General features: G+C 40.9%; 3 protein-coding genes, 1 long non-coding RNA gene and 1 other non-coding gene across 9 annotated transcripts in view; 2 read left to right on the top strand and 3 right to left on the bottom strand.

Annotated features, from left to right (window-relative positions):
* Positions 1-19,259, top strand: part of AGGF1 (angiogenic factor with G-patch and FHA domains 1) — a 28,110-nt gene extending 8,851 nt beyond the window's left edge. The window contains exons 5-14 of one of the 3 annotated variants that reach the window (XM_048502888.1): positions 1-90; positions 7,972-8,317; positions 10,391-10,502; positions 11,575-11,626; positions 11,758-11,859; positions 12,071-12,236; positions 14,452-14,534; positions 15,295-15,422; positions 16,740-16,839; positions 17,779-19,259. The exon at positions 1-90 is cut by the window's left edge and continues 87 nt beyond it. In XM_048502888.1, coding sequence (XP_048358845.1) covers positions 1-90; positions 7,972-8,317; positions 10,391-10,502; positions 11,575-11,626; positions 11,758-11,859; positions 12,071-12,236; positions 14,452-14,534; positions 15,295-15,422; positions 16,740-16,839; positions 17,779-17,979 — 1,380 coding nt within the window. In that variant the 3' untranslated portion in view covers positions 17,980-19,259. Of the gene's footprint in view, positions 106-3,329; positions 3,400-7,971; positions 8,318-10,390; positions 10,503-11,574; positions 11,627-11,757; positions 11,860-12,070; positions 12,237-14,451; positions 14,535-15,294; positions 15,423-16,739; positions 16,840-17,778 lie in introns of all 3 variants that reach the window. The other 2 variants (XM_048502886.1, XM_048502889.1) reach the window with 2 other exon arrangements.
* Positions 19,260-20,013: 754 nt separating this feature from the next.
* LOC125436167 lies at positions 20,014-22,475 on the bottom strand. The gene is made up of 2 exons (XR_007245010.1): positions 22,171-22,475; positions 20,014-20,816 (listed from the first exon to the last, which is right to left on the bottom strand). It is a non-coding gene; the product is annotated as an uncharacterized LOC125436167 (long non-coding RNA).
* On the bottom strand, positions 21,167-21,301 carry LOC125437359. Its single transcript, XR_007245198.1, has one exon. It is a non-coding gene; the product is annotated as a small nucleolar RNA SNORA47 (small nucleolar RNA).
* A 16,551-nt stretch (positions 22,476-39,026) lies between the features above and the next one.
* Positions 39,027-92,281, top strand: PDE8B (phosphodiesterase 8B). Of its 2 annotated transcripts, none has more exons than XM_048504040.1 (22): positions 39,027-39,794; positions 53,079-53,135; positions 57,983-58,173; positions 58,488-58,547; positions 60,638-60,695; positions 68,059-68,147; positions 68,841-68,919; positions 69,148-69,288; positions 71,137-71,225; positions 73,402-73,462; positions 74,796-74,847; positions 76,617-76,694; positions 77,275-77,351; positions 78,909-79,073; positions 80,841-80,886; positions 81,355-81,490; positions 82,907-83,105; positions 84,090-84,307; positions 85,291-85,420; positions 87,299-87,466; positions 88,582-88,711; positions 90,898-92,281. In XM_048504040.1, exons 1-22 carry the CDS (start codon positions 39,474-39,476, stop codon positions 91,017-91,019), a joined length of 2,667 nt encoding a protein of 888 aa, XP_048359997.1. In that variant the 5' UTR covers positions 39,027-39,473; the 3' UTR covers positions 91,020-92,281. The 2 variants fall into 2 exon arrangements, with proteins under 2 accessions (XP_048359997.1, XP_048359996.1); XM_048504039.1 differs by having other exon boundaries at positions 53,076-53,135.
* A 2,896-nt stretch (positions 92,282-95,177) lies between these two features.
* Positions 95,178-118,018, bottom strand: WDR41 (WD repeat domain 41). 2 transcript variants are annotated; one of them, XM_048503655.1, is made up of 13 exons: positions 117,734-118,004; positions 115,416-115,528; positions 111,326-111,374; positions 109,191-109,322; positions 107,659-107,721; positions 106,425-106,536; positions 105,538-105,600; positions 103,960-104,067; positions 102,299-102,480; positions 101,230-101,351; positions 98,893-98,981; positions 97,060-97,193; positions 95,178-95,512 (listed from the first exon to the last, which is right to left on the bottom strand). In XM_048503655.1, the coding sequence occupies exons 1-13, from the start codon at positions 117,782-117,784 to the stop codon at positions 95,360-95,362; spliced, it is 1,371 nt and encodes a 456-aa protein (XP_048359612.1). In that variant the 5' UTR covers positions 117,785-118,004; the 3' UTR covers positions 95,178-95,359. The 2 variants fall into 2 exon arrangements, with proteins under 2 accessions (XP_048359612.1, XP_048359613.1); XM_048503656.1 differs by lacking the exon at positions 95,178-95,512 and having other exon boundaries at positions 97,060-97,192; positions 98,891-98,981; positions 117,734-118,018.
* Positions 118,019-144,179: the final 26,161 nt, after the last annotated feature.

The raw sequence follows: 144,179 nt of genomic DNA, 5'->3' as shown, positions 1-144,179 counted from the left end.
GATCTACAGTCTTATGGAACTTCAGCTGCACAGCAGCAGACCAAAGACAAGAAAAGTAAGAAGAAGAGGAGAGATGCTGAGCGGCCAAAGGCAAGTGAACACAAGGTACTTTCTAAACAAATGACTATTTAGTAAATTATAATGTTGTCTGTAGCAAATTATATAAAAATTAGTATCTGAATTTTTGAAAACTTCGGTTAGCTTAGGGCACACAAGTTTACATATGGTAAACTAAATTGTTTTTAAACATTAATAGTGAAAATGCTGGTGTTTACTCAATTGCACTGTTTTAACACAACAACCTGTTTAAGGCAGTAGCTTTATGAGATAGGTATGGCAGTAGGGGGAAAAAGAGACTGGTAGATAGGCAAATACTGTGAATGCAAGAACAAATAGTTACAAATCAACCCTTAATGAATGCCAGGCTGGAAATTAAGGAAACCTTTTTAACTGCTAGAGAGAGAGAGTTCTAAAATAATTCCTCAAGAGCAATTGTTAGCACAGCTGATTTCAAAAAAGTCTGGATAAAACTATGAAGGATACTTTGCGACTTATCTTCTGGTGTCTCAAGGCAGATTGGGGTCAGCAAACAGTTTTCTTTCCCTTTTTCTTGTAGGCGTTAAGGTCCACTGCATCTTAGAACTAGTTGACTTGGCAATGTATGTGAGCTGCATAATAATTATATTTGTGGGGTTTGCTTAATGCCAGACCAGAAGGGGAGCGGAGAAACTCTTTTTCCAGTCTGAATTTTACTTTGAGATTTTCGTTCTACTTTGTTTGTAGACTATATCCCACTTAATTTTGTTCGAATTCACAATTGTCTTCTTCTGTGGGCACTTTGCTGTTATTCCTGCTCTGCGTTTTTCTCACTTAAATAATATAGATTGTTAAGAGTTATCTGCCCTGTATTAGTAAATGGTTTGAATTTAAGTATCAATGAGCTTAATGGGAGCTAAGAAAAAGTTGGAACTGGCCTGCGTTGCATGAGGTACTTGGTAGATTGTAGGACAGATATTGATTTAAAATGTGTAGAAAAGCAGTCCAAGTTTGATCATTATGGATAATGTGAATTAGCAAAACTGATTTGTTGTATGCTTGTTAGTACTTCTTCCTTGCTGGTTTTGCATGTATACTAAAAAGTCTTATTTTCTTCCTTTTGTCTTTCATGTTTTAACAAGAGTGCACTTTTGCATTTGAGCAGTATTCCCACTGCAATAGCAAAAGCTGTATGGCTTCAATTCAAGCAAAAATCAGTGGAATGGTGGTAGAAAAGACAAGTCTGTGTGCACATATAGATACATAATGGTGCTTAACCACCTTATCCTCCACATTTACTCTCATGTATCTTGGAGTGTAGTCAGGTATTTGTTTATTTTATAGGGAATGTTTGAAACCACATTTCAGCTCTGGGCTTCACTTTCCAGGATGTAGATCCATCATGACTCCCACTGCAGTTCCTTCAGACCAGAAGGGGAGCGGATTTGAACATGTTGCCATGCTCTTCCTTCTACCAGTACCTGTCCTGTGTTGTTTGGAGTGGGTGGCCAGTCACATTCTCCTCTAACACCTCCAGTTTGATTTCAAGAAGGCTCAGCAATCTGCACATGTGCCCTGTACTCTCACAGCCATATGTGAGACATCAGAAGCCTTCCCAGTCCTTGCACACTCCTCCCAGCTGCCACTGGTTAGTTGATGTGGGTAGCTCTTCAGAAATGGGTACTTGCCTGATGACCTCTTCCTTATCCTTCAGGAGCTGCCAGTTTTGTGTTGTGGGCAGGGGCAGGAGACACTTCAATTCTAGCACATGGAGTAACAGCTTTTTATGCCCAAAAGTTGTTAGGCTGATCTTAGCATGATTTGAACATTCTTTAGTTATAGATAAAGCGGCTGTGTAGATGGTTTTGTTCGTACTCAGCAGAATTATCGGAAAGAACGGAATTGAATCAACACAGCTTGTGTGTCTCACATTTTAAAAAAGCAAGATTTTGATTGATAGTGGATGTTGATTGATAGTGGATACTTAGACTTTTCCATGATGATTTCAAGCACACTTTTATTGATTTATTGACTAGCTTTTAGGTTGGATCTTCTCTCACTCACAGGATTTCACCCATACCAGCCTGCCCTTTCTCCAAAGTCGGACTAAACTGTACAAGGTCTGCTCATCATCAGAGACAGGTCTAACAATCAAGCACTCTCAAACACTCTTTCTCACTACCAGACAGAGCTTCCTTCCCTCTGCTTTTTTTCCTGAGCCAGACCTGAGCTGTCACTGTTTTCTCTCTCAACTCAGCGAGAGTTGAGAACTCTGTTTTCTCTCTCAACTCAGAGAGAGTTCAGGCAGAACTCAACCTCCTCTCTTCCTGTGTTCCCTCCAACATTTCATTCCTCTTCTCAAAGGTGATTGGATGCTGGAGCAGCACTTCCTATGGGCTCATCTGAGTGGCTGATTTTCCCTTCAGGGGCAGGGCCACCCCGTCTGTCACTGTGTCCCACAGAATACTACTACTACTAATACATTGGAGTGAAATGGAAGCTTTCTTCATTGCAGTAGCAAAGACCTTCAGTCTATGTTCTAGTTATCTTCCTAGTGATCTTCAGGCTTCTCAGCTCTTCAGTAAATGAAGGAGAGGTGCTGGGCCAGGATGTGGGGAAGCCTTTTTGTGTATGGCCAAGGTAAGCCTTTCATGTTGTGAGCTGATTAGGTCATTCACATGATAGCCATTGAAACAATATGTCCTATGGCTGTTGTAACATTGAAGGCATCCTGCGATTCCCCATATAAGACTGTTATAAAAGTAATTTCTTTATGCAAAGTTTCTAAACCCAGACATGTATTGTTTGCTACAGTCTTTTAATACTGCATAATACTGATGCAGTTTCTAGAAAATGAAAAGACCAAACCCCCTCTACCCCACCTTCTAAGCCAAAGTGTCCTTTAGGTTGTCACAAAAGTAGTTCAGCCCGCTGCCTCCTCCGTGGTGTTGCCAACATGATCCAAAAGTAGGGAACAATGATTGTCTGTTACTGCTTCTTTGCTGTGATAGGAGGATGCCTTTGTGGTTCTTTGTTGGAACTGGGACTCTTAACCTTAGAAACTACTGCACAGCATTCATAACATGGTGAAAAGAAAATCACTGACTCTGGCAGTGTACTTTTATATTCAAGAAATATACAAGAAAATTTTGATTGCTTTTACAGTTATTAGAAAATATAGTCTTAGTATTTGGAAGCAATCTGATTTGAAGCAGAATGTTTCCATAGCACTCTTGATACAAATCTTCATTTTGACACTGTATAGTTTACTGTTTGCTGCTGTTCATCTTTAGGTACATCAATTGACAGAAACCATGGCTAATCTGAAGATTTCATCTTCTGGATTGGCAGCTGCTGGTAAAGGTAGAGTTATGACACAAAAATCATTAGGGGATATTTAAATCTGGTCCAGAGAGCAACTTGAAATTAAGTGACATAGCAAGAACCAATTTGAGGTTGTGACATAATGTTTCTAATTTAGATGTTTGTTGTGACTTAAGAACAGTTTAGCCCAGCCTTGAAAATATATGGGCTAGGTCTCCTATTCTTTGAATTGTTTTGCTCATTTTTCTTTGGCTGTACACATTTTGTATTGTTGCTTTTTTCCAAATGGAGTTCAGCACACTTTTTTGTGAAACTTTCTTTCTGATCCCACCTAAGCATTCCATTAGAAACAGTAGTAGTGGAAGAAAGGAAGCTGTGTTAAGACAATCTGGCAGCAAAGCGGCAGCACACACCAAGCTTGCCACTTTCCTTCCTACTGAGGGGAATGGGCAAATGGCAGCATGCCTGGGCAAATAGTTGTACAGGTCCGTCTCTCAGAACTTCTTTGATAGTTCCCCCCCCCCCCCCCCCCCCCGTACAGCATCAAAACAAAAAATCTGAAGTTGAGATCAGATCTCAAATTGTCAAAAAGTCATTTAATTCAGAATGCTCCATTTATCATGCCGTATTTTTTGGGTTCCAGCTTCAGGACAAAGTTATGTGTTTTATATCCTACTGCAAGGGATGCACTGTTTTCCTATTCGTTTTGTCATATAGAAAATTCAGGTCCTCATGCAGGATGGATGGATACATAGCTAACGAAATTGTGATATCAAATATTTGAAGCTTAATTGTAAGGAAGGTGTAATGATTATAATTAAAATTCCTGTCTCCTAAATAAAAGTTGTCTAAAAACGCTGCATGGAACTAGGCCACTCAGAAGAGCTGGGCAACCCTGCTGGGCAACCCCTTACCTGCACAGCACCAATATAGTGGTTGCATGGCCAGGCATGCATGCAGCTTACAGGCAACATTGGTTGTAATTAATTTAGTAATTCTTGCACTTCCCAACAACTTCCAGAAAAGGAGCTGTGGAGACACTAGGCTTAATATTTCTTAACAGTTTAGCACTGGTAATTGAATGTATCCATAAGGGCTACTTTCACACAGGGATGCAAATTCATGCCTTCCACAGCAGAGAGCAGTGTGGGAATGGCCTTCCTATCCTCCCCCCTTGCTTCTCTTTCTTTCCCCCTGTTGCACCTGTGCAAAAGCAATGGGGGAGCATCTAGATGGATGCTCTGTCTGCATCTGTCCAGCACTTCTCCTTTGGGACAGAATTAGACATATATTTTCTCAGGAATAAATTGAAAAAACAAACAAACCAACCCCAGGAACTACACAAACTGTGCACTCATGTTATCATCTGTATTCTCTCCTTTTCCATGGGGGGCTTCTTGCTATTCACATAGGGGGAAATCAAAAGTTATAGACTTTTTGTTTTGTGCATTTAAAAATATGAAGAAATCTCAAGCTTAGAAGGAACCATTGTTTATAGATGAGTTTTCTGAACTGAGAATAAGGAGCACTTCTTTCTCCTTTTTGGTGTTAGAAAAATATTTGCTGGAAAAAATGGACTGTATTTAACATGGATGATATCGATAGGTGGCAGAATATGAATCCAACAAACATGTTTTCAATGAGTTTTGAAAAAGCAAACAAGAGTAGATGTCTGTTGTCTAATGAGGGCTTGTTACGCTTAGGGAGCAGAAATGCAGAACTCCATTTCTTAGATGCTGGGAATGGGTAATAGGAACACTTTACTAGTTGAGGTTATTTTGACCAGTACTTCAGAGAATTATCAGCCAGTTGCTGTGCTGAGGGAGAATATCTGGCTGTATTAGATCCGTGGTTCCCAAACTTTATCAGGCTGCTATGCCCTTGGCTCCCAGACTGCATCCCTAGTTCCCCTGCCCCACATACATGAACACATTCCTCTTTCTTGAAATCCCATCTATTGCAAATTCAGAAAACTTCTAACACTATAAACACCTGTATGTACTTTGGAAATAAAACATGACCTAGTAAAAGTAACCAATTTATTGAGATGCTTTAGCTATGTGTAAGGGTATGTTGGCATCCGACCCCTTATATCTCCATCTGTAATGGGATGGATGTGCTTGGTTGCAAGGCTGTCAGCTTCTCAGCATTGGCTATAAGGCACTAAGAAATCTTAGATCCCCTTATTCAGTAATTTTCAGTCTATTTCTGTGCTTGGAAAGAAGCGGGGTGACTGCACTGAACAGAGGCGTAGCGCCAACGGGGCAAGGTGGGGCGCCCTAAACTCCCCACCATGAACTCTTCACACCCAGCTTGATGTTTCCACTGCCCCACTTTGGGAATCCCTATATCTGATAAATTGCTTAGTGTTAAACATGGCACTCTTTTTAACCTAGAGGCCTAAAAAATAACTGTAGAACAAAGGGTGTTTCTAAATTTAATGAAAATACAAAAGATTATAAGTACAAGGTTGTACCGTAACATGTACAAAAATAAAAAATGACATCAGATAAGAACAGTTATCAACAATTATTTCAATAACAATTTAAACAGCAAATAACAATTTCAATGCAGATATCATATATAACTTCAATATAGCAATTCTATTAAAGTGTACAAGCACACAACAAAAGATAGGATGCTGGCTGAGTTGCTGTTTTGATGTATGAATGACCTTGCACTGATTAATTTGGAAGCATCTTATAAAACAGCTGTAGGTAAATATTAAATTCTAACCCAAGTGAGCAGAGCAAAGCCATTCAATTTAAACATATTATGCAAGATAAGAGATATACATATGGGACAATAAAAAGCAAATTTATAGTATGTGGTAATGTATAACTTCAGAAGACACTGTAATGATTATAAACATAGCATCAGCCTAATTAAATGGGACCGTTACATAACAAAGCAACATTGTTAGAAAAAAAACTGATAACAAACTTACATTATGGTTCTTACCCAAAGGTCAGTTTGTGCATCTGCATGAACAAGAATGTTGGTTAGGAAAGAATAAGAAGGGATGGGCATACCTACCCTGAATTTGCCAGGTTTAATGATTGAATCATTAAGACACTAAGTGATTGTGGAAAAGACCGAAAACATTAAAGGGAAGCTTACTCTATTGTCAAAAATTACCTGTTGAAAACCAGCTAATGAGTCACATTATAAGGTATGTCCACTACAAGAAAAAACATGCCTATTAAATACAGGCTGCTAGGTCTGTCATTGAGACCATTAGGATGTATTGATCTTTATGTAAAGATCCCAAAGGCCTCTCTCTGTTGCAAGCGTTTTTCCACGTCATAATTAGAAAAAGGTTTGAAGTCCAGTTTTCAGTAGCAAAGAATCTGAAATCAGTAGGCTTGTGCATCAAAGAAGCAACTGACCAAAGGAGCATACATGGTTTGGTTTCTGATCTTACTACAATTCTGTGATAATCAGTGTTTCAAAGGATGAGTAACCATATCTACATAGAGTAAATTGTAAGGACATCACAGCGCATAAATAAAATAAGCTAAGTTGCAATTAGTAAAATTATTAAGTGTAAAGTATGTTGTATTTTCCATTAAATTTTGCACAAAGTGGATGGAGGCAATGACAGTTATATTCATGCAGTTTAGTGCTGACGATACTAGGCCTGTTGAACCTGAGCTTGGCTGACCTTTGAAGAAGGTAGAAGGGGCATATACCACAAAAGAAGTGAAGCCTGTCAGATTTGTATTTTCTCTAGCCCAGGATTCTTGAAGCAAAATTATTTGGAAATCCATTTGGTGTAATCTAACCCCCAGATATTTCAATCTGTTGTACCAGCCCGTTACGTTCCAGGATAGTATTTTTATTCTGAAATATTAAACAGTCGTTTAGATGGGACTGAGTGTTCAGTAGATTCCATTTGCTTGGGCAACCCAGTTGGAGCTCTAAGATTGGAATTTTCTATAGAATCAAGATTTGTTATCTTGTCAAGATCACCTCTTGTGATCCAAAAAGATGCACCTATTTCTAAGAGCCTTGCCGTGGATGGAAAAGTCTGTTTTTTGCAGGGAAGTGTGACACATTGGCAATTTAGAAGCTCTTTTACCTAATTTAGACAGGTCTTCATTACTGCAAATGGCTTCAGCTTCAAAGATCGTTCTAAGCTAGTATGTGATATCTCCAGCCTGAGGGTGGCCGATATGTCCTGGCAGTTTTCCATATTTTTCTTGATACAACTTTGAAATTGTGGACGACTGAAGCAATTGATGCTATGAACAGAAGAATTCCTGGTAGTATAGAAAACAAATAGTAGCAGCAACCCAGAAGTCTGCAAATGCATGTAGAATCAATGACATCCTTTGCTTTTTGAAATATTTTAAGGGAAAATAATCCCTGAAAAACCAGTGGAGGGATTTGGAGATCTGCGGTGAACTGATTGAAATCTGTGAGCACTGAAAAAGATTTTAACTATAATGTCTTAAGTTAGAATGGTTTCACTTGAATGGATATCAACATTTCACTGTTCCACATAATATAACCTTTAAATAAACTAGCTTGTTTGCAGGTTAATTAAAAGGAACCAGCCAATTTAAAATGTTGAAATTCCTCAAGTTTGATTTTTCTGTACATCCCCAGGATACAGATGATCAAAAATCATGCAGCACTCTGCATTGCCTTTTCATCTCCAATGAGCTAAGCTCTTCGGAAGAGGAAGAATTTCCAAATGTGAAAAAGGCTAAAGTGGACAATAGTGTAAGAAATAGTCTAGCATCCAAAGAACGAAGTACCACAAATGGCACCAGTTTAAATCTTACCAAGAAGGTCAAACATTGCACTGGTCTTTTTATGGACGATAGCAAGACGGAGTCGGAGAGTGAGCCAGAAGAAGGGGAAATCACAGATTCTGAGCAGGAGGACTATATTAGTGAAGATGAAGTAACAAGCGAAGAAACGGCGAATTCAGAAGAAACTGACAGTGAAGGTGAATTTTGGCTTTTTATGAAATATTCTTAAGTGTTTGTGAAACAAACCAAAAGGGATAATGGCAAGGAGAAAAGCTGAAATCTATGTTGTCTGGATGCTTCGTTAAGGCTTCAAATTCAGTGTCTTCTGGGAAATAGTAACAGTTTTCCAATATGCTGTTTCCATGTCTAGTCTCCCAATATTATTACTAGTAAATATGGATTATATTTTTGCCGAAGTAGTTGGATGAAAATATTTTATAGAGTTTGCTACTGCTTACAGAGACTGATGTGTTAGAAAATATGTATGCATGTAATAGAGATAAGTGTATATATTAGAGATAAGTGTATATAAGTGTTTGTTTATTCTTATGTATAGGTACTTACTGGGTAGTGCTACTGTTCCTTCTGTGGGTCTCATAAAATGTACTCTGATGCGACCAGCCAGTTAAGCTCATATTTTTAGCTAGTACAAAGTTTATTGTATCATATAGAAAACTTGAAGCTTCAGTTACTGCATGAGAGCGCATACTATGATTCGCAGAAAACACGTTCAAATGAAACCTACAGAATATGAGACAGGTCTTTTGGAGCAGCAATATTTTCTTCTCAGTGTGAAATGTGGCTGCATTTCTAATAAAGCACCCTGGACAGTTGCAATATTCCCAAGATCAGTCCAATCTGTGTAAAACTTAATTAACTGTTCCCTATAACAACTGTACAGATCCCAACCTTTTCGGTATTGTGACTCACAAATCCAAATTTACCTGGCATAATAATCCATCCAAGGCTCACCCAAGGTGTTTCGGGGTCCTAGTCAAACTATGACCTTGGCATCCATCTAGTTCAGCATTCTGTCTTCTCCAATGGCTGACCATGTCCTTTTGAGAAACTAATGTCACACCAAAAATGCCTTTCCCACCATGAATCCTAAGTGGCATTCTGTCACTTTATAGCTTTTGCATATAAAGTTATATTACAGCCTTGGACCACCCTCTTCTGCTCCACTGCTCCCTCTAATGCCCCCTAAGATTCTAAGAAACTCATTCAAGTGATGATCAGGATATTTCATTTGATCATCAGCTAATGTAGTACATGGAAAGTGCTGTTTACAGGGACAGCTTTTGGTTTCCAAAGTGCAAAAGAAAGGGAAAGGGACTGGCCTGTGACCCACTTTCAGCAGCTTTGCAACCCATTTTTTGGATCCTGACCCACAGGTTGGGAAACTGCTCTTACAGGTAAATAAGCCCTTTGGGGGTAGGGCGGTTTATCAAATCGAATAAATAATAAATAATAATAATAAATCAAGACTTGGAGAGAGCAATGTGTTCTATCTTTAGAAGGCATTCCTTCTGAATAGAACAAGAAATCTGATGTTCAGAGTTTGTTGTGGGGATTTTGGTAGCTATGGGAGTGCAGGGGAGGGAACCAAGGCAAAAAGCCATCAAAGACATCTTTACTACTCAATTCTGTGCCCCGTTTACAAGGTTCTCTCAAAAAGACCTTCCCGACCACTACCCTGTCCTGTGGGACAAAGTCAAGATGTGCTCTATTGCCTTCCCACCATCACATTTAGTGGGGCTTCAGTGCAGTCATCCAGCTTCTTTCCAAGAACATAAACTGATTGAAAATTGCTGAATGTGGGGATCTAAGACTTCTTCTTAGTGCCTTGCAATCAATGTTGAGAAGCTGATATCCCTGCACCAAGCACACTCATCCCATTAAAACCATGAAGGCATAGCAGGTGAGATGCAAACATACCCTTTCATATTGCTAAAACAGCTCAATAAATTGGTTTACTTTTACTAGGTCATGTTTTATTTGTGAAGTACCTACAAGTGTTTGAAGTGTTAGAAGTTGTTTTGAATTTGCAGGAGATGGGCTATCAAGAAAGAGGTGTGTGTTCATATGTGTGGGGCAGGAACATTAGGGATGTGGCCTGGGAGCCAGGGGTCAGCAGCCTGAAAAAGTTTGGGAACCACTGATTTAGTTGAACCGATGTAGTAGTTACATAGTACCTGATAAGTTTGAAAATTGAAAGTGTTAAAAGAGGCTGATATTCTTTTTTCTAATGCTTATTTTTATGAGTTTAGATGGAGACAAGATCTGGCCGCCTTGTATTAGAGTGATTGTAATTAGATCACCAGTTCTGCAGATGGGATCTCTGTATATCATCACAGCTGTCAAACCTGCCACCATTGGAAGGTAACAGAAATCTGTGCTCTCATTTGCAACTATGGTTGTTGTCTGCCCTTGTGTACCTAGTGTGCTCATTTTACTTCAGTGTCTTCTAACAACTTTAGCTCAAGAGGTCCATAACTTTAGTGGGCCTGATACACATTTTGATTGGAAAAAATTAGCTGGTGAGACCTGTTTGTCTTAAAGGGGTTTGAAAAATTTAACAATCTTTACCTAACAAATCCAGGAAGAATTCAAAAATACAGCAGAATATATGTACAAGATATATTAGACTCTCCAATAGAAAGTAGTTTATCCAGAACAGACCACTGAACTATTTGTTCCAAAGGATTACAGTGGCTTGAAGTAAAGGTGGTGTTGAGGAACAGATTCTGAATAAAGGCAACATACTTTATGGCTCCTAATGTTTAGAAATTGATTCTGTACTGTAAAAGTATGAGACCTATCTTGAAAATTCCTCAGGACAAATTTTTTATCCCCCATGCTTTTCTGTTTCTATTTTAAGCCTGTAGGACACATCATTTTTATCGTTGGAGTTGATTGCTATCAATATGTGATGATACTCGGGTCTATATATCTTTATCCCAATCTCCTGTTGATGTAGTAAAGCTGCTGAAATAACTGCCTGGCTGCTGTGGTTAATTGACTAAGAGGGAACAAATTGAAACTAAACCCTAAATTGATAGATGTAGTGCTGGTTGAGCAGGCGGTGATAATGGACAGGTTATATTGGACTGAACAGTATTGCTGGAGACACATATTTGATCTAGATCAGTCCATTTTAAATGATCACATGATACAGCTATATTTACAATTCAGGTTTGAATATTGTTTTTATAAAAATCCCTGAAAATTTTATTTTTCAAAGTACTGAGAGTGCTTCATCAGAAATTCCTGTTCCATCTATAGAAGATTAATTCTCTTGACTGAGAACTCTGTAGCTATTGGTTTGAACTGATAGTATATGTATGCCTAAACTTTACTCTGCACATCCAGATAGCCTTCATTCTCCCAATTATGTCTTAAGTCTCTCATAGTATTTCTTCCTATGCCCATTAATTCTTGCGTGCCTTTACAGAGAAAAGGATATGGAACACACACTACAAATTCCAGAAGCTGGAGTTAGTAAGGTAATTATTTGACATTTGTACTGTGATCTGAGGAATTATTGAGTTGCTGTGTTTAAAAATTATCAGAATTCTTTTTTTTGGCAGTGTTAATAAGAGGAACATATTTTATATTAACTTTATTTTCTGATTAGTTTCATGCAGAAGTGTACTTCGATCACGAATTGCAGAATTATGTTCTTGTGGATCAAGGCAGTCAGAATGGAACTGTGCTTAATGGAAATCAAATACTGGAGGTGAGCACTGCAATCAAAATTACTATTGCCTAGCCTTCCCATTGTTGACCACCAGAAATCCACGTTCCCCTGTCCGAACATCTTTCTCTTTATTCCCTGTGTAGCCTCTTTTGCTGGATATTTATTGATCTTTCCCCAAAGATGATGTTCAGGCATATCTTATCAGTATTTACCTTTAGTTTAACTTTTAAAATGTCTTTGTTTGCTGTAGCCAAAAGCAAAAAGTGATCCTTATGTTCTGGAACATGGTGATGAAGTCAAGATTGGAGAAACTGTACTATCCTTTCATATACACCCTGGTAGTGAAACCTGTGATGGATGTGAACCAGGGCAAGTCAGAGCCCACCTTCGCCTTGATCAAAAAAGTGAATCTTCCAGTGAGTAAAAATTGTTGGTTATGAAAACAACATTGGCACTTTGCAAGAAAAATAGATTGATGTTAGGGAATACTGCAGTAAACCTACATTTAAGGAACCTTAAAGCAAATATGCAAGATTTAGTAATGAAAGTTTCTGAAGAATGTTTAGTTTTTGAATGTTAATTCTGCAGTATTGAAGTTTGGGGCAGCTTTTAACAAGACAAAAATGAAGAACCTTTTGTTCAAAGTCGTGTGCTTCTGTGTTAGCTATCTAAATCTAAGGCATTAGAGCTTTCAGACTTCATGATGTTATTTCTGTAGAATTAAATTACAATTTTTATTGCTCCATTTGCAATTAAATATCTGTTGTGAACACATATGTAATTAGAGGTTGCTAATTAGTAATCACAGAGCGTAGAGTGAGACCTGTCCTAGTTTTCGGTTGCCCCAGCCAAGAGAGTACAAGCAAAGAAAGGAGGGATTTGTTTATTTACTTTATAGTCCAAAAAACAGTGCAGAAAAAAATAATCTGGCATACCATAAATAATGTAAAAAACTGTATTACAACATTTAGAAAACAATACAATAAACTCTATTCCGTTAATTTAAAAAATTAATAACTTTTACACATTCTGCAGAATGGCCTTCCTAACACATAGGCATGCCATTTCACAAAAAGAAACACTTGAGAGTGGTCGAGGCTTTGGTCTAAGAATGTTGCTTCTCCCAGTACTCCCCTTCCCTCCTCCCTATGACAATGAGAGCAGACCCCAAGCCCTTGTGATATTACATTTTTGCATGAAAAGTAATAGCTGGTGTCCTACACACTGTTTCACACCATGTTTGCTCTAGTGATTTGGTGCACACTGTATGTGCACCAAATCACTTTCAGAGGACATTTGACACATGAGAAGTGGCACCTTGCTGAACCTCCCCATCTTTGCATTATGGGGAGGAATCTGGTGGAAAACTGCATGAAGAATGATGAAAGGGCAAATGGGGAGGGAATGCCAAGAGCCCTACTCTTAAGCGCCCCCCCCCCCCAGTTTGTTTCACTCTCAGTTTTAAATGAGAAGCCTCAGAGCAGGTGCTCTGTGGTCTGGCCTGGTTGTTTGGGGTGGGGTGAGGAGGCGGGAGAGGTTTGCTGGGCCATAGAGCTGCTGTTTCATGGCTTGGGCTGGCTGTTGGGGGTGGGGGGAATGCAGGAGGGCTTTTGAGGGCCCGCAGAGCAGTGGTGCCAAGGCCCTGCTGTTCTGCGAGCAAGGGGGAATCAAATGTTGGCCATGTTGGGGGAGGGTTCATTGTCACAACATTCAATTACTTAATGCTTTATTGTTTAGGATTATTTTTGAAACTTATACCCCATTCTATACAGTGGTCTCAGGGCAGCTTACAAAATTAAAACAACAATAAAAGCACATCAAATAGCCTCATATAAAATAATAACAAAAACACCATAAAACCAACTTACAGACTATTACCCACCCACCTATCCTCCCCCACCTCAGATCGGTAGCTTCTAGAGGAGGTATCGAGGGGGTTGGAGACCCAAGGCCTAATATAGGTCCTAATATATGGCTATTAGGACTTAAAATGAAAATAGCTGTCTGAAATTGGGCTGCAGTTACATTAAGACAATTAATTTGAAGTAGCAAACAGCTTGTCACTAGGATAGGCTTGTATAGGGATGCCAGCTGTTGTTAATTCGTGTCAACAAATTTCACCATATCACTTAGTTACATTCCTTTTTCCCCCTTGCTTGAATAATAATCTTTCTATTCCACTGGGATCTCTAACAGGATTGTTGTAGAGAAGACTTTTGAGCTGTCAAGTAAAATACTACATTATGAAGTATAATACCCCCAGCTGATTATTTTACCAGTATAATTATGAGCAATCTGCAGCTCAGCTCACGCCCTTCTTCCAGAATCTCCAAGTGGTACTTCAATCTTTCAACAATTCTGTTAATGTCAGTTAATCTACAAGTTAGTGATGTGCGTATCTGGGTATCACAGTTGATGGAGACTTTAAGCTTCTCATATCCAAACACAACAGCAGTCTAGTCATTATAGCATATTGGCTTCCTGCTCTATTTTTGATTTTGATTACACACAGATATTTAATGCTCAAGTGTATAAATAAATTAAAGTATTACCTTTGCTATAATGTGAACTGAGTATTTTTCTAAAATAATTCCCATCTATGTTGTTGTTGTTCTAACCATTTCTTGGCAGTTGGCCCTGCACTGACAAAAGAAGAGAAGGAGTTAAATAGAAGAAAAGTATTAAAACAAATACGTGTCAAATATGGTTTGCAGGTCAGTGTGTTGTATTTCGTCTGGTCTGATAAAAGATTAAATCTTGGGATCTGTGGCTTCTGAATATTTATAAGCTGCATTTTGCAACATAGTTGTGGAATCTGGGTGAATAAAGTGCAAATAAAGTATTTAATAGAACATGCTGGATTTCATTGAACTCTTGTAGTCAGTGCTTCCTGACATCTATAGCGAATGACAATTCGCTTGCATAGAAATGTCAGCCCAGTGTTTTAAGCTGCAGTGTCTCATGCTGTTTCTCCCTGGCACCTCCACATATATGCTGCTTTTCAAAATCAGCTTGGCAAGCCAGTATCCTGTGAATTGTTATACAGTGTTTTCCTGAAAATAAGAGAGGGTCTTATATTAATTTTTGCAACAAAAGATGCATTAGGGCTTATTTTCGGGATAGGGCTTATTTTCGGGGAAATATGGTACCAGGACTTATATTCAGGGAAATACGGTACATAAGTCATTAAGGCAGGCTCTTGGCAGCCTGCTGCTTCCTCCTTCACCACAAGCTGCATTCTGATCGACAGGGAGCACAGGGCATTGTCTGCGATTGTGATCTGCAACTGCCTTTAGGGCTTATTTTTGAAGGAGGGCTTATATTTTAAGCATCCTCCAGAAATCCTGAAAAATCAGAATAGGGCTTATTTTCGGGGAAACACAGTATCTATTTTTGAAAACTTTGTGTAATGAAAATGTCTTGTTCAGAAAGTGAAAGCTTACACAAATATTTTCCTGATTTGTGTTTGAAAAGAATGCAGAATATGAAAATGATAATGTGGTGAAAAATCGAAAGTACAAAGACAGAGCAGGAAAGCGCCGTGAGATGGTTGGGAGCGAAGGAACCTTTCATAGGGATGACGCTCCAGCTTCTGTACACGTGTAAGTAGGTTGTTCTGTGCTTCTCTGTTATTCCAAATCAGGTACTCTAGTTATGTCTTACCATAGCACAAAATACAAGGTACAACTATTCACCATGGAGATGCCCGTTTCTTCAGGCCACAAATGCTATTACTTCATTTGTCAAATACCCCAGAACACAGTATGTTTTTAGGCACTGATCTAAATAACTTCTTCAAAATGAATAGCCAGTGTAATTTGAATAGGACTGATGTGAAGCTGCCTTATACTGAGTCAGATCATTGGTCTATCAGAGTCAGTATTGTCTACGCCAGGGGCCAATTGGCCATGGTGGCAGGGACTGATGGGAATTGTAGTCCATGAACATCTGGAGAGCCACAGGTTGCAGACCCCTGGTCTACGCTGACTGGCAGCAGCTCTCCGGGATCTCAGGTAGAAGTGTTTCACGTTGCTGGCTGTTGTCATTAAGGTATCACCAGTTGCCAGATTGTCGTAATTTATGACCCCAGCAAGCCTCAGCTTGCCATGGTGCTGTAGTAATGCAACAGTTTTTTAAAATTCATTTGTCCTAACACTTTGTGGATGGGGCACCTTAAAAAATCAGAACTATGAGATTGCATTAATATTAGTTCAGTTTAATTACTGTGCAGCTATCTGGAAATATCCAGTTCTCTAAAGTATCTTGCTTGAGGTAAAAATATTTTAATACATAACATCTCCAGCAGTTTTGTACTTGGAGAATAATAGTAAAGCAGCCGTCATTTTTGTTTGAAGATCTCGCTACAGCTGTGTGATAAAGCAAGACTTGAATATAGACAAGGGGTTGGAGCCTGTCGAGCATAAACAAATGATTACACTTGCACAAGTTAACTCCTGCATGCACTCTCCTGCTGCTGCCCATTGCACTGCACCCAGGGGAAGCAGTAGACCCCCCCCCCCCCCCCCATACATGGAAGCAAAGTTGAGGGTTGAAAAAACCCTGCTTCCCTTTTCCACTGCTGAAGTGTCTTTGGCCCTTGAATCACAGGGTCACTACCCAAATGCAGTTTAACATAACATTTTTACAGTCACTATTAAAATACTGGAAACATTATTTCCCAACATAAATCTCTGTAGTTTAGCACCGTATGACAATAGCAACCAGTTCCCAGCAAGAGAAATCTGCACCGTGTAACCCTCTGTCATGCTTTTGCACCAAGTAAAATCTTTTTTTAATTGTTTAGGCTGTAGGAGAAGTAATTGTTTGTGCACTTGACAGTTTCTCAGAGATATTACAAATGAAAAAGCAAAATGGTGTTTTTTCCTGTAGTAATGGTGTGTTTACTTTTGTTTTTAAAGTGAAATTAGTGATAGCAACAGAGGTCATAAAATGTTGGAGAAAATGGGATGGAAGAAAGGTGAAGGACTTGGAAAGAGTGGTAGTGGAATGAAAGATCCGGTAGGTCTAATTCACTGTACACATAGCACAGAAAGTACACTAAAGTTAGTGCAATTGCACTAGGGGGTTGCTTTCTACTATTAATGCAGTCTTCATGGATTTGTAGGCGGAGGATTATGCTAATGAACTTGTTTTGCTCATGCATATTTGAACAACAGTCAATCATAGAAAGACGACAGTAGTCAGGGTAAACATAAACAGTGGCTGGAGGAGGAAACACTATACAATTAGCTGTAATGGATACTGACCATGATGACAATTTAAGTATGATGACAATTTAAATATGTCAAGAATGAGATAATGATCAAGAATTAAAAAGTGATATTTTGTTGTGTTTCCACAGGAATGTGGCAATGATCTGAAAAGTCATTGGTACTAGATACCCAATGCCCTAAGAACTCAAAATATGTTCACTATGCGTAGCTTTTCTATAGTAATGAATTTGGTAAAACCAAGACAGCTAACTTTTCATAGCTTAGACAAATTCTGCATCATGCTGTTATGACTAAGAGTGTTCGTAGTGAAGAAAATAGATTTGAGAGACATGAATAGATTTGTTGCAGTTGAGCTCTCAGAAAATAGAGCTATTGGTTAAATACCTGGGGAGAATTTTCAAACCAGAAGTGCAGTTCAGCAATTAACAAAACTGCTTAGGAACCCATGGTGCTTTCCCAGAAGTTGTTAAGACAGGGTTTTTTTCATAATTTAGATGCACACCTTATCTTTGATGCAGTATTTGAACTGGATGATAATCTGTTAGGTCTGTTGCACTAATGGCTTGCCTCAGTGAGACATGCTTTTAATTCCATGTTATGAAAGCATAGTTTTCCGATTTTATCATGATGCAATTATCATCAGGCTTGCAAGGTGTTAAAAAAGCGGAAATTCTTTAAAGTTATAAAATTGCATTATTATTTTTAAAAATCCACTGTCTGACAGATCACACTACAGCTTCACAGAAAACAAGCAGGCCTGGGTGCAAGTATTCCCATCTCAGCGGAAAACGTTCAAATGGTCAACACAAAGAACAAGAGGAACTGGGAAAAAGCAAGAGAGAGATTTGCTGAAAATTTCCAGGATCCAAAACCAGAGAAAAACGTATCAAAAAATCTGTCTTGGGTTAGAGAAACTGCAGAATGAGATTGTTCAGTTGAAATTACTAACCTGTTTAAATAGCTGGAGTTTATTTTATGGTAAAATGGGAGTTCAGTTATACGTAGTATAACAGTATATTCTACAGTTGGCTGGGCTGGCTGACTGGTTGAAATTCATTGTTTGGTTTATATGCTTTTTTTAAAGTAGCGTTAAACAGGAGGCATGCATGAATTAACAATACCCCAGCTCTTGACTAAGGGGATTTTGAGATGGAATTTTGAAATGTGGATAATTTAACAGTCATTTTACTTGCTTTGTGACTTTTCTTTATCCAGCTGGTCAATGAGTTGACATATTGATGTTTTGTTCTCAAGACTCATGAACTTTATATGAAATGATGCAAAAAAAAATTGCTGTGTATGTGTGTAAACACTTTTAGCAAAGCGAGCATCACTGGATGTAATATTGATATGCCTCATCTAGTTCTTATTGATAATTGTGAATATTTTCTAAGTGTTAGACAACATCCTATTTTAAATGGAGTACCAATTTATTTTTGGTGAAGATCAGTTGGCAGTGAGGGATTACTTTCTTCCATGAAGAACTTTAGTGTTGTATAGGTAGCTTGTATCACATATTGAACTAGCATGTTCAGAAACTGCTGTGATATTCAAAGCTGTTGCGCATGCTAAGAATGAGGTGATACTGCCCTCCCCCTTCAGAATCCTATGACTGAATGGTCCGTAATCTCAAATTTTCTATCTGTGGTTGGCTAATATGCAAGAACTCTAGCCAAATCTTTGCCATAAGTGCTAATATTCTGTATCAGGGGTCTGCAACCTGTGGCTCTCCAGATGTTCATGGACTACAATTCCCATCAGCCCCTGCCAGCATGGCCAATTGGCTGACTGGCCATGCTGGCAACGGCTGATGGGAATTGTAGTCCATGAACATCTGGAGAGCCACAGGTTGCAGACCTCTGTTCTGTATGCTTGGGGATTCTTGTATTCTGAAGCGATATACTCCAGAAGATCTGTACCACGTGCTGATTCTTAAGGTGTAGAAACCCTACGATGTAAACTGCCATTTACGATTTCCATCTTTAAGGCACTTCGCAGGCACTTGCAAAGCCACCTTGAAATTTACAGTACTATTCAGTGGATTAAATGTTATTAAATTAGAATTATTTATCAGCCTCTTGGGACCGTTCTGTATCCATTGCTGGCAATGGAATGTAAAGAATCTTGATGGTTCTTTTTCTTCTTTAGGGCAGAGGTCAAACACATGGTATTTATTGAAATGTTAATAAACACAATGCTTTGAAATGATGTGGAATGAGTCTTTATGCTGGACACTTGGAAGAATACATTACGTGACATTTTGTCCTGTTTTGCTATCTACACATTTTATGAGCCAGTCACTGAACACATATATACGGTACCTGGCTAACATCTCATTTAAAAATAAGGCCATTGTTTTAAAATATACTTTTGATTGAAGTTGCTCCTCCAGTTTTTCTACAGTTCCATATCTTCAGGGTCTAAGGCTTATTCTGGACAGGACAAATGTAACTTGGGGGTGGGGGGTTCACACAGGTTCTGTCCCCAAAACAAGTGTGCCTCATTTTATTTCCCTCAACCTGGAATTTTCAAAAATCGCTAAACCAGCGATCCTTTTGCAAAATCTTGGGTTGGAGCAGCTCCAGCATGAACAGCCAGGCAGGAGGCGTTTTATTTCCCTCCTTTCCACCATGCTTGCCACAGCAATACATTCATTATTGCCCTGCCATTGCAGGAAGGTCATTTTTATTTTGCATGTTGTACATGTACAGCAGAGCAGGTGCAGTCAATCATTGTGGGACAATTGGCCTGTTTCCCCACTCTTCCACATGAAGCCTGCTGGGTGACTTTGGGCTAGTCACAGTTCTTTGGAACTCTCTCGGCACCACTTACCTCACAAGGTGTCTGTTGAAGAGAGAGAAAGGGAAAGGAGTTTGAAAGGAATTTGTGAGTCTCCTTTGAGAAAAGCAGGGTATGAATTCAAACCAAACTCTTCCTCCTCTTCTGCTTATAAGTTTTCGGCTGATACTTTAAATTCACAATATGTCACCAGTTACTTAAACTCTATCTCATCTTATGCTTCAAAAAATTGAGCCAGTACAACCTATTAAAAGGGCTGAATTCACAAGTGTTAGTCAGGCCCTGCATACTGTAAAATACCAAATAGAACCCCTCCCATTTCATTAAAACTAATTAAATACTGGGAGGTACTGAGTCCAATAAAGCTTGCCAGATGGAGAAGTATGCAGGATCATGTAGAATACTTGCTAGCAAACATTCCTTAATTCCATGGTATTGTAATGTTGTAATTATTATTAGCAATGGATTTCAAGCCTCTTGACAGCTGCAATTTTGCAGATACAAACTCCTCATAGACAACTTTGAAGATAAGCAATTTAATACATTGCATTTTAGGAGAACTTTAACTTGCAGTTCGTGAAATTTGGCAAGAATTTTAAAAACCATAATGCAGACCTTTCTAAACTGCTTTACAGGTACTGATTAAAATAGAATGAAATCACAGAAAATGGCAGGGATTGAGAATTGAAGGAATTTCCTGTATTCCAGTTGATGGCACTAAAACTGGTATAGGTCTCATTAAGCCCCACTTAATAGTTATAAAAGTTAGGCCCAGATTTATTTAACATGGTTATTGTGGTTCGGAAAACGAAAGACTCTTCAAGTTCCATTTTAAACCTGGGTGATGACAAAGATCCCTACATGATCTCGGATTGCCTTGGATTCTCTATTCAAGTAATGTTGATATTGAAGACTTCTCTTGTGCTGTGGCTATCTTGATTGCCTTCAAGCCTTCACAGATTCCTATTTAAAAAACAAAAATAAGTGTGAACCTTTGCTAGTTTATTTCTGGTCTATAGCTTTGCTTGGTGAGTAGAGTTGGGTTTTGCTGTCATAGTCTTCTGTTGCCTTCATGAGTCAGTGAACCATCAGGAACATTATAAAGATAGGACTGGGGGACTGCACCAATAGGGGTAAATCAGTTTTTTTAAAGTGCCCTCTTCCATTAGCAGAAGTGCCCACAGAAAGCAGAAATCCACGCTTATAGATGCAAAAACCAGTGATTGCTCTTTATTCATAGTTTACTGAACCAAGCAGAAGTCTTAAATAAAGCTACAGGACCAGCTCCTTTAAACAAGCACTTTATATAATATAGAATGTGTGCAAACAGCAATATTATTCCCTCACTAGGTAGAGGAACACATTTTGCTTCTGCAACATTTTGATTTTGGAGGCTGTAACCAATAAAAAGCAATACTTTTTAACTGCCTTACTTTCTCAATCCTCCGGAAATAGTTGTAATTTGCAATTGTACACAAGATTAAAATACCTCTGTATAAGACTTTTCCACAAATATTAAGAATTTGTTCAAAAGCATATTACTTCACATTGGGTTATAACAAGAAAACATGATGCAACCAAAAATGTGTCGGTTCAATTTTTGGCCCCTAATGAAATGGCATCTTGACCATCTTGCTACTTCAATGTTGCCAAGGTACAACAAAAGTTGTGTGCCCCTTTAGAGAAAAGCATGTTTACTGTGGCCCAATGTTTCGTAAGTCAGAATCTGTTTTAGTATACAATAAACATTCATACAGCACTTCACAGATATTATTTTGTCATCACTAAAAACAACTTTTTTAGGAGTTCAGTACCACCCCCCCTACAATAGAAGTAAGGCAACCAGTACAGCTGTCTAAAGGTACCTAATACATTCATGGAAGACATGAGATTGGAACCACGGGTTTTTAAGTAGAAAAGCTTCCCCACCACCACCACCACCACCACCAAAAAAAAAATATCCAAATTCGAGGTGGGTACAGTCCGTTGAGTGCTGGAAGTCTCCACTAGACTTGAGATTCTGTATTGCTCAGTAAAACCACGTCAGAAAGCAGCTGCATCAATCGCCGAGAGACTGAGATAACAGGATGAAGCCACAAGGCGGAAAGCCTCCCGTTTACAACGTAAGGCTACATATTTATTTAAGAATAGACCGCCGTGAAGTATTTTCTTATGCATAAGCCTTTACACGGATTTTTATACTGCATTCCTTGGAAACCGCCTTTATATTTTGTTTTGTTTTTTAAAATCGGAGTGTGTGATGGCTAAAAATGGCAAAGAAATGATACAGCCGAAGACGAGACGGCCAACAACTTACCAGGCGGTCACTTCTCCTTTCTCTCGGCCTGAGCTCCCAGCTTGATCAGACGTCATAGTTGTAGTCTTATTATCTTCCCTAACCCTTCTCGGGGCAAGTTTTACAATGCTGAGCAGGCGAGTCTTGGGCGTCGCGTCCACATAGCTCAGTTTTCTTCTAATAACTCTGGACGTTTGGACTATCTTCCAAATTGCCGTTTTATGAACGGACTATAAAGCAGCAGTTTTTACAAGCACGTGGGAAAAAGCAGTGTGAAAGTTCAGCATACCCTCCACACTACAAAGCAGCCATCTTTCTCTGCAGGAAAGGGGATGGAAAACTCTGCCACGTGGTTTTTCCTTAAAGGAGCAGGGCAGTTTTCTCTGAATTTTTTTTGTTTTGTTTAAATTCCCGAGCCAAAACACAGACGTCGCGCATGCTTGAATACCACATAGCCGAACTTGTTAAATCTCCTTTTCATTTCTTTAAGTCAGCAGTATGCAGCCTTTTAAAAATGGCATTAAAATTTGCAGAGAATTGGTTGTGGTGGGTTTTCCGGGCTGTGCGGCCGTGGTCTGGTGGATCTTGTTCCCAACGTTTCGCCTGCATATGTGGCTGGCATCTTCAGAGGTGTATCACCTGAGCTCTGATATCAGATACACAGTGGTGGAATCCAAAAAATTTAATAACAGGTTCCGATGGTGGTGGGATTCAAACAGTGGCGCCACCACATACACGCACCTCCAGTCCCTATTGGGCAGGGAGGTTGCTTTAGTATCCCCTTCTTGGTGCTCAATAAAAATTAGTAACCACTTCTAGAGAAGTGGTGAGAACTGGTTGGATCCCACCTCTGCAGATACACCCCTGAAGTCGCCAGCCACAGATGCAGGCGAAACGTTAGGAACAAGATTCACCAGACCACAGCAACACAGCCCAGAAAGCCCACCAGAACCAGTTGAATCCGGCCGTGAAAGCCTTCGACAATACTTTGCAGAGAATGTTCCTTATATGATTTAACTAATGTCTCCAAGGGCTTAGTCCCAATTATGCTGAAGCACAAAGAATGTGCTCCTTCAGTTGAAAGAAAAATGACAACTACAAATGCACTGTTTTATTTGGGTGCTGTGTGGTTTCCGGGCTGTATGGCCATGTTCTAGCAGCATTCTCTCCTGACGTTTCGCCTGCATCTGTGGCTGGCATCTTCAGAGGATCCTCTGAAGATGCCAGCCACAGATGCAGGCTAACCAAGCCAGGAGAGAACTACTAAATACTCCTTAACCTGGAAACCCTACAACACTAATATTCCGCCGTGAAAGCCTTCGACAATACACTGTTTTATTCTTTCCAGAATATGGATTTCAGTTTTTCTCAGAATAAACAATAGCCCCCTCTCCTGTAAACATCCTTTGTATTCTGCTGTGCATGTAAAATGTAAAATGTTTTATTGGCTGAAATGCTTATGGGTGAAAGTATTAGCCTTAAACAATAATGTCCAAATTTTAAAGTTATCCCTGTGTCAGATAGTTTTCACCAGAGCTAATGGCTCATTGGGCACTGCTGTAAAGATATTTTCAAAGATAACATCTCGCAAACATAACAAAACTGTTATATTAGAGATGTCAGGAAAGACAGGTGTTAGAATACACACTCAAGCCACCCTGAGTAACTTTCAAAAACATCTTGTCGATTGTGCTTTTCCTAGAACTATAATAATGCCAATGTTGCTTTGATTGGCACTTGAAGGATGAGAACCATTTATCCTGTAGTCAAAACATCTCCTGGATTCCAGAATGTACAAGGTATCACATAGGATCAAGCTGGCATCTGAATGACTCTGTTGCCTCATTTTAATGTAAAATCTGCACCCAGGGGAGGTACCAAGGTGCAGATCCTGAATTGTTTGAGTAAGGTATTCATATGTTCTGGCATGTGCAGGAAGGGTCTATCTGACCTCACCAGGAGCCTGTGATGACTTTATGATTCTGCAAACTGCACAAATCCTGGAAATCAATTATATTCGGGGCTTCTGCCTTTATTGGAAATTGGTGCTGCAGCAACAATAAACCATTCCTTTTATTTTACCCTCCCCTTTGCCTCTTGAATGTTGATTGGGCCAGGGCTCAGGAGACCTCAATTGATGTTAATCCCTAGACACATCAAAGATAGCCTCTGGAAAAGTAATCCTAAATTCTGGAATAATAAAGATAAAGACAGTCCCTATCAGTTGGCTTTGTCTGTTGCCGGCTGCATGCATCCCTATCAGTAACACCCAAGGTCAGGAGAGGAGGGAGCCAAGGCTAAGAGTCACCCGAGAGTCAGCAAAGTCATCTTTATTACTCAATTTCTGGGCCCATTTACATGGTTCTCTTGAAAAGATCCTGTATCAAGATGTACTTTATTACGCCCCCAACATCATATTTAGTAGAGTGGGGCTTCAGTTCAGGCACCCAACTTCTTTCCAAGCACAGAAACAAGCTAAAAATTACTGAATGTGGTGAAATAAGAATTCTTCTTAGAGCCTGATGTTGAGAAGCAGATATCCCTGCACCAAGCACATCCATCCCAATAAAACTGTGAAGACATGACAGGTGAGATGCAAACATACCCTTTCATATTGCTAAAACATCTCAATAAATTGATTTACTTTTATTAGGTCATGTTTTATTTGTGAAGCACATGCATGCGTTTACAGTGTTAGAAGTTGTTTTGAATTTGCAGTTGACCTAATACCAAGAAAGAGGTGTGTGCTTATGTGTGTGTGTCGGGGGCACTAGGGATGTACCCTGGGAACCAAGGGGTTTGGGATCCACTGACCTAGTTCATGTTCCCATTTGCACATGCTCAGAAAACTATATAACCAGTAAGGCAAAAAGATGAGAGATGCAACATATTCAACGCTCTAAGAGCCCCATCCAGAGGTGGGGACCGAATCTGTTGGTGGAAACGGCATGCAGCTGTATTGACAGATTCACCCTGCCCAGGGCAGTTACCCTGGTAGAGGAGTGATTCCACTGGCATGCAACCACCAACAACCCCGCCCGACGCTGTGACGCAGCATTAGAACGCAGCACTGGACATGATGCCAGCATCCCAGTGCCGCTACTGGCATAGCAGGGGCAGGAGTGTGGCCAGGGAAGAATTACATAGTGTTATGCCGGCGACCAGAAATCCAGACGTATATTGCCCTTCAGGACGGCATAAGTCTATTGAACCCCATAGAGGCTTCCCGATGGTGCGGAGGCTTTCTCACTTTTCGAGCCTTCCCATGCCACTGGAAAACCTGTTTGGAAGTGGCAGCCGGCCGCAGCCAGGCACCAATCTCTTCAATGGGGCTGCCCTGCAACAGACCTTGGCTATCATTTTTGAATTTGCATCATGAAGTTCAAATAATAGATATTCCACAGTAACTCTTTTAATGAAGAAATTAAAAAATTGGATAATGTATAAAATTAAATAAGAGTAGCTGCTGACATCAGACTGGCAGTTCTTGCCGACTTCTGTACACTGCTGGACTAATATCCTCATAACACTGGTATAATATCATAATTGTGGTGGTGTGGTGTTGTTGGCATGATGTTGTGTATGTCCCATAAGCTTTTATTTGCTGGCTCAAAAATGATTAGCATCTGGGTGAAAAATAATCACATGTTGACCACAGGTTTTTGTCTTCTTCATACACTGAATAAAGCAGTTTTCAATCATTACAGACATTGGACACATTTTATATAGAGGGTTAGTATTTCATCTCTGTACTAAAAAAAGAGCAAAAGTTTCTATTTTCTGAAGCTAATTCATAACATTTTGCACACTATCATTCCCTGCTTGGTGTATATGGCAGGGTTGCACAAAGTAGGATGCATAAATGAATTCTATTTTCCTATTGCTGCTATTGTTCTGGAATGTAACTTCTGCTCTTTTGGAAACTCATGCAGTTCCACAATGTTTCGTAATTAAATACATTAGTCCAACTTCAGTGACTTCCATACTGTGTACTACTTGCGTCTAGATTGATTCAGGCTCCCTATTTTCTACTATACTCTGATGTGTTCTGCAAAATGAAAGACAACTTGCTATGAAATTGAATTTTTTTAAAGTGATTTTTTTCTAATTTAGCTTCTCTGATCATGTTTTCCAATTCCTTTCCAATTTCACATCTCTCTGTGCTCTTGATTTTTCCCCTTCTCCCTCCACTGCCTTATTGCTGCATGTTAGTATCTTTCTCCTGGAAAAACAGCGAAAGCAGTAAATGTTTTTGTTGTTGCCTGGATCTGCATTATTAAACAAGCTTTGTGCAGACTAAGCAGGAAATGAAATGTGCCTGGCAATTCCTTTCACAGAGGGCAGCCTGACTCACATCTTGACTATAATAGTATTACCACATGAGAGCCAGTGCACCTAAGCACATTGGACTTAGAGACATTTCACACTTCACGGGGCAATTGTATATGCCAATGTCATGGTAATACAAGTGTCATACTTATATTTCCAGCATTAAACATGTTAGGTGTGAAGGGCAACTGCATGTCCTTATATAGGTAGAAGATACATATGGGAGACCCTGTACTCTTTCCCCCTAATGTTAACTCTCAGTAACCTCCTGTTCAACTATTAAGGCTTGTCAAAACACCACTTTGTTTTAATTTCATCACAACAATACAAGTACATGAAGACTTGAAATGTCCTTGTTTTAATTTCATCAGCATTGCCCAAAATTCATCAAGTCTTGGGCTCTCCCAGGTTTTAATCCCATCAAATCATTTCCAACAGCATTGTCCAGAGGGTCCATTTTTCCTGTAACTAGACCCCCTCCCAAAACCCATGGCAAATTGCACTTGACCCCAATGTCATTTTTCCTGCCAGAAGCACTGGCTGTTTCCTCCACTGTCCTTAGACCGTTCCATTTCGGGAACGGTAAATATTGCCCTCCCAACACCCCAACTCTCTTCCTGTTATCACTCTTCTCCATATATTTTCAAGGCTTCTTAAATTCTGTGTGCTTGTGAGTGTATTTTATTTTTTTAATCCCTTAATAAAGTTGTACCCCTTTCGGTTTCAGACCTGGTTTCGAATGGATTTCTTAGGGGAGTGATTCTGTATAAACTGGTGGAGATCCGCTACTCACTTCTTACATTACCAATATTTTTCCAGCTAATTCCCCCAACTAATTAACCGATCAGATCAGACAAATTCCGGTAGACTGATTTGACAGCACATACATACACATGCACCTCTTCCTGAGCTGAGGCCTGACGGTTGGGACTGCTGAAGAAAGGACTCTAAACGGTGTGCCCACCCTGGACTCCAGCCTATAGGAATAATAAAAGCCTGACATTGCAATAGTATTTTTGCCATCTCAACATAGAACAAGTATGAGATTCTTATGCTTGTATATATGTCAGCATCATACTCATACAACCCTCCACTGCTGCTAGACTGGGGAGGGTGGGAGTGGGGACTGGGGTTATTTTAGTGTGATTTTGATTGCTGTTTTGTTATGTTTTATTTATATTTGATTGTGGTTTTTATTTTTTTTCTAACCTTTGTGTAGGCCACCTAGAAATGCTAGTATGAAACAGGGTATAAATGTCATGAATAAATAAATTGGCCCTGTTGATTTGATGTGAAATGTAGTTGTTTGGATAATAATTTTGCGGGTGGCATGTAGAAGTGAAATGCACAACAAAAGTATTGCAGGAAGTTAAAGGGTTATGTGGAGAAATTAATTCCCTTTTGGGGCTACAAAATGCCTGTATTCATTTTACAAAGTTTCTCTGCCAGCACAAGAATAGGAAACAGGACAGGATTGTCCTAGCACCGACAATCTGTTGATGGCTCTTCCAAGGACCCAGTACTTATGGCTTGGTTATGCAAATACTTATAGCTGTGTGCATTTAAAATACCATTAAGTTGCAATGGATTTATGGCAAGATATATTTAGAGGTGGTTTCCCATTGTCGCGTCAGCACAGCAATCTTGGACTTCCCTGGTAATCTTCCATCCAAAAAATAACCAGGGCTAAACCTGCTTAGCTTTCAAGATCTGATAAGATTGGGCTAGCCTGGACTTTCTACGTCAAGGCTTCTAGCTAGCAAAGAACTTGAAGATACCAAATTCTTGGCCAAGGTGGCACATATGGGCCACTCTGTGGACTTTTGCTAGCATAGCTTTATGTTTTAATCTGGTACTTGGAGGAGGGAGGGGAGTCCCAGGCAGAGGCATCTTAGGGAGCTGACTAATTCCTGCTTTCCCCATTAGCACAGATGGTTGCTACTGATGGGGTCCATGGCATTGCCGAACTGGTGCCTGGTTTTAGCCCAGCGACAGCAGGGGGCTATGCCAGCATATCTCCAAAATAAACCAACCTAGCAGCTGGTCAGCTCCCCCCGCTCAGGACTGTGGTGTTAGTACTTTACAGTTCTTTTTCAATCTATCTGATTGATTGATTGATTGATTGATTGATTGATTGATTGATTGATTGATTGATTGATTGATTGATTGATTGATTGATTGATTGATTGATTGATTGATTGATTGATTTATATGCCACCCTTCCCCTTAAGGGTCAAGGTGGCTTCCATCAGATAAAACCCAATAATTTACAAATGCAATCAAATACAATACATTACAAAAATTTAAAACTGTTAAAATCCTAAATCTAACGGATGGCAATTAAAAATATCAATTTACTATGCCTGTTCTCATATATAACAAACAATATAACAGTAGTGGGAAAGGGAGTGGAAAGGAGGGAGGCCAAATGGATGGAAATCACTGATTAAACCATAGCTGCCTCAACCATAAGCCTGGCAGAACAGCTCTGTCTTATAGGCCCTGCAGAATTGCATGAAGTCCTGCAGAGCCCAGGAATTATTAATGTATTCCACCAGACTGGGACCAGGGCTGAGAACACCCTGAGCCTGGTTGAGGCCAGCCAGACCTCTTTCAGGCCAGGGATCACCGATAGATTATTGTTGTTTGGCTGTTGTGGGTTTTCTGCAGAGGCGTTCCTCCCATTGGGCAAAGTGGGCAGTTGCCCTGGGCGCAGCCCTGTGGGGGGCGCAAAAACTGCAGGTTCGTTTGTGGGATTTTTTGTATTTTCAGTGTTTTTCCATTTTTGGCCTGCAGAGGGCGCAGTTTTTAGGCTAGCAGCACCAAAATTTCAGGGATGTTTCGGGAGACTCTCCTGATGCTATTACCCAGGTTTGGTGAGGTTTGGTTGTGGGAGTCCAAAGTTATGGACTCCCAAAGGTGGTGCCCCATCCCCCATTGTTTCCAATGGGAGCTAATAGGAGATAAGGCTACACCTTTGAGGGTCGATAATTTGGGACCCCCTGAACCAAACTTCACCAAACCTGGGAGGCATCATCAGGAGAATCTTTTACTGATACCACCCAGGTTTTGTGAAGTTTGGTCTAGGGGGTCCAAAGCTATGGACTCCCAAAGGGGGTGCCCCGTCATCCATTGTTTCCAATGGGAGCTAACAGAAGATGGGGGCTACACCTTTGAGGGTCCATAACTTTGGACCCCCTGAACCAAACTTCACCAAACATGGTTGGTATCGTTAGGAGAGTCTCCTAAAGTTACCCTGAAAGTTTGGTGCTGCTAGATTAACAATTGTACCCCTGACAGCAGGCACCTCCCAAATTTCCCCAGATTTTCTTTTTAAATCCCCCGGCCTTTGACATGGATTTAAAGGGAGAATCTGAGGTCCCCAGTTTAAACATTGAAAGTGATGCTGTTTCAGGGTGGGGGAGAATCAACCCCAAAATAGCATCACTTTCAATGTTGTTTAAACTGGGAATCCCAGATTCTCCCTTTAAGGTGGATTTAAAAGGAGAATCTGAGCTCCCTAGTTTAAACACCATTGAAAATGATGCTGTTTGTGGGTGGATTCCAGCATCACTTGTTTAAACTAAGGAGCTCAGATTCTCCTTTGAAACAATGAAAGTGATGCTGTTTCCCCCAATCGCGGGGACTGGATACAACACCATAAATTGTTTTCATAGCAGTAATAAAACATTTTGAAAGCATTTTGAAAATGTTTTCAAAAAATTATTTCTGCTGTGTGGCATGGCTTATTGCTGTGTTCAGATTTGTGAGTTGGGGCATGTTCTATAATGTGATGGTGACTTTGAAACAACCTGGTGTAACAAATCATTGCTTGGTCACAGTAGGGGGAGGGTGGCTGCCCATGGGGGGCGCCAAACTCCAGTTTGCCTAGATAAGCCACTGGGCGTAGCTACGAGGGTGGGGTGCGCGTTGCATTGGGCATGCGCCTGGGGGGCATCAAACTCAGGTTTTGCCCAGGGCTCCAGTTTGCCTAGTTACGCCACTGGTTTTCTGGGCTGTGTGGCCATGGTCTGGTAGTTTTTGCTCTAAACATTTTGCCCGCATGTCTGACCGGCATCTTCAGAGTTATGCAACAGTGAGATGTATCTTTTGCCATGGCAGATTATTATTTGCTCTTCAAGGGACATTTTGGAAGAGGCAGTCCTGCTGTTATTTTTAATGTTCAATGAAGATTAAAATTCAACTGCTGTCTCCTTCACTGGCTGCTATTCCAAACACTTGCCTGAAGTATTACCCACATTTGTGCCCCTTCCAGCAAAGACCAAAGATCCTTTAATTCAGGAGTCTGAAAATACCTGTGAAAGTTCCCGTGTACCCCAGGCACTCCAGGTAACAGCTGCATGAGTATGGCTGGTGCTAGGTGAGCAAGCAGTCAGGCAATGGCTCTTGTCCAAAATGGGATGTATTGTCTTCATGAGCGAGATGTCCATGCCCAATATATCACTGATTTGCAAAATACTTGGGTGGGAAATAGATATAGCTGCACATTCATCATTTCCCCTCTGTTCCCATGGTTTTTCATTTAGTGTTCTCATTCTAATTAGAGACCAGCTGTTAACAGCTGTAAGGGATTGGGGTTTTCTTTGGGGTTTTCCTCCATTCCTACACCCAGACCAAGAAAAGAAAAATGTATAGCAAGTAACAAATATCATGTGGGGCTTAAAAAAATAAACAGTTGATCAAGTTCCAATTTTATTAATTTCTTTCCATTTCAATCCTCATAATCTCTATGCATCACTCTGGTGTGCTTTTCGGTATTGACACTATACATATAAGCTTTCCCAAGTGACTGAAGCTTAAGATATATTGCTTGCAAAATGCCTCAAAGTTATGCAATCAGATCATCAAAAGAAAGTCACCCAGAAATTGGTGGCCAGGAAAATTAGGAATACAGGAGCCACTGGAGAATAAATAAGATTAGATGAGTGAAGGGTACACAGTTCCAGGAAAAACAATAAAACAGATAACCAACTGTGTATATAAATTATAACACAAAATCATTCCCAAAACACGTACTCTCTACTAGGCAGTCACAGTAGAAATGATCACAATTCCATTGAATATACTCAAGCAACTGTATCTATAACGTCCAACTTGTAAATTTAGTGACAAATTGCAACATATATGCAGCCAATCATAAACATATGATAAAAGACGTAAGCTCCTATTTTCTATGTGGAAGAATTCCCATTTTGCTCGCTTTTTAAATCTCTTCCACGGATATTGAGTGTCTCTTACCATTCTTAATATTAAATTATTAAATCAATTCTTCATATTAAATTATTTTTATTTTGTTAAAATTTAGATATCATTTATCCACCCTGTTTCTGTCCTTGCATGCTTTTGTGAAAGAACTAAGCACAGGAAAAATGCCACATTCTAATTATGTTAACAAGAACCGCCTGCATTAAGATTGAAGCAGTAACGGCATTGAAGGAGCTCCCAAAATAAATGCTTTAAATTATTCCAAGTCTAATTCAAGATGGTAGTGTGGTGTTTACCATTAAAACCTTTCATGGTCTTAAGGCCCACATACTTGAAAGATCCTTTTTCCTGTGAGTCCATGGCAAGAGACAGTTTTGCTCAATTCAGCTTTTCATTCTTCTGAGTCCTGGAGGAGTACATTGTGCTGCTACCCACTCATAGGTTTTTCTTTGGTCAATCCAATATTGTAGATTAATCCAGTTTTGCAGAATAGCACCCTGTAAGAAATGAAGAGGAAGAAGAAGAGTTTGGATGTATACCTTGCTTTTCTCAACTGTAAGGAAGCATTCTTTGTAACCTGAAAACTTGCTTACTACACTGGCAGGTCTTCATAAAGGTATTGCTTTAGTGATTTTGTGATTTTGTAGAGAACCTGAGTTCATTGACACATCTTTACCACTAGAGGGGACCCATGTGCCACAATGTTTGCAGAATTCCATTGAGCATCCTTTCTTCCTCCTTCCTGGTATAACAAATGGAACTGCACCAGGTTACTCATTCCTTTCTCATCCTTTGAATCTCTTTGTTTTGTGTACTTTGCATCCTATTACTTGAATCATATGATGGCTATTTCTGTGCAAAAGTAAATTTTGTTTTGTGATATGAACAAATTGCCACTCATTTACTTACTTCGCTTCTGTCCATATTATGCCCCATTTTCACTCACTTAAGCTGGGTGTGAGCTAAAGAAATGAAAAAAGAGTAATGGCCAAATTTCATTCAACTACATAGAATATTTAATTCCAGAGAATTAAAGGATCTGATAAAATATCCTGATGATGCCCAGTTCTACATATTCTACAATTTCCTGGTAATTCAGTTGAGGTCCTGAATCATTGCTTGTCTCATGTAGCTAAATGACTAAGAGAAAAATGAGGCAAGTAATTCTAGTTGGGAAGACTGAGATCTCAAAGGAAATTGTGCTTCCCACCTTCAGAGGGGTTTAGCTGACCCTTGTTGATTTGGTTAAGAGTCTAGAGGTTATAATGGATCCAGTGTTACTGCTGGCAAAGCAAGTTATTGCAGCTGCAAAAAACTAAAACAAAAAGCACCTTTTCCCAGCTTTTCCCAGTCTAGAAGATGGCCCTGTCCCATGGATTGTATTGTTTTACTCTGTGTAATCCACCTTGAGTCTTTGGGCATTTTCACAGTGTTATTGTTGGCTCTGGCCCCAAACTGCTTTGGGTTATCCTCTTCAGTTCATTTTTGCCTCACATTTTTTTCAGGGGGAGTCATTCTTTTGGCATCACTTTTATTCCAGTCTTTTTCTAAAACCAGTGTTGGATTGTGTTGGATCTCATGTGTAATGTTGCCTGCACTTTTGTTTGTTTCCTCTTCTACCCACTTCCACCCTACTTTTGCTGACTGAACTCTCGAACAACCTCTCCCTGCCCTCCCCCCCTCCACTGGAAATCTCCCTTTCAAAATGTTGGTTTTAATTTTTTTACAAGTTTCTGATTTTTTTTAAAAAAAACTTACCCTATATGCATTCACTGCTATATTGGTATATTGTTATAAGATCATTGCTCTTCCATGGCTATCTTCATATGCCACAATCTCATCCCCCTGTCATGGAAAGAAGTATTTTTTCATTTTTTTGCGTAGGCATCAGAATTGTTCTTTATAAATGCATGTCAATATGTGTTATGACTCTGTGCCTCTTCATAAGACTCTTCCCACACACAAAAACATCATCATCATCATCATCATCATCATCATCATCATCATCATCATCATCATCATCATCATCATCATCATTATTATTATTATTATTGGTAGATTTCACAGCTGCCAGATCTTTAGCTGGTTGTTGGCCTTCCATTGCAATTCGAGCCTCATGCAGAGGCCTAGGAAGTTGTAATGTATCGGCGTAGTATTTGTGCGGATCCCAGCAGGGCTGCCGTCTGAATTTGACAGATGTTAATTTTGTCAATTCAAAGATGTTTCAAGTGCTGCCTTAGTGTTTTCGGAATGGCGCCCAGCGTGCCGATTACCACTAGGACGACCTCAGCTGGTTTGTGTCATAGACGCTGAAGCTTTTGAAACTCCTCTCATTTTCAAAAGCAGTTTCCCATTTGGCAAAGAGAGATTGATAAATACAAAGGCCCACTTGACTATGTGTAACTAGTTGTATAGAGCTTTAGATTTTGGCTTCTATTTATACTAGTTGCTTGTTGCTTGTGTTGCTTGTTGATATTTTCATCCACAACAAGACTGTTCTGTCACAAGCTGGCACTTCTCAAATGACCTCATGTTAGTTTTTGCGCGTTACTTCAATGTCCAAGTATTGTTTGTTGGCCTGGGCATGGTTTTCAGATCTCTGAAGCTTGTTTACTTTCTTTCATTGAAGGGGCATAGTTCAGTAGTAGAGCACATGACTTGCCTGCCAAAGGGCCCAGTTTTACCCCTCCAGCATCTGCAGTTACAATGGATCTTGGATAGCATTTACAGGAAAATACCTCTGCTGCTTGTGTTATGTGAAGTGGTGGGAAGTCTCTTCCTTTTAGAGTGAGGCAATGGGGAGACTTTGATTGCCTATGCATACGGAAGTCAGCCTTTGCAAGAAATTCGCAGGAAAGCAAATAAAGTTTAACAATTTCCATTAAGAGATAATAGGGGAACACAAGCACACAATAAAATCAATGAAACAGAACATACACACAGTCCTAGCAGTTGTGAGGACCTAGGTCTGGAACAGATAAGGAAATTGGAAAAGTAAATGTTACAGTCATCTGACCTTGGAGTGGAATGGTCCAATGAACAGAACTGAGCAACCCATCCTTAGCTCTGGGAAAGAGAAGAAGGTGACTATGTTTGGAAGTATTGGTACCAGACTGAACCCTCTATAAACTGGGTCTGCAATTCTGGGTTAATGGGCTTAATGTTTCCAAACTGGTGATTAATTTGGAACCTTATTTCTGGGAGAGATGGGAGATTCAGCAACGAAGCCCTTGTAGGAACATCCTGACTGTGGGGAATGAGAAGGGCTCAGTGCAGCAGTTGGACCCCCACTGCCCAGTGAGGGCAGCTGGCCATGGAGGCTAGTGGATGTTTCAGAGCCAGCGATGCTCTCCTGAGAGTATGGCGAGTTAGCCCTGCATTAGGGTAAAAGGGCCAAAGGTCAGAGTAGAGGCAGGGATCCAGCTCATGGGGATGACTGCAAGATGGGGGACTCACGACTCAAAACCTTGACACTATGACAAGCCATAACAGTGGCTAAGATTATGGCTTGTATGACAGAGTCAGGTCTGGAGAATCCATTCTGGAGGGCCTCCTCTTATGAGGCCCCTCAGCCATCAGGGTCCCACTCTCTTCCTGGCCAAGCAGAAGGAATTGTTCCAGTGCTTCAAGCAGGATAAACCTGCCTGTTGAGCTGTCCGAGTGCAAAGACATGCTCAGTGGCCACCCCCAGAAGTTTTGGCAATAAGCTATGGCACTTAGCTGTGTATCCAAGGCCAGGGCAATACCTGCATTGTCCGCAGCCAGCTGAACAGGAACACCATCTTGGTATTCATTCAGTTAGGTTAGTGTTGATGCCACCATGTCACCAGCAGCGACAGAATGAGGGGGCTGGATTGCAATGTTAATGGCTTATGCATACAGCTTTTATTGATTGCTCTTGCCTTTCTTCAAGCAAGGTCTTTTTCATGCAGAAGGATGTAACTGCCATGATTTAACAAAAGTAAATTAGCAGCTTAATATGAATCATTTAATATGAATCACTCTAGACATTTTTCACATGTTGGTGAAAGCATTTCTTGGGCATGATACAAGGAATGGGTGGGACAGATTCGATCGGGTGGAATGGAACGTTGGGATCCTAAAAGTTCTTTCAGGACAAGGTGGACTTTCGATTGTGGAAATATGATCGGGATTCTCGATGGATTCCAGTGGATGGATACGGATTGGATGCAAGAACTTTTGTTCCTTCCTTCCTTCCTTCCTTCCTTCCTTCCTTCCTTCCTTCCTTCCAATCATTAATAAAAAAACTTGCACAATAATGCCAATACATTCAGAACCACACCACAAAAAATATTTTGCAATGGCCAAACTTGAAATAAAAAACTTTGGTGGATTTACTAAGGGAAGGAATTGCCTGTTAGTTTATCCCTTTATCACAAGAGCTTGGGGGAATGAAACTGATTTCAGGACATATGAAAGCTGGAGCTCTTGTTGAAAGAATGTAATGAACTTAGATACACACACACACACACACACACACACACACACACACTCACACACATGAAAGTAAATAATGTCAACAGCTAATAAGGATTTGTTGCAACAAGAACTGAAGTGGTAGGCAATGAGGTTTTCCTTCTTTTTGTTGTTATTGGCCTACCATATTAGTATTATGTCTGTGAGAAAATGGGCTTACAAGCCCCATTCCTTTGGGCTCTCGGAATTACTAGAGGTCCCTTGCTATTCCCGTTCTCTACCTGCAACGCCATTACCTTGGCTTCTCCCCATACTCCCAGTTTTCTACTTATCTCTCTGGGTCATAACTGCTATTACCAACAAATCTACAAGAGTATCTTCTGTGGAAGGATCTGTACAGTGTTGATGTTCAAAGGATACATCTAGCTGTCTTATCTCCCACTTTGCTCATTCTAGCACAGGAACAATCTATCACACTTCTGCAATTTTGCCCTTTCAGAATGCCATGCTCACTTATGGCTCCTCACCTTTGAGAACCCTGACTGAATCAGGCAAGGTATAGGCACAGAGATCAGGCTTTTAAAGTATAAGAAAGTTTAATAAACAAAAAGTGCAAACACAATCAGTACAAGCATCAGGCTGAACAACCTTACAAACTAAAGGTAAAAATATGCAGTTTTCTAAACCCTAGCTCTAAACGTACCTCAGGAACAAGATCCACCAGACCACGGCTACACAACCAGGAAAACCCACCACAACCAGTACCTCCGTGATGTTGTTGCTAGGACAGGTTATTCTCTTCAAGTTACAACAGTTTGAAAGTCCTCTATTACCTCTGTTCTGTGGGCTTAAGTGTTTCTCTTCTTTGTCCCTTGACACATGGTCAAGATGGAGTTAGCCCTTCATGGCTTGAAGAGTCCAACAACATAGAGCCAGATGCTGTGGTTTCTGGGGTGGAGGCCGGGTCTGTCCCCTCTTGAGATTATTCCTTTCTTCCTAAGACAATATAGCCTTTTGGCTTTCCCAGTCTCTGTCCTTTGATGTGACATAAATTATTAGATGGCAAACTTTTTGTTCCACTCCAGTCATGTCTATCTGCATAGCTGTAGTGTTCTGTGCTTGGGAGAACAATGACTCATCTTCTGGGAGTTTTCTCTTGCAACACAGTTATCAGCATTGCAGCCCCTGGAACATGCATGCAGTCCTACTTATGGAAATATTTAGGTGAATTTGAAGGTGGAAGGCATTATGTATGATCTTGAATACTCACTCTCCCTCCATGTGTCCACCTAGCATATTTTAATTATTTTAGACAACAGGAAAAAATGTTTTATTTTCTCATGTTTTTACGGAACTTTCAAAGGTTATCTGCTTTTTATGCAGAGACTGTTCTGCTGCTGAGTTTAGTTTAACTGCTTCAATTTTTACTTTACTGTTTTAATCAGGAGAAACTGGTTTTGGAAATGTTTGCTTGAAAGGAAGGACGAACAAGTCTGTATTTCTCTGAAACCACTGTTTGAAGAAAGGCCGTCCCAGATTTTTCTTTTGCATGCCTGAAGCCGGGCCAGTGAACAATGTAAAATTTTCTTTGTAATTCATTAATAACTTTATCCAGTAAATAACTGAATTTTATCCAGTAAATAGCTCAATTGAGTCTGTTCCTTACCATCAAATTTGAAGAGGCATTTGCGAGATCAAAAATCTAGAACAGATAACTTAAATGCATATTCAGATGTATAGCCTCGTTTTTTCAGCAATGATTACAGAAAACCTGAGGGCATTATCTGACAATATCATCAAGTATCTTCTATCATTGTTCCTTTTGCTTAATTTTGTACAACAGAGACATTCTCTTTACTATTTTACACACATTGCAAAAGCACTTTTATCTAAGTGCTAAATAAGTACTATGTGTTCCTAATAAATGCATTAATAAAGAAGGTTCAGACACACAAACATAATAGGCATGTTTGCAGGCTTTCTGGGGAAAAAATTAGGCGATGTAAAAATTGAACACGATACAGTAAAATAGCTCATAAGACCAAGGCCATTTTAGTTTGTATTAACAGTGTAAATACAATTATTGCTCAGTACTTGAAAATCATAACCCAGTCCTGGAAAGATCACATTTAGAGTACAACAATCAGTTTAAATTCTTTGTTGACAAGTCTGTGGGAATACAGGCGAGGTATCAGAATGATTTGCCATCTCCAGAAGATTTAGAAGTAGAGAAGGAACACATAAATAATTTAATTTAAAGACAATAATACATTTAGAAACCAAATCTCACAAGCATTGAAAGAATGAACAAGATTTAGAACAGAGAAAATAGAAGGGGCAGTATGTTGACCCTGTATACATTTAGAAGATAGGTAGCAATTGCTCATGCTAGCCAGTAAACACTAACAGCAACAAATGTAAACAGGAAAGTAAATTTAGGCTGAAAAATGGGAATGCAGCCATTATGGAGCATCTCCGGCATCACCCTTGCCTATGGTGGACCACAGTCACAATCCTACTACAGGCACAGGTGGCTCCCTGCTGGGTCAAGTAGGCAGGAGGTTCCCTGGTGCAATTCTCTGTATGTATAGGTATTAGGACCAGTTCCAATGGGGTGGGGGTGGGGACAGCCCCTGGGAAACTCAATGGGTTTCTACAGTCATTCAGAACCAACTGACGAATCCTGAAGACATTCTGTGCCATTCGTTTTTGCATGTCGTGGGTGGTACAAAGATGGTGTAATGTTGTCCCGGGGGTGGGGATTTCCCTCACATAACATGAGTCACAGTTTTTCAAAGTTGCCCCAGAGGAAACTGCCCCCACGCAGTCTAAAACGGCGGCTGAAGTCAGTATGTTGGGGGACTGACTGGGGAGAGGAGGAGGCCCAAAATAAAACAATTCGGAGATTGATGGGAAAGTCAGCCATTGCTTTAAGGATCTCAGCGAGGCTGGGTTGAGGAGAGGATGGGGGGAGATCATCTCTGAAGCGCGAGGCGGCTGCACAAGCAGGGGGCAAGGAGCCAAGGTCCCCCGAGGAACCTTCCGGGTTCCTCCTCCCGCCGCCGTGCCCAAAATGCCCTGATGGAGCTCGAGCTCCCCGCCCGGGGATCCCGCCGCAGCAGCAGGAGGCCGGCGTCCCGGCGCGCGCGTGGAGGAGCTCCTGCTGACTGACAGCCAGGCGATGCTCGGCGGCGGCGGCGGCGCAGGGCGCGGGGCGGCCCCTTAGGCTGGCACGGGCGCCCGTCTGTCCTCAAGGGCAGCGCTGGTGGCCCCGCTGCCCGGCGGCCGCGCTCGGCTCCAGGGGAGGCGCGGGCGGGCGGCGCGGCGGAGGGATGGGCTGCGCTCCCAGCATCCACGTCTCGCAGAGCGGCGTGATTTACTGCCGGGACTCGGACGAGTCCAACTCGCCCCACCAGACCGCCACCACCGTCTCGCAGGGCACCGCCGCCACCTTGCACGGCCTCTTCGTCAAGACCGACGCGGCCGACGCCATCCCTTCGGTGCTCGCCTACCAGAGCCGCCAGCCGCAGCAGCAGCCCACCTGCCCGGGGCATCAGCGTAGGCAGCCCGCCGGCCGAGGGGGCAGCAGGAGCGTGGGGCGCCACTGCTGCGGCGTCGAGGCGGAGACCCAGACCAGCCAGACCAGCATCAAGGTAAAGCCGGGACGGCGCGCAGTTTCCCCTGGCAAAGGCGGGGTGGCCTCTGAAGAGGGGTGGGGGGGTCTTCCTTCTCCTCGTCTCAAGAGGATCCCTTCATTGGGATCCTCACCTGTGGTCCTCAAGGGGCGTACCTTAGGTCAGGTCTTAACCAAGGGTAGTCCTTTGAAGAAGACCCTCCAGTTGAACCCATTCACTGGACCCTCAAGGCGACCCTTAGGAAATACCTCCCAGCCATTTGGGTCAATCTACCCCACCTCCTCACTATTTTTCCTGAAGAGGTCCAAGTGTGACAGCTCCTTCAAAGGTCCTCCCCCCCCCCAAGGTAGCCTTGGAGGCTTATTAAGGTGGAGAGGGCAATGAAGGAGAATGTGGGAAAGGCGGGGGGGGGGGGGCTGCTGCCTCTTCGTCTGGCTCCCAGGAGATGAGCAGCAAGGGGTGAGAGAGGAGGGGAAAGGCAACACCAATACCCCTCTGAATGTTTTGTCTCCCATATGGTGCTGTTGTGCTTGGCAAAGCTTGCTATGCTCCACAGAAGTGAATGGGGGATGGAGTGTGCAGCTGAAAAAAAGCTTTGACCAGTTTTGAACAGAGATGCTGCTGCAGATGCACATGGGATGCAGCTGAAAGGAACTGTTGCCATGGCACCCTGTGACTCACTCCTGCTTCGGGTCCCGCCTACTCTGGCCAGGCTCTGGTACATGCACATCGGTCACCACACTCACGTACGTTTGCAAACAGCAACAGCTCAGTTTGCTGCCAACCCTGTATATAGGAGGCAGCTCAGGGTCCTCGAGGTATCACTATACTGTATATAATCTCTCCAGTCAGTTCAGTCTTGAGAATGTGCCTTAGATAGGCCTATTGTCCTTGAATATAGATTTCCAAGTTGTGGTGAGAAAAATACTGTTATTGTAAAGTTGCATTCCAAAAGAACAAAAGCATGAACTAATTGAAGCATTTTCATGAATGAATGTTGATGGCATAGTGTCTATTATGGAAGCCACTATGCCATAGTGATTAGAGCGTAGATATGATCTTTTGCCAAAATGGTCTTTTGCCATATGGCGTGAGTGAGCAGAAAGGACAAACTGGTGGTGCCACCAATAGTTCAGGAGACAATTGTGCTTATTTGCTTAACTTACAGTGCTATCTATCAGTATGAAACCATTAATTAGACAGATGTTTAGAGCCATATGCCTGATAAAGTAAGGCTATCATGGAACAACTTATTATTTTTCCAATGCAGGTTGGACCATATGATACAGTTGTTTCTTTTTCAATCAGCCCTGTGGCGCAAATTAAGGGAAGGCAGTAATTAGTTGTTTGAAAAGAAATTATAAGATGCAGGAATGCCTTATGAAAATGCCACCCTCCACTCACACGTTCTATGCAGAGGCTAAAGGTAATTGCATCAGACTGATGGTCCTTCTCAGGCTGACAACAGGGATGTTTATTATTATTATTTATTATTTGGATTTGTAGACTGCCCAATCCCCGAAGGGCTCTGGGCGGTGTATTTATTTATGTTCTTTGGCTCCTTTAAGAATGCTACAATGTTCTTTGGCTCCTTTAAGAATGCTACAAGTAAATTCACAGCTGGGATACTGTGTGGTTTCCGGGCTGTATGGCTGTGTTCTAGCAGCATTCTCTTCTGACGTTTCGCCTGCATCTGTGGCTGGCATCTTCAGAGAGATGCCAGCCACAGATCTAGCTATCAGAAAAAAATACTACTAGAATTCTAACCATACAACCAGAAATCTACAGTACTAATCGATTCGACCATGAAAGCCTTCGACAATACATTAAATTCACAGCTGTTCATTACCTATTCATTTCTATCCTGACTTTCCTTCTGAGGGTGGCATGCATTGCTTCTGTTCCTTTCTTTTATCCTCACATCTGTTCTGTGTACTTGGTTAGGCTGAGAGATGGTGACTTGCCGAGGGGCTTCCAATGAGCTTCATGTCAGAGCTTATGAGGCCTTCCTTGTGTCCCAATGGCACAGAAAAACCATTGTCTCCCCCCCCCCCCCAAATAGACTACCTGGATTCAACCCTAGATATCACAGAGTAGTGAAAACAAAAATAAACACCAAAGCACAACCTATAAATTATAAATCTTGAAGATATTCAGTAAACAGCAATTAAACAGATTTAAAACAAAATAAACCAAACGAACTTCAAAAACATTATAAGAATGCAACATGTTTCATATGTATACATTTCTTGACTGGGGGGAAATATTCTAATAAATAGTGACATTATAAATAGGACACAAAGCACCTGATCTGATGTAAATATGGAAATATGTTTATAGTAACATTGTCCTCTGTTCAATTAGTGCTTTATGAAACTATACTATCATATTGAATCCAGAGAAATCCTAAACTGGTTTGTCATTGATATCAGAGCAATGCTGGTATAGCAAGTCGTTATGCTGTGCTTTCCCTGAAGAGAAAAGGAATTCCAGAGACCCAACCCAGGGAGCTGTAAGCATAACAGCTGTTCTGGAATCCATAGCAACACTGCTGACACCTACCAATTGTGGAGTAGCATGTTGATGACACTTCCACCTCAACCATATATGGAAACATGCAGCCCAAAAATGCTGATGCTGGCACACCTACCTGACTGTGCCCTCTCCACACCTACACAAACAGCTCAACAAGGAAGAGAACAAAGGAAACAGAAAGGACTATGGTCCTCCCTGCAGGAATCCTGTAACTACCACATTCCTGGCAGCACTGCAGATAGAAATTTGAACCCCCTACTGCAATCACATAACCTTGTGATAGATAGACACAGAGGAAAAACCTATGGCCACTTTAAACATATAACCCAGACACTTCAAAGTCTATTTGGGGGAGGAAACTGCTGCACCAGGATTCAAGTCCTAGGGGATGGGGTGTGTGTGTTGGGAATAATGCCTTAAGGAGCGACTCTTCCAAAGAAGAAGAAGAGTTGGTTTTTATACCTCATGTTTCTCTCCTGTAAGGAGTCTCAAAGTGGCTTACAAACTCCTTTCCTTCCTCTTTCACAACAGATACTTATTGAGGTCTGAGAGAGTTCTGAGAAAACTGTGACTAGCTCAAGGTCATCCAGAAGACTTCATGTGTAGGAGTGGGGAAATAAATCCAGTTCACCAAATTAGAATCTTCGCTCATGTGGAAGAGTGGGGAATCAGCTGTGGTCCTCCAGAGTCCATCACTCTTAACCGCTACACCCAGGGGTGGGATTCAAATAGTTTAACAACTGGTTGTTTACAAGCACCATTTTAACAATTGGTTCTGCCAAAGTAGTGTGAACCTGCTGAATCCCACCACTGACTACACCATGCTGGGGTTATAAGTAATTGGAGAACATATAACACATTCACAGAAGGAATTCCTGTCACCTCCCCAATAGCTCATTGGAGAAAAGCAGAGGTGTATGGGGGGAAAAATGGCATCTGGGGACAATTCTGGAGATGGCAGTTGTAGAGTTGTAGATCACTCCAGTCTTTACTGAACTGCAAATCATGAAGAGGTCCATTGAACTGGTTTCAAAATCCTTCAGCCTGGGCTGCTGCAAACTGCTCCCGGGGCTCATAGAGAGATAACCTGAGCTGTTTCTAGCACTGCATTCATGCGAGTCAGGTGGTCTTGATGGGCGGAAGGGTATTCAGGGGCGAGGCTGGAACAAGTGAGCAAACTAGCAGAAACGGCACCAGTCATGTTCTCAAAACTCTCTGTTGAGTCACCACCTGCACAGATGCTAAATACAAACATGTGCAGCTATGGCAGACAGCACAGATGACATCATGCTGGCCACAACAATGCACATGGGGCCCCTGCAGCATCTATACTCCATTTGCCAGGGAACTCCCCTGAGGTGCATTCTGTCGCCATCCAAATGACACTTCCTGATCCCATGACAAAGTGCTCTGCGACTGCCATCTGCTGTTGCTGCTTCATAGGGCCCCAAACCTACAAGGCCTTTGCAGCTGATCCACAGAGCACAGCAGGGGACCTTCCAGGCACCCCAAACCACAATTGTGCCCTATCCCACATCTGGGGGTTGCTCTGGCAAAAGAGTGTGCTAACAGCCCAGTGTGGGGCTGCCACCACCCCTGGCATAGGGCATAGTGCTGGATGGATCTGGCTTGGTTGTCCCAATACCTTGGAGTGTGGGAGCCAGCATTGTTGAGGTGGCACCCAGGCTTATGCAAAGAAGACAAGGGAGATAGGTACAGATTTTTAGGATGGAGCAGCTGGATTACTGCTGCCCCTGCTCACCTGTCAATCATGTTGAGCAGGGGCATGGTGAGCATGGTTACCCTTACCATGGTTACCCAATCATGGTTGATCCTTCAGGGGTGGAGTACATGTGAGGGTTCTAAAATGAGGCACATTAGCTGCATGGCATGGACTTGGTTCTCTCCCCAGGGCCAGGTATTATAGCTAAGCGTTACCTCAGTGGTGCTAAGTGTCATTTCTGGCTGCTCCTGCTACCAGAGTATAGTGCTGTCCACTCTAAATGTACATGGAAGAGGCCTCTGAGACAAAGTACCATACCATGCCCCCTGCCTACCAAACTGTGGGCTGTCCTGGCTGGGATTGGTGTAGTGCTAGGGGGCTGTGATGAGAGATGGGGTTGGCTGCCACTGTAATTGTCATCCTGTTCTCCGCCTGGGCTTTTGGGTGGACTGCACCGGGTTGGGGGGCTTAGCCTGTCATGTTGTATGAGCACCTGTGGCCTATGCTATGATTTTTGATGGCATAACTTTTTGCCAGTTTTTGTGGGGGGTGGGGAGGTATTTCTGGGCTGGGGTAGGTTCAGAAGTTCTGGGTTCATCCCTTTCCCCACCAGATTGCCATGCTGGCACCTAAGAACATAAGAACATAAGAACATAAGAACTAGTCTGCTGGATCAGACCAGAGTCCATCTAGTCCAGCATTCTGCTTCTCGCAATGGTCCACCAGGTGCCTTTGGGAGCTCACATGCAGGATGTGAAAGCAATGGCCTTCTGCTGCTGCTGCTCCTGAGCACCTGGTCTGCTAAGGCATTTGCAATCTGAGATCAAGGAGGATCAAGATTGATCCTGGCCAAAGCGCTGCACCGCTGGGGTGTTCTGCTGCTGTATCTCAGAGATATGCGAGTGGAATGCCTCACTGCCCCCTGTGCACTTTTCTCCACCCCTTTTCCCCCAACTTGCTCTGGAAATAATTTTGGTCTGATTTAATTCCTTTACAGAGCAGTAGGTCAGGAACAGGTTCACTTAAGTGCACCCACCAATACATTTACTTCTATGTTTCCTTTTTGCCATTAAAGTTGCTTGCTCTGTGTATTCTGCTATGTACAATTAATCACTGCAGTTTTTCCTAAGTAACCTTGCTTTCTTCCAGAAACTTTCCTTGACAACAAGTGTGCTATCCTCACTTCGAAATCCATTACTTGGGTTATGAGTGTTCCTTTCAGTGCTACTTTGGGAATTACCTGAAAAAAAACATTTTTAATGGTGTCAATAAAAATATCAGAAACTGTACTAAAATATTTATATTTGTATTAGATATGCATAGCAGGTTCTGAGGAAGCAGTTTTGTCCAAGACCAAGGAAGCAGTTTTGTCCGAGTTTTCTTTTTTTGCTTGTAAACTACAAGATTTTTAAAATCATAAACAGGATTTCAGAAACTGATCATTCATATACATCTGACATAAGTAGCATAGAAAATGCAATTTACAAGATAGTAATTAGCATCTCTCTTTGAAAAGTCTTCATAAAATTTTAATAACAATGCTTGCAGATTCACTTCATCATAGAGGAGAAACATAAGCAGAAGAAGATGTTGGATCCAGTGGCAGACCTTTGCTGATGGAAGGGGAAGGGATTTTCGCTACCTTCTCCCTTCTTCTGCAGATCCCCAGCCCTCCCTGTATGCTGTTCCTGTCCCCCAGAAACAGCATTTTGGGGAACATTTCAGGCTGCATTGGGATGGGAGAGGCTACTGATTGAAATCCCATTTGTCAGTGAAATCACCTCTGAATCCAGCCAGTGCTTTTAGGGGTCTACCTAACTTTAAATAAGACAGGCTCATTCCGCACATGCAGAATAATCCACTTTCAAACTGCTTTCAGTGCTCTTTGAAGCTGTGCGGAATAGCAAAATCCACTTGCAAACAGTTGTGAAAGTGGTTTGAAAACGCATTATTTTGCATGTGCGGAAGGGGCCTCAGTTTCCAGATTTGGGTTGGGAAATTCCTGGAGATTTGGGAGTTGAACTTAGAGAAGACAGAGTTTGGAGAGGGGAGAACCTCTGTCAAGTATAATACTGCAGAGTCTAGACTCCAAAGCAGCCATTTTCTCCATGGAAATTGTTCTCTGTAGTCAACTGTAGGGATCTCTGGGCTCTTCCTGGAGATTGGCATATATGGTTCCCATGTAAACCTCTTTGCTCTTTAGTATTTTATTATAGTGCCGGCCTCTCCTTTTAATTGTGGGATTTTGTACAAACTAAGGAAGTTTCTGTTTGATCCATTTAGCGAGATTTGTCTTGATGCCTCTCACGATGTAACTAAATGTGATCTGCTATTTTTGAAGCTTTATCCTTAGCTGGTTGCATGGTCTAGTAGTTCCACATGGAAATAACCTACTGCTTTAATAGTATCTGAAATATTAATTGCTAATTAGTTTTATTTGTCCTTAGGTTACATATAGACTGGGGGTTGACTGTGTTGATCCGTGTTAATTATGGCCATGTGATGAAGTTTGAATATGATTCTGATAAATGCTTTGAGTAGAAGACTCTTTTGTTTATACAACAGGGACTATCCAGTTTCTGTAACACCTCTCCCTAGATGCATCCTCTGTGATTATTGCTCACCATTTCAGAGTCCTTCAAGCCACTCAGCTGGCTTTCTGGGAAATGCAAGGAGCTACAGTAAGAAGGGGATGGAAAAGCACTTCTGCATGAGTGAAATTCCTTCCATTGTTTTTTGTATCCAAACCATAGTAAACATAACTCTTGGAGATCAAATCCAAATCCCCTGGTGTAGTTTTAATTTTATTTTGATCGTAACACACAAGAGCTCAATTACAGGAGCAAAGGATAAAGGGAAAGAGGGCATCACTCTCTTTTGCCTCTTTCAAGCTTAACTTAGAATCCATCATCAATGAAGGAATGTTTTGTATTAATTCGATATATCTCTAAAATAATTTCCACAGTCAAAAGCATAAAGTCACTTCAAATAATACACTTCAAATAATACAGTGGTTACAGGGTGTAAAAAGAACTGTCTGAGTCTCATGGCACAGAGGGGTCAGCTGCAGTATTGCAGTCAAAGCTTTGCTCATGATGGAAGTCAGTTTCAGGTAGCCGGATCAAGGTTGACTCAGCCGTCCATCCTTCCAAGGTTCAATAAAATATGTACTCATATTGCTGGGGTAAAGTGTAGACTATTGGGGAAGGCAATGGAAACCACCTGTAAACATAGTCTGCCTAGTAAACATTGTGATGTGATGTCATTCCATGAACAGTAATGACCTATTGCGCCCACAGAGGACTGACTACCTTTACCTTTTAAAAGAATTGACCAGTGATAGTATCCATACCTCCTCTTGCATTACTGACAATATTAATTTCTTTCTGTAGGTTATTAGATAATTTACTTTTACAGTTTGCCTTCTATGTTCAATTCTGTGTACAATGTACAATGGAGAGGTGTCCATTTGCTTCTTTCTCTCCCTTTTATGGTCAGCTTTCACTACATTTTAGTAATAGCAAGCATATGCACAGCAATGCTGTGGAAAGATATTGAAGTCCTGGAGGTAAACAAAGGTGCCCTAAGAGATGGGTAGCACAGTCTGAAGGCTTCGACAGACAGGGACAGCTCTACAGCCATGCTGTTTCTAGAGAGCTTCTAGGTGGTGCAGGAAGGCAGAACAAAACAGAATCCCCAGCTGCCTGAAAGCCCTCCACAGGGTTAAATGGAGTTACGTCGCCCTTTTGGGCGGCATAAGTCCAAGGCAAGTGCCAGAGCATTCTGAACTCAAAAGCCTGGGGAAGCTAATTAAAGTCAGCTTCACCCTCAGGAATGCCCCCAGTTCATCCCTAATTGTGACAACAGTCAGGTTTAGTTAGCATGGCTTGACAGGGTGCAGGATCTTTCACGTTGGGTGCCACAGAGTTTTCTATTCTGAAAAATGTATATTTATCTTAAAATTTTAACTTAGCCAATTTATATAAATTCAAATACACTTACAGACAATGGGCAGATCTGAATTTATAAGCATTAAATTAACTGGCATGCAAAAGTGTAGAGTTTTCTTTCTGTACCTGTAACCCCCCAGTATAGCTTTTTGGAGAATACCTTACTGTTTAGCCAGCATATCATGACTGGTATGGATTTTTTTTTACCCTTAAAAAGGACAATACATCCCAATAATGCTGGTAATTTTTCACCCTGAGATGTCTAGATAATATTATAATGCATTTCTAGTAAGTTCTACCTCCTCCTTGAATTTAATAGCCCTCAATACAATTCTGTGTTCTTTTTTCTATCACTTCATGTCAGCTATGAAAAAAAGAGCACATCATTAGAGCTCTCTTACAAATACTGGCTTTCTATTTCAGTTTTTTGCCTTAAATTGCTTGCAATTTAGTCTAGATGTTCCTCACATTCTAAATTCCTTTGTATTTTAGACAGGCTTTTAATATATGGAGATGCATACTTCAGCACAGGTAGGGAACAACACAAAGTCGCACAAATGTTAAGAGAAAAAAGCCTAGATTTTTTTTCATTTAATAGCAGACTATACTTTGTCTCAGAAAAATATGTTAGTATGGTTTGTTGAGGTCCAGCAGTTGAGAAAATTGTATGCTTCCGCATGAGAATATTGTTCTGAATGAATATGAGAATTATCATTTATTTTTACGTGCTGCATTTGTCTAAACTATCATTTTGCTCATTATTGAACATGGCAGGTTGATACCAGAGCATTTATAGTTCATTTAATTACTATCACCAATATATTTGCAAACTGCAGGGCTAGGTAGGCACTAGAACCCAGACTAGGACTAGGTAAGCAGAGCATTCTACAAAAAGAAGGTCCGGCACGTTTAGTTCTGTGGCAGAGGAATATACAACCATACTGATATCTTTGTGAGTCTTTGGTTTGCTTTAGTACTTACAAATAGAGCTGGATGAGGCTCGTCTTTCTGACAGGGGAACTTTATTGCTGCTATAGCTGGGATTAAAAAAATGTAGTGTGGTTGAATGTCTTCCCATCATCTTCAGTGGTGAGTCACTATTTACCACTATGTAGCTTTCATGACCTCTGGTAATCTTGAAGGAAGAATTCCTATGTCTTCTTCATAAGAAGTTCTCAGAATCTGCTTCTGTGTGCACAGTCTGGGTTACGCAAAGATTCAAGAGAATTTATTTTTAAGGTAGAAGCTTCTAGGGTTAAACTACACATATAGTTTAACCTGTGTGTTAAAAATCTGTCCCAGTTGCATAGAAACTGGAGGCAGAGGGACCATTTTTAATACTGAAAGAGTCTCCATCCACCAGTAACTGAGCTCCTACACAGAAAGTGTGCTTGGTTGACAAAAAAATTGGATGAGTCTGCAGGGGGTGATTCTATGCTTCTCAGTGATGTCTATAATCAAAATCAGGTCTTGCCCATGGCCTTCTTTCAATGAGATTCAGGTAGATTAACGTCTAAATACACTTCAGTTCTGCCCTTAAATATTCAGAAGTTTAAAAAAAGGCATCATATGTGCCTGTGGTACACTTGATATTACAAACACTCTCTGGACAAGAACTTAGGCACAAAATGTAGTATGTTCACTGCCCTGTTGATTGCAGTCTTGAAGGAAGCTGTGTGAAACTGGCTATAAATATATAACAAGAAGGCAATTACTGCACATAAAACTGGTCATCTGGAAAAAATCATAGCCAAAGTTGTGCCCACATGAGCCATCCCTGTGATATTTTGTTGTCTTTAGAGGAAGGAGAAGTAAATGTCTTAAGATCCTGAACCTTGTAAGATTTATGAAGAACCATTTACAAAGTTGTTCACTGTGTCCAATTAGCTTATATTGTAAGCATGCTTCTATGAATCAGTTTTTTTTTGCTGAATAAGAGAGGCATGCCTGGATGGTCAAGGCCAGTCTGATCTTGTAAGATCTCAGAAGCTAAGTAGGATTGGCACCGGTTAATAATTAGACAGGAGATCATCAAGAAATACTTATAATAATAATTAGATGGGAGATCGTCAAGGAATACTAGGGTCCTGATGCTGGGGATGTCAATGGTAAACCACTGCTGTAGTCTGTTGCCTGGAAAACCCTACTGGGTTGCCATAAAACAGATGCAATTGGATGGCACTTAACTTAAAAGTACAATCACGTTCTTCCTTAGAGATCTTTTTTTTTAAAAAAAAAAACCCACACACATACACACAATGCCTGTACTGCTACAAACTGTCTTGTTACAACTTAACAACAAAGAAACAAACAAACTCCTGGATATTTCCCAGAATCAGTCCTGGTAAAATCAGGAGCAAAAAACACCCATCAACCCTTACAGTCACAGGATCATGCAAAGATACATGATACAGTTCAGCAGTTAACACAGTAAGAGGATCTGGCTCAGAGGAGTGTGTGCGTGGGAGTTCACCTGGGAACCATAGCTACTCTAAACTTCTTGGGGGAACAGCAAGATACGGATCTTAAAAATGAGCAAAGAAGATAGTGACCTTTTCTGCACAAATTGCTTACAGCATTTCAAGAACATTTTCAAACCCCACCCCCCAACCCCGCTTTAGAGGAGGAGGAGGAGGAGAGCTTATATTTATATCCCACCTTTCTCTCCTGTAAGGAAACTCAAGGTGGCTTACAAGCTCCTTTCCCTTTCTCTCCCCACAACAGACATCTTGTGAGGTAGGTGGGCCTGAGAGAGTTCTGAAAAACTGTGACAAGCCCAAGATCACCCAGCAGGAATGTAGGAGTGCAGAAAACCATCTGGTTCACCAGATAAGCCTCAGCCACTCAGGTGGAGGAGTGGAGAATCAAACCCGGTTCTCCAGATTAGAATCCACCTGTTAAGAACTACACCATGCTGGCTCTCTACCCCAATGTTTGCCCACACTCACCTACTCCAGACAGTTCACAGGGTGAGGGGGAAATGTCCAGGACAAAGCTGTACTCATTGGCAAATCTGCCCGGTCTGGTAGTGAAGCAAATTAAAAGTCGCACTAGAAGTGGTCTCACTTGCCACAGAAAGAATGGAAAATGAAAGCGGGGCTTGAGAAAATACATGCATACAAGAAATCTTTTCACCATGGATATTTGCCCTCACCACGCTGCAGACATCTTGTGCATAATCGGCCTGTGTTCAGTGGTCCTTTATACTATCTTATCATTTGTGAACTACCAATATATATGGACAAGCCTCTGTTTGAAACATTAAACATTAAAACAGCATTGGCTTTCTTTTTCTCACTTTCCCCAGCAAAGATATTTTATGTGATCAATTTCATTTTTAAAAAAGAGCACTGGAAATAGGGTATCATTTTAAAGAATATAAGTTGAACAAAATTTTGTAATGCAAGATCATTAAAGTATAGCTTTAAATTCCATACTAAATTTTAAATTCTGTTGTTTATCAGCTTGCCATTTCCTTTTGTCTCCCTAGATTCTGGGTGTCGGCATTAATTCTGTACAAAATGCCCATTACCAAAGCTTCGTGTTTCTAGAGGCATGGTGTTAGAGTGATTAAGTCCGTGTAACACATCTTGATATATTAGAATTATCTTTCTAGCTGGGCTAGGAGCCTGGTGGGGTGTTATGATTAATTTCAGAGTTCCTTGGACTACTGCTGTGACTTTGATTATGAGGAAGAGGGAGGTCATCTTGAATCCTCCACTGACACTAATTGAAGAGTATTGCATATGCCATCTCTTTTGTAAGAATAAAATTACGCTATTGTCAAGGGTAGGAAAAATTTCAAGCAATCATAGGATTCCATCTAAGGCCCATTCCTTATTTATCATTCACATTTTTACTCTTTAGGTGAGTGGAAAGCTACTAGAGTTTGGTTTATGGTGGCAGATGTTTCCTGTTGGTACAAAGGTTTTATTATACTGGTGTAACTTTCTTAATTTGGGGGCTGCTGGCTCATTACGGCACATAAGGCATTGTCCTGTTGGCTATTTCCAACCTCTGCCTGCTGGCCTGCCCCTGCAGCTGGTAAGCCTTCTCCTTAGTTTTTCTTCATATTGTGTTGTTTTTGTGGACCTTTGCAGGCAAGTCCCACTCCCCAGTTAAAGGCATAAGGTAGACTCTCAATAGATGGAAATAATCTTCAGCGTAAAGAAACCTTGGAACAGGAAGAGACTTAGGAGACAGCTAAAGAAAGATTGATAGGATTGTCAGAAATGGAGCAAGGGGGAATTGCGCCCGGGGCACATGTGCACCCTGCGCTGCTGCTGCGGCGCTGTCCACCCTGCCCCAGAACGCCACACCCCCTCCATGGCCCAGCCACGCCCTCTCCGCTGCTCTGCCCGGGCCCCATTGGCACTACGCCATTGGCTGCTCTGCCTGGGCCCCACCAGGCCCCATTGGCGCTACGCCATTGAGGATTGTTCATCCAGAAGGATATTAGACTAGTCAGTGAGCTAGTTGTACCGGTGCCTCACTGGGTAATGGATGGGCATGATCTGTACTGTGATCTGTACGATGCCTTCTCCAGTGCTTGCCTTATCAATAACTTATGCTCCCAGATAATGTATTAACCAGTTCCAAGTATCAAGCTAATCTTGTGATTTTTAAAAAATAAATCATGTTTTCATTGTTTGATTTACAGCCCCATGGGGGGGGGGGGGGCGCTGAATCCATCAGTGGGGATTTGCCCTCCCTGCAGTCCTCACCAAAGGTGGCCTGCAGCATGGGAAGCTGCACCGGTGCCCCTGCTGGTGCAGTGGGGCAATCCAGGAGCATGGCTGGGGGAGGAGCCTCCTAGCCATTGTCGCTGGTGCACCAGCGACTGGGACTGCATATTTATGTCACCAAAATGTGGCGTTGAGTCTGTTCGGCCCAATGGGGTCTTTCTGGGAGTGGGTAGGCTTTTTGGCATATTAAGACACCCCACCCCACCCCACCCCACCCGGTAGCGTCCTTGGGGGTGGTTGGCCGCCACAGCCGTGATGCTGCAACCAGGCTCCTTCCCCATTGAATGGGGTTGTTAATCACTTTGGTAGGCAATATGGCTTGCATTTACATGCTGTTTTTGTTTAGCAGGCTACAACTACAGAAATACAAATTGGGCCAATGAGACTAACACAAGATCCTATTCAGGTAAGATTTTGTTTCATTTAGCTACAGCTACGAAGTTCAATATCAAAGTTCAAATAACTACTAAAATCCTCCAGCTAAAGTAAAATAGACAAATCTATCGATACAAATACCAGTAAGTGCTCAGCATAAATATTCTTGATGCCTGAGTTAATGGAGGATTCATTTTTCTAGCAAATTAGGCTGTGAGGTTGCTGATGCTGTGTGTTTTAAGTCTGAATGCTTTTAAATTATTGTGTATTTTAATCTTTTTTAATATTGTCAATTGGACTATTATTTATGTTCTAGCTACTTGATTGATGCATTGTTTGCCATTTGGAGTCCAAGGAGATAAGTTGGAATAGAAGCATTTTAAATATAGACTGATAAATAAATATTAATTATATATTGCATTTTTATTTATAGATGTAAACAGAACAGAAAATAGTAAAGAAAATTGAAACCACAGTTACAATTATATCAAAAGTCTTAAGAAAAAGAAATTACACATATAAAATTGCACACCATGGTCTAAAAATAAGTGATAGCCACTATAAACACTAAAGAGTGATAGAATAATTGTAATAATTGTAATAATTGTAATAATAATATTGTAATAATCTAATAAAAATTTAAAAAATACCCCATATAGTATCTGATAAACCTGATAATGTTATTATATAGTACTATAGGATAGATTAAAACCAATTTAAATATATTTTAAAAACTGTTAACATTAATTATTATCATACATTTCCAAAAATATTTTCCTTAACTAAAAAATATTTCCCTTAAGTATGTTTTTCCTAGCCCAAGAAGAATCCAATGGTAGGGCCATTGGTGGGCGACATTCTATCCAATTCCCAGCCCACCTTCTTCTGACCCAGGAGCAAGTCGGGCCTTCCTGCTGGGCTGACCAACACCTGCCCAATGCCCCAGCACCCTCCCCCCACCCCAAACAAGAAGCTGGCCCAGCATGTAACACATTTTATTTCATAGTTTTGGCAAGATGTTTTTGTAACTTTATTGCTTGCACCTACATTATTTATTAAATGACATCTCACACATTTTTGCACAGATCTTCCTAACCTCACCTATATAGATTATCTTACTGAAGTAACCAGGACAATCTATTCATATGAAACAAATAGATCTCTGAAATGTTTGACCTTTCACAAAGCAAGAATTGTAGCTGAATAATAGCCTTTTCTTTGTTGCTTATATTTACTCAAAAGGAGGTTTGTTTTTTCTCTTTGCTAAATTTCAATGTAATTAACTGAATGATGGACTAATACTATTAATTCTTGAGAATTACAGAACAGGATGGTTACCCAACCTATGTGATTGGATGTATAATTTGAAAATTGCTAATATTTATTACAAAACTGATGAATATCTTCCCTTTCTAGTCATTAAAAAATGATTTACAACCTCTCTTTTAAACCTAGCATGCGAGAGAACAACACTGTCTTTAGAAAGGCAGATCAAAAGGGAAAAAAGATGTGAAGGTATTTGAGCCAAGATGACCTTTTAAGATTCTTGAACAAGATACCGCCTGGAAACTGAATGCCCACAAAAATGTAAAATGGACCTTTTGGTATAGACTTTATTGCACTGAGTGGAACGATGGGGGCAGGGGCCTGACTTGGAATGTTATTTCAGGAGCAATCAGCACAACTAAAAATAGGCTAAGAGGTATCAGAGGGTATCAAATTCCTTTGTGCTATGTTGCTGGCTTTGTGCTATGTTGCTGGCTTGTTTTGGCCATTGACATGACTTGCATAATTGGCAAGTTGTATGACATTATAGAAGCCATCCCTGGGACTTCCAATAAATAGATCATTGCTTAGTAAATGACTATCAGGAGGACTGATGGCCACATGGTAGGTGGTGTTTTCTTGAATTTCCAGGCTGCCTGTAGCAACTCAGTCAGGACTAAGTAATCTAGTTCAAACTCAGAAGTCAGTCCAGATATGATTGTTTTATAAGGCTTGATGGGATGTTTTCAGTTTACTTGGGCTAGAAAGTTGTAGTGTACAGTCTGGTGATTCAAAGAGTGGTGCTGCAGAGTCCTAGAGATGAGGATACTATTTCCTTCTACTCACAAGACGTTTCATTAGCACAGGAAATAAGTCAACTAGGCTCTGCTTCAAAATGAGATGGCAGTGAAGGATTGTACACAGCCTTCATTGCATCTGCAAGCTCTCGCTCAGCAGAATTATTGAATGAGATTCGTTTATTAACATCCCTGCTGATGGGATCCAAAAGTAATGATTTGGCACTTAGCTCTGAGGGTTTTGCAAGCTTTTTTACAGATAAAGTCTTGTCACTCAGCTGCAATCTCTCCCCAACAATTGATACAATAAGTGAACTAGAGGCCCTTTGGCCACCTTCTGGTCCTGTGTTGAACTGCTTTGAACTGCTCTCCATAGCCAATGTTGACAGAGTGCTTGTAGTCATGAGACCCATGTCCTTCATAACTGGTGAAGGCCAACCATGAGGCACTACAGGACTCCCTGTTGGAAAATATCAATTGCTCCCTAGCATAGGGAGTCTTCTCAGGGAGGTTAAAAGAGGCAGTGGTCCACCCACTCTTAAAGAAGCCATCTTTAGATCCTATGGATCTGGCCAACTACTGCCCAGTTTCAAATCTTGCATTTCTAAGGTGGTTGAGAGAGTGGTTGCAGAACAGCTGCGGACATTTCTGGAGGACGCGTCGGTTTTGGACGCTTTCCAGTCTGGCTTTCGTCTTGACCATGGGACGGAGACCATGTCCGTCGCTTTCACAGATGAACAGTGGGACCAAGGCTGGTCAGCGCTGCTGGAGCTATTAGTTCTCACCGCAGCATTTGACATGGTTGATTATGATATTTTGACCCACTGCCCTGCTGATGGTACAATTCAGTTTTGAAATGAATGCCTCATTTCTCCAGGACCAGGCACAGCAGGTGATCCATGGGGTGGGGGTGGGGGACATCCTGGATGCATTCACTTGTTTGAGGAGTGCCTCAAGGGGCTATCCTCTTCCTAGTGTTGTTTAACATCTACATATGGCACCTGGCACAGCTTGTCCAGAGCTCTGGGCTGGATTGTCATCAATATGCAGATTACACACTGCTGGTTCTGTTGATGGTTGGCCACCCAACTGGTTCCCCAGATGTTATGGCACAGAGTCTGGAGGCTGTGGCTGGTTGGTTGGAAAAGGGGAGATCAAGGCTAAATCCATTGACGATAAAGGTCCTTTGGCTGGGTTGGGGCAGTCCAGTGGAGGGTTCCTGCTGTCAAAATTTGGCAGAGCAGCACTACATCTAGCCATGTCTGCAAAGAGCCTAGTTGTGACCTTGAAGTTCTTCATATGTATGGATGCCTAGGTCACTAATGGCAAGGATCTCCTTTACCATCTCTATCAGACTAGGCAACTGGCCCCTTACTTATCCCAGTTGGACCTAGCCACAGTGATCCATGCGACGGTCATCTCCAGTATAGACTACTGTAACTCAGTCTACATGGGCCTGCCCTCGAGACTGACTTGGAAACTAATCCTGGTCCAAATAGCCAGATTCCTCACTGGAGTATTGATGAGAGAGCATATAATACCTGTGCTCCTACAACTGCATTGATTACCAGTGGAATACTGAATCAGGTTCGTGGTTTTGCAAATAAAAGTTTTTAAGGCCCTGAGTGGCCTGGGACCTTTGTACCTGTGTTGCCACCCCAAACTGCCCCTGGAGGATGCTCAGATCCTTGGATAAAAACCTGCTGGTGATCCCTGACCTCAGAGATGTGCATTTGGCCTCAACCAGAGCCAGGGCTTTTTCTGCCTGGCTCCAACCTGGTGGAACTCTCTGTCGCCTGACACCAGGACCCTTAAGCAGTTCTGCAGGGCCTGTAAGGTGGAGATGTCTCACAGGGCCTCTGGCAAATGCCATTCATACATCCCCACTTTATTCTATCTGATTTACTTATCTGTCTTCCTAAATTTACTAAACTAAATTAAATTAACATCACCCTCTATGTATGCTGCGTTGTGTGCCCCCCTTCCCGCCCACAAACTTTGCCCATGAGCAGGTAGGATTTTAATAGGGCTCTGTCAGATCTGGGCTGATGTGGTTTTCTATGGGTTAAGATGGACTACCACCTTGGGGCTTTAAATATAATTGTCTTGGGATTGTATTTTACCTATACTGTTTTTAAATGTGGGGAGGGCAGGATATAAATATAATAACATAAAATGGCTGGGGAGGGCAGGATATAAATATAATAACATAAAATAAAAATAAAAAAAACATTGCTTGGGGAATCCTAGGACATCTTATTCTTTTGTTCCCAAGCACCAAACTACAGCCTTTTCTATGCCCAGCAGAAACATTAAGAGGGACACTACAAAAAAAATTTTGTTTGCACCTTTCCTGTATTTTTGTTTGCACCTTGCACCTTGCCTTCTGAAAAGATGCTTGAAAAGTAATACCAGGGAGCTGGCTGATGGTATTCAGGTTTGAAGATGGGTAGCTCATCACTTCCAGACTGCCCTTGTGTTGTTATTCTTACCCCTGCCAGGAAAATGTTGTACCCATAATTACAGACACATGTTTACAGGCTGGATGGTTTCTCAGACTGCTTCATCCATTAGCTTCTCACAGTTATGTCACAGGTTCCACAATTAGTTGGTAATGAGAGGTCCCATACCAGTAAGGACAGTAAAATGGCCCCAAGGGTATGACTGAAAGATATATAATATAGTAATCTTGCTGAAGCTAACCTTACCTGAGTCTGCTCAATGTCTGCATGGGAGATCTCCTGGGAACCCTGTTTATGCCTCCTTGAATTCCAGGATGGATGAGTAATGTTAGGCTCTCTTCTGTATTTTACAGGTGTTGCTGATCTTTGCAAAAGAAGACAAACAGAGTGATGGGTTCTGGTGGGCTTGTGATAGAGCTGGATATAGGTGTAACATTGCTCGGACACCAGAGTCAGCACTTGAATGTTTTCTTGATAAACATCATGAAATAATTGTAATAGATCATAGAAACTCCAGATACTTTGAAGCAGAAGCTGTCTGTAGGTAATTATTATTATGCTTCATGTGAACTTTGAAATACGGGAATATTGTTATGTATCCATGCACTAGCTCCCACTATGATAGTAAATCGGTTTACCACTCCAGAATGCAGGTGGGGTCCACATTCTCAAATGTTTCTTTATAATAAAATAGGTCTTGTATATAGAAAGCTCAATATCAATAAGAAGACTAGGCTAGTATGTGTTTCTTACCTATGCATACATGATCCCAGTTACATGCTCTACATATGGTGTTTGACCTAATAGTGTATGTTGCTAAAAATTGTTTCCTTAATTATAATAGTTTCCTCATTTTAGGGCAATCCGTGCAACAAAGCCTGCTGAACATACCATAATATTATCTGTTATTCCACATACGTAAGTAGTTTTAAAACCTTCCTTTATTCAGTGTCTATATTAATTTAAAGTGATCTTTGCAAAGGCTGGACAGTGTCCACAAAACCACCTTTCATACCATCTGTGAAATAAATGGGAGTAAAATTGTATTACAACTCGGAATTTATTTATGGTCCAAATTATAATTTTCCCTTAACTGTAGCTACATTTCCTTCTTGGAGAATCATACTATGATATTTTTGTTGCAAGGAATAAATAAAAACCTACAGGTGAGTTTACAGTACAATATTAATAACACTCTCCTGGAAAGCAAGATTTGAGTCTAGTAGCACCATAAAGAACAAGATTTCCAGGGAATACACTTTTTGGAGTCAAAGCTCAATTCATTAGATACCCCAGGAGACACTTCTGCAGTAGAAGCAGAGCCAGATCAACATTTTTGTTGTTGTTGAAGGAGGGCAAAAGGACAAAATGACACATCCAATATATTATATACATATTTTTCTTGATATATATGTATATAATTAACACACATAATCAACAACTCTTTTAAATTATAGAGTGAATGATGTTGATCTGCTAATGAATAATTACATTTTTACATTATTTTATCTATCTATAATGTTTGAATAATCCCTCAACCCCCCTGCACACACAAAAACCCAACCCAAGGAGAACGTTTTTCAGCCTAGCCTTTTCCTGATGTTTTTTAAAAATACTCCACACATAATTCTGACATGGGAAACACCAAATACACTTCATGCTCCTTTGCAGCTGGATAAAGAACAGCCCCCCAAAAGCTTTATCTGGTAATTATGCTGCTAGAAGATAAAATGATTAAACTGAAGCTATTTTACTTTAGTCACTGGAAAAGACAATAATGCTAGGAAGTGCTGAAAACAGTAGGAAAAGAGGGAGACCTACCGTGAGATAAAGGAAGCCACAGTTCCCAGTTTGTATGACGTGAGGAAGTCTGTGAACATCTGCTGAGAACATTTAGCTCCACCTCCTCTTCACTTGCCACAGTCTCACTCAGGCAATAGCTGCAGCTTTTGCCTTACTAGAGGCTGTGACTCCCTTCTGAGACCCCGGGTCTCCCTCTGTCTTCCCCCCATTATGTCCTAGCAGCAGCCTTACCAGGCAAATGGGGTGTGTGCCCTGCAGAATAAGCCATTGAGTTTTCTTCACTTCCTAGCAGCAGCCTAATCAGGGAAACAGGAGGTATGGACACAGCAGAACAAACCGTCTCTTTGGGACAATTGAGCCTCCCTCACCTCCTGCCACCATCCCCTCTATATCCGCTGCCCCCTTTGCCCCTAGATCCAGCCCTGAGTAGAATAGCAGGAGTCGAGTCCGGTAGCACCTTAAAGATCAACAGTGTTTCCAGGTATGTGATGGCGGGAACTTTGACTCTTGAAAGCTCATAGCCTGAAAATCTTTTTTGGAATAAGCAACTTCTGTGAATTTTTGTTGAAATAAGCGACTTCTGCATGCCTGGACACTGGGGGGTGCTGTGTATCTCACTCTGTGTTGTTGCCTCTCTTGTTTGCCCTCCTTGTCTGGGCCAGGAGACCACCCACTAACTTCCTATCTTCCCCATGCTGGTTTCACTTCTGTCCTAACCTCTGACCTGAGTGCATGGTCAATGACAGTCTGCCACAGTGGGGCTTTCCCCCTGTAGCACTTTCTCACTTGCACACATGTGATGGCGCGGTAGAGTGCCCACTTGTTCATAGGGAAAGTATTCCTTAGACTAGGGTTTCTTTCTATCTACCTTTTTCCTGGAACAAAGATGTGAACTGGAGATGCCTGAATAAATGTAAGTTTTACCTTATATATTTATCTCTTGGGAAGTTTCTATAAACTGCACTCACACACACTACTGGGCTGATCCATAATTCTAAACAAAATCTAACATTTTTAATCTTGGCAAACCTATTATGGCAACACTTGTAACAGGAAACTCTACATCCTCCAAACTGGCATTAGCTGGAAAAAGGACCACTGGGAAAAAAATATTGTGCTTTAATATGTACGACTCAGTATGTTTATCGCACTTAAATGTCACAGCATTTCAAGTCTCTTAGGTGATATGTTCTGCTTTCCTGTAGATCAGCTGACCAAGATGAAATCTCTGTAGTCCCACTTCTTCATGCGGGTTTTAATAAGGTATGTAGAATTTATTCTGACTTTCTTTAAGTGATAACTAATTCATTAATCTTCAGCGGCTGTTTGCTTTCATCTATCAATTGTTTGTGTTATCAACCATGAATCCATGCCAAGTGTTAGCTGGGAACTCCTCCACATTTCAACTACACATATTTGAGCAGTAAACAGACAGAAGAAAATCCATTATACTGAAGCAAATCAGTGTTTCAGAGTGTAGAAATAAACTGGCAAATAATTTCTACAAGCCTAAACATGATTCCCTGTGACGGACGCTAAGAAATATGTGTTCTCTTTTGAGTTTGGGTTCCTGAATGTTATCATAATACACTTTCAACTGCCAAGTCTTCAATGCTTGATGGTAGAGGGTGGCTCTTAGCCAGTTTAGGGAAGAAGATGGCTGTGGTGCTGACTGGCATTTTTCCTTCAGGGTCACTGGACTGAGTCTAGGAAGTTTACGCCTGCTCAGCCTGTGGTCCATAAGAAAGACCTGCTCACACAGAACACTGTGGTTTTAGAATGATGTATCTTTTTTAACAAAGAGATACTGTTACTCCTATTTAGCATTTAGCACAAACAGACTGGCAATGCAGTCCTAAGAACAGTTTCCTGAGAGTAAGCCCTAGTGAATAGATCTAAGTAGACCTCCTTACAGTTGCTCAAGGGCCAACTAGAACAAGAAGAAGAGTTCGGATTTATACCCTGCTTTTCTCAACTGTAAGGAGTCCCACAGAGAGAGCCAGCATGTTGTAGTGATTAAGAGCAGGTGGATTCTAATCTGGAGAACTGGGTTTGATTCCCCACTCCTCCACCTGAGTGGCTGAGGCTTATCTGGTGAACCAGATGCGTTTCCGCTCTCCTACATTCCTACTGACCTTGGGCAAGTCTCAGTTCGTTCAGAACTCTCTCAGCCCCAGCTACCTCACAAGGTGCCTGTTGTGGGGAGAGGAAGGGAAAGGAGTTTGTAAGCCACCTTGAGTTTTCTTACTCTCCTCCTTGAGTTTTCTTTCTCGACTCCACCTTGAGTTTTCTTTCTCTCCACCTTGAGAGAAAGGTGGAGTATAAATCCAAACTCTTCTTCATCTTCAAAGCAGTTTACAAATTTCTTCCCTCCTCTCCCACAACGACACCTTTTGAGGTAGGTGGGGCTGAGAGAGTTTGGAGTGAACTGTGACTAGCCCACAGCCACCCAGCAGGCTTCATGTGTAGGAGTAGGGAAACAAACCTGGTTCACCAGATTAGAATCAGCTGCTCATGTGGAAGAGTGGGGAATCAAAAGCCAGGCTCTCTAGATTAGAGTCCTCTGCTCTTTACCACTTCACTACACTGGCACTCATTACATGATATACAACTGCATGGTGCAGTGAGAGCCACAAAGCAGCTGTGGGGTACAACATTTTTAAAAGATGCCTGGGCCCCAATTCAGCTCAGGCCCATGCCATCAGGAAAGGAGTGCCTCCTCCCAACTCCATGCCATTTCCCCCAAACTGAAATAGCCTCAGGTTAGAGTTATTCCCCCTATTTTGGAGCTGCACACAGGGAAACCTGGGCCCAGCTCAGTGAAAAACTGGATTGTGTTGTCTGGCCATTTCTCCTTTCATTTTCCATCTCTTTTTTTGGGGGGGGGGTTCCATCTTTTTTTAGAATTGATAGCCAACCGCTGACTCCTACTACTCCTAATTAGCAGAGTATGCTTGATATTGCCATTTGTCCCTTGCTTATTCCCCCCTATCTACCATTCCTCACCATCTTGGTAGACCATGTTTGGACAGCCTTGTGCTTCTGCTGCTGATTGCAGCTGCTTTGTCGGTTTTTCCCTGTGTTCTCAGTATAAAGGAATTCTTATAACAAAAGGACTTACTCTACAACATTAATTATATTACAGTAGCATCGTTTTTATATGACAGCCTAAGGATTGTTTTAGAAAAGGGAAATTAATCTCTAGAGCCCTTATGTAGGTACTTACTTGCCCTGCTGACGCAGAATGCAGCTGCAGCTGTGAATGGCAAGTGTGGCACATCCTGTCACCAGCATGTTAATTGCAAAGGCATCTGCATGGCATTTTAAGGATTCATTTGATGTATCCAGATGCCCTTTATTCTATGTCAGTGGTTCTCAACCTGGGGGTCGCAACCCCTTCGGGGGTCGAACGGCCCTTTCACAGGGGTTGCCTAAGACTCTCTGAATCAGTGTTCTCCATCTGTAAAATGGATAATTAGGGTTGGGGGTCACCACAACATGAGGAACTGTATTAAAGGCTCGCGGCATTAGGAAGGTTGAGAACCACTGTTCCATGTGAACAGAAACTTCTTCCCTGGCTGTTCCTGTGCCAGCTCACAGTTGTCGCTGTTGTATTAACACAATATGTTCAAGCTAATGTGTGTTGCCAATACAGAGGAGTGGAAGAGGAAGAAGGAGAGTGCCTTTCCAGAGACACTCCATCCCTTTTTGGGTTGTATGCAGGGATTCTTTCTGTAAGACCCATAAAGTTGCTGTTTTCAACCTGGCTGCTTCAAAGGCAAAATGTGGATTTATTAAAAAAAAAAGTAAAATAAATTTATTAAATAGCCTGTATCATATACAAAACAACTTTCACCAAAACAGCTGACAACCTGGGGGTCATAATACATAATACATACATAATACATAAAACATAATACATAAAACATAATACAAAACCCCAGAACATATAATTAGTAAGCAAAAGGAGGTAAAATTCAAATGTTTCTACAGACTTGTATAGCTTATAGCTTCTTGGTTTGTGTTGATGTACTTGGTGGGGGGTTATTTATTTATTTACTTTCTTACCTTATTTATAGTCTAAGTTTCTCACTTAGACTCAAGGCAGATTACATAATTTAGCAAAGCAACAGGAATAGTGTGAGGGCCAAACTAGACCTCCAGTATGTACAGGACGTATGTCTGTCTGAACAAGGCTAGTCAGTTTTAAGTGTGGTGGTTACTTTAGTGTTTCGCCATTGCTGGTGCAAAGGTGACACAATGGCAGCATGAATTAATTTTGCTAATATAGTTTTTCTTTTGTGAGAATGACAGAATTTATTAACATAATTAGGACCATGCTTTGTCTGTTTTGACAATGATAAGCTCCTTGTGTGGCGTTGGTGTTTCTGAATGGGTTCCTCTTGTAAATGACATTTTAAAGTCCTGACCCCATAAACTGGTAGAATAAGGGAGCTGTTCATATGAATTAGCCTAGGAGGGGGTTTGCTCCCATGAAAGGTTTGCATGTTTGCATACCTTATTTGAGATCCTCTGCTAGTCACTGCACTGGGAAAGCAATAGCTCAGGGCTCTATCTGCCTTTTCTGACGGTTAGAGTATTAGAGGAATCAAATACTTTCTGAATTTACATGGCACTCAAGCAGGGGTGTAACAAGGCAAACTGTAGCCCTGGGCAAAACCTGAGTTGGATGCCCCCCCGCCCCCCATGGGCGGCCACTCCACCACGACCAAAAATTTTTTGCACCAGGACATTGGTGCCTACAGGGGGTGCATTTTTAGCCATATCAGCTCCAAAATCTCAGCGTCTCATCAGGAGACTGTCCTTATGCTACCCCCCAAGTTTGGTGAGGTTTGGTTCAAGGAGTCCAAAGTTATGGACTCCCAAAGGGGTTGCCCCATCCCCCATTGTTTGCAATGGGAGCTAATAGATGGGGGCTACAGTTTTGAGGGTCCATAACTTTGGCCCCCCTAAACCAAACTGCACCAAACCTGGGGGGATCATCAGGGAAGTCTTCTGATGAGATCCTGAAAGTTTTGAGACTGTGCCTTCAGAAATGTGCCCCCCCCCCCCAGCCTGCAACCCCCATTGACAGCAATACAGAAAACTCAATGCAGAACAAAGATTCTTGGGCAAATTTCTGGGATGTTCCTGCAGGGGGCGCATTTTTGGATGTATCAGTACCAACATTTCAGGGTATCATCTGGAAACTGTCCTGATGGGACTCACCAAGTTTGGTGCAGTTTGGTTTAGGGGGTCCAACGTTATGGACCCTCAAAGGGGGTGCCCCATCCCCCATTCTTTGCTAAGGAGATGGGGCTATCCTTTTGAGGGTCCATAACTTTGGACTCCCTGAACCAAACCTCACCAAACTTGGGGAGTAGCATAAGGACAGTCTCCTGATGAGACGCTGAAATTTTGGTGCTGATATGTCTAAAAATGCACCCTCTGTAGGCACCAATGTCCTGGTGCAAAAGAATTTTGGTCGCCACTAGCCTAAAAACTGTGCCCCCTGCAGGCCAAAAACGAAAAACCACTAAAATACCCAAAAACGAACCCTGCATTTTGATGCCCCCCACAAGGTGATGCCCTGGGCAACTGCCCACCTAGCCCAATGGGCATTAGGCTCCTGCACTCAAGGATTTGGACCAAATTAGTCACTCATATATCCTTATTTTCCTGAGTCTTGTTGGAAATGCTTTCTGGACATAGGAAATGTTGCCTCCCACCCCCTGAGTCTTCAAACATTCATGCAGACCAAAGAAATAGAGTGCAAATCAAGTAAATGCATACAAATTAAAAAAACAAGTACTATTCTGGTATATCTCTTCATTTAAGCTCCTTCACACAGTATGGTGAATGGAGCATTTGTAGCAATGGCATACGCTATAAAAGTTCTTAGAACGTTGTCTGTAAACTGGGGCCATTTTTACTGGCAGCTGGAATCTGGAAATCAGCAAGAGCTCTTTTCCAAGCTTCCACCTCCTGGCCAAAAAGGAGAACTGCAGCCTTCCTTCTTATCCTTTTATTGCAAGGGAGACTTTGAAGGAAAAAGAGAAGAATGAAATCAACATGCCCCCCCCCCCCCGCTTCATGGAGGAGGAAACAAAATCTACAATTCCAGCACTGTCAAGCAAGAGATCTCTCAAACTATTTTTACCGGTGTCTAAAATCTGTTTGGTTTGTATACATAAGAAAGCAGGGGGAAGGGTTTTATGTAATGTGAGCGTTTTGGCCAGTGTAGGTTTTGAATTCACGTCAGTCAAGCCCAATTGAGGCAATTTGGTGGCCACCTGCACCTTTTGCAAAGTGAGGCAAATATTTCTCATTATACAATACGTGGTCAATACTAGATAAACACGGCTTGATTGGTGTGCCTTTTGAGGAGTATTGCAGCACACCAATAAACAATATATTTTTAAAAAATATTTGTCAAAGGGATTTTAAAAAACATTATGAAGCTAGCATGATGATAAACGATATCTATTTTTTGCAAGAAGAATGGAGGAGGCTGTTTGACATGCTGCATTTCTTTCAGCACAACCCTTTGGAGTTTCTTCAAAGGTTTGTTTGCTGACCCTGGAACTGTTTGTTCTTTTATAGGGAAGCAACATCAAAGTCTGTGTACGGATCTTAAAAAAGGATTTTTTTGATCCTCCATTAACATTATATCTCAATAAATATATAACTGCATCTTGCAGTATGAGTGACACAAATTGGTAATCCTCAGTGGGTACTGGGTGGAACCATATCTGTTCCTTGACTCTGGACTGTATAGATTATATTTTTTATAATATTTGTGCGTGAAGGTTCCCCGTGACCTTTTCAGTGACCTTTCAAACCTTCAGTAGCCATAGGCCTGTTTTGGGGTGGAGAGTAATAGTTCATAAATTTATGAGTGACTGAAGCTTTTATCACACTTTTATCACTTCTATGTGTTGGGGTTTTCATTCAGTATGCAAGGCCTCTTGAGTTACAAAAATATCAGTTTTATTGAATACTGCATTTGCAGAAAGTATATGCAAGAGTGCTTTGGACAGGGCCAAACCAACAACAGGAGAGAGAAGGACAGAGGTGTAGCTCCAAGGAGACGAGGGAGTGCGCGACGCACGGGGCGCATGCCCCTGTGGGGGTGTGGCGAGGGTCTTCTGGGGGCGGGCAGGGGCATGACGGGACATGAAGGGCGCTTTTCTGGATGGGGGCGGAGGACGCACTGGTGCACCGGGCACTTTCCCCCCTTGCTACGCCTCTGGAGAAGGGTGCATAACAGCAAAATGCAGAATTAAACTTGTTCCCTTCTGCTGTTACAGGTCTCTAATTGACTCTTCTAACCATTCATACACATACCTTTCATAATCTTCTCACCAATTGTAGCTGGGAGTTACTAAAAAGAAAGATACCAAAGGATTATAAGTTAGCATTTATTTCTTCCAAATATCATAAGGATGCACTTAATTTCCGAATGGTTATTTCAAAAGACAAGCCTTGTGGCACCTTAATGACTGACAGTTTTACTGTCGAATGTGTTTCCTTGGCCTAGAGCCCACCTTTCAGATGATCACTGGCATTTATTAAACCAAAGGTCATCAACTCTTGCACAAACACAAAGTACAGAGCCCCCAGGCAGGTTGTACCATAAGACACATGTATTGAGTGGGACAGAACTGTAGCTAAAGGTGCTTGCTGCTCCTTGCCATCACACGTCGATTCCAATGAAGACTGAATGGGATGATGGCCGATCTGTCCTTTTCAATTGCCTTCTCCAATAAAGCAGGGAGAAGAGATTCTAATTTCAAGAACAAAATGGGCACATAGGTGGGGGTGCTGAATCTTTGATTACGTATCACCCCTCATATTGTTTCCTGCAGTGATTTTATCCCTTCAGGCTCATTTTTGGTATCAGAACTCAGCTGCGGGGAAAATAACTTCTGAGGACTGACAGCAAGAAGGTAATCAGGAGTCAGAGAAAGAATTCAGCAGCATCTCATTCCACGTGTCTGTTTTGCTCTTTACACTGGAGACACACACACCCCAATTGTGTTTAATAATTATTGTGGCAGTCTATGATTTAAGTCCGTTCTGCTTCTTCTGCCATGTTTAGATCAGAGTCTCTCACTTATGCAAATCCAATGTGTGATTTCCCAGAAGCGCATGTCAGTCAAACTGTGTGATTAGCAGAATTCTTATTAAAAAATTTTGAACATTCCACAAACAAGCTTTATTTTTGTGTACTAGGTTGTGGCATACATTATTTGCTTGCAAAGTGCTCATAAGAACATTGTACTGGGCCAGGAAGTGCTACAGCTAAGGGGTTATAGCCCCAGCTTCATTAGTTGGCATCACCTGTTAAAAGGAACTCAGGTAGTCGGGGATAGGAAAGTCATCTGCCTCCTTACACTAAGTGATGCTGAGCTACACAAGTCAATGGCATGACTTAATACAAGGCTGATTTATCCATCTGACTGAGGACAATGAGAGTCAAGTCTCAGGAATTCCAACCAAACTAATTAAAAGCATATAACATTTCATTTGGTTCTAAGTGGGAACTTAATAGTAGTATACACAAATGATTAAAACCAATTGTATTAATTTCTTATCCTGTTTCTCTTTCTTCTCCCCTTCCCAGGTTTTTTGGGAGAATAGCAGCATAATCGCATGTTACAATGAACTGATTCAAATTGAATATGGTGAGGTACGGTCACAATTCAAACTACGGTACGTGAAAGTATATGCAAAAAAATATAAAGGAAGTACCAGATTCATAATGCACAATGGGAAATGCTTTTATCTGTGGGACTTGCATATTGTGTAATTAGGGTGTGTACAGATAATAGCTTATCTGACAGTTTGAACTTGCAGGCTAGAACAGCCGTTGTATGTGTATGTCTGTTTTGAGAATCTGGAGTGTGTGTGTGTGTGTGCGTGCGGCCGCGTGCACGTGCACGTGCGCATGCTGTAGGATTTTCAAGACGAGAGGTTCAGAGATGGTTTGCCAGGTAATGCATCTTTAAAAGAAAAGTTTCAGTGGGAATTAAAGATATTCTGAAAGTTTCACATGAGAATGTGTTTGATAATGTTAAGTAAAGGAACGTCAGTAGAAACATTTTAGGCAACGGAAATCCTTTGGATCCATGTCTTCCGTTATTTATTTGTTTGTTTGTTTTTTGGAAGGGTGCAGCTGTAGTTATTTCAAGTTTACTGCAAGTGGAGTTTCCATAAAGTATTCTATCTATAAATACATGTATTAAAGCAGGTTCATTGAACCAATGTCTTCCAAAAAGAAAGACTTTTTAATAAAAAAGGTTTCTGTGTTTCCGTGTTTTCCCTCTATCTGATCCATGTACTACTATAACTCTGTGATGTTGTGGTTATCAATATTAACAGTATATAATCATTTGTTTATTCCAGGGCTTGCAATTCAGTGTTTACAGCTCTAGACCACTGTCATGAAGCTATAGAAATAACTAGTGATGATCATGTTATTCAGGTATGGAAAAGGCAGAATTTTTATCTATTGCCCCACAATTCTGTCATCATCTCTTTAGGCTTTTGTTATGTTTTTGCTTTGCTTTTTGATTAGCTAGTGGGAGAGGTTTTTTACAATAAAATGTGCATGTAGTATGCGTGCTGGATACTGAACACAGCACATGCTGGTTGGATGCACTTCTAAGCTTGAGCTTTACCTGTTTGTAGACATGACTTTGCTGTTTTACAGTATGTTAATCCAGCTTTTGAGCGAATGATGGGCTATCAAAAAGGAGAGCTAATAGGAAAGGAGCTCACTGAACTTCCAAAAAGTGACAAAAACCGTGCAGACTTACTGGACACAATCAACACATGTATCAAAAGAGGAAAAGTAGGTGACCCAATTCCTCCTGTATCCTTAAATTATCAAGCTGTGGTTTGTTTTGGAGTTCAAAATGTTCTTCCTCAGTTCCTTTTTGGTACATTACAGATTTTAAAAACGCTTCATTTTAGCTGTTGCTTTGTTGGCAAATACAGGTAGCTAGATCTTAGATCTGTTCTAGAGAACGGAGAAGACATTATCCATTACATTTTTTGTAATGCCAGTGATTATGATTTTAAAAAGGTAGGCAGCCATATTGATCTGTTGTCAAATCCAAAGCAGAAGCTGTGTAATACCTTTGATTAAGACCAGCCAGCATAAAGCAACACATTGTGCAAGTGGAACTTGAAGATTTATGCATCTTAAATATGCAGAGCTGAGACTTAAAACAAAACCTGGCTTTTTTGCATGGAATCTGGAAACTGAATTCTATTGGCGAGGCAAATATCTGCGTTCTGCCTGACATGGGTGGACCACTTCTAAAATAAGGGACATATTGTTCCTGGTTCTAATCCATTTATCATTGGCATCCATAACATGTTAATATAGACTAGCAGTGCAGTCCTGAGCGGAGGGGGGGGGATGCTGAGGAGGCAGTGTGATCCCAGCACTGGCATAAATGCCACTTATACTGGCATAAAAAGCATTTATCCTGGTATTGGGGAGCTGCATGGCCATGCAACACTCTGGCACCAACACAGCCATGATTCCAGGGCTCCTCCGTTGCAGGAGTCCAAGCCGGTGCTGAAGGGGGTGTTCTGGCACCAACACAGCCATGATTCCAGGGCTCCTCCGTTGCAGGAGTCCAAGCCGGTGCTGAAGGGGGTGTTCCCAAAGGTGCAGCCAGTTTTAACCAGCTTCCTGAATTCACATTTGCCAGCACAGACTTACACCAGCGAAAAGGTAGGCTCAGCCCATTGTGCTCCATAGTGGGTCTTTCAGAGGTTAGGGGAGCATCGCATTTGGCTTGCTGGTTGTGGCGCAGCAAACCTCCTAGGAGGTGGCACAGCTGCACAGTCCCTGGACCGGCTGCAACTACCCTGCCCCCCTCCCCCGGACTGCACTGTTAAGGACCCAGTCGAGGTTCATGATAGTGTTGTTATAGGAAATTGTGACTTCTTGTTCATCTGATCTCACCAGTATTCTTTTTTTGGCATTTACTTTGCTTTAAAAGTTCTGTTCAAGAGGCTTCCATGTAGTAAATGTTACCTAAATGTAAAAAGTCCTATTCATATTGCCTTCCATGTAGTAAATGTTACCTAAATTAAAGGAAGTGGGATAAGTAATTAGCTTGAGCAGAAATGTGATAAGTGTTATAAGACTCCCGAAGATAGTATAAATTCATTTTTTTTGGTTAGAAATTTGTGACAGAACATGATGGACTAACAGCCCAATCCAGACTGAGCTGGCAGCCTGGGACAGCTCCACTCTGATGCTGGCCTGCCCGCTCCACAGGGCTTTCCTATAGCATGGGAAACCCAAAAAAAGTTTTAAAAGGAAGCTCACGGAAGAATCTCCCATGGGGAAGAATAGACATATGCCACGAAAATTGTGGCATATCTCCGACAAGGGCTCCTCTGGCACACAGGGGCCAACTGGGCACTGGAGGCCAACCATAGTTGACCCCAACTCCTAGAACGCCCACAGAATGCCCACAGATTCCCCTCCCCCTCAGATTCGACTGTAAATTTCTTCATGTTCCATTCTTTATTATGGCTATGAATCTTTAAAAGACTCGGAAACTGGTGTACTTGAACCTGTGTCAGTAGGATATAGTATCTTAAATGCTATCCACTTTGGTTTGTTGTTTCTGAAAACAGAATTGTGTTCTGCCTTGTGTATTGCTGTATTATTTAGGAATGGCAAGGAGTTTATTATGCACGGAGGAAATCAGGAGACAATATTCAACAGCATGTGAAGATAACTCCTGTGACTGGCCAAGGAGGGTAAATGTGTTAACTAAAAAATCATCTGTATTTTCCCTTAATTATGCAGACTCATGCATATGTATGTGTTATCTATTTAGCTAATTATCTTAATATATGTGTATGCACACACTAAACATACACACAAACACCAGTCTCACTTAGTATACATGCATGCATAAATGCTACTGTGTTACTAATGTGGACATAAAACATAGGAACAGCATTGCTAGATCAAACCAGTGGTCTTTGTAGTTCAACATGTTGTTTCACACAATGGCTAACCAATTATTCTGGAAGACTAATGACAGGGCATATATACACTGAGGCTTACACCCATGTTGCCTCCTAGCAATAGTATTCAAAGGTTTACTGCTTTTCAGTGTGGAGGTTCCCTTTAGTCACCATGACTAATAGCCACCGATGGACCGATCCTCCATGAAGTTACCTAATCCCCTTTTAAAGCTCATCCATGCTTGTGAATTCCATGTTTTAATCATTAATTGTGTAAGAAGAAATGTTGCTAATTCCTTGCATATTGACTAAAGAGTTAGGAGGTTCCATTATGACCAGTGCAACTCCACTAATCTCAATTACATCATAATTTTAATGCAATTGTTACTTTGTATGATTAGGAAGAACATGTATCCTAGATAGACAAAAATGGGAATGGTGCCACCCTTCTTGTTTGGTTCCAGCTTCACACTTAGAAAGCCTAAGTGTAAGGAAGGAAACCATCTTGTTTCTCACTCCTAGGAATTCCTCGTTTAGGCTATATTCCTGGTTTAAAAGAATGTGTCCAATTGGGACAATCATACACTCAGATGGCTATGAAAAGATTGTTGTTGTCGTTTAACAAAGTTCCTAGTGCAAGTCTGAATTAAGTACTAAGATCCTGAGACAACTGATTAGCACATTCAGTGAGACACAATAATGGCATGTATCTGACCACACACCCAGAAGCCTTAAGGGCACTGAAGCTTTCTGAAGCAGGGTTAACAATTTCTGTCAATTTCCTCCTTCCACAGAAGACCCCAGCTTTGTCCTTTGTGCTCTTCCTGAGAATCTGCTAACCTCAGGAACAATTTTGTGGGGCTGAGTAGGCTTCAGCAGAAGTGTGAATCAGTGTATGCTGTTTCCCCTCTTAAGAAAACTGAAGTGCTTCTTAAATATTTGGAACTGTGTCATTGAGTCCATGTTGAGATACAACTGTTCCAAACACTTACACATGCTCTGCAATAAGAATCACTCAAGAAAGAGCAAGAAGAGGCCTAAGAGATAGAATGAGATGGTGAAGCAGGACTTGTGCCTATCCAAGTAGGTTCCAGAAATCTAGCTCCTCAGCAAGAGTCCCAAACATCTGGAAAGCCAATAATATATAATGTAAATGCAAGGGAAGAGCTTTCCAAGAGGCAGAGGCATGTAACATGAGCTGAGAATGGGAAGACTTCTGTAGCTAGGTGAAATGACCAGAAGTGTACACAGGAATTTTCAAGGCAGGGCTGATTGCTACAAGGCATGACACTCACAGTACCCTAGCAGAAAATGAATGTAGTGAGCATAGTTTAGGGGCAGATTCTGGCTTATTATAGCCTTCAACAAAAACAAGGTTTCTTTTTCTTTGGCTTTGGAGAAGGGGTAGGGGAATTCAAGTGAGCTAACCAGTATACTTCCTGATTGGTTGAAGTTAAAGAGATTTCTCAGATTCATGGAATGTTTACAAGTAAGGAAACCCATCAAAAAATGGGAATGTTATTGAGCACAGGATAAACCAGTGGCATAGCGCCAAGGGGGCGGAGGTGTGCGTGATGCACTGGGCATACTCTGGTGCAGGGGCATGGTGGGGGCATGGCAGGGATGTTCTGGGGGTGTGGCAGGGCGTTCCTGGGCAGGCGGGGATGTGGCAGGGGCACGTTTCCCCCTAGCTCTGGCCCTGGGATAAACTATATAACTATTTATATTGGGTTGGATCCATTATTTCTTTCTGCAAAGTGAGGATCAGAAAGACCTTACTCTTTCAGAGGAAGAGACCTTATTTAGTGAAAGGAAGTAACTAGATGGAATCCTGAATTTTTTTTTAAAAAAAGAAAAGCCATCGAGTTTTTTTTTTTACAAACGGCTAATTGCAAGTTAATTTAATCACTATTTCCATTCTTGTTCTGTCTATTAGTAACCATGGATTATTTTATATTACTAGGAAAATCAGACATTTTGTATCCATCAAGAAGCTGTGTTGCACCAACGAAGGCAACAAACAGGTACCATGTTCACTTTATGGTATATAAACTGCCAATTTTATTAACAATTTTCTTCCATAGCAACAAAGAGAGAGAGAGAGAGAGAGAGAGTATAAATTCTAAATCTGAATGTTGTCAGGTTATTTTGAAAATTTCGGCAAGTGAGATACGCTTTTAAAGCCCCATCTAAACTTAGCTGTGGCCGGCTGCAGCACCACAGTGAGGCTGCCCTGCCGCTCTCATGGAGTCTTCCCAGAGGTGTGGGGAGGCCTGAACAGTAAAAAAAAAAAGTCTCCCCACCACTGAGAAGCCCCAATGGGGCTGAATGGACTTACGCTGCCTTTTTGACAGCATAAATCTGAGGCCCAGGCCGCCAGCATAACACAGGCAAAGGCCAGGAGGGATCCGGCAACAAGACCCTTTCCCTTCCAAATACATATGATCTGTGCAAAAGGGTCATCACTCAACCTGCCAGAACAAATCAGAACAAGTTAGTCGGCAGAAATCAAGCACCTGGCACTTCCCATGAGCGGTACACCCAGCAGGCAGCCAAACAGAACCGCGAGTCTCTAAACATGGGAGAGCTCTAAACTAACAGCTTTTGCCAGTACCTTAAAACTGATTGCTTATTTTTCCTGAAGGTAAACACCTACGAATCCATGCAAAGTTCGTCAGATTTTTATATGAAGAACATTTCAGTTGGTCCAGTGATTACATTATAGTCAAATAATTCTGATTTAAAATCAGTTTCAGTTTCTCATTATGTTAGAGAAAGAGCTGCCCTCCTAATCCAGTTGTTGAGGGAGGGGGCAACAGCTGGTCCAGGCAGTTTACATACTAGAAGCAAGGAGCAGACAGGGAAAAGGCAGGGGTCCTGAATTACTGGCAAAGTGTCCAGCGCCATGTCCAGTACTGGGGAGGTCTGCAACAGCCGCACACCAGAGGAACCACCCCTCCACTGGGGCAACTGCTCTGGGGAGGGCAAATCCAGTGGCACAGCTGCGTGCCACTCCCATGAGTGGATTCAGCCCTTCTCCCCTGCCAGTTGTTCGAACCAAGTTCAAGGGTGTCACTTTTGTGTGCAGCTGTCACTGTGAAGGGGAATATCCAAAGTGGTTGAAAATTATGCATCTTTTACAATTACATGGGACTCATTGTTCAGAGAAATGAAAAAAAATAACTACCTCTTGGTTGTGGAGATAGTCAAATGGTTTTTATGCCAAATGGAGGCACAGGAAGTATATATACACACATCGTATGCAATTTGTAGATATATGAGTATCTGTGGAGTTCAGTTTTAGCAGTCAAAGGTTTATGTGTTTGTTTCTCTTTTCCCCTTTTCATGTGATACCAGAGCTACAAGATTCATCATGATGGGAAGTGCTCAGGAGATCAGTTTCATTCAGGTAAGAAAATGTTTTTCCTTATATGGCCTCAGTGGAAAATGAAGAACCTGCTTTTGTTCTGAATGGCACCCCCATAGAGACAGTTGAGAAACCCTTCTGTGTGACAGTATTTCCTATTGCTTGGAAATTGTTCACATGACAAACTGCTTAGAACATAAAGAAGGGCCCTGCTGGATTAAACTGATGGTTTAGCTAGGCCAACATCCTGTTGACCAACCACTTGCTCTGGTTTAGCTAGGCCAACATCCTGTGACCAATCACTTGCTCTGGAGGGCCAACAAACAGGGCATAGATGCCAAGACCGTCAGTGATGTTGCCTGTTAGCACTGAATGTGAAGGTTCCATTAACTCACCATGACTAGCAGCCATTGAATTTGTCTAACCATCTTTTAAAGCCATCTCTGCTTGTGGCCATCACTATGTCTGCTGGTAGTGAAGTCCACAATTCAATTAAACATTGAGTAAATAAGTATTTCCTTTCATTTGTCCTGTACATCAACTTCACTTCACGCCCCTAACTTCTAAGATTATTAGAAAGAGAGAAAATATTCTTCTATCCACTTTCTGTTCCCCATGCATCATTTTATAAACCTCTGTGTACCTGTTCTTCTTGTAGTGTGAAGCAGAAGGCAGTCTTGAGATCCTTAATAAACTCAGTCAACATTGTTTGAGCCGGCCTTGCCTGTGCAGTGATACATATCATTTGAACAGACTGGAAGAGAGAGAGGATTTCAAAAATCATGCAAAAAAACCACCCCGAGGACGGTTGAGATTGCACATTTTTTGTTTAGCTGGTTCTTTTTCACTGCATTGGTTCCTTCCTTTCAGTCACACTGACCACAGCAATCCTAGAGCAATCCTTAATTATGAGTCCTTGATCCATGGTTGCAGACATGATTTAATTATTGTTTTTCCTTTGCAGTGAAAGTGATTGCTCGCAGATTTGTTTTTAATTTTCCTAATTGCAATCACAGGAATTTAAAAAATTACAAAATTGCAGTTATGAAAAATAAAAATTAATGAGCAGTACTTTGACTGCAAACAGAAAAGTGTTAATTAAACTCCCTCCCAAGAAACAGTAATTAAGCATCAATACAGAAATGTAAGTGTAAGAGAGCAGGGGATAATTAATTAAGGAAAGAAACCAAAGAAACAATAAAAGCCAAAGAATATGATATAAACGGATAGCTGCAGAGAGAAACAGAATCTTTATGAATGAGACTTGCTTTCAGGTAAGTGTGTAATAGAGTTTTACCCATAGGGACAGGACTTTTGCACCATCTTAAGCGGCATTTTAATTTCACTTGCAGCTGATCTCAGAAATGACTAAGAAGTACAAAAGTGTTCTGTTGTGAGAGCAACTCATTATGCAGAGGATTAATAATTCCTATGAGATCAGTGAGTTCCATTGATCATGGTGCACAAATTACAGTAGTTATATAGAAGCAGCCATCTTGAATCCTGACAGTTTTGATTTGTATAATGAACAGCTGCAAAGGAGAATAGAGTTATTCCTGTGATTCCTGTGCATTACTATCATATCAAATTAAGAACAACATAGATAATCTTTAAGGTTCAGAACTAAAGGAAAATTGTTTTTCTTTTTATAGTAGGTTCGCCCACCCTGCTTTGTGATCATAGATAGATCATGATATGTTCTGCTATAAAATTCTTTGGCTGTGAAAGTGAGAGAATTAAGATTTGCATTGTTAATCCAGAGCATATGTAGGTGCGACACCACTTTAAAATGCTTCCTGTAATATTTATAGAATCTCACGCCTTCAGATGCAAGAACAGGAGAAAAGAATCCATCGATGTCAAATCAATAACTTCTCGAAGCAGTGATGGTAAGAAAATATATGCTGTTACAAAGCCAGAAATCTTGCAACAATCAGAAGTCTTTCTTATTGCTAAAATCCTAGGGGATGGCATGTGATTTGTTGGCTTTTATGACAATTTGGCTTTTATGGCTTTTTTTGGCTTTTAAGGCTTTTATGACAATTAGCTCTATACTACCTGAACTGTAGCAAAGAAGAGAAAATAAGGAATGAAATGAACAATGGACAAAATTTTGCAGATCACTTCTTGGTGGTAAACCATTTATAATTCCCTGGTTAGGTAGGACACTGGCTGAGATCAAATCAGGGCCAGAAGCTGCTTTGGGGACAAAGATATTTGGGGTCCCACTGTTAAGTGGTAGCCCTCTCCTCCTCCTAAATCTCTCATAAGAAAATGTTCTTATGGCTCTCATAAGAAAATGTTGCCTTTGGTCCTCTACGTTTTCTATGTGTGTGTGTGTGGGGGGGGGGGTTTCATGTCTTACAACCTTCGTTTTCAAATAAGTGCTTGGATTTATAGGACCTAATCATTGTATTAAAATACAGTTTTTATTTGCTCTCAAAAACAAACATTTATGTTTAATGGCAGCCCCAAGCTTACAGACTCGTCGGTATTCATCTGTGGCAAAAATTCACTCCATGACGATAGAAGCTCCAATTACAAAGGTAGGAGTAAAATATTTTCTAAGGTTGTTTCCATGCACAGAGCTGTTGAAAGACTCGGCATAGCAAGACATATCAGATGGCTTAAGGAAGAGGAGGTCCTGAATTTTTTCAGCCAGAAGAGTTATCTTTGACCACTTCACTTATGAATTTGTAGTTAGTATACATTTTCATCTAAGGAAAAGACAGTGGTACATTTTTCAGGTAATGCTTCCATCTTGCAAATCATCTGCAACTCTAAATGTTCACAGAACGTGTGCATATAGCTGTGCCATTGTGTAGTCATATATTGGTGCTGCCTCATGTGTTTATTCATTCTATAAAAGTTAGTAATTAATCACAAGTACTGTGCAAAGTGCATTTTTATAATACAGAAAAGCATTTAAACAATTTCCAACTTCAATCTGCTTCCAAGTCACCTCTCTGGGGGCCATGATAAAATGGAGAGCTGTGACTTCCTGAAGAACGCCCACCAAACAGAAGGGTATATACAGTATTGACTCAATCAAATACCTTGGCTGTGTTTTCCACACATAGAAAGGAACGTTGTACAATAGCTTACACTTAGTGGAATACAGAATACAGACTTTATTTTGCTCAATTACTGTTGCACATGCAGAAAGCCATGACATCCAACTCATAGTTTATTACTACATGTGAACATACCTAATATGTTTTCTGCACTTTCTTAGCAACAGAAAGATAAAAGTAGTGAACATGTTGAAGCTAGGGAAATTTGAATGTTGCTTGCCAAGTGCATAAATGGTGGCAGTGCTATTTATTTTTCATATATCTTTGACAGTAAACTCACAGGAAACAGGCAACTGATATTTTCTTACAGTTACGCCCACTGAAACAAAAGGGGGTGGGCAGCTGTAAGAAAATGAAAGTGATGCTGACAGCCATCTGGAGCACTATAAATGCTCTTTTATTAAAGTGCTATGTGTACATTGCGAAAGATAATGGTTTTGACAAAGTTGGCGCTTAAATACGATTCTCTAGCCTTAAAAGAGAATCCGGGGGCGGCAGGGGGGGGGGGGGGGCAGCACTAGGCTTCAACAGAACATTCCTCCACAAAAAGATCCAGGAAGATGTAGTGTATTAATTCACACTTCTCCTGTCTTTTTTGTTTGTTTGGGAAAAGGTATAGCTTTTTTGCTTCTCACTGATATAGAAAAGAAAATATTAATATGGCCTTTTTCTCTAATAATAATAGCATTACTTTGTTAAATTTTAGATTTTCTCACATTTTCAATATCTTCAGAAAGGATAGAAATGATTTCAATATTTTCTTATTGAAAATTATACATTGTTTTTCTTCTCAGGTGGAACTCAAAGCTGTGTATAAGAATTAGATTGTTTGTTTGTTTGCTTGCTTGGAAAATTCTTATGCTGACTCTCCAGGGAATCTGCCCAAAGCAGCTTACAATGTAGAACTAAAGCAATAACCGACTTTAACAGTTTGCAGCCTTTTTACATTCTTCTTATATATAAGAAATGTCTAAAATCAGCAATGGGATTTTTATATACAATGCAGTTATCTTCTTTGTAACTCTACAGGTTATTAATATAATCAATTCAGCTCAAGAGAACAGTCCTGTGACTGTTGCAGAGGCCTTAGACAGAGTTTTGGAAATCTTACGGACAACAGAGCTTTACTCTCCTCAACTAGGTACCAAAGATGAAGATCCTCACACTAGTGATCTTGTTGGAGGTTTGATGACTGTGAGTACAAAGGCAATATTCAAGCAATCAATTTCACTAAACAATATAGAACTACCTGTTGAAAATGCACATTCTTCTGATTGAGAACCAAACTCCATTTTTCCACTTAAAGCAAGTGGCTCTGTTGCTCCAGATCATCATCTACTATAAAGCAAAACAAGATGGTTAACTCAAGTGTCACCTTCAGAGCATAGCTCCAGACAAGGGCAGACTGGCCAATTAACTTACAGAGGGATGGAGCCGATGGGCCACTGCTCTGGGGAGCTGCTGGCAACCTGGAGCAAACATAGCCAAGTCCCAGTAGCCTTTCTTAGCCCTGCGGGGACCACTCTATCTTGCTCTAGGGCCATTTCAACTTCCCACTCCAGGCCTGGCTCCATGCCATTTCAGTAAACCTGCTGCAAGAAAGGTTCACTGTTTGGATCACATACCCCAGAATTGCGTTCATACCTCAGGATTTTCACAAGAAAACAGACACTAGTGTGAGTTTTCACAAATGATGATATACACATCTTCACATGGCTTTTCATACATGAAGGAAAACTGGTAACAATAGCCCTGAGCTTCTGCTCAAAGCCTACATCTCTTAATTGCATTTTATTTCAGTTTCTTAATTTATTTATGACATTCCTGGATACAGTGCAACAAAAGTAAACAGAAAAAATTGTGGGAGAAAATAGTAGCCTGTACAAAGGGAAGAATTGTAAAGCTTGAACCTCTGTTTACATGATGATGAACCTAGAAAACCCACAACAGTCAGTCAATTCTGGCCACTAAAGCCTTTGACAATACTTGGTAGCTACTTCCTCGCTTTTGCTCAAAAATTCAGTATTGCTTCTGTCTAATTCTAGAAACTGGATCCTAGTTCCAGTTTATGACCCAATCCAGATGGGGGGGAAGGGAATCCACCTGTAGAGGAGGCACAGGACTGCACTGCCGCATTTGCCCCCTCTGCCGGCACAAGGAGCTTTTCTAGTGGAGGGAGTAAAGGTGTTGGCAGCCAGCCACCCCTCAGCTCTGTGGTGATGAAAACTGGAAGAGCTGCATTGACTTCCTAACCAGACATCTGCATGTGGAGGGAAGGGCATTAACAGGGGGCGGAGCTAATATTAGCTTCCACCCTGGGTTTGCGCTAGTTGTGTTGTTGCCGGGGTCTTGGACTTACACCACCAAAAGTCTATTAAGCCCTATGGAGGGCTTTCCAGCGTCTGGGGAGGTGGTTTGACTTTTTCTTCAGTGGGTCAGCACTTCTGTGGTTCTGTCCCTGGCTGCTGGGGGCTCTGAATTGGGCTATCCCAAGTTCTCAAGGCCTGGTACATAACAGCTATATAAAGTTTCCTGTACGTTTTAGAATGTGTGAAACAACAGCAAAAGGAAGGGTACCCAGAAAAGAATACCAAGTTTGTTGAACATCAGACATCAGGGAAGTTTGACTTTATTTTTGTAAAATAGTGATTAGATATTGGACAGTCCAAAAATTGCATTATATTCTCTACAGAATGTATTTGATTTTATTAATAGAATCAATAGACTACAGTTTTCCAGAAACAGAGTATTTATATAAGAAAGAACTATATATGGTTCTACAATATTTTGAAACACAGTATTAAAATCTCAAAGTTGATAAATTTAGTAGCACTTTGGATTGTTATATTTATTCTGGATGTCTCAGCACTTTTCTGCTTCAGCTTTTGAAAGTGCATTTTCCTACCTTTTTCTTTACCATATAAAACCTATCACAGATTATACCATTTTGCTTTGTTGTAGGATGGCTTGAGAAGGTTGTCGGGAAATGAGTATGTATTTTCTAAAAGTAAGTTGTTTTATTTTATTTCCAAAATTTAAACCCCATCTTTCTTCACTCATCAGGGCCACCAACACAACCAACAGATTAGAAACATACTAATAAAGCCCCATCATAAACACCATAAAAATTAAACAAACACATATCACTAAAAAAATTAAAAACATGATAAAATAAAATGATGGTAGTAGAAAATGCTGTCCAGTTGTAGCCAATTTATCGTGGCTGCATAGGATTTTCAAGACAAAAGACGTTCAAAGGTAGTTTGCATTGCCTCTGCATAGTGACCTAGGACTTCCTTGGTGGTCTACCATCTAAATACAGGGCCTTGCCAGCTCAGCTTGATTGGGGTGGTTCCATTTTTAACCATGAAACTACCATGGTCATATCTGTTTGACTCTGTCTTAATTTTTGCTGAATATTGAGTGGTGCAAAAACTTTGAATAACTATAACCAGTTTGTTTTTCATTTGCGTAGATGTGAACCAGAGCCACGGTAACCTCCCAGTGCCTGTTTTCATCAATGATGTTCCACCCTGTATTGCACACCTATTAGAAAACGAAGAGAGCTGGGACTTTAATATTTTTGAATTGGAAGCTGTCACACATAAAAGGTAAGCCTTTTCTGTCTTGGTAGATAGACAGAAATAGAAGAGGAGAGTAGTCACTGAAGTAGTAGTCTCATGAAAGAAACCTATGAATAATTTGCTTTTATGTATCAATCTGTCCCTGCCACAATGACAAATGTTGATGGAGAAGAAGAAGAGTTGGATTTATATCCCCTGTAAGGAGACTCAAAGGGGCTGACAATCCCCTTTCCATTCCCTCCCCACCCCCAACAAACACCCTGTGAGGTAGGTGGGCTGAGAGAGCTCAGAAGAACTGTGACTAGCCCAAGGTCACCCAGCTGACGTGTGTTGGAGTGGACAGTCTAATCTGAATTCCCCAGATAAGCCTCCACAGGTCAAGCGGCAGAGCAGGGAATCAAACCTGGTTCCTACAGATTAGAGTGCACCTGCTCTTAACCACTACGCCACTGCTGCGAGTAATTAATTGTGAGTGTGAGTAATTCGTGTTTTCATTAGCCTTACTCTATAATATTTGAAATGAGTATAACTTCTGCAACTTCCAGGAATACCTTTTCCTTTTTATTCTGTATATGTTTTGCTTCTATCTGGTTTAACGTAAGTTGGGTATAATGGACCAACTCTCTGTATGTTGGGCATTTCCTCCAAGTATACCTGCATAATGTCTCCTACCTCACTTTCTTCAGAATCCTCCTCAAAAACCCCATTGGCAAATATCATTCAAATAACACAGCCCAAGAATATATATCTGCATTTGCAGTTACTCTTCCCTATTTGCCTTGCTGTTCCTGCTTTTCCCAGTCATTTTTTTGTCTATTAATGGCAACAATTTAGATTACAAGCTTTTCAGGTTATTGATTTGCATTTTTGCTTATAATAAAGTGATGGTGTTATAATTTAATAAGCAAAGGCTTCCTTTAAAGGCTGCATTCAGGGATCATGAAAAGCAGAGGTGTGTCCATGATTGGCATGTACACATCTTCCTGCTTTGCTCATGTGCTTCCCTTGCCACTTGCACCCTTTTCTTCCCATTCCTTCTTCATGCACAGAATAGTTTGGGAAGGCTTGAATCAATCCCTAATTCTCCATGACATCCAGCTGTGGTCAAGTGGTTGAATTAGAGCCTTTTCTTGTCCACAAGGTGACATTCTAAACCTCAGTTTAATTTCATTTTAGGCAGCTGGGTGACATGGAAGGAATCTCCAGATCACCCAGGTGCTTCCATTTGGATGTCATCGTGAATTGGAGTCTGAGTGAAGTCTTCATCTGTCCTGGGAGGAGTGAGGAAAATATACAAGCACTTCATCGAATGGTGCCCGTTCCAATAATGGACAAACCTGCCTACCATGGCATGAGAATGCAGCCAAAGACAAAAACATGGATAGATGGATAGAGACTGGCTATCCTAACGTGGTTACTATTTTCTTGCTACCTGTATTTCAGGCCACTGGTTTATCTAGGGATGAAAATTTTTGCCCGCTTTGGTGTCTGTGAGTCTTTAAACTGTTCAGAAGTCACACTCCGAGCCTGGTTCCAGGTGATTGAAGCCAACTATCATTCCTCCAATTCCTACCATAACTCCACCCACGCAGCTGATGTCTTGCATGCTACTGCATTCTTTCTGGGGAAAGAAAGAGTTCAGGTACAATCTCTGGTATATTACTACCCTTTCTTCAATTTTTGAATACTTATGAGAAGAAAGGGAAGGAAGAGTAGCAAGATTGGTTTTAAATAATAATGTTTTATTTTTATTAGATAGCAGTGAGGGGAGCTCAGGAAAGGCACAAAACACACCCCTTCCCACTGCCCAAAAACCTATTGGCTGTTTTGAGGGGGAGGTCTGCAAAGCTGTGACAACACAATTACAGAAACTGCAGTGTGCGCATATTTATGTTGCCGTAGCTTTGCAGACCTCCCCCTCAAAACAAACCAAAAAAGGGGAAACGACATGCATATGGGATTGCTAGACTAAACAAACTTTATTCATCTACTTTTTACAAAGACATAGCAAACAGATGAGCTGCAAGCAGAGGAAACTTTTGTGGGGAATCTCCATGGAGAATCTACTATGGCACACAAAATGGCAGGTGCCACTGTCAAACTGACAAGAGATCTGTTCAGGAGGCAGGAAAAAAGATATGTTTTGGCTGACAAAGCTTGTGTTCTCCTGCACTGTGGGAACACAAAATGCCAAAGTGGATCTTTTTATAATGTCCTAAAGACATTATGCTGTGCGGAATGCACCCTTGTTAGTTCTTTCAACAGGCTTTTAACTAGTCATTGCATATGTCTTACAATTCTTGTATTGTTTGCACAAGATTATTTTACTGTTGGGTTGTTGCATGCAGCTTTGTTTCAACAAGTTTATACAGTTGGCTTTAAATTGTGTTACATTTTTATTGTTGTTGTTGTTGTTATTACTACAGCTTTTAAGATTATCAACTGAATTATATTTTAATTCTTTTTAAGCCACCCCGAGTTTCACTGGTCAAGGGAATGATGGAATATAAATTTGATCAATAAATACATTAGTTAACTACTGCAACACACTGGTTCTAAAATGCCTAACTGCTACTCGCCCAAAGATGTTTTGATAAATACTGGTAAATAAAATGCTTTCTTGTAGGGGAGCCTTGATCACTTAGACATAGTAGCTGCATTAATTGCTGCCACAGTTCACGATGTGGATCATCCAGGCCGGACCAACTCGTTCCTGTGTAACGCAAGCAGTGAGCTCGCTGTTCTCTACAATGACACTGCAGTATTGGAAAGCCACCATACAGCTCTAGCATTCCAGCTCACAGCAAAAGACAACAAATGCAACATTTTCAAAAATCTCAGCAGGTTAGCATCTTCAGCCATTTCCCATGTTTTGAGCCTGTAAAGAGGGTCTGATGATATTACATGTGTGTTGTGTGTGAAATCTGCCTCCTGCAAAATTTTATAAAATGTAAACTGTAAATCTCTGAAAAATTGTGGAAGTCCTGTAAATTCACATAATTGTCCAAAATGTTAAAAGATACATTAGGGAATGTAGGCAGTTGTCTAATTGTGCTTGCTGAGCATTCATCGGTGAGAAGAAACCCACAGTCATAAAACGTAGCTGGGGTTGTCGGCATTCAAAGGTAATTATTGTTGTAGAGTACATATTGAACAGAGCAAAACCACATGCCTATGTGCTGCTCAGGAAATAAAGTTCCCATGGACTTTCTATCCCTTTGGCTGTGTAGCCCCCCTCTTAAAGATCAACCATCTTTAAACTGGCTATTCATAGATGGGACCTTGTTGGAAGTTCCATGTTGGAACTATATATATATATAGTTAGGAGAGATTCTTTGAACATCTGAGTTGGAAAATATATATATACGGCAGCAGGTGGAAGCTGGCGTATTCCCTACGCCAGCCCCAAACAGCTCCTTACCTTCTCCCTGGCTTCCATCGCTCTGAGGAGGCCAGGGGACACGCCTCCTGGCCTCTGTCGCTGCAGCTGTCGCTCTGGCCATGAGGGCACATCCCCTGGCCTCCTCAGAGCGACGGAGGCTAGGGAGATGGTAAGAAGCCATTTTGGGAACTGCGCAGCTGTGCGGAGCCTGCTCTGCCAGCTGCGCAATCCGTGGGGCTGTTCGTGCAAATGGCCCCAGAGCTGGCGTCAGCATGAATCATGCTGATGCAGCCCTGCAAATCTGGCTGTGCAGAAAAGGCCCATAAGTCAGCTGTGACTTGACAGAGCATACACACACGTATTAACAATGAGATCCAGAAACAGATTCAGTTCTGTGAATAGATATCCTATGAAATTATAGCTTAACCATCATTGTATTTTCCAGAAATCATTATCGGACTCTTCGTCAGGCAATTATTGACATGGTTTTGGCAACAGAAATGACGAAACACTTTGAACATGTAAATAAGTTTGTGAACAGTATCATCAAGCCCTCAGAAGAAAGTATTTCCAATGTAAGTGGAGCGGGAGTATAAGCTGGAAAAGATTACCTGTTTCAGTTGATGTATTTACTGTTTACTATGGTCATTATTCATATGTATTGTAACAGCAGTCAGATGGTCAGGATCTGTGTAGGGCGGGAAGATACATTACCTTTCCTTATATCCCTTTTTCCCTGTATCATTATTTCCTCTTTCCTTCCTTCTGGAAACCACCTTATCTTCTCCCTTTTCCCTGCCTCATTCTCCCCTTCACACTCACCAACCAAGGTACCATTTACCTACCTCACATTTTCATCTATGTTTATAATTTATTTACTTCATTTATTTACTTCTTTTGCCCCTTCTGCACAGTGGAACAAAAGCAGGATTTTTTCTCATTTTTTGTCCTCACAACATAGGGTATTTACTGCTGAACAGTAGATGGCAGCCTGTGAGAATCAGGCAAGTCAGATGGTATCAAGTTACCCAGAGGTTGCTACCAAGTCTGGCTCCATTGAGTCCTCCCTCAAAAGCCAAAAAAACCTGTCCAAACCTCCTCAGAGAAACTAAGCCTGGAATACTATGTTTACCTAGCAACAGCTGCTGAAGGAATCCATTTCTTAAAGCTACATTTGTTCCTACTACTGATTGTTTCCTGATTGCTTACTAGACCTATATGACAATCATTAAGTGCTGTACCTTATGATTCTTGACAAATGTATTTTTCTTTTATGTACACTGAGAGCATATGCACCGGAGACAAATTCCTTGTGTGTCCAATCACACTTGGCCAATAAAGATTCTATTCTATTCTATTCTATTCTATTCTATTCTATTCTATTCTATTCTATTCTATTCTATTCTATTCTATTTTATCATTATTGGGTTTTAAAAAAAACCAATGTACATACATATTTTAAGATTTCAGATTTTTCTGAAAACCTAGGGCATCATTTGTAGAAAGATATCTTTTGTCTGTTCTCTACTCCAAATTTCTGGAGTATCTCCAAATGTGGCTGACTTTGCTATTAGAATATACATGTGGGGACCTGCAAGAAACTTATGAGGAGGGTGCATCCAGAGGTGGGATCCAACCAGTTCTCACCATGTCTCTAGAAGTGGTTACTAATTTTTTCTGAGTGCCGAGAAGGGGTGGCTAAAGCAACCTCCCTGCCCAACAGGGACTGGAGGTGCGTGTGTGCGGCGGCGCCACTGTTTGAATCCCACCACCATCGGAACCTGTTATTAAAATTTTTGGATCCCACCACTGGGTGCATCACATCCCCCCACCTTTGCTTCGTTCTGTCTCACCTCTTCTCTAACAATCTTCCATCCTGTTTCTCCTCCTTTCATCCTGTCAGTCACTCCCTTTATTTCCCCCTCTTCCCTTTTCTATTTTAAATCCCCCATCTCTCTTTCTCCCCCCTGAACTTACCTTGTCCTGCTTTTGGGCTGCTGGAACTAACCTGCCCAATTGGCAGCAGGGCCCCCCGCAGCTAGCAGGGCCCCAGATTGGAAAGATCCAGGAAGCTGCTCATGTAAGTTATTTGTGCTTGTCCAAGCAGCTGTATTATTTTTGGGGAGGGAGTTAAAACCCCAACCCAATATAATTGTTTAACGTTTTCATATTTTTCAGCAAATCTGGGAGATCCCCCAAGTTTGGAGAAAAATTTCCTTTGTGTCATGTGGGTCCAATTAGTAGATTGGGGTATTAGATATGTAGTTGATAATTATATATTTGTTAAGTCCAAATAAGAAGAAAACTTTTTCACTCAACTCAACGTAACATATGGCTTTCAGCACTGAACACCAGGCAGTTGTGAAGAACAATCAGTCACATTATAGCATAATTTAAAAACTTGTAATGGCTGTGAGAAGTAAGACTGCCCTACTTTTTTTTTTTTTTTGCAGAGTGAGGGTAGTGACTGTGGCTGCACAACCAGTCTCAAGAACTTTCCAGATAATCAAACATTGATCAAGCGCATGATGATTAAATGCGCAGATGTTGCAAATCCATGTCGACCTCTAGAACTCTGTATTGAATGGGCTGGCAGGATTTCAGAAGAATATTTTGCACAGGTATGGAAGTTTGTTTGTTCTGGAACTGAATAATAGAGAGCAACATACAACTTAGACCAAACATACAGTTAGCAAAAGTTTGCCAAATTAAATAGAATATTATAATACTTTTCCGTCTATCTTCCAACAGTAGGTGAGGATGCAAATATAAAGAATCACTTATTCTGGAAAATGGAGTACTTAATATTCTGAGTTTTGTCTTTAACCCCTTGAGTTTTTCTGCCTTAGACATACCAAGTTCATTACAGTCTATCTTAAAGCCGTTGCACACAATGGATGTAGGAAGTGTCCTTTTGCATCTAACAAAAGGTCCATAGCCAGAATACCCAACAAGCTACTTTAGAATGTGATATTTCTATTTTTCCTTAATATCTGTTGCTCACAGGGTTCTACATAGTGCTCTAGTACCCTGCAATCACATTTCCTTATCTTTCCCTGCCCAAGCTGCTTTCCACGAGCCAGCGTGTGTATTGGTTATGAATGGTAGACTCTAATCTGGTGATCCAAGTTTGTTTCCTCACTCCTGCACATGAAGCCTGCTGGGAGACCATGGACTTGTCACAGTTCTTTCACTGAGACCTACCTACCTCACAAAGTGTCTGTTGTGGGGAGAGGAAAGGAAGACGTTTGTAACCACTTTGAGATTCCTAATGGTTGAGAAAAGTAGGGTATAAATCCAAACTCCTCTTCTTCATGGCAGAGGCTGAAACTGTGATCTAGGTCTCATTCCTGGGACCTGAGCTTTATTTATTTATTTTATTTATATCCTGCCCTCCTCAGCCAAGGTTAGCATAGGGCAGCTAACATACATTTAAAAACACAACCACTGATATTGATATCAGTGTGTGAAAGATGGCAAAGAAATCCTGTGAAACCTTTTGTGCATAGTTTGGCTTGAATCACAATTTTTGTGTAAAAATTAGAATAGCACCATGACCCCCATTTTAGTTAAGGATTTTTTTTTTGTACTGCCAAGAATGAGCCAAACCAATGGACTGTGCACTGGCCAGTTTCTAACACAATGGCTAATTAGGCAATGGGATAGCTGTATTCTTCTCACCAAATGTCTTACTTCGCTTGTGCAGTTCTGCTAAAATTAATTTTGTTTTCTATAGACTGATGAAGAAAAAAGGCAAGGACTACCAGTTGTTATGCCAGTATTTGACCGAAACACATGTAGCATTCCTAAGTCTCAGATATCCTTCATTGATTACTTCATCATGGACATGTTTGATGCTTGGGATGGTAAGAAGTTCCACTTTTTATAGTTGTGGAATTAATTCTGTAATGCTCCCACAAAATAGGAATAACATATGCTAGTACGATTCTATCTAACCAGATTCAAACAGACACATAAACCTGGTACAAAGAACACAGCTGGGCAGAAACCACACCTGAGGATCACTCGCTACTGGTGGTTTAATAGGTTGATGGTGAATGCACGTTTTAAAATAGAGCCTAATCACATTTCACACTCACTTGAAGGGTGAGCCACTCTGCTGATTTAACTGTAACATACAGTATCCCAATGATAGCTTTAGGTTGCTGTTGCATGACATCTATAGTAAACAATAGAAATGACCCTGCTCTCTTGAAAGCATAGAAATTGTCCTAAATACTACTCTATTGAAAGCACAGCACAAGTTTACTATTTTTAGTAGGTGTAGTGGGGGCGGGCTAGATTGTTTCCAGGGTTGGAGCTGACGTCAGTTGACTTCTACCCCCTGGTTTGCAGCTAGTTGTGCTACACAGCCCAGGTCTTGGACTGGCCTTGGTCCATTAAACCCTATGGAGGGCTTTCCAGAAGCAAGGGAGTTGGGGGCTTTTTCTTTCTCCCTGTGCCACTGGAAAGCCCTCTGGAGCACTGGCGTAATGCCCATTGGGCAAGGTGGGCAGCTGCCCAGGGCATCACCTTGTGGGGGGCATCAAAATGCTGGGTTTGTTTTTGGGTATTTTAGTGGTTTTCCATTTTTGGCCTGCAGGAGGCGCAGTTTTTAGGCTAGCGGCACCAAAATTTCAGCGTATCATCAGGAGACTGTCCTTATGCTACCCCCCAAGTTTGGTGAGGTTTGGTTCAGGGAGTCCAAAGTTATGGACTCCCAAAGGGGGTGCCCCTATCCCCCATTGTTTCCAATGGGAGCTAATAGGAGATTGGGGGCTACAGTTTTGAGGATCCATAACTTTGGCCCCCCAGAACCAAATTGCACCAAATTTGGGGGGTATCATTAGAGCAGTCTCCTGATGAGACCCTGAAAGTTTTGAGACTGTGCCTTCAGAAATGTGCCCCCACAGCCTGCAACCCCCATTGACAGCAATGCAGAAAACTCAATGCAGAACAAAGATTCTTGGGCAAATTTCTAGGATGTTCCTGCAGGGAGTGCATTTTTGGATGTATCAGCACCAAAATTTCAGGGTATCATCTGGAGATGATGGCACCCCACAAGTTTGGTGCAGTTTGGTTCAGAGGGGCCAAAGTTATGGACCCTCAAAACTGTAGCCCCCATCTCCTATTAGCTCCCATTGGAAACAATGGGGGATGGGGCACCCCCTTTGGGAGTCCATAACTTTGGACTCCTTGAACCAAACCTCACCAAACTTGGGGGGGTAGCATAAGGACAGTCTCCTGATGATATGCTGAAATTTTGGTGCTGATATGTCTAAAAATGCACCCCCTGCAGGCACCAATGTCCTGGTGCAAAAAGAAATTTGGTCGTGGTGGAGTGGCCGCCGGGGGCATCCAACTCAGGTTTTGCCCAGGGCTACAGTTTGCCCAGGGCTGCCTCGTTACGCCCCTGCTCTGGAGGCAGTGGGGTGGCATCACTATGCCCGGCCACCAGTGACTCTGGATTGGGCTGTCCAAATGCATTTTTTCAGTTGCAGGGGTGTTTTTTTTTGGAAGGTTGTTCTTTCTTGTATATGAACAATCTAACCCAACTCCCATCCCTTTCCAATTTCATACAATTCTCCCAGCATTCCTTCTTATTTCATCACCTTCTTCCAGATTTTGGACATCTGGTCTCTTTGCCCACTAGTCTCTCAAGTTTGACCTTAATTTTGAAACTATATGTTCAGTTTTCCTCAAACACACACTAATGTGAGAGGAAAACAATTCAAGAATCAAACACCAGATTCAATAAACTGTTTGGAGAGTCAAAAGCTGCTTTAAACTGGGAGACTTCTGATTGAAGGAGTAGTTCCAAGACACTTCTTTTGTCACTTAACGGGGTGTTGTACTTAAGATCTTGCATATGGGGATGGAGATTATAGGACTGTTATTAGCATACATCAAGTGCTGAGTGGAATCACAGTTACAATTCCATTTTCACTCAATTGCAGATGAACAGAAAAAGTGAATAGTAAGGAGTGTTTCCTGACATTTACACTGTACATTTCAGCTTTTTGCAGAATGGCACTGCTTCTTTCTCTTTCAGCATTTGCACACCTACCTGCTCTGATGCAGCACTTGACAAGTAATTACAAACACTGGAAAACATTAGATGAATTAAAATGTAGAAGCCTCAGGCTGCCTCCAGAGAACAACAATGGAAGCTGAAGAGAAAAAAATGGGACAACATAGCCTACCACTCACTGTGAACCATTCACTGGTATGGACCCAAGTGGGACAGAATATCCTTCACAATGAAGTGACCAACTGGGCAGCAAGGAGAAAATAGTTTCTCATTTTTAAATACTAAATTCAGCAAATGTTTGCTTTTATAAAGATAATCTAGAGACCAATGAATGCTTTATAGAATTACTGTCTTTTTTGCAGCACAACAGGTACTTTTAAAGGTAGTTTTATAAAACTGTTGTAATCAGCAATTGGTATAATTTTGTTTGCAAGCCAAAATTTGTCATGCATATGAATCCCATATATGGGGGCAGCATAGTCTTAAAAACATGTTTAGCTGGAGTGACAATTTTATACAAGCAGCCATTAGCTCTAACAAAACATGATTGGCGGGGGGATGTTAGGAAAAAGCAACAAATTAAACTTGTGTTTGTTAAGATGATTAACATTTTCTGAATGTAAGAACAGTTATGTCACACAATAATGTCAAACTTTGTTCTGTTTCATTTGCACACAATCTTCTCTAAATCTGCTTGTGCCTTTATTATCAGGTTTCCCTTTGGACTTCCATGTCAGGGAACAGTTTGTTTGCACAATAGGTATGTGCCCACAATTGAAGGCTCTGGAAAATTGGATCCTCACTGTGCTCAGTACCTGGGTACATAAGAAGCACCTTCATGTATCTGTTTTTGCTTGTTTTATAAAGTTAATAGTAGGAAACATTACTATTCAAAAATGCGATTCAATCCAAACTTTTCTTTGCCATCTAACAGGTGACAGTGAGCTAACAGGTGACAGGTGAGGGTTACCAGGTTGCCACTGGCAGGGGACCTGGGGGCGGGTTTTGCCAGATCCAGACTGAGAAACTCCTAGAGATTTGGGGAGTACTGTACTGGGGAGTACAGGGACCTCTGGGGCAGGGTGTGTGTGTGTAAAATGTCATAGAATCCATCCTCCAAGGCATCCATTTTCTCCAGAGGAACTGATCTTTGTAGTCTGGAGATGAGCTGTAATTCTGAGGGATCCCCAGGTCCTACATAAAGACTGACATCCTTAGTGAGCCATATTATGAAAATTTATACAAGAAATAGTTCTGAACTGCCTACTTTCAGCAGCACAACATTGTTTTCTTAGTATACATGCTTGGAGAGCCAGCGTGGTTCAGTGGTTAAGAGCAGGTGCACTCCAATCTGGAGAACCGGGTTTGATTCCCCGCTCTGGCACTTGAGCTGTGGAGGCTTATCTGGTGAACCAGATAAGCTTGAGCACTCCAACACATGCCAGCTTAGTGACCATTGGCTAGTCACAATTCTTCGGAGATCTCTCAGGCCCACCCACCTTACAGGGTGTTTGTTGTAGAGGGGGAGAAGGGAAAAGGTGATTGTAAGCCCCTTTGAGTCTCCTTACAGGAGAGAAAGGGGGGATATAAATCCAAACTTTTTTCTTCTTCTTCTTAGAATACATAATTTGCTGGTGGAACAGATTTTAGGAGCAAAGTATTAAAGATGCTTATACATATGAGCCATAAATGTAAAATAATACCCTTATACTCATGAGCCATATTTTAAAAATCCACACCCATGCAGAGGTCTCCTCGTCTCTCTCTAGAAGGGAAACAGCTGCACATGCATTGTCTGTCTCAGGGAGACAGGAAACCTTATCATTGCAGCCATAGCAATTATGCATAACATACTGACTTTGACATTAAGAACGCAAGATCACACAGAATCCAGTAATGTTGACATCCCACAATTGTACCATTATTTGACGTACGCTGCTTACAAAAGGACAACAGAGCTAATTATACATAACTTTTTAAATTAAATTATTTAGCCCTAATAAGGCACACTTCATTTTAATAGTGTTAAGGAAAACATTCAGTGGCCATTTTCCATTTATTTTTAAAGTATGAAGTTTATGCTACAGGTACCCAAGCACAAACATTTTTGTATTCTTTTAGATCTTATTGGCAAAACTGTTTTGGGAGAGTCATTTGCACAAACTTCATTATCAAATGGATTGGGAATTGTGCAGGATTTCAACCATGCTTATGCTTATAACCCTCAGTTCATTTTTGATAATGTTTGTGTAGGAAACTTTTCTAGCAAACTGTGCCATTAGTTTTAAATATCATGATTAATTTTGGACAGCAGCTAAGTATTAAATTTTTATTCAGACCACTGGCATATACAATCATAACCTTATTTCACTATTAGACGCTAACTCTTTCTAATTTTTCTGCTAAAATGACCATGATTGTAGCTTATATGATGTGCCAACATTTTCCAATGTTTTGTATAAAGTTATATAAAATAATGTAAAAAGAAACCCTCATAATTTCCATGCAGAGAAATGTATAATCTATATTTTTGTTAGAATTCTAGCAGAACTTAACTTTGGTTGCTCTGTATTATTATGCTACATTGTGTTGTTTAAAGAATAGCATGCTGCTGTATTTATCCTTGCTATTACAATCTACTATTTATGCATATATTCAATTACACTTTATTTGATTTTTATTAACAAAGCTCTAGTTCTATATTTTGTTTTCTTTATCAAGTCATCCAGTTTTTAAACCAATCACAGAATTAGCAAGTCTGGGAGACTACAAACAATGGAAATATCATATATATTACATAAGGAGAATACACTGTAAGTATATAAAGACCATCCTATGCAAGGTTTCTCCAGTTTAAGTCCACTAATTTCAATTGTCTTAGAATAGAGTAACTTTGCATAGGATGGGTCTCTTGTTTTGTCTGTTTTTGGACTATACTTGCAAAAAACCCTGCACATTTCTGAGACTTCTGAACAAAATTTGCACTTTCCTGCCCCTACAGGCTGAATTTTAATTGACAGTCTGCCTCATACTGTGTGCAGTTTTACAAAAAGGAATGGAGTGACTTCCAGCGGGATATCCAGAAACCATGGCAGCAGCATTTTGAGCATCTGTTAAAAAGCTGCAACCCAGAGACCTTGAATTATATTTAGACTTTTCCAGTAATAGAAATCTTGAAGATCCTAAATTTCCCTACTCCAAGCAATTGTTATTTACTTGTGTTCACAACCTGTTGGGCTAAATACAAAATCTAAGTAGAAGGCTGGTAGTCTTGCTCCACATTGGAAAGTACATCTAAAGTTTGTATGATCAATGGAGAGGAAGAAACAGCTTCAGAAGAAGTGAGGGAGGAGCTGAAATTTAAAGCCTGCATCTTCACACTTGCTGGCTTCACTCAGATCACACATTTTGGAATTGAGGCTTGCTGTATTCGGAAAGTAATGATTTGCAGTCCACCTCTTTCTCTGATGTAAAAACTTAGGACCTTTAGACCTATTAAAGACTGATCCTTATAACTTAATCACACTAGCCAACTGAAATAAAATAGAAATTTGGTGCAGAAAACACTGTGCTACTGGATTTTAAATTATTTTATTACCTGAAATATATATATGTAGTTAGAATACCAGAAGTACATTTCCAGCTTTAGGGAAAATGCAGTGTATGCTATGAATGTAAAATTCTTTGCTCATTCAGATGAGCCTCTTCTTGGGAGATTGGCTTCACATCAAAGAAAGCCTTCACAGCCACACGGAAAATATAGAGCTCCCCTCTAGTATTTTACCTTCTGATGACTCCGGGCTGTAGTGCATTTCACAAGTGACTCTCAACCTTTATCTCCATGTCTCCCATATAGGGCTCCTGATGTTGTTTTCTCAGAATAAGAAAAACAGCCAAATAGCATCAGATGGGAAGAACAGGCAGAAAGTTGAGAATGGCCAAGCATTGGTCACTTGCCGGTGATGTTCTGCCCATCCCTGCTATGCAGGATTTCTTATTGTCCAGGCGAAATTTCAGCAATACAAGGGACCTGAGCTTAACGCCCTACACGAGAAAGTTAACAGCTTTAACCTTTGTCAGCCTGGAGCACCTCAGGTTCCCAACATAACAAAATACGTACGCACACCTTAAGAGCAAGCAAGAATGTTTGGAAAAATATCACTGTAATACACGCTTGACGTTGTGGAGTAATCTCAAGATTACAATTGAAGTATAGAATTTAGAAAAGGAATTATATACTCATATAACATTGCTTCAAATCCTATGACAATTTCCAACTGTCTAATAATACCAACTACAGATTCAATGACAGCAAGACACATTTAATTATAAGAGTTTTAAGGAGTCAAGACAGACAATACAAATTTATTGTTAGCACTTGAAACTGTAACAGTGAAATTCCATGCATTGATTTCTCTGCATAGAGTTGTGTTGTACAATTTTATATCGTTTCGTATGTACACTTATCCCCCTTTCAATCATCTCAGGGCCCAAACTGCAAGTCTTCGCTTTGTTCTAATTTATGAAATAACATCAAGCTACGTATTCTAGACTCTTGTTCTCCATCTTTCCATAAAATAATGAGATGGTCAGCAGAGCAGGTTGCCAGACCATGTTCACCAAAATACAGGAACATCTGCAATGAAGACCACACAATTAACATCATGTAAATTTCTGGCCTTGTCAGCACCATAAAAGGTGGTCAAAATAGGTAATTCACCGAAAATGGCAAGCTGAAGATAATATGAAGTTTGATCCAAATCCTATCTTCTTGTGGAAAGCCCAGTTCATCAAAGGGATTTACAGTTCTCACTGCAGCACACTACAGTCGACTGCATTCCATGACATTTCCAAAAGTCCATAGATCTTAAAGAGCTGCTTCTACAGTGGCAGAGGGAGCTGCAAGAAGGGAGGAAGCAGCAAAGATCCACTCTGGAAGTGGTATTGCACAAGGTCCTCTAGATTAAAGCTTTTATAGACGGCCAAAAGTTCTCAAGAATCATTTTAATGAATACTAAGGTAAGATCGCTTGGTTCAAAGATGCCAAAGAAATTGGGAGGCATCTAGGCAGAATAGATCAAAGCAGCCAAGTGTTGGACCTTAATTTTAAAAATATTCAAGAACATTGCAACACAGATGCAAAAGAGTATGTTTCTAAAAGGCTTGGGCAGACTCTACAATGGTCTCGATTTCTTTCTTTGAATAGAAGACCACTACAACACATCCCATTTATATGAGATTTTCCTCAGTTTTAAAAGGAGGCTGGCATATGATGTTCAAGAAACACAAGTGTGAAATCTGGTGGACGCATTGGCTGTAGGTTTTATTTAACTGGGCATATTATATGACAAATATATAAGTAAAGGGGATGTGGGTTTGTTCAGCAGCAGCAAAACCAATGTAATGTTTTAATCAGAAAGATTCAGCAGTCTTATTCAGCTTCTTGCAGAATTATAAATTACACATCATTCTTTTGTTTACAATCATCTGGTTTCAATTAACTTAGATGAGCAAATTTATAATAAAATAAGGGGAGGGGAATAGCAAGGACTCAAGGGCCAGAGAATTTTTCTCCTTTCCCCAGCTGACTCCTTGTTTCACTACTGATTGCTTTCCGTTCCCTTGGCTATAGTTTTCTCCTTCATTTCCTAGTTCTTTTTCTTTCGCATGTCTTTCTGGCTGTTCCACCTTCTCTCACACCCACCTGTACTTCCTCTGCCTACTGTCACTGGCTCATCACTTCCAGCCTTCCCCCACCTGCCCTCCTCTCCCTTCTTTTCCCTCCCTTCCCCTCTCCCAATTTATCTCCATACACTGTCTAGCACCTTTTGCATTACTACAGTGACCCAAAATACCACCCAAAGGGGTTCGGGTATAATGGAGGAGGGGCAAGGTGAGAGAGAGAGATTTGCTTACACAGACATTTCTGTTTCGGGGAGGGCTAGTCCACTCCGAATCTTTGAATTTTTTTGCAAATCAGGTTTTCTCCCAAGTTTGTGGAAACAGCTACTACATTAATTTCACCTTGTGAACGCACCCCCAAAGATCAGATGAGGGCGAGCATTTTATCTTCCATTAATGGCGCACAGAAATCCAGTTAAATTACTGATGTTCACATAGAAACAATACTCAAACTAAAGGAATGCTGAAATTCATCCTTTACCATTTCCATTTCCAACAAACCTGCACAGCTGATGAGTGCCCAATCAAATCCCCAGTAAGATCCAAAGAATAAATTGTGGTGCTCTCTGGTGCCCTTTTAGCTGTATTGTTAGCTTGTTTGGTTGCTCTTCCAAATCCCCAAATATTAAAAAAACCTGGAACACAAATTACATCACACATTAGACAAAGCCAAAAGTACCTAAAAACCAAAAGGACTGTGTGTCTGACTAGACATACCTAGATAACTCAGGGTATGATATCTGCCCAAATAAACTAGATATACTAGGAGCAATATTCAAAACTGTTTTTCATAGGACTCCACAGCAGGCCAATACTATTCATGGCCGACTTGCTTCTTTTTGGGACCTTCCGCACTTACTGTGTTGTACCGGTTTCTACTCAGGTTCAACTAAGTGTATCTGCACTACAACCGAGCTCGACGTTGTCTTGTCTCTGTTCCCCCCGCTCGGAACCGCGACATCCCTGTCGCAGTTATGAACTGCGACTCGCTGGTGGAACAAGGTCGATATCGCTTCGAAGCTTCGAAATGCGGACACATCGAAACGACACCGCATCCATTCAACCAATCAGGAGCCGCTTCGTTCGCATAAGCAGAACGGGAGAGTCGTGACGGGCAGAGAGCGCGGCTTTTTTAATACAGTTTCCCTCACGTTTCGAAGCTACGATATCGAGATCGTTTCAAAGTGACGAGGAGAAATCACTGACTGGAAAATTTTGCGCCAAAGCTTCGTAGCTCCGACTGCGCCGGAAGTAGTTCAGCGTGTCAATGCTACGTAGCTGCGACGTACGGAAACTGTAAAAAAAAAAAACAAAGAACGTTCCCGTTTCCCTCCGTAACACAAGCGCCAATCACGATCGAGGAGCGAAACAGGTACCCGCCCACTTAGCTCGGTTCCAGGGGGCCAAGGAAGTTGCTGTGCGGACAGCCAGGAATCGCCCCCCATTGAAGGGAACCGAGTCGACCTTCACTCCCTTTTGTAGTGCGGAAACACCCTTTGAGAGCCAGCATGGTGTAGTGGTTCAAATTGGTGGACTCTAATCTGAAGAACTGAGTTTACCCACTCCTCCACATGAGCAAGGGGGTCTTATCTGGTGAACTGGATTTGTTTCCCCACTCCTACATCTCTGCTGGGTGGCCTTGGTCTAGTCACAGTTTTCCAAAACTCTCTCAGCCCCACCTACCTCATGAGGTGTTGGGGGGGGGGGCTCAGGGAGGAAGGGAAAGGAGTTTGTAAGTCTCTTTGTGTTTCCTTACAGGAGAGAAAGGGGGATATAAATCCAAACTCCTTTTTCTCATCTTTTTCTTCTTGGTTTGCTTTGGTCATGTGGCTGCACTACCCAGTCACAGAAAGCAGGATGTGATTGGTGACTAAAAATCTTTCACAAACCATGAATACATGGAAAGAAACTTCTCATCAGACAAACATTACTAGTCATAATCAGTGAAGGTTTTATATGCAAGCAACGACACTGTGGAAACCAGGCCACAAAGTTCTTCACCCATTTCCACATTTCGAAAATAATGCTTAACCTTCATCTGTCTAAGGAGACTTCCTCCAACAGAAAAGCCAATTAAGTTGAAGAAAAGCTCCAAATCTGAGCCAAAAGGGAAGGTGGGGTATACATCTTTTAAGAATTTTTTTTTTCTCATTGACGGGGAGGATAGGGGTAGGATCCACCCCACTGGCTATCACATGAACAGCTTCACACACACCAACAATGCAGGCTAAAGGCTACAGGCATTTTCAGTGCCCCGTGTAGCAAAACTCTTTCCCAGGACAATCCTCCTGTCCCCACCATTTTATGCAGACAATCCTCATTCTAGAGACAGACCTGATGGAACAGGCTCAGCTGTGAGTTGCTGCTTTTCTCTTAGTTCCCATATCCGAACACTGCCATCTTCTGAACATGATATTAATTGCCTGTCAAAACCAAATAAAATTTTTACATTTACAAATTTACATAGTAAATTTGGCCATTTTTAAAAAAAATCCATAAAATTAATCAAACCCCTGCATTACTTTTCATAAATATCAAGAACTAACACTCCCACTAAGACTACTTTTGGCAAAGTACCTCTCTGAGCTCCAAATGCATTTAAACTGGTGTGCACGGTTCCACCCTGACTCCAGTGATCTTTAACTTCTACAGCCACTGGGAATGGTCCTTCATCAGTTTGGAGTGCAGTGCTATCAATATGCTGAGGACACCAGCTCTGTTGTTCGTCTTAATCAAATCCAAGAGCAGCAGTGCAATCTCTGAACGGACGCCTGGGCATGCCTGTGACAGCCAATGCCGAAGCTTAATCTGGACAACACAGACTTTACAATAATCCAGGAATGTCAGTTTTGCCGGACTTCAAAGAGGTTTCACTGACAATGAGGAATAAGATGCATCGTCATTTTGCTATTAAATTCCTGGCCAGTAATGCCTCTTACTAGGCTACTCTTGTAAACTAGTTTCATGTACTTCACCGTTCTTTTGCTGTTCTAGTGGCTGTCCAGAGGCATATGGCCTATAGGGACATGGGGTGACCCATGTCCCCGGGGCACAGAGCTTTCATTACCAAAATGGTGAGTGCCCCAGCAGAATTCCATCAAGCCCCAGCCCCCCAACTCAGGAGCCGGCCTGCAGGGAAGCGGGAGGCAGGGGTGGGGCTCGGCAGCAGGAAGCTGCAGCACCTGTCTCGGCCACCCGCCACTGCCGAGCCCTGCCCCTCTGGTCTCCAAGCAGGCTGCCCCGCCCCCGGACCCCGCTCCTGAACCCTGAACCCTGCCCCCGAGCCCCACCCCCAGCCTCCATGCAGGCCCCTCCATGCAATAAGCCCCCCACCCTGCCCCTGAACCCCACCCCCTGGCCTTTGTGCAGGCTCTGGACGCTAGGAGCCAGCCTGCATGGAGGCCAGGGGTGGAGCTCAGCACCTCCAAGCCCTGCCTGTGTGGAGATCACAGGAGTGGGGGGGCACCCGGAAAAAGTTTCCCCCCGATGCACCTCTGTGGCTGACCAAACCTGGCACTTCAGAAAGTCTCATAGTACTAGCTGAAGAATTCTTGATTTTATTTTGATATTTTTAAGGACATTTGGGAATGAATTTAAGTGTTCAGAGTTTTACTGGTTTTATTATTTTTATGTGTCCAAACCATTTGGAATACCACTTGGGTACATTTAACTAGTATAAAATGCAAAATAAATGCAAAAATATGGTGCAATACCATTATAGGCGGATACTCTATGTTTTACCAATGGGAAATTTCTCAAAATTCTGTTTACCTACTGAATCCTAATGAATGGTTTTCAAACATATCACAGCATTAAAGCAAATTCTGATCTAGTTTGAGTATATTTTTATATACAGTGTCAGAAATTAGAATGTCTACAGTAAGTATACAGAGCCACAGGGTCACACACACAGCCATACGAATGATTACACACAGGGACTGTGTGTACTTTGGCCTTCCTGAACCTCTCTTCTACTCTTGTCCATGCCATTCCTGAGCTATCAGAGACTCTTCTGAGCCATGGAGGATGCAGCAAGGGAGGGAAAAGGAGATCTGCAGTCCCATGAGCAATACTACTAGTTTTTGCTCAACTGTGCTTCGTGATCCCAACATGTCAGGGTGCAATAAAATACACCAAGACAAAATAATATGAAGGACTGAAGTCATATTTGATGCAAATACAAAAAGTCATGTAAGATCATAGTCAAAGAAAACTGGCAATAGAAGGAAAACAGTGATATGATTACATTGTTTTTCATTTCAGAAGTTCATGAATTTCATGTTGCCTTTTCTACTTTATTATTAAAGACATAATGTAATGTAATATTTATACCATATAGCCCAAAACAGTTAGTTGTCATTTTTAGAGTGGAGTCTTCATGGTGTTTTTGTTTTGTTTTTTGCTAAATGAGATTATGGAACACACTTTTTTGCCCGTTCATTTCATATCATTGCAGTCATTCAGTATTAAAATTTCTGTTTCAAAAAGGGTAGTTCAGGAATAAGCTGGGCTTGTCTTTCTGAGAGGAGACTTACACATGGGAGACATGATTAGTGGAAGGGACATTATACAAAAGGAACAGTAGGGGTTTTCTGTCAACAATGAAAAACAGTCCTTATTACCGTTCATATGCTTATATATATGTTAGTGAATGAAAAGCTTAACTTGCACCTGTTTGGAACTTTCGTAATGTGCAGGACAGTGGAATCATGAGCAGTCCTCTGGAAGGCAATCACACGCTTCATTTGAAGGTGATACACGTATATGCCCTTTCCAACAGCAGCAAATACACACTGTCAAGAAAATCCAATAGAACATCTTAACAAAACAGACATAACACTATTATTTTGTGTAATGGATTTCCAGCAGGACTGTGACATTGTTAAGTTTATCAAATGACTAAGAAGGTAAAAGGTACGCTGCTCCTTAACATGTAATTACCACTATAATTGCTAAAATACCGCTTTGTGTTACGCCCCAATTGGAATAAAATATGATATTCCAACCACTAGTGATACCCAGTAAGTCACAAGACATTTAATTTCATTCTAGATCCTTTTCAAGGCCTTTAAAACATTCATGGACAGGAGAGAAGAACCTTCAAGTGATGGCAGGACATGGTTTATTCTGCAACCTTGCTACTTATTGCAATTTAACATGGTTTTGCTAATTACTGCGCTTCTATTGGGTCTTATGATGATATGAATACTATATCATCAAATTCAGGGTATTATTTTAATGGCTTTACTTTGTTATGCTGCTTTGAGGGTCCTGGCGGGCAGAAATGCAGTATACACATATAGATAAAAATTACCTGTTGCCATTCTGATTTATCAAAGTATATTGAAAAGGCAGCTTCAACTTGAGCTTTATCATGGAATGTGAACTATGAGAAACAACTACTTAAATAGCTGTCAAGTATCCACTAACATTAGCAATAGATGCAAAGTGATTTTTGCTCATGAATCCCATTTGGGACAATCCCCAGCCACAGAAAAGATTTAACTCGCTACTACTTTGATTTCTCAAAAACAGCACAGCCCATGCACATGGCACTATGCTATGTGTCTCATTCTAGTGTGTTCCATTTCCAGCCTGACAACAACACGGACACACGATCCCTTCCAGGAATGTCTCAACTACAAGCAACTACAAGCAACAAGCCCATATTCAGATAAGCATTTACTAATGAGGGTTATAGTTTTGATCCATCTAATTTTATGATGTTTAAGACGTTTACCTCTTCATCAGATGCTAAATGCTGAATTGAAATTTTATTTTGGCTATAGGACAATTTTATTTCTTGTTGTGGGTCCACATGAAGAGATGCATCCCAGTTGCATTCATATGCCTGCATTGTCCAGTCCAAAGCATCCCAGACTATCAGCTCACCCACATGGGAGCCTGTTGCAAACGCCAAATCTAGTAATAAAAAAAAATGAGATAACCCATAAAAAACAAATTCCAGATGAAAGGAAGTTTCTAAAAAATTAATCAAAAACAAAAACAAATTCCAGGGCATACACTAAACTAATTTGGCTGTATATGATCATGCTGTGTTTAATCCAGCAACAAAGAAAGAAAACAAGGGCACTATTCTGAATATCTCAATAAAATGATTGAGCAATTTCGCAGCTTCCTTTCCTGACAAGTAGGGATCTATGAGAGATTTTAATAGTGAAAAGTAGAACTTCATAGTCCTAGGTAAATATATAGCTGTAAATATACAGATGTAATGTGTCTTTCTACCTCTTTTATAGCATATGTAGTTGCTTAATAAAAGAAAGAAAATTTCATTACAGCTGGTTCAATGAACTTACCAGAAGAGCCAGACCATATGTTTATTAACAGCTAGTGACTAGCAGTTATCTCTTGAGCCAACCATAGCCTGGTGACGGGAAAGTATCAATCTCAGTTTCTTCTCAAACATGCCACTGTTACTTCTTCACTCTCTGCTACTGCCGCCACCCCCCCCCCCAACCCCCGATTCTGAAGTGGGAAAATACAGGCTGCTTCTAGGTCACAATCTCTTACTAGAAAAAACACATCAATACACCCTCTCAGTGCCCTCCTGCCTCCACTCTCTATTCCAGACACAAGACATTAAATTAGCGACTTAAAGTAATGCATAAAAGATCCCAGTCTACACAAATTTAATTAATCTATCTGCTGGCACACATACACAGTAATCATTTATGACCCAGAATGAAAGCAAAACTTCCCTGCATGATCACTAGAGACAATTCTTATTTGCCAGAGGCAAGGAGGCAAATGACTTTATTTAAAAAAAACACAAGGATGAATTTGCAGGGGCAGTTGTTCTAAATTTGCAGTTGTTCAAGAGATCAGGACTGCCAGAACTCACACTGCTGATCACTTTGGGGGTCATACATAGGTAATACAGGAGTATTTACATATGTGCTGTCAAGCTGGAACTGATTTACAACATCCCTAGGAACGGGCTTTCAAGGTAAGTGAGAAGCAGAAGTGGTTTGCTGCTGTTTTCCCCTGCAGAGTCTTCTAGGTGGTCTTCCATCCAACAACCAGCTCTTCTTAGATGCTGAAATCTGAGAAGATCGAGCTATACTACTCCACCTTCCTTCTGAAGTGAAGGAGTACCCCCCATGACTATTCTAGCTATGTTTGGTAAATGCTGTTTATCCCACAGAAATTTTTTACACTGGAAGCAGAGTTAATCTACTTAACTGGGTACATGACAGCTGCTATATCAGCTTGTTAATGGAAAATGTGTTCAAATTCTAAGAATATAAACAACCACCTTCAATTTGAGGAGATGCCAAAAAAGTCTGATCCAAAGTAGCTCTTCATTTTTAAAAACAAACAAAAACATTTTGGTAATTCACAGTACAGCACGGACAATAAAACTGGCAATAGTCTTACCACTGATGCTGATCAACGATAGAATATTATCTTGATGGTCAAGAAGTCGTTTTACTTCAAAGACATCCCATTCAGTTCCATCTTTGGAAGCTTTCAATCTAAGAATTACTGAGAAGAAAAAGGGAGACAAAATTTCTACAAAGGCAACATGATGTTTATTGTGAGACCAAATTGCCCTCAAGTTGCAATGACTTACGGCAACCTCAGCAAGGGGCTTTCAAGGCAAATGAGAAGCAGAGGTGGTCAGCCATTGCCTTCATCTGACTTTTGGAGGTCTCCCTTCCAAGTACCAACCCTGCTTAGCTTCTGAGATCTGATGAGATCAGGCTTTACTATACGGCCTTCCTTCCTCCATGTTTATGAGGATACTCCATTTTTGTCTGTATGTAGAAGAGATTTGTTCTGATCTTGTGGTCCATATACAATCAGCAGTGTCTCCAGCAATCATGCTGGTCATCTGACTGATGGAACAGTTGGTGACATAATTACATTCCCGCTTAAAAGATGTGGTGTCACGTATACATGGCTTGTTTGCCATGGCTTGGATGCCACAGAGAAGTGGGAATCACTCCTCACACACACACACACACAGTACTGTGGTACTTTCGTGTGCCTCCCAAGTTTTCTTGAAACCCTTTCCAAACCTGCTTTGATGCAATGTTTCAGGAAGATCGCAAGAAAGCCAGATTGGCACGGATTCTATTTTCCTTGCCCTGTCTCCTGAGGCAGCCATTTCCATTAGGGTTTTGTCTCTCTTTTCATCAGCAACTGATGTGCCATTATAGTAATCTGTATTTTATATCTATAGAGTGCAGAATTGCAATTCTGTCTACATTTAAGTGAATATTCAACATTTTGCTTTAGAAAACTGCAATTCACACTTATCTCCATAAATATGCTAAATAAAAATACTGTTTTCTAGCAAAATTATACATTATGCACGCTAAGCTTTTAAAACAATCATATAAGCTTTTAAAACAATTATATCTAAATAAGAAAGTGTTAAATATATTTCGTTTTTACTCCAAAATTCCTGCCCCCTTTCTTTAAAAAAACTGAAAAGTATGTCCCCCCTCTCCCTTGGGAGTCAAAACAGGGGTTTTTCAGTGACAGAGTCAGTTATTGTATAAAGTGTGCAATATAAATAAACAGCCTGGAAACGACAAAAATCCACCAGGGGTAACATATATGCTAAAAGTATACTCTTAGGGGCTACAAAATTGTAGGGGATTTATATAAAAAGATACCAATTTATCTGCAAGTCCAACTTTAACTGCAACCAAACTAGTGTGAAGAATCCAAACAGCCACCCAGCAATAGTTTGGGAATGTCCTTATCAAAGGAAAAAGACATTACAAATTGATTCTTACTACTGAAAAGAGTGTTTGCTAGTTGAGAAATTCAAGCAAAAAATCCCTTAAGTGAACAGAACTGGTCAGGCAGATATTTCGCTTCTGGCCTATGGTTAGAAATAGGTATAAGGCAAGTTTTCCACCATTCTAAAATAGTATTCTTAAAATGTATGATTGTGAATAAAAACTTAAGTATGCCTCCTTCAGTATTTATGGTGATACTCACTCAATTCTTTTCCAACAGCTGCCGCCACACAATTTTTCGGCAGTTCAATCATTGCACTTATATCTTTATTAAAAGAGACACAAATATATTTCATTACAAGCTAAAAGTTAACACAACATCCCAATAGTGATTTATCCAGAAAAGCATTCGTCCGCCACACAAGGGAGCTACTTAAAACTACCAAGTTACAGTTACCTTTACTTCCAGAAAGTTAATTCTTGCTAAAGAAAATTTGAAATCAGGACTATGAATACCACAACTGTGAACTAGAAAATTACCAACTGTTATAATAATTAATAATTTTATTATTCAAAATTATAACAATAAATAATAACAGCCTATTACTAAACCATATGAAACTTTGTGCTTTTAAGGTAGCATATTTGTTCAACTTGTAAACTACAGAAGTAGAATTCAATTCTTTAACAGCCTTTCCAAAAAATTCTTATAAGAGAATATTGTAAAAGAAATATGTAATTTTAGTAAGTCAATGCTTATTTAAGATACAATACTTACATAGTTGCTTGAAATCTTACATTTAAAGTGTACTCCTTGAGTACATGACTTACATGGAAAGAATCTAATTTCATTTGCAAAGAGATATATATTAATTTGGTGATTTAAACATATTGACCTAGCTCAGTTAAGTTAATGTACAGTTACTGAAGTTTGACATATTCTAAAATTCATAGGACACAGGAGACCCAGAGTACTTTTAATTCAAAAATGATTACAGTGACATTTTTAAAATAGAGGGCAGTTTTAATATATGTTATCTTTAGAATTAAAGAGTCTCTCCCAAGCTGATTTTGTATCATCATGTAGATCCATTTTACCGGCACTTTGTCTTCACTAAAGACTAATTAAGTGTTTTGGGGTTTTTTTACCTGAATCAGTAAGATGACTTGTCTTACACAACAGATCTAATTCTCGGTTCCAAACGCAAAGATCACTCCCTCCAGATAACCATACATCCAGCCGTTGAAGAACAGTCAAACACTGTAGAACCAAATTAGATCATCAGATATGTGCCCAATAACTAAGTTATTTAGAGATTTTTTCAACGACAATTATCAACTTTACATAGTAAGAGTTCAGCTCTTTTGAACTACATCTTAAGCACAATTTTCCAGAAATATACATAAAATATACAGAGGATATTACACCTCTTATGAAGCAGAAAGGAGGATTAATTAACAGATACTTGACATACAATGATTTCAGTGAACAGGACACAAGGTAGATCTAAGACCTGACTTTTTTACAACTAAACCTTTTAAAGCCTTTTGACAGCAGAGGACAGTACATAACAGCCGTCAACTTCTTATTTTCATATCACACCCATGGACAATTTAAAAAAAGAATTCTATCAAAAGAAAGCCTCTAATAATGGGAACACAAGTACTAGCCAGGATGCTTAATCTCTGGAATTTCTCTAGCTTTCAAAACTATATTAGTTTAAATCCAAAATTATTTTTTTATAAAGCATGAAAGTGGTATCAGACCAGTTCTGATACTTTAACTTTGTCATGTGACATGATGAAATTATCTAAATCATCAAGTGGTATTCAATTGGTACTAAGAGGGCCCCCTACATGGCATTTCTTCTAAATGGCAGAAGAGCAATGGAGGATGCTACATTAAGTGGCAGAATAGAAGTTACTGTTGGTTATTTACTTTGCTCATTGGAATAGAATACATATGGGCAATATTAAAATAAACTAATAATGAACTGAAAAATAAAAATAAGTAATACTGCGTAGGAACTAGGAATTCTCAGATCTCACTATGGACCATCTCCATAGTATACCAATTTCAGAAAAGATGGAAATCGCTGTAAATGAAACCTGTAGGCCTCATTCATGACCCAGTAGTTGCACAGGGGATTGTACCTTTTTAGAGTAAATATAGGAGGATGCAAGAGAAACCAGGTATAGCCCTCCAAGTAGCCCAACTGCTCTGAAAACACATGCTGTTAAAAATTATGAAGGGCAAAAAAACAGACCAAATACAGTTACCTGAGCTCTCCTCAGTCATTGTGGGATTCTCTGACTGGGTGATACAGTGTGCAAAATCAAAGTCACAACGTGTAAAATCAAAGTCACATGTATTTTCACTTACCTTTACAGTGGAATGAAAGCAGGATACTTTATGAATTTGCCTACCGTTGTCACAATCCCACACCCAATTTTGTTAATTAAGGAACAGAAGACAGCAACAAAGTTAACATTACCATTACAAAGTAAACCTACTATGTCTCATGCCAATCACAAAAGCAATAAAAACAGGCCTCCTACAGAGGAGGCAGAGTATTCCACAGCATAGTGAGGACTGAATATGCTCCAGTAGCACAGAATGTTGTGTGAAGTACAGACTCTGTTACAGGACATGGGAATAAGCCTACTCATGACCCTAAAAGCAAACAGGATCCTGGAAATCATGACAGTGGCAGAAGGATTGGCAAATTGTTCACACCACCCAAGATTTCTTGCAGGCCCACAGCTTGTCACTGTATCTGGGTGCAACACACCACTCATGAAAGCATCAAATCAAAGCAACCAAAATACACAGGGTTCCTACATACTCAAGGATTCAAAGGTATACAGAAATATATTGCTAAAATAGTTTTTTAAAGCAACGGCCTACTAACATTTGAGTGTGACCCAGGAGGCACGGAATACTCAAAGCAGTTGAGTCAGTTCAAGAGGAGCAAGGAAAGATGGAGATAAGTTAGTCTGCCAAAGCCCTTAAGAGATAGTGCATTGGAGGGGAAGATTTAGGGGCATATCAGGGGAAATGTCTGAATTATTTATCACTCCTTTCCTTTTGCATTGTGGGCCCTAGCTTGCTCCCCTCTAATTCCAAGCTTCCTAGTCAGGTGCCAAACAGCAAGGTAGGGGACCAGGACTACTCATAAACACAGCAGGGACTCCCCAGATACATAGAAAAATCAGTACATTATGTACATTACAGTACATATGACTCAGTACATTAAAAGAAGCTGCTTTTAAAAAAAAGAAAATACTGTGATGAGGATTCAGACATAAAATGCTGAAGCAATGTCAATAAAAAGGGAGCAGGGGGCGGGGAGACAGAGGAGAAGGAGATCAAGCCCTCTAAAAATATGTTCTACCCTGGAAGGAAAGATTTCACAACAAGTTGTTCCTCCTGCAATTCCTCCAAGTTATATGTATTCAGGACTGCTTTCACTGCTTTCTTTCACTGTGATCCCAATTTCCCCAGCAAGGGTATGACTGCTCGTGCACCTAAGGGTACACAACAAACATCTCCTTCAACACATGGGGGGCGGGGGGGCAGACTGCACAACAGACTGCACAACATCTCTCAACAGAAGCTCCTACTGAACATGCAACCTGCAAGATTTTCACTCCCTACTGAATCTATCTGCACATACAGCGAAGGAGCTCCGCATGCAAAAAGAATTTTCTCCACGTGGACCGCTTTTTCCTCGAATGGATGAAGCACTGAATTTTTTTCTTTTCAATTCATCATCTCAGACAGAAATGTGGCCAGTGCCGCAGAGTCCCAAATACTGAAACTTAAGAAGTAACCACAATCCACTCTGATGCACAGCTCATCTCTTAATTTATCCCACCAATGTGTAGCCTAATTATACTCAAATTAAAGGATACAATAACAGCCCGATCTGCACCTGCTGTCAAAATCATATGACATTTTTCCTCACAAGCATCAGATACAGGAAAAGCAGCAAGAGCTGTGATTTTTTGAGTGTGCGCATGTAGCTCAAACAACTTCTCTCCAGTCTGGAAAAGAAAAGAAAAATGTGCTGAGTGTAGACAAAATACTATAAAAGATAAATATAAATAACTCGGGCATTCAAAAATGAAATTCTATATTAAGTTTCATTTCTAGCTATTTGTTACAACAAAAGCTAATACTCTTTAAAAACTAATCAGCATTTTAGTCTTTATGCTGTAAATCATATATTTATAGGGGGGTTAATATAATCATGTGATTGTGAGCCAAAGTAAAATTCCATCATCTTCATAAAATAAAAAATCACTCCATGTAGGGCAGCTCTGGAAATACATCCATGAATTTGAGAGACTTATGTAATTCTTTATATTTGAAATAAAACAATGTAACATATGTCGATAGTAAAGAAATATGTATCAGACTACTAGTCCAAGTCCAGAACCCCATTTTATAAACTGATCCCCTTTTAAAGTCAGCTAAACTAGCGGCCATCACAACATCCTGTAACAATAAACTGTGCAAGCAAAGTGAAAAGTTTTGAGCACAAAAGTATTTCCTTTTGTCTGTCCCGAATCTAGTGGAATGGGATGGAAATAAAAAGTTCTTGCTATTCATTTTTCCCACCCCATGCATAATTTTGTGAAATTTCTGTTAGGTGTTCCCTATCCACTTTGACTTTTCTCTAAAAAAAGAAAAGTTAGAAACTCTTTAGCCTTTCCTCACAGATGCTCCAAATCCTTTATTATTTTGGTCCCAGCTTTTCCAGTTCTGCCTTGGATAGCGCAGGCTAACCTCGTCTCATCAGACCTTGTGAGCTAAGCAAGGTCAACCCTGGTCAACATTTGGATGGGAAACCACCAAGGAATACCAGGCAAATCACCTGTGAGCATCTCTTGCCTTGAAAACTCAATAGGGTTATATGTCAGCTGCAATTTGATAGCATACATACACACACACCTATACGTTCTTTAGGCATGCAACCAGAACTATATTAACAGTGCAATCCACCGGGGGGGGGGGGGGCGTGCTGTTCGGCAGTTGCTAGGAGGTGGCACCACCAAGGCACCTCCTAAGGTGTTTCAGACAGCACCAAGAATATAAAAACTGGAAAAATTCCCTGGCCGACCTGAAAAACCCTACTGCCACCCAATGGTTTCGCCACATTTAAACATGACCTCCCCAGGTTGTGTAGGAGGGGGTTCCAGCCCAAATCCCTATGCAAGCCAACTAAAATCAACTTCATCCCCCCCCCCACGGAACACGCCAGACCACCTCCACCTGTGCTGGCACCACCTTTCACAGCGGAAGAGCATTAGCATGCACAGCAGCTCCTGGGTTTGGGCACCACACAGTTGTACTGCATCCTGCTACCAGCATATTAGCCACTCTACTGGTGCATTTGACCCTTGTGTTGGCAGAGCAGGCATCCATGTTGGTACACCCTTGGCCACTTCAAAGAGTCCATTCCCCCCAACCCCTCGGTGAATTGCACTGTCTGTATTCTACATGCATCTGTACCACAGATTCCAGATCATTTATGAACAAATTAAATAGTAATTTCAGGCCTCTTATCTGGTGCCTATTTATAAGAGAAATGCATTAGAGCCTACTTATACTAGAGTGGGTCCCATTCCTCCTGCAATTTCTGCAAATAGACAACAATGGTGTATGACAATATCAATTTGATCCATTTTCACATGCTGAATCGAGATCTGAAAGGTGGGAAGAAATATTTTTACGGAAGGCTTACATCAATAGGGGGATTTTTACACTGGACCAATTTATAGTTTATGATGATGAGTTTTTGCCATTTTCTCAAATTTTCAGTTCTGACAGTAAATTTATATGTTGGCAATACAAAAGCTTAAATGGAATGGCCCCAATTTGAACTTCACCCAGTCCATGCCTATATTATTATTACTAATTATCATTATTTGTATGTACTGTTATTCTTTCTCTTGTGAGTGCCTATATAGGTGCAAAAAGCCATTAAAAGAAATTACATTCACTAAACTAAAGATATTCAATATATTTCTAAATACACACAAACCTGAGCATTCCACAAACATACAATTCCATCATCACCTGCAGAGGCAAACCTGGTAAACAACAAATCAAAAATCAAACATATATATTTGGAGGATATGTTGCTTATAGTTAAATAGTAACTAAAGGCATGAAAGGTACTTAACAATAACTTCTAAATAAGCTTGTTGTTAAATGTAGACAGTCATATTTTACCCAAAACTGATGGTTCAGGGGTCTGCAACCTGCGGCTCTCTAGATGTTCATGGACTACAAATCCCATCAACCCCTGCCAGCATGGATGTGCCATGCTGGCAGGTAAGAGATTGGATGATCCATGATTATCTGGAGAGCCACTGGTTGAACCTGGACTAAACCTGATTCAACTGGTAATATCCTAAAAAATCTTCACAAATACAAACAAGATTTTTTTAAAACATACTGGTTTGCCTAGAAGAAAATTAATTCCAGTACAAATAAAATGCCAACCATACAGCATTACTTTTAAAAAAGCAAACCCCCAAAGTAAATATCATAACATGAAAAACCTACACAATTAGTACATTTCTCTTTCATTACATTTTTTACAAATGGAAGATAATGCAAATTGATAACAGTAGACCACAGAAACTGTTTCTAACACGCTGCTTAAATTAGAAAAAACATGAACCTTATATCCCCCCCTTTCTCTCCTGGAGAGAGAACATCTGGAGAGCCACAAGTTGCAGACCCCTGGTTCAACTTTAATTAATATCTAAAATCTTCACAAATACAAACAAATACTCTCCTGTACACAAATACTCTCCTGTAGGAGACTCAAAGGCAGTGGTTCTCAACCTTCCTAATGCTGTGGCCCTTTAATACAGTTCCTCATGTTGTGGTGACCCCCAACCCTAACATTTATCCATTTTACAGATGGAGAACACTGATGCAGAGAGTCTTAGGCAATCTCTGTGAAAGGGTCGTTCGACCCCCAAAGGGGTCCCGACCCCCAGGTTGAGAACCACTGCTCAAAGGGGCTTACAATCTCCTTGCCCTTTCCCACTCACAACAAACACCCTGTAAGGTGGGTGGGGCTGAGAGAGCTCCAAAAATCTGTGACTAGCCACAGGTCATCCAGCTGCCCTGTGTGGGAGTTCACAGGCTAATCTGAATTCCCCAGATAAGCCTCCACAGCTCAAGCGGCAGAGCAGGGAATCCAACCTGGTTTCTCCAAATTAGAATGCATCTGCTCTTAACCACTACGCCACTGCTGCTGATTCCCACCGGACTCATAATACTGATCATGCAAGTAGTGATAACATAGGAACAGGCCAAGTTTTAGGGCAATGTGTAATTTAACAGCTGTGCTACACACTGTGCAGACAAAACTGCAGTTCTGTTGAGCATACTGTTGGTAGGGAGTTGCAGCAATCCCAGGTGCTGCATGTTCTCATAACATAAATGTTTACAAATACATCTTGATGACTTTAAATGCCTTATGTGCACACCTAAAAATATAAATGTTAGTAATTTCGGTGCAGATAAGCAACAGTTGCTAATTAGATTAGTTTAAATCTGAACCTTTGTGTTCTATTAACAACATTGTTATTTCACGGCCTGAGAGAACTGACATATTGTGAAAATACAGTGTGTGTACCTCAGTGTAAAAAAAATACACTTGCTTTTCTTTAAAAATCATTAGAAATATGAAGCACAGGATTTCATGTGAAAGGGCTCGTGGCAAAACTCTCAATCCTGCAGATGGATTCTTTTCACCAAGCTGGTGTTTCATGGGTCACCTGATTCTTTTCCAGTCATGATCACCATCCTCTATAACCTTGTCTGTTTCCTGCAGGAGCAATGAATGGTCAAACGAGCAACAGAAAAAGCTATTCTTAAGATGTGTTATGAATTCAGTCTAGTTTAATGTGTCAAATGCCAGAGTATTACTTGCAACTGTATCTCATTCCATTTTTTGGAAGACTCTTGCTGAGGCTTAGCCTTCTTTAGTGATCTTGCAATCAATATGACCCTCTCTTCATGTTCAAAAACAAAAAAAGAAAACAAGTGAAAAGCAGCTGTCTGTTAGGTTGATACAGGATTTATTTAGTATCTTCAGAAACCAATCTGAGAAAATTTTCCACTCGCTGGTTTTAGTTGAGCCACCGAGAAAACAAGAAAATCCTCCTGCAAAATTCCCAATAAGATGATATTATCTAAAGAGCTGAAGCGTGACACCTGGCTTACAATAGTTGACAAAATGCACTGAAAGAACTATGAAAACTAAATGAAAACCGTTGCAGAAACCCAGGAACAATGCTAATTGCAACAGAAAGAACTGAATAAGACAGTGGGATCCAGTTAAACAATGTATTTAATGAATATGACAGTAAATTGAATTAGAAAACCCAGCTGATCTACACTGCTCAAGGAATATGGAATGCTTTGTTCTTATAGGCAAATATGCTATTATTTCGTGGGGGGAGGGGAAGAGATCTGTCTCTTTCTCAAGAATCTGCCCATAAAACACACATTGCTTTGAACAGATAAGCACACACAAAGCCACCTTATACTGAATAGGGGCATCAGTCCATCAAGATCAGCATTCGGCACTCAGACTGGCAGTGGCTCTCCAGGGTCTCACACAGAGGTCTTTCACATCACCTACCACCTGATCCTTTTAGCTGGAGATGACCAGGACTTTCTTCATGCCAAGCAGATGTTCTACCATTGAGCCACAGTTCATCCCCTTTTGAATCTGTTGGAAATTTTCTTCTAAAAAAATCTCAAGCAATCTGACTATAATATTAATCAAGAATGGTTTTCAAGGACTTCAGGATTCAGCTTTTCCTCTTTAATAGTGGGGAATAATTCTTTGTGTGTGATACAGGACAAATGAAGGATACATCTGTGATATCAACCTCTGGTTTCCACGAAGACATAACTGGCAAAGATATCACTTGGCTTATTTATATAACAAATATACTTCTTGTGTCACTTAAGGTACATATGGTTCAATCAGACTAGAGTACATATAGCAAATTAACTGCCACTAAGATGTCTAATTAAATTAATCACGACAAAGTTTCACTGAAAGCAATTTACGAATGTTTTATTTGTCATGACTAACTTTGGCTGGATTGGGCCAGAGTGTATGGATAGGACATGGAACATTATATGTAGGAGAAATGGTTACCCTAATTTCTGACAGGTAGAACAGACACCCATAAAAACAGAATGAGGCACATAAAGCTGTGTAAAATATTAAATAAAAATAAAATTGTAATGTGACTTTCATATAAGTGTGGCTTTCATGTGAATGTGGTTTTCATAAAAAGTTAAAAACATCACACATAGAATGATAAATATTGGAAAGTTAAAAACTTCACACACATAAACACAAATATCGGAAGCGGAATGAACTATTTTGCTGTGCCCATCTGATCCAACTTTGGTCAATGACTCCAGTAGGACAGAATAATGTTGAAACTGCAAAGATAGTGATAGCGGTGCGTTGGAAGATTTATTTTATGACACAATAGCTAAGCCAATTGACAGAGGTGGTTTGCAATCCAAAGGCAACAGGCAGTCTGAAGAAGGTGGCATATAGCAGAGACTTGAAAGATATAAAACATGAGAGATGTATTCACCAAAAGGCTTCAGTTTGTCAGCTGTTACTATATTACACAAAGGTAATTATCACAAAGCATTATTTTTAAAAAGTATCGGCCTCCAAACACACAAGATGGTTGTGGTTTATTATATTCTAACATCACATCACATGAAGTAGTTATAGCCTGCAGCCAAATGTAGGCATGAAAACTACTCAGAACTGCACTAGGAGAAAAATATAGCTTCAGGAATTCATAAGTAAGCTGCACTAAAGTTCAGTATTTGAACTGCTAGTGTTCGGGAGAAGAATATTTCACTGAAAGCATACCATGAGCATGTTTTAATTAGAGTTCAGCTAAAATGTCTTTAATGCTTTTGTACATCTCATCCCATGTGATTTCTTTATCCAAACTACCTGTCAATTTTTCTTCAGTGTAGGGAAGAAAAAAACAGACATCCATTTTAAAGGCCTTGACTGAAGTACTATGGTACAAAAAGACATTATAAAAGTAATATCTTACCTGTAATCATCTACTGGCACTAGAAACCGCACAATATCATGATGACCTTTTAGCACAAGAAGCTCAGTGTAGGGATTTTGTGCTTGCTCTTCACCTAAGGTCTGCACAGATTTCTAGAAATCCATAAAGTCAGAAAAATAAACCCATAAACCAGTAAATTTGTTGTATTAGGTGCTTTAAAATCAATAAACGTTGTTCATTTTGTACACTGCAGATAGGACAGCACCCACCAGCTATAACTCCCATCAAGTAAAGTAGCAGTCAAGTGTATTTTGTAAATCCCTGATAAATGTAATATATTAATTTTGGACTGTATTTTTCCACATTGTAAATATGACAAGGGATTGCCAGCCATAAAGTTTAGGATTTCTCCTACTGTTCCATCCACCGCTCTGCCTAATATAACCCTGACTAAACAAACAGAAAGGCACTCAGGACCTCAGAGGCACTAATCTTCCTTAACAGGTCTTCACAGTCACCATTATTTATATATTTATATTCCACCTTTCTCCCCAGTGGGATCCCAAAGTGCCTTACACTGCTCTCCCCTTCTCCTCTCCTCAATTTCATCCTCACATCAACCTTGTGAAATAAAGGTCAGGGTAAGAGTGTACGACTGACTCAGAGTCATCCAGCAAGCTTCCACAGCATGACAACCATAGAAGTGGTCCAGTAAAAACATGAACTAAAATATGGATCACGCTGTGCTCTCAATTTGTACTGGTTGAAGCCTAGTCTGGTACCATGGAAGATTTTATTCCATTATTATGAACTGATTATTTCCTTGATAAAAGTCAAAAAAAATGTTAACACTGAGTCCTGCTAGCATGGATGACCTGTGGATGCTTCAACCCAGCAACTGATAGACCACAGTGGGTTTCAGTATGCCCTCAGGGATTCACTGATTGCCAGTAATGCTCTAACCACTCCAGTGGTCTTTTGGGAACTGACATAGCTGAATAACATAATTCCTATAAGTGCTCTCTCCCACTGGTTGCAGCCCACATTGCTCTTTGATATATAAGGGGAAGCTACAGACAACAAAAAAGCAGGGATAAAGGAAAGCTAAAGAAAACTTCAGGCTGAATTTACATTCTGTAGCCCACTGCATGGCAGTGACAATGAAGAATTATGCTTTTCAATTGTTGTCTCATTTGCTTAATGCTGACACATCCAATCCAAATAATAAAATCTTTATGAGATGTCCCCAGTCTTGTTCCATCACCTTTGTTAAAACTCATTTGTTGTTGCTTGGGAATCTAAAGAAGTCCTTAGAGCAGGGTGAGCAACCATTCTTGGCTCATTCTAACTAACTGGGAGAAGCTGGCACTTTAATGTTATTGCTAACACATTTATCTGAGCAAAGACGTGGTCCCTGAGCCTCTCAAGGAGGCCATGGTACACACACGGCAAGAATAAATAATTAAGTTCCCTCTCTGAATTCTCTGTATCCAGGAAATTACTAGTTTTCAATATAACTTCTTGGATGAAGCAGGACTAGAGTGAAGAGAGCTGGATGGTTCCACGTTCTTTCAAACAGGACAGATTTTCTGGACCCATTCCAATCCAGTGTTGAGTCTTGATTTTTTTTCCCAGGGAGGGAGGTATTGTGCCAGTTGCATGGACCTCTGTAAAGCCACACACCATTTATGTCCTTGTTTTATTTTTCATGTACCTCTCAACTGTTTTCAATACTATCAACCGAGCACTATGTTCTTTTAAGTGTCTTCTCACACCTGCCAACAGGCTCCCCAGTGGTTCCACAGGGAGAGTTTTAAAAAAACCATCTCGACAACAGCCAGTCAACTCCATGTAAGTTACCTAGTAAAATTTCACAAAGTTCTACCTCCTTCCCTATGCCCCATCCAACATCTACCAAAAAAAAAAAAAAAAAACCAGAGTAGAACTATAACCTTGTAAACACTTTCCTGGGAGCAAGAGCCACTGAATACAGTGGTACCTCCCATGTCTCCCTCCCTCCCCTCTCAAAGGATTGCATTGTGTCACGTCGTGTCATTTGACCGGAGCCTCGGTTTTAATGCAGCCGCTGCAGCCCCAAAGTTAAAAACAAAGTTCCCCTTTCTTTGCATGCAAAATTGACAGCGGCTCAGGTCTACAGCAGCTGCCAGACGTGCACCTGTTACTGCGCCAAAAGGTATAACTCAACAAGGGTGGGAGAGAGAGGCGAAACTGAGCCGCACCAAGCCCTGACGTGACAGCAATGGCATGACAGCTTCCAGTCCCGGTGCTGAACACTGTGGGGCCGGAACAGCACCCTCACAACCAGCCCCTCCGAGGTCCCTCGATGGGCTTATTACCTCGGCCAGTCCTTGCGGCTCGCGACCCCCGCCTATCAGCCACCGCAGCATTGCAGAGGCGGAGTTCAAACAGCGGGGCTTCTCCCGCTTGCGTTGCCAGGATACCCCAGACCCTTTCCGCACAGTCAGTCAGCTGACATCCGAAACCCATCCCGGTCTTTCTGGTTGGAAATGCGCATGCCTGGTGCGGGTGCAAGTCACCGCCTGGTCTGTAGAACTGTTTGTTTGAGCCCAGAACAGCTTCCTCGACTAATCGATTGCCGAATCTTTAGAACGACGGGAACAACGACGGCTCCTCCAATCACCTTCGGAGTTAGGTTCGTGCAGCCACAGCCGCGTTCTCCGTTTTGAGCTAGGCGGAAAGATACGAGTGCCGAGTAGATCGATCTGCCTCTTCACAGTTTCCACTCTGACTCAACGGTTTTGTTCAGTTTGTAAGTCTTCGTTTGACGAAAGACGTCCTTTCTGTATTTTGTATTCACAATGGCTTTGTGCTATTATAAACTGCATAATAATCTATAGGTTTTTTGCCATCATTTCAACTTCACACTAAAGAAAAGTTGCTGCCGCTCATTTGCTTCCTGACCTGGCGAGGTAGAAACATTTAAATAAATACACGTGCACAGGGCAATAGATTTGTATTACACTCCTGAGGCACTACATAAACTTGTTCACCTGGCCACAAAGCTGAGAATCTTCAGATTTTAAAGGCCTTCAGGCGTTAGTTTGTGTTAGTAAAAGGCAGGGAGGGAGGACTCATCAGGGCCAGGCATGGCATAACAACAGCCACTGGGTATAAACGCGGATGACTGTTATCAAAAACAAAACCGTGTAGGTGCTGGACCAAATAGCATGCAAGCCAATTCATACAAAAATAAGTTATGCGCTTTTAATATTGTTTTTTTTAAATTAAAATAAACCTATTGAATGAAACAATGTGCCTTTTTTCTGATTGAACCAGTACAATTACAGGACATTACAACAGCTGTGTAATTAGACTGGCATGCATAACATAACTAAAGCACATGCTCATATATTCACCACAGTGCAAGTTTGTTAATCAGTAATATTAAATCAGTAAGTTTCAATGAGTTCCCCATCACACAACTGAACCCTAGTTTTCCCATGGACAGGCTTGCAGTTGGAGTGAAGGAGGGAATGCTGAAGACAGGAGAGAAGATAAAAGATAGGTTGGTTAGTAGGTGGGGAAAATAAAAGGAAGCAAGGAAAGGGAAAAAGTTATGGGGGCTTTTGGGTAAGGAAAAGTAAAAATAGTGGGCTGGGGAAAACTAGATGCCTTCCTCAAGGAAGGTCCACCATTATTTTGCATAAGTTGTAGAGAGGTCAGGTTTACCCATAGGAAATTAATGGTCCTATTATTTCTTATAGGTAGACCTGATGTCTTTATGCAGCATCAAAAATAATGGTCCACCCCACTATCTACTGACATTAGCTGCTGGCTGTGGGAGCTTCTAGTCTCATAAAATTTAAATGAACAGAGACTCCAGCTAACAACTGTTTGGGAGGGTCAGCTTCCCCTCTCTCTCTCAGCTCCTGCTGTCTCTGGGGGGAGGAAAACGGAGGAGAATTGGAGAAATGGTCCCAAATTTTCAGAATGCCCCCAATAAAGGTTTGGAAACTTTGGGATAACAAAAAGAATTCCCACTGCAAAATCTGGATCAAAAATTAACTAACAAATTGAAATGTACATCCCTTACAAGTTTGGAAATAGTGGCTTTACCTCAAGAGAAATTTTACAGTTTTGCCAGCCACAATTTCATCCAAATTATCACCATTGCACCTCATAGATCCAATAGCCAAGAAAGTGTACCAAACAAAATTATTGTCAGAGGAAGGCCAGCAAGATTAGCAAGATTCTTATTCATGTTGGTTGTTGCTCTACAACAGGATCCATTACAGTTGAGCATCTTATGGGCCATCATCTCAAGATGAGCCTAGACCTCATTGACCCTAATCTTAGAGGGGACTTGCAGCTCAAGTGATGTACTCTAGTATCCACTACTGTTTGCTCATTCTTTCCACAGAAGTCTGTTTTGTTCAAAACTATTGAGTCAGAATATAGTGAGAAGCACTGAACCCATCTCATACGCCTTACAGATTGCTGATGTTCAGATCCAGATATGTCATATTCGTCAGCTGAGCAGATCTTCTGCTGATAACCTGAAGAGTCTTCAATGAACATACCAATCTTAGACATGGACTCTTCTGAGGACTGCCAACCTGTTTCCCTTAATTCAAAGTCACCTCTTCCATCTCTATGGGGAAAAACAGAGACTACTGTTTCCTGAGTAACTTGCCAAGGCAAGTGTAGTGGTAAAACCATACCCTATGGGTGGCTAATAATTCTGCCCTGGGGAAAGGGCTGCTAAGTCATATATCATGCGCAAGCAGTGTGTTTTCACACTGAATCACACTGCTATAGAATCACACTGCTAAAGCCAATTTGCCACTTTCCTATAAAGGAATGTGAAGAGAACAAGAATATACCTGATAAGAATATACCCAATAAGAATATATCTGAAACAACTACATGTTTACAATTTGTTTGGCCAATCTAATTTCTCCACTGGATCTTCCAGATAGTTTGGGAGATAAATAGTTCCTGGTTAAGCCCTGGCCTGGGTATCTCCTGGCTAGCTTGATCTCACCAAATCTCATAAGATAAGAAGGGTCAGCCCTGATTTGTATTTGAATGGACATTCTCCAAGAAATACCAGAGTCATGACACAGAGAGAGCAATAACGCAGAGGCAGGTGATGACAAACCACCTCTGAACGTCTCTTGCCTTGAAAATCCTATAGGGTCACCATAGAATCATAGACTTGGAAGAGACTACAAGGACCATCAAGTCCAACCCTCTGTCATGTAGGAATACACAATCAAAATACTACTACTACTACTACTCACAGATGGTAATCCTGCCTCTGTTTAAAAACCTCCAAAGAAAGAGGCTCCACCACACTCCAAGGCAGTGTATTCCACTGTCTAACAGCCCTTACAGTCAGGAAGTTCTTTCTAATGTTCAGGTGTGAAGTCATGCCACAGCGAGATTACTTAATGAAAGCGAGGCTGAGGCGGAGGAGAATGTATCATCTGGTGGAAGCGCCAGCAACAGGAAGCTTGTGGGATTCTAAAGTGATCCCTAACTTAACTCTCTCTAGGTATGATGCAAATTCGGCCCTGGCACCTTTTATTAGGAGTTTACAATAGGAGAGCTGGCAATGGGGGCATGCGGAGGCCGGAAGGAGGCTGGAGAGGCGAGGAGGAGGTATCATATGATACATGACATCATGGAGTTGCCTACGTGCGGGAGGAAGCGTCCGTGTCTGGGTCTAATCCACACCTGGGGGCAAGAGCCCCTTTGTCCCTTTGTCTGGGACACCTGGTGACCGTGAGTCAGGCATCTCATGACCTGTGACTCACGGGGGAACGGGGGGTGGGGGAGCGTGTGCGCCCAGAAGGCCGCAGCTGGCACCGGCATTCCAAGCGCTCTATCTGCGGTTCTGCTGGGTCCGCGGGCCCATCCCTACACAGGTGGAATCACTTTTCTTGTACTTTGAATTCATTACTCCTTGTCCTGGTCTCTGGAGCAGCAGAAAACAAGCTTGCTCCCTCTCCAACATGACAACCCTTCAAATATTTAAACATGGCTATCATGTCATCCCTTAACTTTCTCTTCTCCAGGCTAAACATACCCAACTCCCTAAGTGTCTCCTCATAGGGCATGGATTCCAGATCATTTACCATTTTGGTCGCCCTCTTCTGGACCTGTTCCAGCTTGTCAATATCCATCTTGAACTGCGGTGCTCAGAACTGGACCCAGTACTCCAGGTGAGGTCTGACTAATGCAGAATAGAGAGATACTATTACCTCCCTCAATCTAGACACTATACTCCTATTGATCCAACCCAGAATTGCACTGGCTTTCTTGGCCTGCATCAAAGGTGCCTGCATCACACTGCTGACTCATTTTCAGTTTGTGGTCTACTCCTGTGGAAAGTCAGCTGTGATTTGATGGCACAAAAACAGTTAAGTACCACAGTGTTTTAATTTGGATTATACTGTACTCCCAACATACACAGCTTTTTCTTCAGAAAGGAAAGATTTCTGTACTTGCTTAGGCATCTCCATGGAGGGAAAAATAAATTTAGGAACATGCTCAGGGGAATTCTGATCAAGACACCAAGTTTTTTCCAGATAAAATAACTGATATCCATACATACACACCAGACAGAACAGACTTTAGGACAGAGAAAAAAACGGTACAGGGAACTAAAAGTTGGGCAGGAAAGCAAAACTCCTGTCCTGTTCCTCTTAGGTTTAAAGTAGATTGCTAATGATGGGAAAGCACTTAATAAAAGTGAGTTCAAAGGAGCTTTTGCTGTCATCATTCTTGATGACTTAATTGAGTCCTTCTTTTCGTCGTTTCTTTTATTGTATTTTAAGACAAACTGGATTGTTTAATGGGATCCCAGAGTGTATTATTCTGTATTGCACCATTCCATTGATCTTTCCTGCAGTATTCCTAATAGCTTTTCATCCATAATTGTGGTTTTTCTAATGAGTGTCTTGGTGATGTCAGAAACACCCTATATTCAGCTAATGACTTATTGTTGTCCCCTGCACATTATCGACAGCAAACCATAAAAAGGTTCGCTGTCTTTGAGTACTGCATTTTATCTGCATACTAGATTATTCATAAAACAATAATTAATAATAGGGAGCAGCTCATACATTCATATGCAACTTGATTAATAGTCTCTGGAGCAGGTTACATTTCAGTCTCAGAGGGTTCTGAACAAAAAATGGCAAAGCAAAGAAGCTGTGATATTATTGCACGCCCCCAGATGGCATTATAACCTTGTTTTTCTAAAGTGTTTGTTTTCCTAATGGAGAACTCCTAATTATTTGACTTAAAAATAATTTTTTCTTCACCCTTATGGTGAATTTGAACAAAGAAATTGCAGCAGCACTCTCTTCTGCCTGTTGTTTTTTTTAATCCAGTTTGTACACATCTTGGTACTCCAGTGCAATGGCTGTGAACTCATCCATGAGAGAGGAAATCATGTCCCTGTGTTCAGGCTATTAAAGTCCACCACGAAATTAGGTCCAGTAGCAAGTCTTCAGTAAAAGGCCCATTCAAATTTTAAAGATCATAACTATAGTCAAATTAGTTACATTCCAACAGCTTTATGAGAAAAGTGTGAATTCAATTATGACTACAGTTTTATTACACATGAATATTAAACTGATGCTATGTTATAATGGAATCCATGTAGAATTGTTCCGTATTGGCCAACTGGATATTGAGGGGGGACACACAATAGTTCATGTTCATCTTGGAAAATGGCAATTATTTTAAGGTAAAACTGGTTTGCATTATTGCTGGTTCCTTTTGCCTTCTTCTGGCTTAGTGAATTATCCTCATGTAGAATGACTCAAGTTCAGTTCTTTCCACTGCCAGTCAAGTAGCTTCATCTGGAGACTTCTGAGAACTGCTAGTCAGAGTAGGCAAGAGGAATAAGAGATCAACTTTGGTATCTTTTAATGATCTGTTATTGTTTAGAGTGTTCCCAAATGTAAAGAAGTTTCAGATCAAAACAAAGCCACATAGCTACTTAAAATTAATGTATTGTTGAAGGCTTTCATGGGCAGAATCAACTGACTGTTATGGATTTCCCAGGCTATGTGGCTGTGGTCTGGTAATTTTTGCTCCTAATGTTTTGCTTGCATCTACGGCTGGCATTTTCAGAGGCATGTCATGGTAAGATGTGTTTCTGTGCCACAGAGAGAAACACATCTTAACATGACATGCTTCCGAAGATCATAAATACAAAGTGCACCTTGGCTTCACAGTCAAAAGTCTGAAAATTCAAAAATCAAAAAGCTGAATACTCAGAGACTAACATCAATAAACTGAGAAAAGCTTACACAAACAAAGGACTGTGTGAAGCATCTCGAGATGTGGTGTCTATTTATTTAAATAAAACTGCTTAAATAAAGCTCTCCTGATGGAAGTGTGCCTAGTGCTAATAGCATTGAACACACTGAAAAATCAGTCCAAAAAAAATACAGCCTGGTGCTGATTGCGCTAAAGAAAATTAAAGTGACACACACTCTACATGAATGCTGAAAGCAAGCCCTAAATGCAGAACAAATACAAAAAACACACACGTTAGTGCTGAAATAAAACAGATCACAGTTTTAATCTGGATGCTGAAGACCAAACCAGATGTGATGAATGGACTCATTCTGATCAAAACTGGGAGAATGAGAGGACTTAAACGTTGCCTTTCTTTACCTTTCTTTAAACTAAAGCTTTTTTCTTCCAACCTGCTTCACTTGCTATGTGGCAGTTGTGGGCACCGCAACACCCACAAACACAATTCCTGGTGCCTGGCAAGTGTTTTTAGAAAGTGGGCCGAGCTAGGTAGGATTTTTGCCCAGCAGGGCTTCTAACTGGCTGTGCAAATTAAAAGGTACTAGTTGAACAGAGCTTTGTCCTGAAGTATTGAAGAGGTACTATTAGAGTTATACATAACCTTGCTCTCTGGCATACTGTGCCTGACTCCGCCTCCTGCAGCAGCCATTTTGTGATTGTGTCCACTGCCATACGTCAGAATTCCAAAAGTGCCTGCAGGCTCAAAAAGCTTGAGCTCCCCTACTCTAGACAGAGAGCACTGTAAAGTAAGGCAGGAAAGAGAATTTCACCAGCTGTTGTACCTGCTTTCTCTTGGTTTCACTAATTCCCTGCTAGACAATTTCTTAAAGCAAGTAGTGGCATTTATTCAACAATGAAGGGAGAGCAGAGCCCCCATTTCACCTCAGAGGCACTATGTTTGCTGTGGGCACCTTGACATTCAGAGCAGGTTTAGGGAATGAATGCCATCAGGCCCCTTTGTCTTCATCCTTTTACTTCTATCCATGTGGCAGCAGCCCAGCCTGGCCCAGCTTCCCGAACCAGTGGCGGAGCTACAAGGGAACGGGGGTGCGCTGTGCACCGGGCGCACTCCAGGGGCGCAAAAAATTGCCCCATGCCCCTCCCCCTTCCCCCCTTCCAGCACCTCTCCTTCCCACACTTACCTTAGTTCCTTTCCTTTTTCTTGAACTTTTTCAGGCTGCAAAAGGCCTGTTCGCGGTAAAAATGGCCTGAGGAACTACAGTTCCCAGGAGACCTTGGGGCTCACAATGTCTCCTGGGAAGTATAGTTCCCATCAGGCCATTTTTACTGTGAACAGGCCTTTTGCTCTAACGTCAAAGAAATAAAGTAAAAGATCTCAATGGAAGGCTAATGAGGAGGGGCAGCATGAGGGGAGAAAATATAGAATGAGCACCAGGTGCACTTTGGCCCTGCTACGCCTCTGTCCCTAACTGACTAATATCTCCTTCAACAAGTAATAGCTGAAGTCTCACATCTAGCATTACAAAGGGTCTTATGCAGTATATGAGACAGCAGAGCCAAAAAGTAGCCTTCGGGGGCACATACTCAAAATCATAAAAGCTGGATTTGTTACCCTTTAATCTTTTAAATTCTCCCTCTGTAATTTGTCATTCTCACAATGATGGCATTGCAAAGCACAGTAAGAGAGTGGATTTTCTTAACATATTCTTGCAAAAGAGATTAGAAATCTAATCAGGGTTCACAGTTGTGACTACGGGTTTTGGAGCAGAAATTATTCTGGATTAATCTTACAATAGTGCAGTAAGTAATTTCAGAGGGTCAGAATGACAAAAGGCTGGACGCAAACCCGGGAAACAAGATGTGCAATGAAAATTTATCCAAACAGAGTACTGATGTATTAGCCTGTGTTAGTCACATTAATTTCCTATCCTCCCAACACACTTTCATAGACCTTTGCTCACAAATTGTCCCTTGCTCTGAGCAGGCTATAGCTGCTGCTGAATGAAAAAAACTTAATCTGCCCCCCTCCCAAACTGGAAACTAGAGGCAGATACTTACAGCCTCCAAAGCTAGGCTGCTACTTCTGTGGGTTACCCTCCGTTTGACTTCCATCTCCTATTTGTTTGTTTTTTGGCCATCAGGTTGCAGTCAACTTAGCAAGAGATGTTCAGAGATACTTTGCTGTTGCCTGCCTCTGTGTAGTATTCCTTGGCAGTTTCCTATTCAGAAATAGTGACCAGGGCTGATCCTGGTTAACTTCTAAGATCTGATGAGATCAGGCTAGCCTGAGCTATCCAGACGAGGGCTCCATTTCCTCTATCCTCTCCATATAGAATTAACCCTGTATCGGCGTCCCAGAACATCAGTGCGGTGCCAAAACTATCAGTTTCTCAGGATGCCCATATTGTCCCATTTGCCTTGTCCCAATTCTGACTTTTTCTCCTACAGACATGTTTGGTAGTTGAAAGGCATTTTAAAGGCACTTGCAAGCACTTAATTATCATCTGGAGATCTTCCCTCATTTCAGGTGATATATATTTCCACTGTTCACAAGTTATCTTTTACAGATTGAAATGCCACCACTGTCCGCAGTTTCTTCCTTCTCTGTCCTGGATGCTGCCCTCCAATGACCTACGACTAGACTTGGATATAGTCCCATAGCATGGTGTGTAACCCTTCCACATTACCTGCTTTGCCCCAACTGGCCTCTAAATAAGGCAAGCATTCTTTCAATTTCACCTCTACACTGCCTTGTCAATGCTGTTAATGTTTTTAGATTTAAATATTGCTAAGTCCAGAAGAGACAAAAAATAACAGTGTGTGTGGGAGGAGGGGAGGGGAGTTAACTCAAGAAAACTGAATGGAAATTATTAAACTTCCTTCTATTTAGCATCATTGTCCTGATCCAATATGTTCTCTCGGGTTGCTTTTAAGAGAAGTTAGGGGGGGAAAACAAGATCTGATCGGGGTCCTAAGTATGTGGGAGGTGAGGAGGAGGCGTTCTTCGGAAGGTAAAGCCAGAGCCAGGAGAACATAAAGGCTTCTTCTGCCTTGCACATGTTTCATTTGTTTGTTGTTTCCTTAAATTGCAGGAGTCCTTTATTACGCTCCTTTCTTTCTTCTCCCTCTCCTTTTCCCCTAGTTCAGAATCTCATCTTCCTCCCTCTACTGTATCTTTTCATCTGTTCGGTACCCTATTAGGAACATAGCAGGTTTCCTGCTGGATCAGACCCGTGATCCATCTGGTGCAGCATCCTGTCTTACACAGCAGCCAACTAGATGCCCTGGAAGCCAACAAGCAGGGCACAGAGGCCAAGCCTTTCCCCTAATTCTGCCTCCTGGCATTGGTATTCAGAGGTGTGCTGACTCTTTAAATGTTCTCTTTACTCACCATGACCAGTAGCCATTGATTGACCTATTCGTCAAGAATCTTGCAAACTCCATTCCCTGCTAGTTCTGGGAGCTCAGAGAAGCCCCATAGATGGCCTTGGTCTCCACCTGGCAACATAACCATTTTCTCTTCTTCCTGGGTGGGGGGACCATCTTCTTAGTGGGTAATAACCACCGCCACCACCAAATCTATAACAGTACTCCTGGTGGAAGGATTCCAGAAAGCTTTACTGCACTGCTATTTAAGGGCTCTATCTAGTCACCTCGTCTCCTGCTTTGCTAGTTCTGTCTAGTGTGGGGATGATCTATCACACTTTCACAACTTTGTCCTTTCGCAATGCACTCAACCCACAGCCCCTCCTTTTCTTAACACTCTTTGGAAAGTGTGACTGAGTCAGGTGTGGTCTGGGTGAAGAAATCAGGTGTCAGGAATTCAAGTTAAAAGAAAACATAATAAATAATTTTAAAAGGCAAAAAGACACACTGTTTTAATGCTATACTCTACCGACAGTGCTGGCATCACATTGGTTGAAGTAGAGCAGATGCCAAAGGTCAAAAGATGTTTTTCTTTTCTCAAAACTCAAAAAGTTCTTGCTGCAAAAAAGCAATTAATGGCATCTTTTAAAAGTTATGGTGATGGATTATTTCAGAAAACAAGCATCTGCTAAGCGCTCACCAAGGCGCCAAGGGACAATTTGCCCATTCTTGTCACACCCTCCCCTTCTCTTTGTTAACAGCAAATCAGCAGAAATTTCTTTGAATTTCTGCATCTTACAGACACAGTAGGAAGGTCTTGCAAACATTGTGTTAGACATGGTGACGGAAAAGAATGGATTTGTCGCCATTGCTATGATAATGGTGCCAAAAGAGTGCAAGCCATTATTCTAGAAAAAAAAAAGTCAGGCATTCTTGGTACCTTGCCCTCTCCACAACTGAAATCTTGGGTAAGGTACTTGCTGCAAACAGTTCTGACCAGGCAAAGACGAGAGGCCAATATTATTGAATAGCACACCAAATAAAATAACAGAAGGAATATTTTCTTCTCTCTGGTTTTACACAAAGTAATAAAAGGTACACAAGAAAGCAAAACCTTGTATGATTTCTCCTTACCAGAGTAAGCAAATTGAAATGGAAAAGGGAGAGGGAGCAGCCAATTGGAACAGATACAGTTAGAGGAGAAAACAACTATACAGGGCCGAGTTATATGGAGCCTCCTCCCACCCCGTCCTGGACTTTTCTCCTCTGCCATTTTGTTTGAGATCAAGTCACCTCCCCAAGGCCTCAGAATGGGAAGGAGAGAGAGGTCACTTCTTCCTTCTCTGGACTGGTTTCCTCTTGGCTCCCTAGTGGTTTCTGCATAGCACACAAATAACGTGTGTAACACATTATTAATGAACCCAATTTCCCTTGTCTGCCTTCGCACTGGAGATTTCACCCCTCCAGGAAGTGATTGCAAACAGTCCAGGTTGCTGTGACTCCTTTGGTTTCTCCAAACAGATCACCAGTGTAGCAATTTTTTAAAAACTCAGGTTGAGAGAAATATAACAGGTGGAATTTGTTTTGGGGAAGAGCCCTGTGCTAAGTTCTTCCCCAAAATGAGATAAATAAGTCCCTCAGCCTGTTATATTTGGGCTGTGTGGAAACAAACCCTCTCTCTCTCAGCTGCCTGCGGTGAACCCTCTGCCCTCACATGCCCTGAGATTTTTTTTCCTCCTAAATTTTAACAGCCTGTCTATTCAAGCTTTCAGTATGATTCTGTATTAAAACAAAGCATGTGAGTGTTGTTAATTGAAAATCTAATGGTTTCCCCATTTAATCAAAAATAAATATACAGCAGGGTGAGCTTCTTATACTCAGATTCCAAGGCACCACCCAGAAAGCAGAAGAGCGTCACTCTCCACACCACAGCTGACACTTCATCCACTGGCAATGCATTCTGTAAGTACTTCCTCTCCAAAAATACTTCTGAGTCTATTGTCCATCAACTTCATTAGGTGCCCCTGAGTTCTAGGATTTTGTGAGGAAAAATATAGAGTTTTTTCCTGTCCATTCCACTTCTACATCATTTTATAAACCTCTGTCTTGACACCCCAGTCAGCTTCCCCCTCCCCCCAGCTTTTCCCTCTCTTCTTTGCTTTTCTCATAGGAAAGGTCTCCAGCACCTTCATCATCTTGGTAGCTGCCCTCTGCACTTTTCCCAGCTCTACAACATATTCTCCTCTTTGCTGTAATTTGGTGAAAGCTCTCCTATGGTGCCAGAGGGTTTCTTTTTCCCCCCTTTTCCATTTGTCTTTGCCTGCTGTTAGATGTTGTGGATGACTGGTGGATAAAGTGATTTTGAGTAAAGACATACCTTGACCTTCAAAAGCTCTGCAAACCCCATTTAAATCCATTATAAAGGAATCAAAAACATGGCAGCAAGATTTTTTAATTTCTAAAATATTATTTATGTCCACAAATGCCCAAAAGGGATACTTCCATGCAGAAAGGAGATGGGTTTTAAAAAAACAAAAAACCTCCCAAATAGGAATAAATATTCAAACTACACTTCTGTCTTTTTCACAACACATGTAAACAGCAGGAGAAGGGCTCTAAAGTATTGTAAGAAGCAGTTGTGAAATCCATTTTGACTCTTCATCCTATTGCAACTAACGCTATGAGTTTAAATCCATGTCTAACCTCTCCTTTCTGCCAGCAAATCCTTTGAGGTACAGATGTAAAGCCTGTCTCATTACTCACCTAGTCCTTTTATTCTGCCTAAACCACAGAAATGAATGTAGCAACCTCACTTACACCTTCAAAGTGTGAAGTGTATTGTGCAGAACCTACTGCAAAGGAGTTTAAAACATTTGTATGTTTTCCCATGTGTTGTGTTTATATCTTTCAGTATATAAAGAAATAGAGAGTAGGTATGGGAGGAGACATGCATGTGAATGTTTTGTAGAATTATAATTTACAAAATCAATGTCATCTAAAGCATGAACATGGGTATGTTTATACTACTGTCCACAAAACTACCAACTAGTTGTTATTTATGTCCCTGATTTACATAGGTCAATTTTGCACCTGATCTCCTTCACATTGAGTGTAGATTCCCTTCAAGTTTGATTCTTGGTTCCCCCACGTTTCCCCCTCTTCGGCACTCACTCTGCTGTCAGATAAGAGAATCCCCATGGTTTCTAAAAGCACTTTATGTGTGACTTTTTTTTCTCTTGCTTTGCAGGGAAAGTGAAGGAGATCACTATGCATTTAGCTTTCCTCTGATTTTCTCATTCCTTCCCACCTTCCACTGCCCAGACAAAAGTAGTTCCTCCCACGAGCCACTATTTCAGGAAAATCAGAAGGGCTTTTAAAATTATTTTAATAGTGAGGGTCTATGTTGGAATGATGAACCCTTTGAAATTGACAACACTGGTCTGGCAAAGTAATGATAGACAAAGATGGCAAAAAACGTGGCAGGCAATCTCTCCAAGAAAAAGAAGAGTTAGTTTTTAAACCTTCCTTTTGTCTACCTTTCAAGATTCTCGAAGCAGCTTACAATCACCTTCCCTTCCCCTCCCCACAACAGGCACCTTGTCAAATAGGTGGGGCTGAGAGATGTTGAAGAGAACTGTGACTGGCCCAAGGTCACCCAGCAGGCTTCATGTGGAGGAGTGGGGAATCAAACCTGGTTCTCCAGATTAGACTCCATCATTCTTAACCACTATACCACATTGGCATGAAAAGAACAAGGAAGCGGGTGCATGGGCAAAACGGTGGATTCATTCAGTTAGAGCAGGGGTCGGCAACCTTTACCACCCAAAGAGCCATTTTGACCCATTTTCCACGGCCCCGAAGATCTACTGAGCCGAAGAGGCGACTCCACACGGAGCCGCCTCTGGTTCGGCCTCTCCACTCACCTTTCCTTCCATCGCTGCTCTGGAGGGCTGGAGGGACATGCCCACACTACCCTCTGACCTTCAGGCCACGTGGAGCCGCAGTATAAGGCTGAAAGAGCCGCATGCGGCTCCAGAGCCGTGGGTTGCAGACCCCTGAGTTAGAGATACTTCACAGGAAGGTGTCCTGTGCAAACAAAAAACGTTGGGGAAACCCCACTGCAAAGTCATTGGATCTAGTTCAGAGGGAAGTAACTTGTCTGGTTTGCAACTGAAAGAGCTATGGTCTGTATAGATTGACAGGCACCTCTTAACTTCTTAAGTGTTAAAAGAGGATTTAACTGCTGTGAATGGTAGAAGTAACTCAAAGGCTCAGGTCTTCTGATAGACAAGATTCAAACTCTCACCCTCACAAAGTAGCTGCAAAAATAAAATGGGAACAGGAAACCCTGAGTATTCTGCCCTCAGCTCCTTGGAGGAAGGCCAAGATAAAAATGAAGCAGATGGATATTTACAAATCTGATAGTTAGGATTAGGGATACACAGGTGTTTGGAGTGATGGACCTAAATCTATAATCAGTTTATCATCGATTACGCACAAGGTGTCTGCTGAGCGATGGAGGCGAATCTTCCTCACAGCAACATTCCTTACACAAATGTATTTCCTCAAGCCTCGCTTTCTCTCAGAGGCAAGCAAGACCACTTCTAGCACAACTTTTAATTTGCTTTGGCACCAGAGCAGGTAGATTTGCCAATGAGCAAAGCCCTCTGCCCACCTAGCTACACCCTTCCCACTCCCTCACACTTCTGTCCACATGTTCCCCCTCATTCCTTGTCCTTGTTGCTGCTCATTCTCTAATCTATATGCTCCTATCAGAACAATACAAACAGGGTCTCTTTTGGTCTCCATCTTACCTCCCCTGCCCTGCCTCTACCCTCTCTGACGATTGGGAGGGCTTTTTACAACTTTATTTCAAACAAGCCTGTATTTTAAAACAAGTTTCCTGGCTGCAGCAGCAGCTTGTAGAAGAGAGGAAGGGGAAGGAGGGAAGAGAAGAGGAAAGAGGAAGAGAGAGGAGAGGGGAGGAAGAGGAGAGGAAGAGGAAAGGAAGGAAGGAAGGAGATTTAACAAATGGTTCCCTTCTCCAGTTGCATGTGGTTCAGGGAATGGATTGCCTCTTTCTTTTGGGGGGGTATGTTGGGAAAGGGGCTACAATATCAATATACCCACTATCACAGGTATATCAATATAAATGCAATTAAAGGGGCTTTAACAAAGCCCTTTATCTTGCAACTACCAAGTGTGATGAGATCTGTGCCTTTAAGAGAAATTGTTAGAGGAAGTTAAGAGAACCAGGAAAAAGCTGCAGAGACCTGTTGAGCCCAGCAAACTAGCTGTGGGGCAGGCAGAGAATGGTTCTTCACATGTAAAACAGAGAAATGCAAAGAAACCCCACTACAGCCTCACTATGCAGCTAACACCCATGAGGTAAGCATTCCATGCATAATGGACCTATGGTTGAAAATATAGCAGGAAGCCTTCCCTTTTGCATGTTTTCATTAAAAAACCCGGGCACTTTCACATCTTATCCTAGAAGTTGTCTCAGTCATCTCTGCTTTTCCATCTTTGCTTTGAATATTCCTTCCTGGCTATGTAAATTCCATACGATCCACAAACTCTGTGATTAGGATATTCTACAGTGGGTTTTTTAAAAACAAACAAACCCCAAAACAGCCACAAAGAAATCCAGTTTGAATTAAGGGTTAGAGAGCTGTAATTAACCCTTTCCTCCATGCTGATATCCTGATACAAATTCTCCCTCACTATCAGCTAAACCAGGGGTCTGCAACCTGTGGCTCTCCAGATGTTCATGGACTACAATTCCCATCAACCCCTGCTAGCATGGCCAATTGACCATGCTGGCAGGGGCTGATGGGATTTGTAGTCCATGAACATCTGGAGAGCCGCAGGTTGCAGACCCCTGAGCTAAACAATATCCTAATATTCTCTGAAAGTTATAATGGAGTACTTCACCTTCGGGGGAGGGTGGTATACAAATCGAATAATACAATACAATACATCATCATACTGGTAGATATCATAATAAACCATTTTAATATGATTCTATATGCTTCTATATGAACCTTCTACTGAGGATTTAACTCAAGTACTACTTTTTTTTCACTGTTTTAAAAGTTTGCCCAGATTGTTCTGCCGGTGATTCCCAGATTCCTTTAACATTTGGATGTAAGAATGAGCACCAAAAAGGAAAGAAAGCTGGAATAAGATTAATTCAAATATAAAAGACATGCCAATGAAAATTAGGCTCTTACACTGTTAGCACTAGCCCATCAGATGTTAACAACATCTGATATGCAACAGTTTTACATATCCCCTTGTGGGAGGAAGATCAACTTGTGAATTGCTTTATAAATCCGCCACAGTGCTAGAGTTGGGTTACTGTAGCTAAATGGCTTTTAGATATGCTTCTTCTTTGGAGCTACCATATTTACAAATGAAAGCTTTTTCAAACCACGTCTTTTAATATAATTTGCATATTTAGTAATACATTGATTAACATTAAACACGGATTATTGCAATTTATTTCAGAAACAGATGGGATGCATTAAGCGAAAAAAGCCAGCGCATTTGAACAGAACAGTCTCACTGGCTGAGGGCTGATGAATGATGAATACAAAAAGTTTGTTAATTGACAGGGGGAGGAGGATGAACAAGGCCTTCGGCAGCCGGCTTTCCCTTTTCAAGTGCCTTCCTTGCTAATGGTTCCGTGAAGCTGGTAATAAAGTTAATTTAAAATGAATAATGTAGCTCAAAGGTGTGCTTCACTTTAATGAAAGCTGTAGCACAGATAAACGACGAAATCCTGACAGCAGATCGCATTTGAAGAAGGGAGGGGCAGGGAGGGGGGAAATCTGACAAACTTCTTCCATCCTTCTTCCCAGCTGTTTTCGCCTTGCACATAAGTGTACACAGGCTTACCACTAGATGGCACTGTACTATAAGATACATTTTCCCTCTCCTCTCATGACAAGCTTCCAAGCTGGTTGGTTCTCCCCCACAGATGGTGGCCCCTTCCCTCTTTTCAAGACAATTCACAAACAGTTAAGCAAGGGTGTGTGTATTTTAAACCAGTGCAGCAGTCACATAGAACTGAATAATTAATATGTATATGCAACATCAGTTATTTCTTACAGAAATGTAACAAAAAAAAGGGGATCTGGGCAGTCATCTTTCTACAACATATCTGACATGATCGATGAGAAAGGGATGTAGGATTTTAGAAACCACTGACATAACAAGTTCCAACTGATGATCTTTTCCTAACCTACTATGGTCATACCTATTTGTCAGTTGCTGTAACAACAAACTGCTCGTTCCATGGAACAGAAGAGTTTCTAAGCCTTGGGTACTAGAGATCCAACCATCAAGAATCTTCTAAACAGAGGTTCCCTCTGGAACCATTCATACCTTTCAAAACCCAGAACGGACATCTTACAACCACAGATATTCTTGAGTCCTTTGCTGGAGAAACCATTAATTATCAACATCACAAATGAATCACTTAGCTTGATATTATCACAGAACGGTTCATATCTGGCTACCAGGCTGGTATGGAGATTTTATCAGTGTCATAGGAAGGAAAAAATGGCACCTGGGGCAAAATGGCGCCCAGGGCAAAATGGCGAAAGATTTGTCATGCTGCCTCTTCTCCAAAATTGCTTCCAGAAACCCCACAAAATGCAAGCCATGGCACAAGGGGAATGGGAATATTTGGCTTATCATAGGGAAGATTTATTGTGATCATTGGGAGAATGAAACTGAAAATGGGACATGCCCTACTGTTATGGGATCTTCCCCTTTCTGAGTTGATAAATGGGAAAGGAGAGTTCCACTAATAGCAAGAAATGGCACTATGCTCGTAGAATACAGGCTGCGCTCACACGTCTATATGTCTGCTGGCTAGAATCATTCAAAGGGACGGTGAACCCATGGCTTTGTGCCAGAATTACCAGCTTTGGGTTTCCTGGAGATTTGGCGGAAGAGCCTCGGGAGTGTGGAATTTGGGAAGAGGAGGGAACTCAGCAGGAAAGTGATGCCATAGTGTTCATTTATTTAGGATATTTCTGCACTGCCTCATCATAATCCTGCTGGAGGCAGTTTGCAGTTAAAATCACTGCAATATTTTTTAAAAATGAAAACAAATTAATGGATATAAGCAGCATAAGAACTGTCCATAAAACAGAAGCAGATCATTAAAAAGCTAGTAAGATTTTTTTAAAAAAACAACATCTAATTAAAATCCTGTTTTTGGCCTGGCTACTGAAAGAAGTAAAGTAGACACAAGTCAAGCTGAGGAATAAATGTCCTAAATAAATGTCCTAAATAAATTTTCTGTGGTGGCTCCTCATCTTTGAAACAATGTCTCATTTCATTGTTTCAAAGATGAGGAGCCACCACAGAAAATGCCCTTTCTCTTGTCGCCACTTCTCTGAATGCGAAGGCACAGAGAGGCATGTTTTGGTAGTCTGGATAGTATGGGGAGAGATTGTCCTCCTGTTTCATTTTATGAACTGACAGCATGCCAATCCAATAATCCAATCATATCAGCAGAAGGTTTCCAGGGTTTACATCCTTTTTGTAAAGCTAACAATACCTGGGCAACCATACCAACCAAGGGGAGGAATGATACCTAATTTAAAGCTTTGACTTTGGCACACAGCTATGACACACTTATCAAAAATTAGAACTGGTAGTACTGATAACACTGGAGACTGTTACGGTAGCTGCACAAAAGTACTTCCGTTTCTGTCTTATTAGTTAGCTGAGGATTTTTGTTACTCAGGCAAACAATATTATGCTTTGGTAATTGCAATAAAACAATAAGCCTTGGTGATAGCAATCTTAGCATACGTGTGTGAATGTCATACCTGGCCTCAGCACATTTCATATTTTGTGGCCTTTAAGACTTCCAGCAATGGCGGCCTTTGAACTGCAAAGCAAAGGCTGAGGGTAAGGAAAAGACATCTGGATAACTTTTCTTTCCCCTGCCTTGCCAAGTTCTGTGCCCCTTTTTCTTTTGAAGAATGTAGCAGAAGTATAGCTGATTGCACTACTTTTACGAGGCAAGTCGAGATGCCCAAACTACCAGCATCTCCATCCTCCTGAAGCTATTATGGCCCCTTCCGCACACGCAAAATAATGCGTTTTCAAACCACTTTCACAACTGCTTGCAAGTGGATTTTGCTATTCCGCACAGCTTCAAAGAGCACTGAAAGCAGTTTGAAAGTGAACTATTCTGCATGTGCGGAATGAGCGTCTGGCATATATAGAGCATTGCAGCCCTGCTTCTTCCTGGATGTGGTCAAACCCAAGGGGTCAAGGTATACAAATTGAGAATATCAGCACTACTTCAGGAAAGACTCAGTAATCAGCTGATGGAAGGTTCTTGTGCTTCCAAAACCAACTCAAAAGTACCCCAGGGAAATGGCACAGATAATATCTGTCCTAGCAAAGACCAAGTTAACTTGAAATGTGTAGCAACATCTCTCGATGTTCAGGCTTGAGCATTATAGGTCTCCAACAGTTCCACAATGCTGAGTCAACCAAGTATGTTCCCTTGCTAGCCAAACATGAAGCATTGCTGCTTTCATCTAGACAGAGGCACCCTTGGTCATTCTGGATCATGATATCGTTTAGGGAAAGAGGTAGTCTCTGATATGTTAGATCCAATATAAGTTTTCCTCGAGCCATCACAACCTTTCTGCTGTTATTCATGCATAGAGGAGAGTGTAAACTGTTTTTGCACAGGTGATGTAGAACAATTCAAGATACATGCAATGTATCATACAAGTAGAAGGAAGTCAGTGAGTTGTCTAGCTCAGTTTCATGCCTTCAAATGAAATATCCTGTACTTGCAACTGGAATGAAATGGTATAGCCCAATCCAGTCAGATCTTGGAAGCAGGTATTTGGAAGGAAGACTTCCAAGTTCAATAGCAATGGCAGACCACCTCTGCTTCCAACTTGCCTTGAAAGTCCATTGCGGAGGTCACCATAAATCTGTTGCAACTTGACAGAACTCATACTGTGCACCAACATAGCCACGATACACTAAATCAGCTTTCATACAAATATTATTTCCTAAATGGTTGATTATACAATATAGGCTGTACAATATAAATTAACCTAAAAAGGGTAATAAAGTAAAATTATTTTCTTTATCAAGTCATATTGAATTGCATTATAGGATAGTTATACTCTATATACCATTACATCTTTTTTAATGTGACCAATAATATTTTATGTTTATATTATGCGAAAACAGAAATTGTTTAAGAGACCCAAAGCTTCAACTGCAGTTTCAAAATTACCCCCAAATTACTGCCACCCTTCTGCAAAGTTTGATTAAACAGTCTGAAGTGCTTTTTTTAAAAAAAAAATATCTTAGCCCTTTTACCGCTATAGGGGATTATTCTAACATGCTATGTTTGCCTCCTATTGTGAGCTGCGAAAATCCCCCTGTATCCAGTGTGTTTTGTTTGGATTGAGATGGCATGCCGCTGATGGCTGTGACCTTCATGGTGGCTTAGATCCCTGGCTGGCACTGATTTTTGATTTAGTGCCGATCTGCTGCGCTTGTCACAGGCTGCAAGGTGCTTTCCATGCACTAATGGAACAGCTCAAGGGCAGAGGGGCCCTGTAAATGTCTATCTCTCACCAGCAATGTGCTAAATAAAGAGCTGAGTTTTCTACATGTGAATGACAGACACTGAAATTACAAATGGGGAGGAACTCAGAGTTCTTGCACAGGGGCTCAGGCTGAGAAATAAATAACTGCAATTGTAAAAGTGCAAAACCTGCTCTTATTCCAGGTGCTAATGAATATATATGCAGAGTATTAAAACAGAATGCTTAAGACAAATACTGATAATATATCTTCATTTAATAGGAGAGGGATAATAGTAGACATTCAAGATGCCATTCTGTGCACCATTCAAGTGAAGGGACTCACACTGGGGATGAGTTTGTGCTTATGTGTTCAGCGATGCATTCAAAGTTGCTAATAAATTTTGTTCCTTAATGATATATTAAGCTGGTGTAAAAAAAATGAATTCAACCAGAAATTTTGCCTTGTAAGAAATCATCAGATTATACTTTGCTTGCTGCCCAAAGCCAAAATTAGGAATGCTGGCATATTTATTGTCTTACCTTAACGACATTGCATATAAAATATGACTGAGACTCTGATATTTACTAGGACAAAACCCCCACAGAATTCTAAGAAAGCTTTCCCTTATAAGCATAATTATAAAAAAGGAACATAAAAGGATGCATTTTTAGTGATCACATTTACCGTTATAATGTTATAAATACATTCTGCTTCAACTATCAAGTGTACTCTAGGTATTTTATTAACTGATTTCTATTACCAGAAATATTTTATGTATATATTGGCTGGGGCATAACCAAGCAGATGCCTTTATTTACACTGAAATAACTAAACTCTGGCCTTTTCAGGGTTAGCAAGGCTAACCAAGGAGACTGACTGGGGGCTTGGTCCCAAAAGCCAATGGAAATGGGCCTGGGCTCTTTTACACTAGAGCTTCTAGGGCAGTGGTTCTCATCCTTCCTAATGCCGCGAGCCTTTAATACAGTTCCTCATGTTGTGGTGACCGCCAACCCTAACATTTATCCATTTTACAGATGGAGAACACTGATGCAGAGAGTCTTAGGCGACCCCTGTGAAATGGTCATTCGACCCCCAAAAGGGTCGCGACCCACAGGTTGAGAACCACTGTCCTAGGGTATGTAGTAACTGACATGTGAGACTAGGATTGGGGCTACCCAAATTTAAATCCCCACTCGGCCATAAAGATCACTAGGTGATCTTGGACTGATCTCTCTGTGAGATTAAAATGGAAGAGAGGACAAAATTATACACTGTCCTTATCATTTTGTACAAAAAATAAAGTAAAAGTCAGTGTGGTGTCGTGGTTAAGAGTAGGTGGATTCTAATCTGGAGAACTGGGTTTGATTCCTCACTCCTTCCCCTGAGTGGCAGAGGCTTATCTGGTGTACCAGATGTGTTTCTGAACTCCTACATTCCTGCTGGTGACCTTGGACTAGTTACAGTTCTTCAGAACTCTCTCAGCCCCACCTACCTCACAAGGTATCTGTTGTGGAGAGAGGAAGGGAAAGGAGTTTGTAAGCCACCTTGAATCTCCTTACAGGAAAGAAAGGTGGGGTATAAATCCAAACTACTACTACTACTACTACTACTACTACTACTACTACTACTACTACTACTACTACTACTACTACTCGTCTTCTTCTTCTTCAGATGACAATTAAAGGTTCTATCTAGCTTCTTCTGACTCCATAAAGGAATACATAAAATGCCATGGAATCCATCTTAGATGGTAGTAAAAGAATATGACAATGAGAACTTAGCAGAGACCTGGTCCTGCAAGAAGGAATATTTAAGAGCATTTGGTATGCGTTCATATTATACCTTGTGATAACATATCTGTATGGCCTGAGCTCACAGCCAGTACATGGATGGGAAGGGAAAACTGTGGCTGAAACCTAGAGGAAAGGAATGGCGAATCACTTCTACTTATCTCTTGCATTGAACAACCCATTGAAGGGTCATTTTGAATCAGTTCTCTTCTCACTCAACGATACATTCTTCTTCATTATCTCTACCAATGAGATAAGTAAAAAGAACAGTGTCCCCATAAGCACATCTGTTATAGGCCCCTTCCGCACATGCAAAATAATGCATTTTCAAACCACTTTCACAACTGTTTACAAGTGGATTTTGCTATTCTGCACAGCTTCAAAGAGCACTGAAAGCAGTTTGAAAGTGCATTATTCTGCATGTATGGAATGAGCCATAGAGGCCCATTTAGTTGTTTCTATTAATTATATTCAAGATGTAGTACCTATACATTAGCTAGAAATAGGGGTGCTCCTGAGGAATAGTAGCATATTTTCTGAAATACAAAGGACTCTCTCTATTCCCCAACCCAAAATGTAAGGGAAATGCCCTTTACTCAGACATCGTTTTCCTTCACACATTGGTGATAATTCTGTATCCAAAGCTAGTGCCAAGATATTATTGCTGCTATTGTTTTGTTTGATTTTATTTCTATCCTACACATTTCCCAGCAAGGCTAGTACATAAAATATACTGCATACACTTAAAAGCATAATTCTAGTCTAATTTTATAAAATCCTGGTTTTGTTTATAGATTCCAATGATGGTCTATACTAGGCTACTTGGTAAGCAGTGATAGCTAGTGAAGTAGTACAAAATGTAGAAAACGTTGTAGTAAAATGAATTACTGAGCACCAATTAAGGGGAAGGGGACCACTAGTCCTGACCAGCAGGCAACATAAAGCAGCAGTTGAGAAAGCAGATACCCGGGCCACCATTGTGTAGCCAGGTGGCTGGTCAGAAGCAACCCCATATGAGCATGGGCCAGTGATGTCAGCAATCTATAAAAATCAATGGGGTATTCAGCAGCATCCACTGCATGGTGCTGACCCACCTTCCCATAGTCACCTGTCAAGGCAGGATGCCCTCTTGATTGCATCTGATTAGTAGAGGTTAAATACTATCTGTCACACCACCTCACTAGACACCACTGCTGTTTCTCTCTAGAGAGAGAAAGAACAATTTAATTGAGTCATTTGGCATTATTCATACCTGAACAGTATACCTGAAAACCACCTGTGGAGACACATCATTACAGTGTTTATGGCACATGAAACTGTATCTCCTTTCATTTAGTGCAACCTAAATTACATCCTATGCTAGATAGACAAAGCAAAGCAATTATAATTTGTAAATCACTCATAAAGTATTTTAATGTCAAGTCCTAGGAATATGGGTTTCCAGTAAGAATTAAATATAGATTCTTTGGCATGACCTTAAGAACTTTTACACTTTTGGAGCTTAGGATTAATCATTGTTTATAATAATAAATTAACGTATTTGTGAAATAACTTCAAAAGCATATCTATCAAACAACCATTGTAATAATTACTGGCAGGTTCCATCTCAAGAGGTTACGTTATAGTAATATCATATGACACGTCTATGAAATTATAAGCAATTCTCATTGCTTTGATCATTGTGTATCTTATACTGTTGCTATTGTACAATCCTCTTCTATTATAATCCAGCTTTGTTGCATTGATTGTTGTATGTATTATGGTTTGTATCACAACAGTTTTAGTGCCTGGCTGTCTAACTTCATGAATTAATTCCTTGCACTGTTGATTGTATTTGTTATACTACTCTAACCATATTGTTTTTAATTGTTTGAGCCACCTTTCTTTAATGAGAAGAGCAGATCATATATGAAGTAAATAAAATAAAACAAATCTCTTGATGAAAGCTTCTAATAATAAAAGAGGAAATAAAATTATGGGTGGCAGGGCGGGGATATCTAGCACTGACTCCCAAGCACGGTCATTGGGATTCTGAGGCCAGCACAAAGATTACAGCTAAAGATTTTGTCCTTGCACACTTTGGTGGAATCATTCAAGAACATTTCATGTTTCCCATTAACTTCTCCATAATGCTGCCAAGGTCAGGGAGACATTGACTCATCGGCTGCATAAGTGCTGGTTGCTTAAATTAAATCTGCTGCGGGGCAAAGTCTCCAAAAATATTTCTACCTTCGTATCTGTGCTTTGGTACAGAAGCTTGGTAAATGTGCATCAGCCCCTCTTCCACCGCCCTATCATGGCATTATTTCAAACTTCCAGCTTCACATATTTCCTCCAATCACTGCTACACTCTCACATGCAGTAACGCAAGGCAGCTGAATATTCTAACATGACTTAGGAAAAAACGGTTCAGCTCACATTTAATGTTGTTGCATGCAAAACAAAACGCCAGCCAGCACCATAAAGTATGTACTATACTTACCATAGGCGAATTGATAAATCCCTCCACAAGATGATTCTTTCGACAGTGGTAAAAACCAAGTTGTGGGGAGTTAAGCTTTGAGATTCGGTGATTTTTAGTTCGCATCAAAAGTCATCTGTACATTTGCCTTCTCTTGACTTGAGTTTGAATAAATAAGAGTACAGCCCTGCAAATGGATCTCTCCTAGAAGCTCACTGGCACTGGCAGGAGGCTGATGGCTCCTAGTTCTGCACCTGTATGATTATCATGGCTCTTGTTTTAGGTCGGAATGCTGACAGATTCAAGATAAAAATGCTTGTTTGTGCATTCTTGTCTCTTTGGCTAGCAGGAACAGACCTTGCGAGCTAGAACATCAGCCCTACTGCTTGCTCTGTGTACAGCATCTAGCATTCTTTAGTACAGCATGCTTTAGGTGCTTCATATATATTTTGTTATTGCTATTATTGACAATGAAGAGATTGAGTGCACCTTGAAGACTAGCAGATGTATTGTGTTGTAGGCTTTCTCAAGAAACCCATCTGACACAGTAAGTTATAGCTCAGCAGAGTTTATGCCACATAGATCTGCTAGTGCTGGTGTAATTCTGCCTTACATATGTTTACTCAGAAGTAACACTCACTGAGCTCAAAGGGGCTTGTTTCCAAGCCAGTGCTTTTCATGGACCAAATCTTATTAAAGTCACTGGCTGATTTCTGAGTAATTATGCTTAGAAATGCACAATGTGGATATAGTCTTGTGCACGTTACTTGAGATTAAGTCTCACTGAACTCAATGGGACTTGCTCCCAAGAAAACAGTGCAGTCTTATGAGAGTTACAGCCTTCTAAGTCAATTCAGTTCAATGAATTTAGAAGGATGTAACTGTTTAGGATTGCACTGCCAGTGTATAAGGTGCCATGGGACTCTTTGCCATTGCTAAAACCAATGAACCCTTCTGGAATTCTAACTGTTTCTAAGCTGTTGATTACTACTGTTATTGCTTTATTAAGTATTATCACTGCTATTACTACTATTACTTCTATATTATGAGAACTGACAGTTTGTGGATTATTCTTTCGGATTTCTTAATCAATTTTGCCCGAATATTCATGTGAACTATTAATGAAATAATATATAAAAAGAAAAATGTGCCCAGAATCCTGCAACATTTTAATGCCTCATTAAAACCATTAGTAATGCTAATATTAGAAAGAACTTACTTCATCTTTCAGGGAACCCCAAAATAAATCATCATCAAACATTTTGCTAATGCATAGGCAGAGAAATAATTTATACGTTGCTGGCATATAGGCATCCCATCCAGCCCCAGAGATGATCTAGTAAGGTCATACCATGAAAACATTTGCAACTTTAGACACTCACTGTAGACAATATTCTTTTCTAATTTTCATTAAACACTCCAAATATTGTTTGTGGGTTGATTTTTTTTTTCATCTATGAGAAAAATATATAGTGTGCCTGTCATCCAGCCAGGGCTTTCGTGGGACTCGAGATGCAAACAATGACATGCTTCACTGACCTGAATGACTTACAAAAGCCATTTATATTCAGTACTCTCATTTAGGCTATCTTTAAAAATGAGTAAGAGACATATATTAATAGCAAGAAATGGGGAGGATGATTGCATCACTACCCATCTCCAGACTTATTGCAACACTTCATTCTCCATCAGTTCAACTGACATGGGAATGTAAATGTCGTATATAATAGTCAGATAAAAAAAATTTACTACAGGAAGGAGAGAAGCCAAGATATACCATTTTCATCACTTTGAATCCCAACTTAATCTCTGTCCAGGGATCTAATCTTACCTACACTTTACAAGAGAGTAAGGGACACTTCATACATCACAAACATACCTGCATGGAAGATGCTTACATGTGAAATATACATAGCGTAAGAAAGCCCTGCTGGGTGGGTTCAAAATGCCATCTGACCCACCATCCTGTTTTCCACTGTAGTCAACCATTTGGCCCAGGGAAGCCTACAAGTAGTAGAAGTGAGCATTCCGAGAATAAACTGATCAGAATCCTTAGAAGGGGAACTAATCCAAATGAAATTTCCTCAAAATTTAAGGCCTCAAACAGCTAAGCTGGGGCAGGGGTATTGCTGGTTCTATGATGTCATTTCCAGGTCCAAAACTATCCTGTTTTTCTCCCTCTGTTCAATCAAGAAAGTTCAGCCAAGGGCAGGAGTTTGCCCACCACAGATAGGCTATTGACTACCCTAATAAGTCTCACTAAGAGGGGAAAAATCTACATATCATTATTTTGCATACTGTGTAATTACTGTGGTT

The sequence above is a fragment of the Sphaerodactylus townsendi genome, linkage group LG07 (assembly GCF_021028975.2).
Source record: "Sphaerodactylus townsendi isolate TG3544 linkage group LG07, MPM_Stown_v2.3, whole genome shotgun sequence".
Taxonomy (NCBI): Eukaryota; Metazoa; Chordata; class Lepidosauria; order Squamata; family Sphaerodactylidae; genus Sphaerodactylus; species Sphaerodactylus townsendi.
Note: the sequence above shows the minus strand (reverse complement) of the source record. Positions and strands in the feature narration are given on the sequence as shown.

Coding starts and splice junctions, on each gene's coding strand:
- PDE8B (XM_048504039.1), top strand. CDS start 39,474: ATGGGCTGCGCTCCCAGCATCCACGTCTCGCAGAGCGGCGTGATTTAC. Junction 83,106..84,089: donor TGGGGAAAGAAAGAGTTCAG/GTACAATCTCTG, acceptor GCTTTCTTGTAG/GGGAGCCTTGATCACTTAGA. Junction 84,308..85,290: donor ATTTTCAAAAATCTCAGCAG/GTTAGCATCTTC, acceptor TGTATTTTCCAG/AAATCATTATCGGACTCTTC.
- WDR41 (XM_048503655.1), bottom strand. CDS start 117,784: ATGCTGCGGTGGCTGATAGGCGGGGGTCGCGAGCCGCAAGGACTGGCC. Junction 115,529..117,733: donor AGCCGCAAGGACTGGCCGAG/GTAATAAGCCCA, acceptor ATGGATTTCTAG/AAATCTGTGCAGACCTTAGG. Junction 109,323..111,325: donor TATGTTTGTGGAATGCTCAG/GTTTGTGTGTAT, acceptor TTTCTTTTCCAG/ACTGGAGAGAAGTTGTTTGA.